The following is a 144179-nucleotide window of genomic DNA, read 5'->3' as shown; positions in this document are numbered from 1 at the left end:
AAGCGCACCACCCACACTATGCCTGGACCCTGCACCCCCAAGCCCCTCATGAACCCCGCTTTCCTCCCAAATTCTGCACCGTCTCCATACTCCTGCATCCTCCTTCCCTCAGAATCCCACCCCTACCCACAGCGTGCTCCTGGACCCTCCCTCCCAGGCCTCGCCCCCCCACCCCTGGTGCCCTTCATTTTGGCAAACACCCATGGTCCGGAAAATTTCATAATGCATAGAGCCTGTTTCCCAAGGTTGCCAGATTAAAGAGGTTCAAGTGTATTCTTATTTTTATTCCCTCCTGAATAAGCCTAATTTCCCATTGCTGACATGCAGATGCACCTGGCTTTCTCTTGGTTACAAAGTTCCTTGGAGCGCTGCCTCCTTTTGAAAGGCCAATAATCACAGGCAGGAGGGTAGATGGGGGTGTCCTGTTACCAGTGCCCCAGCAGGCAGGGTCCCATGCGGCTGCAGCCAGGAGAACTAGACGTCTGGTTTAGGATGACAAATCGGGACGAAGGTGGGTTAGTGAGTGCCTGTGTAAGACAAACCCCCAATATCAGGGCTGTGCCTGATCAGCCCAGTTTGGCCCCAGCCCTTCTACTCAGGGTTGGGCAGCCTCAGACAAGCCCCTCACAAATCAGCCTAAAGGAGCAGTGCCACCGGCCACCTGCCTTGGGTACCCAGCACCCCTCCCTGCTGGGCGTCCTCTCCTAAGGGCGTGGGGGCGGGGGCGGGGGCAGGGAGAAGTGGCAGCCATTATAGTTATCGAAGCAGAAGTGCCACTGGCTGTGCTGATGGGGGGCAGAAAAGAAACAACAGCTGCACACGGGGAGAGTGGTGGTGGTTCAGCTACCAAGCAGTTTCTGTCTTTCCAGCTTTGGGCCCAGCTACAGCACTGCAACTGCAGCCTCGCCCCTCTCTTGGCATCACGGGAATCTCTCTTCTCCTAAAAACAACAAAAAGTCCAGTGGCAGCTTATTGACTAACACAGATATACACAGATGCATCTGACGAAGCAGGTCTTTGCCCACAAAAGCTTATGCTCCAAAATATCTGTTAGTCTATAAGGTGCCACAGGACTTCTGATAGTTTTCGTGGTTACAGACTAACACAGCTACTCCTCTGATACAACTTCACAGTGTTACCTGTAGTGCCATTTGCTAGTTACGCCACGACCAACTCATCACGTGTGTGATTTCTGGAGCTAGGGCCAGGCAGGATTCCAGAAGGAGGTCACAGCCCCATGGGGGGATCATAGTATTGCCTCCCTCCACTCAGCCTCACTCCATTGCTGGTGGTAGCATGGTCTGAAGCTTGGCGCTGGGAGAGCAGTGGATCCTGGCCAGGTGCCCAGCTTGGAAGAAAGGCCGGCTGTCAGCAGATGCAGAGAGCTAAGTATCAGTTTTGTGACACCACTGCCCTTGGAGCTGGGTGGCTGGAAACCACATTTCCCAGGGGAAACCTTATTTACAGGAGGAGATAATATTTCTCAGTCCATGAAATGATTTTTTAATGGCCAAGAATTTGGTATAGGCAATGAAACTAGCAACAATAAAACACAGATGCTTCAAACTGGCAATAAATTGCTTGTTTGAAGACAGGTAGCGAGTAGGCAACTTATGTTCTAAACACACAAAGATATTATATTTGGCATATTTGTGTGAGTTCCTTCTTATTTTGGTTGCGTTCTCTGGACCAAATGTAGCATCTTCCTCATTTTTTAGGTTCCGGATCAGTTTCCAGCGTGTTGAATGTTGCTTCCTTAGACACTAGAGTCAAGGCTGCAAGATTTTGTCCTGCACAAATGACTGAATGATTTCTGCATGTGGGGGGCCTGAGGGACATCTGTTTCTTAACCCCAATGATTTATTTTGCAATGTGCAATTCAACAAAACTCCAAGAGTACAAGACTTCAGGCATGCCTTGTGCATGAATGCAACTGTGAATCTTTGGCCATGCAACAGAATGTGTAAAGTGTGGGCTGACTCGATAACGAACCTGACAATGGTAGTAGTAACAGTAGTAATATTGATATTAGTCTCATTTAACCACACAAGACCACGCTGGGTTAAAATAATTGGATACGTTCATGGCGGATAGGCTGATCAATGGCTTTCAGCCAGAATGTTCAGGGATGCAACTCCACGTTCTGGGTATCTCCTAAGCCTGCTGGTGGGGCTAGATGACGGGGTGGATCACTTTGAAATTTTCCTGGTCTGTCCATTTCTTCAGAAGTATCTTTCTTTGGCCACCGCCGAGAGGCAGGATACTGCGCTAGAGGGACCATTGGTCTGACTCAGCAGGCCTGTTCTTGTGATTTTATGTTCTTATGGTGATAGAATGTGTACAGATGTAAAGGAGGTAGACCAGAAATGCTTATTTCCAGTAATATAAAAATTAATCTGAATGGCAGCAAACTTATCTAATAAAGTATTGCCCTGTGTCATCTTCAGCATCTAGTCAAAGATTGGGGTCCTGTGCGTGTTCCAGTTGGCGGTAGGAATTGGTGAAAAGGCCTTCTGTGAAATTTGGGTGTTTCCAAATAAATGCAAAGGTCTGTGCCTCTGAATGCAGAGTCCTGAGAAGAAGAAACAGCTTAATTTTGCCTACATAACTAGAGCATTTTTAGCCTGTGCCCCAAAAAAGAAAATCCCTCTCCCTATCATGTTTCTTCCAGGATCAGCCACACGCTTTCAGCTACTGATTCAGCCTGTTGTCCTGTCTGTCCATCCTTTCAGTCACTTTTTGTTTTCATCCATATTCCAGCCCCTTATCCCTATTTACAATAGTCAGTGAAACCCTCCACCCATGTGCGGCTAGTTTCAGGGGAGGCTGTGTTAGGCTTTGCACTAGACAGCTTTTTAAAGTCGAGAAATGTAAACAATGCTTATAAGCACTTTTGCTAACAAAATAAACCCCCCTGCCCCCACACCTCCGCCACACACACACAAGCAGGGATTGCATTGTCCACAAGAGAACACTTTTGCCAACAACACTGTCTGCAATACCCCTGGCCATGGCAAAACTTTTGTCTTTTGGGGATGGACATTTTTAAGCACTGGTGAAGGGAAAAAGTTTTGTCACACAGTTACCACTATAGACAAAGCCCCAGGCTCTGTTTTAGGTGGGGCTTGTTAACTCTGTTTTACAGTTGACTCAAATGTGTGACTCACCCACATGTAAGTTAAAGATCTTTTATTTCCACCCATAACAAGGCTTCAATTCATCCTGTTTATAACAACCCTTCCCACCAAGTTTAGCTCATTCTGCTGCTAAATAAAATGCTGACACCAAACATAACTATGTTAACAAAAACAACAAGAAGTCCCGTGGCACCTTATAGACTAACAGATATTGTGGAGCATAAGCTTTCATGGGCAAAGACCCACTTCATCAGAAGCAACAACCTTAACAAATACAAGCTTAACTATTTACATTTATATAGTATCTTATCAGGATCAGTTTCAACAAAATGCTTAATGTTCCCCCAAAATTTGGGGCTTGTCTCTCCCTGGACGTCTTTGCATTGGATCCCTGAAGTGTTTTCATTATTTCAGTGGAATTTGCTGTGATGTGAAAATTTCTTTCTTCCTATTTTGGTGGAACAGAGCTATTGGTTTTTCTCTGGATGCTCTTTTCAGTTGTAAACTCTTTGGGGGCACGTTTGCGGTGACATATGCATTATTAGGAAAGGCTGGAAAGTACCAAAACAATTTTTAAAAATATCTAGAGGGCATGAAAAATTGCCAAGAAAGCTGAGAGCATAAAAAGAATGTGGAGACCTTGGAGACAGTCCAGCAGAGGGCCACAAAAATGAATAGGGGGCTGGGGCACACGGCTTATGAGAAGAGGTTGTGGGAACTGAGTTTATTTCATTTGCAGAAGAGTGAGGGGGATTTGATAACAGCCTTCAACTACCTGAAGAGGGATTTCCAAGGGGGTGGAACTAAGCTGTTCTCAGTAGTGGAAGATCAGATGACAGAACAAGTATCAATGGTCTCAAGTAACAGTGGAGAAGATCTAGGTTGGATATTAGGAAAAAACTACTTCACTGGGAAGCTTGTGATGCATTGGAACGGGTTTCCTAAGGTGGTGGTGGAATCTCCATCCATAGATATTTTTAAGACCTAGTTTAAGGATGAGGATGGTCTTGATGATCTGAAGTCTCTTCCAGCCCTAACATTCTATGATCTAGTAACATTGACATTTTTTTTCTGTAGCCGAATGAAGCAACATGTCAAACCCTCATTTTTATGCACAAAATTCACAATTAGTATGAAAGAAACATAAATACTAAGCTAATTTCTGCACTACAGCTTGTTTATTTATATTAATCACACAGAGAAGAAAAGAAGGGACCATCAAAGGCCAGCATCCCACCAGAGGTCTTTCTGCTTCCAGTGAAGGCAGGAGTGGCCTAGCAGTATCAAGGGAGCTGTGATATCATCTCCCTTAAATGTGCAGTCTGAGATGATGATTATGCTGCAGCACTGATCTGCACTGTGTTGCATAAACATGAGAATATGTAGAGTGACAGAAGCCAAGTCTATAACTCACTTGCCATAGCAGCTGCTGAGCCTGGAAGATACTGAGACTTCAACTCCCAGGCACCACTGGAGCAGGGCAGTTAAATAGTGTACCTGGAGCATCCTGCTTCCAAGACTTCTCCAGTTCATTTTCTGCCTTCTTCATCACTAGTTCTACCTCCGTGCACCTCATCTCTGCTTCTGCATGCTTCATCTCTACTTCTGTAACTCTCGCCTCTAGGAAGAAGTCCATCTCCTCCTTAGTTAGAGGCCTGCCTCCACTAAGGACACTATTCCACCCTGAGGACAGAGGTATGGGAGGAGCCTGGACACCATGCTTTTCTCCTTCCCCCACAAAGTCACTTCCCCCTGGTCTCACTTGGGCATTTTCTCCTGTTCCTCACTCTCACTGTACAAGTCTTCCCTGCATGTGGGGTTTCTTTCACAGTGGCATGCCACTTTAGGAAGATTGGCTGCTCCAGAGCAATTCTGCCCCACCACAATTTAATGCATCAAGTTGCTTTCCTGCCCTATAGCAGAGAGGGAGCCATGTTAGTCTGTATCTTTGAGAACAACAAGAAGTCCTGTGGCACCTTACAGACTAACAGATATTTTGGAGCATAAGCTTCTGGGCAAACGCCGCTTCGTCAGATCTCATGCATCTGACAAAGCAGGTCTTTACCTACGAAAGCTTATGCTCCAAAATATCTGTTTGTGTTTCCTGTCGTATTCTATCTTAGCTATCCAGTTGCCCCAAAAGCTAGAGGAAAAAAAACCAGCTGTTTGTGTTGGAATGTCTGGCTTTACTGGGTTAAACTTCTGCATGCTTTTTCCCAAGGCAGCAAAAGAAAGAAAGAAAGAAAGAAAGCTTGCAAACTATCAAAAGAAAAACCTGTGTCCTTTTAAAACGATCCCACCACACTGCCTACCATGACTTGGCTGATTCCAACATTATCTGCACTCAAAGTGCCAGGGTGGGATGTCAGTCATGACGACCACTTTAATCCTACTTTTTATACTTAATAAAATCACTGTTTCATTAATAAGCCCAGGATATAAAATCAATTATTACCTAGAGCAGGGCAAGCAGCCGTGCACCTATCTCTTTATGTAAGAAAGAGGGTGAACAACATCAGTTTACTGTGGATAAAATTCTCTGTGGTGGAAATTCACTGCTAGTGTAGGCTGGACAGCCTCTTCCACTGAACACTGTCCCATAGGACGTCTAAACCCTTAGATCTTATTGTATTAGGGATTACAGAGCAAATGGTCACTAAACAAAAAAAAAAAAATTCTACGGGAGCCTAATAATCTTTGTCTTTAAACAGGGGAAAGGAGCAGGTCAAATGAAATAAGTACTTGTGATCTTAGGCAGTGCATCAAGCAAAACACCTGTCCCCACCCTCTCTGTCCCCCTGGATCTGGCATCAACCTCACCGCCCCCCCCCACCACTTAGACAGTGCTTTTCAGTTTAATGAGATGTTCTATAAGGACAAGATAGGTACAGTTCTACTGCCCTTTACTCACACAATAAGGATAATAACATTTCATTGCCCCAAGAACAATAACAAGAAGTCCTGTGGCACCTTATAGACTAACAGATATTTTGGGGCATAAGCTTTCCTGGGCAAAGACCTGCTTCATCAGATGCATGAATGCAGGGGGTGTTTCAGAGGAGGATTTAAAGAGGGGGTCTCAGTAAAGGGAAGGGCAAGAGCTGACAAGATCTATTCAGTCAGGGTGGAAATGGCCCATCAAGGGCAGTTAATGTGGAGTTGTGAACATCAAGAGAGGAGAAAACAAGTCAGTTCAGTCAGGGAGGATGTGGCCCATTGTCAGATGCTCATGTGGATGCATCAGGCAATGGGCCACATCCCCCTTGATGAACTGACTTGTTTTCTCCTCTCTTGATGTTCACAACTCCACATTAACTGCCTATGATGGGCCATTTCCACCCTGACTGAATAGACCTTGTCAGCTCTTGCCCTCCCCTTTACTGAGACCCCGTCTTTAAATCCTCCTCTGAAACACCCCCTCCCTCCCCACTCATGCATCAGACGAAGCGGGTCTTTGCCCAGGAAAGCTCATGCTCCACAATATCTGTTAGTCTGTGAGGTGCCACAGGACTTCTTGTTGTTTTTGAGACACAGACAAATTCGGCTCCCTCTCTGATACATTTCACTACCCCAGCATTCAAGTGATTTGTAACCCAGCTCTAGCCATTCCCTGGACCAGATGTAGCACCTTGATCACTGGGGCAACACAGCAGTATAACTAGCTGACAACCGGAGGGTGTGGGGGAAAGTCAAGGGGTTGTACACCCTCCCTCTGGAGGGGTGTTCCCTGGAAGCTCAGCTCTTGGTCGGTTGCCCAGGAGAGAGTCAGGTGCTGCCCCATGATTAGTGGAGCGCCCACAGCTGTCAGCATGTGTTTGTATTACTGGTACACCTCCACGTCTTGGTGCCCTCCAAAATTTAGTCCACTCATAGGTGGAAAAAAATAGAAGGGATCCTGTTTGGGAGGGCTGGAGAAACCAATGTGTGTGTGTGTGTGTGTGTGTGTCTGTGTCAAGTACTCTGGCTCTTTTAGCAAGCGTTGCCCATTGGGGCACAGTCATGGGAAAATCATGAAGTGAAGATTGATATGGCCGGCTTTAGATAGGGCTCTGCATTCTGCTCGATGGGCTCCTCCAGTCACCCATGTGGGAGGTGTTAGCAGAATTGCCAGTCTGTTTAGAGATATTTCCTGCTCCTCACTCCCGCCTGTGTGGTACCCTTGCAGGCACAATGCCTTAGCATACAAGCCTTTCACATAGCCAAATGCTGCATTTGTATTACAACCCTGTCCAGTCTCAAACTCTGTTCTGCCTGGCAAGCAATGGAAGCTGGATATCAATTTCCAAATGCTATGAACCATTTCCAAAGTGCCTTGAAGATAAGTGATAGAGGTAAGTGATCTTGGCTTTCTCCCAGGCTTCTGGTATGGAACTGACAAAATGCTGATAAAGGCTATCCTTATCTCTAAGTGTTCAGCCTCACCACTGGGATAAATTAGCATCTAGTGGCTGTCCCACAGCGAATATATTTTCTACTACTACTGCTGACAAACAATGCGGTAGAAGCAGGGGGTGTTTTGAGTCAAATGTCAAAAGGGTTGTGATCCTTTCTTCTCCAGTATGGCATATATGCATTTATAACTGAGTTGCTTGGGCCATATGATGCTATACTATCCAATAAAATGCAAAAGTTGCATTTTGGAGAAGTTCTGTGTTTCATTATGATGATTGCTTTATACTTCTCGGATTGCCACAATAAATACAGTGTTTTATATTATCCTTCTTGGCCACTAGGTGCCATTATGGCACCATAGGCATTCAATAGTCCCTGCAGATCCCTGGCTATGCACAGCTGTTTGCATAGGAGAGTGGTTCTCAAAGTGCAGTCCATGGACCACTGACATCTCTGCAGGTGGGTTGTGCGCTCAGGGTTCACCCTCCATCCACAGTGGGTAGCATATGCTGGAATTCCATCCCAGCAGCTCCCCCGCCCCATGAGGTCTGAGCGCCCGTACCAGCTTCCCACTGCAAGAGGCAGAGCACTGCGCATCTCAGGCTAGCCCTGGCTCACGGGGGCAAAAATGGCTTCACTCCCTGCTACTCCTCCCTCCCCGGGGAGGGGAACAGCAGGTCTGGAAACCGCTTGCGGGAGGCTTTCTCTGCTGCTCCCATTAGCTGGGTAACGGGAGCAACAGGCAGTGCAGAGACAGGTAAATACCACCCAACCCCTCATGCCCAGACCTTCACCTCCAGCCCTCTCCTACTCTCTTCTGCCCAGACCTCCCACCTTCAGCATGTTCCTTCACCCTCCCCCCTGTCCAGACCCCCAACAACCTCCCGCCCACTTCTGCACCCTCCCTGCCACCCAGCCCCTACCTACACCCTGCTTCCCATCCAGACCTTGCACCCTCACTGCTTCTTGCACCCCACCTCCCACCCAGACACTGCACCCCCTTCCCTATTTCACTCCCCAGCAGTCCCTTCCCACACACTGAACCCCAGAGCCTAGGGCGAAAAATCTACTAGTCCCAGGACCCCCATAAGAGTTAATCTGGCCTGTGGGAAGCCTTGAATCTTAGTCCTTCCTCCCCCTATACCTCGTTTGGGACTGGAGCAGAGGAGGAGTGAGGTGTCTCCGTTGGGGCCACGTCAATAAGAATTGGTGGTGAGAGGGATTGTTTGGTTTTTTGCTTCTCAATTTTGTATTGCTTCTGGCTGATTTTTCTGTGGGTCAGTGACCCTGACCCAAAAAAGGTTCACCATCCCTGCCAAAGACAAGGTTGAAACATATTAACAACGGCAAAACCTATTATGACTATGGCCATCTGCTATATAGAGTCTATCTGTCTGCCCATCCGTTGGTGCTATGTTTGTTCAAGAAATCCTCTTAAACTGCAAGAGCTATGACCGTGAAATTTGGTCTGCACCTTCCTCTTAACCTAACTTAAACCAAAGTCAGGGTTTGGTTGTGCCTGAAAAGTGGGAAATGCCTGAAATCCCAGGATTTCCCAGAACATGTAACTGGAAGGGCATTGATGGGGGATGGCATACTGCAGACTCACCACTGGGGGCAGTGAGTGCAGGGAATAGCAATACTGCAGTGCCTTATCTCCCAGAGGTGGATGGAAGGAAGGTCGGGGGTCCTGGGATGTGGGCATGGACGTGACACTGACCTGGCATGATGTGGTGGCACCAGACCATGTGGTACCCAACTCTGACTTGGATGAGTATAGGTGGGACCCCATTCAAGATGCCAATGGCAAAAGTGTATCTGATAAGGAAGGCCCCAATGAAGTGGGGGTGCATCATCATTTGCATGCTGATATGACCTGGAGAACTGACCAGGTGAACCCGAGAGTACCCTGGTTTTGACCTGCAGCCAGAGAAGGAAGGGATGCTCTGCCCTGGGTCAGCTGCAGCAGGAAAGTAGTGGACACATGTAAACAAGGCTCTCCACCCTGCCAGGACACGTAAATGCCACTCTACCCCAACACCCCTCACCCCTAGTTCTTGGCCGTCGTGCTACACAGGGGGAGTCCAACTGCCCTCCTACAATCCCACACACAATTAACTCCTCCCATAATACTGTGGCCACAAACTCTGCCCTAGACCCCCACTGCCCCAGGCTCATGCTGGAGCAGAAAAAACTGCCCTGGCCCCAGGCTTCCCCACATCCATGCTGCTTTCACCAGAACCGAGGAAAACAACACTGGCCCTATCCCATACCCACTAACAGTATTTTTGGAAAATGAAGGAAAAGAGAAATTTGTATTAATAAAAGTCTGAGGGTGAGTCAAAGGCATGCAGAGCTTGTTGACAGGTGACATTTGCCATCTGTCTCTTGTGCAGCAGGGTGGGGCCAGGAGAGGAAAAGACAGGAGTAAAAACAGGAGAGATGGAGCTGACAATCAAAGTGGGAGCAGCTGAGTAGTAGGCTGCCCTAAATCAATTAGGGCCAGCTGATCCCACTCAGGGCTACCTTTATAAGCCCTTCTCCAGGCAGGGTGAGGGGAGGGTGGTGGAGGAGTGTTTAGAAGAGGAGTGGGAAGGGGACTTGAAGGAACACTAGCAAGCACAAAAGAAAAGAGCCTCAGCAACCTGGGGGGCTGGATGGGCCCAGTCAGGGTGGGCCTGAAGCTCAACCAGGGGCTGTGAGGAACTGGGCAGCTGGAGAAGCCAAACAAAAGAGGGGACTGGCTGCCATGGCTACCACTAGTGGAAGGAGGTACTGGGGGAATCTTCTGGGGAAGTGGCCCAGAGACAGGAGCTGCAGGGGCAAGGGCGAAGGGAGTCAGCCGTTGCTGGTTGTGGCCATACAGGTTCCCTAGGAGTGAGTGGGGATGGGGTCCCCCCCAGATTGCCCTGGCAAGGGTAATGGGGTTCACATGGTGGGGCCAATGGACTGAAAGGGGAATCTGGGGCCCAGGAATGAGACTGACCCTGCCACACTTGCTATAGTAAGTAGTTGGGTTATGTGAGTGTTGAGGGTGTGGGAGGACTGATGGCAGGACATGGGGTGGGAGTAAGGGCAGAGTGCTTGTATGGTGGGGCTGAGGGGAGGGGGACTGAAGAAGTGAGGCTGGGGGAGTTGTGGGAGCTAAGCTTAGGGAGGGGGGAGTGCTGGAGTGAGGGCAGGGTGGTGGGGACTCAGCACAGCATATGGTGTGAGTGAGGGGTTCTGGGTGGGAGATGGGGGGGTATGGATGTCACAGGAGGGGGCTTGGTGTTGGGATGACTTAGGTGGTAGAAGGAGGACTAGTGTTGAGGGTTTGTTGGGAGAGCTGGACAGCAGTGGGGAGGTGGAAGGCAGAGGGGATATGATGTGTGGGTTGGGCAGTCAGAGCAGAAGGTGGGGGTGGGGTGGCAGAACAGGGAGCTCATGGCAGGGAGCTGGGAGACTTCAGGGGGCTTACCAGGGCAGCCACAGCAGCAAAGATGGAGCTGGTCCATGGGAGGGCAGAGCTGCACTGCCTGGTGCTTGCATCTCCTTGCAAAGATCTAGGTCACAGTTCCTGGACCTGTCATCTTGGCAGGACTAGGGGGGAGGAGGGGGTCAGGGAGAGCATTGGACTGGGCCAGCTTCTGCAACCCCAGCTGTATCTCCTGGGCATGAAGCACCTTTCCACACTTTGGGAGAGCCTGGGGGGAGACTTCCCCAGCCCCAGAATGAACTGGCGGGGGTGGGGAATGGGATAGGGCTCTCTTTTCCTGGCCCAGCAGTAGCAGAAGGGCTAGTATAATAGGCAAGGCTGTGGCCATAGCTTCTTTCTTGGCCCCAGATCAGCAGTAGTGGGTGGCCCAGGTTTGTGGCCAGGGGCTGCATCTGTTTTCCATGGTCCTGGCTGAGCAGCAGTGTGTGTGGGGCTGGAGGGGGCGGGGGGAGGGCACTGAGGCTGTCTTCTGTGCAGTGCTGGAGCTGGGGCCATGGACACTGCTTTTTTTTTCCTGGTCCCAGCCCAGCAGACACGGAGAAACCCTTACTTTGGTTTAAGTTAGGATAAAAAGGTGCGAACCAAATTTCATGGTTTTAGCTCTTACAGCTCAAGAGGCGTTCTCAAACAAATACAGCACCCAGAGACAGACGCACTCAAATAGATAGTAGATAATCACATAGTATTTTAATGGATTCAGTCATCCCAGATATGGAAATTAGATCTCTGATGTCATCCACACTTTGTTTCAGATCAAAAGATAAGAACTATCTCTATCTACCTACTGAAACAGAAGGTACATTCTTCTGTTAGGTGCATACTGATCTGAACCATTCACATGACATAGCTCTTTTATGTAAAATTTATCAGTCCATAAACTTATTTAAAAATATGTTTGAGTTGCACCTCCCCATAAATATTGGAACTTTACTGCAGCATCTCCACTCACTCACCTGCTGCTAACTGTTTACACACAGGTTGTGAAATTGTAACCAACTCCAGAAGGTTAATGTAACCAAAAGCCAAGCTCTGTAAATTTAGTTTCCAGAAACAGACATGTCTTTCAACAGAGCATGTCATGTAACGCTCTGAAGAGTGGGCCTGATCTTTGCAGTTCAAACTTTTGGTGCTTGGAGGTGGCATTTTCATTTTGGCCCAAATTCAGATGAAATTAATTGACAGAAGCAACCTCTCAATAGGTGACAACCTGAAAAGAGAGACATTGCTCAAACTTCATTTATTACCACAGAGAGATTTTCTTGCATGTGGAAACTTGGGACAAGATTTTCAAAGCTGGATGTCTAAATGTCTTCTCTTAATTTTTATTTAGATATGTGAATAAGTGGCCTGATTTTCCATGATATTCAGCATGTAGCCCCAGCTTCTCTTAGTGATGTTGTGCAGAAGTTTGTATACAAAGGATTATTCTGTGGCACTACTGTGCAGAAGGCATCCCAGGGACCAAGTATGCCATATTTATACCTACATGAACATGCACAAGAGTTTGAGATTATATGGCCCTTTGTGCCAAGTAAGAATGCACTAGAATTTGTTACAACATTGCTGTACTCAGGTTGGTGTCTGGTCATATCTAGCCAGCCTATAAACAAGAGAGTATGTAGGTAGCTGTCATAGGATAGTGACAGGGCTGTTTAATTCCATGATATTTCTATTTCATGCACATTTCAAGGAGCTCATTGGTCACGGGTGCTAATTTATAGTTTCATAGAACTTACACCTCCTAGAAGTAACCTCCTAGATCCTCAAGCCTGGTCTGTATGTTACAGTTCTTCCAGATACCCATGTTAGTGGGCTCATAAATGGGGTTAAACCAAAGGAGTTTAGTCCTTAGGGTACTGAACTGTGGTGCATCACAGGCAGAGAATTGGAGTGATTTGAGATGTACCACCAATGCCTGAGAACCCTGAAATGGCAGGGAGCTGGTGAGAGGTGGCCAGATGGCTCCAGCAGACAAGCCATGCAATGGAGAAAGGTAAATATCCTGACTGTCCCTGCCAATTTGTCCTGAGGGAAAATGTCTTCCTGACAACAATTGAGTCTGGCTATAAGCGGGTAAGCAAAGTACATCACCCAAGCACCTACAAAAGATAATTCTGTGCCAGCTCAGGGTACTGGTCCATTACCAGGTACAGCTGATCCCTGAGGGAAAATACATAACAGGATACACCTGGCTAATTATACATTGTGGAAGACATGAACAGAGGGACAGCCACACAGTGTCAGACCAAAGGTCCATCTAGCCCAATATCTTGTCTTCTGACATAGGTCAAAGCATAGTGCCCCAAAGTGACTGAACAAAACAGGTAAATGCAAAAGTGATACCTCTCCTGACAACCATTTCCAGCCTCTCTTAAACTGAGGCAAGGGACAGCAGTCATACCTATCCTGGGTCACAGACATCACTGGACCTAACCTCCACGAATTTTTCTAGTTATTTTTTTGAACCCTGTTAAAGTTTTGGTCTTTACAATCTCCTCTGGCAAGAAGTTCCACAGGCCTAGTATGCACTATGTGGAGAACTTCCTTTTGTTGGGTTTCAAACTTTGACCCACTAATGTCATTTGGTGACCCCTAATCCTTTTGTTGTGGAAACAAAACTTTTCTTTCATCACTTTTCCCATATTTGTCATAATTTTACATAACACTATCATATCCCTCCTTAATCTCCTTTTTTCTATGCTGAAAAGTGAAAGTCTTTTTAATATTTCTTCAAAATGTACCCATTCCAAACCCAATCATTTTTGTTGCCCTTTTCTAACCTTTTACCAATGCCACTATCTTTTTTGAGATAAGGCAACCACATCTGTATGCAATGGTCAAGATGTTCCTCCTGACCCTTGTTGGCCACTGGCCAGAGCTTGATATATGACTTTAGCAATGGTCTTAATGCAGAGCTGCAAGTAAACGAGCATGTTGTGGAGAAAAGAGCTTTGGTTCTCATTATCAGATTGTGTAAGACATTGGCACCTGATTGTGGAGAACGGCTTTTTAAAAAGGGTTAATTCTGAAGGCTCAGATTTCACAGTTGGGGGAATGTGGTGTGCTGTATGTTTCTGAGACAAATAGATCTTTTTCTGACAGTTTTTTCTCCCCAAATTAGATGCTACCTTAAGTATCAGTATTATATGCAAAAGTTTTATTCCAAAGAACAACTCCTGATACAAGCACTTGCACTGAATCTGGTCCCTGGTGTGTTACATCTGGTCTACGTGATACAAAACCTCAACCCTGCAGCTCTTACCCTGATGGACCTGTTCCAGTAAAGCCAAAGGGACCGATCACATGAGGGAGACCTGCAAAAGCAAGCCATGCTTACACCGAAAACTTTTCAGAGCAGATGTTGTCTTCCTTGTACAATGCTTAGCACAGGAGGAAAATGAAATCTCCTGGGTTCAACAAGGAGAAGTGGAGAGTCCTGCACTTGGGAATGGAAGAATCTTGAGTGCTGGTATAGGCTGAGGACTGACTGGCTAAGCACTGTACAGCAGAAAGGGAGCTAGGGATTATAGTGAATGAAAGGCTGGATATGAGCAAACAGTGTGCCCTTGTAGCCAAGAAAGCCAGTAGCATATTGGGGTGAACTAGGATGAGCATTCTGAGCAAATCTAGAGAGGTGGTTGTTCTCTAATCTTCACTGATGAGGCCACATCTTGAGTATTGCATCCAGTTTTGGGGTCCCCTAGTGCAGAAAGGCTGTGGATGTGCTGGAGCAGGTTCAGCAGAGACCAGCAAAAATTAAGGGACTGGAGCACATGACCTATGAGGAGACTTTTGGGCTTATTTAGCCTGCAGAAGAGCAGATGGAGGGCCGATTTAATAGCAGCCTTCACCTTCCTGAAGGGGAGCTCTTAAAGGGGTGGAAAGAAATTGTTCTTAGTGGTGACAGATGGCAGAACAAGGGGTAATGGTCTGAAGTTACAGTAGGAGAGGAGTAGGTGGGACATTAGGGAAAAACTACTTCACCAGGAGGGTGGTGAAGCACTGGAATGTGTTGCCTAGGGAGGTGGTGGAATCTCCACCCCTCGAGGTTTTTATGTCCTGGCTTGACAAGGTCCTGGCTGGGATGACTTAGTTGGGGTTGATCCTGCTTGAAGCAGCGGGCTGGATGCAATGACCTCTTGAGGTCGCTTCCAGCTTTGTGATTCTATGATCCAGGAGAGCTGGTTCCATTACGGATCCCTGCAGTGAAGCAAATGTCAAAGAGAGGCTCCCATTTTTCTAGGTCAAGGCAGTGGGCTAACTTTGGGCTATGTCATGGATCTTCATTCATGAGAAAATCCCATTTACTGAACACTAGCCTAACTGGCATCAAGGGGCAGAAATTCAACCGCAAAGCAGTCAGCTTGCAGCTTTCCTCAGATGTGCGCTATTCACTTTCCCACAAATCTCAACCACATCAAAGTTTTGGTATGTTCCAAGCTGGGGAGCAGTAACCACAATGATGCTAACACACACTTGGAACAAGCTTCTTGCAATTCCAGTTCTGCGACCTGTTGCTCAGCTTGCGTTCTTTAACCTCCCTGATATTTGAACCCAAAAGCTTGCTCAATTCTTATGGCTAGTTGGCAGGGCTGAAATTATGCTCCCAGCCTTGCATTGCATTCTTAGCTGTCTTTGTTCAGGTCTAATCCCAAGGCTGTAGGGGCTGTCCCTTGGAGAGATTTCATCATAATGCTCAAAATGTACATCCTCTGTTCCCTACAATAAACCATAAAAAACACAAAGGACATCCAAAAGGTTCTCCATTACTCATGTTCATAATGTTCCTCCCTAATGAAAGTCTATATAAATAGATTATTTGCGTATTTTTATTTCGCAGTAGGAGTGTCCATGAGCGTAGCTTGTTCCAGACTCTTAAATGATGTACTATTTAGGAGGCATCACACCTACTAATTAGCAATAGACCCCTAGCCTAGACATACCCCACTAGGCAGGTGCAGGAAGAGAGATAGGCTTGCTTACATGAAAGAGAGAGGTGGAGGTAAGGCAGGGTACTAATTATGTCAGTTTGGAAATCACAGCCTTGGTCCCTTTGAATTAAGTGCCCTGCTAAATTGACAGACTAACTCCACCTACATGAGAGGCCTAGGGCTTATGCTGGTGCAGTTAAGGCAGTACACTGTATAGAATACTCATGGCGCTGGCTGAGGAGGTATCTGAGCCATTAGCTGTAATCTTTGAAAAGTCATGGAAGGTGGGAGAGATTCTAGAAGACTGGAAAAGGGCAAATATAGCACCTATATTTGAAGAGGGAAATAAGGACAACTCAAGAAACTATAGGCCAATCAGCTTAACTTCTGTGCCAGGGAAAGTAGAGAGTGAAAGATTAAGCAACCCACCTGCAAACATCTGGAAGATAAGGTGATAAGTAGCAGTCAGTGTGGATTTATGAAAAACAAGTCATATCAAACCAACCTGACAGCTTTGTTTTGATAGGCTAATAAGCCTTGTGCATAATGGGGAAGCAGTAGCCATGGTATACCTAGCATTTAGTGAAGCTTTTATTACAGTCTTGCATGACCTTATCGATAAGCTATGGAAATACAGTATAGATGGGGAGACTGTAAGGTGCATGCATAACTGGTTGTTTAACCATTCTCAAAGGCTACAGTTACACTATGCTGAGGCTCCTGAATGCTTTCTGGGAGTCCAGCTGCACCCAGGTTCCCAGCTCTATCAGTGGCTTTCATGCTCTCAGCAAGAAGCAGGGAGCTGAGAGACTGGGAAGGTGGGTGCTGGAACCAAGAGCTTTTGGGGTTGGGCAGCTGGAGGCCAGGGAAACAGCTGTGTGCAGAGCTGAAATCCCAGGGTCTCAGTCCCCGACACTGTTTGGGTCAAGGACTACACTCCTGAGGAGGACACAGACCATTGACAAAAGAAGGGACTTGTAGACATGGACCTCTGTGATCATTCCTATGGTGGCTGTAAGTTGGCCTATAGGCTTGTGAGAGAGTACGGAATGTATCTCTCCTGATTGCTGCTTCAGTGCTGTGGGGAACTGCTCCTACTCAGACATGCCATCCTGGGTGGCCGGTGAAGAGACACTGCTGGGTAAAACCCCACAGAAAAGTAGCCCCTGTGTGATTAATTCTGACGTTGAAGTCCTTTTAGTTGTATGCTGTCCCTACTTCTTCACTGTTAACTTACTGCAGGATTTATCATAGAAAATACATCCCTGTGTTGTCCAAGCTGTTAAGGGAGAACTAGGGGCTATCAGCATATAGTTCAGGCATATGTCGATTTGAGAAGCAGTTTGGAATTGTGAGATAAATACTGCGGCACAATTTTCAAAGCTTCTAAGTAAATTCTAAGTAGATTGTAAATTGTGCTGACAAAAATAGATAGGAGCCTAAACTGTTGAATGCCACAGGTAGAGAGCAGGATGGATCAATGGGCCACCAATGCCAGAGGCCTCTGCAATCAAAGGGAGACAATTAGGTTAGAGATGCCTAAATAATACTACTGACTGATCCCTCCCGCAGAAGGTGAAAGACCTGAAATTTCTGCTTCCGTCTGAGCCAAGGGGAAATCCCCTCTCTTATCTAATCTGGCAGTTAGTAGAATGTGAGCAAGACAAACCAGCCAGGCATTGAAGCACCAGGATTCTTGGTATGACCTTATAGTGCTCACTCATCAACCCTGCCTGGTGTCTCATCTCCCAATGCGGCTCTGACCCTAGCACTCCCAGGCTGTGTCTACGCTAGCTTTTCTCTTTTGAATCAGGCATGCAAATGAGAGAAATTGAAAATAAAAATAAGGTGCATATTTACATATCTGGTGCCTCATTTGCATATTCTTTTGAAAGAAGAACAGCGTTGCAAGCACAGCTCTTTTGAAAGTAAGCCCAATGTTCGAAAGACCCCTTCTTCCCATTAAAAATGGGAATAAGGGCTCTTTCAAAGATTGGGTTTACTTTCAAAAGGGCCATATCTAAACTGCTTTCTTTCTCTTGAAAGAAGAATATGCAAATGAGGTGCCAGGTATGTAAATATGTACCTCATTTGCATTTCTGATTTCCCTCACTTGCATGCCTCTTTCGAAAGAAGAATGCAAGTGTAGACACAGCCCCAGAGAACAACTGTCCAGCTGACATATCTTTTCTGACCACTGAAGGCAACCATCCTAGCCCTGAGGCTTGAGATTTGATGCTAGCTATTGTTTTAATGCTGCAAATATCAAGCGAATGTTGAGGGTAATGCTCACAATCTTGCTCTCCCTGTGGTCTACAAATGGGGATGAAATGAGGTATTTGTGGATTCCAAATCATAGCAGTAGGTTGAAGCAGTAATTACTGTAGACTCTAAGATAGAGGGAGAAGATAAGAATAAAGAATATCTGGGATATTTGCTCTTTATAGAGAAAAATAATGTGGACAAACAACACAGGCACAGCTGGATCTCCAAAAATCCTCTTTATGATGTAGGAACGATGGTGCAAGGCTGAGCCTCACACATGCTGCTGCTATGCCTGATGTCTGGCAGCTTCTAGTACACAGTGAGCATCTCGGGAGGGCTCAGAAGCTGCGTGGAGGGTTACTACCCTAATCCTGCACATTACAAGAACTGATGTGTTTCTGTCTAGGGAGAGGAAGCAGCACTGAAGTCAGGGTAAAGGGTATCCAAACCAACCACTGAGAACCAAAGCGTCTTTACAAAAGTCTGTATTTGCCTTTAAACTATGTGGTTTGAGCCCCACTCCAGGAATAACTGAAATATCCACCAATGTTTTAGCAGAATAAAAGAGTTAACTAGTGAAGAAGCGTATGAGTCAATGAAACCTACAAAAAGCGGCAATGAACTGCACAAGGGCAATGTTCGTGGAAGTCTGAAAACCTGAAAACAACAAGAAGTCCTGTGGCACCTTATAGACTAACAGATATTTTGGAGCTTAAGCTTTTGTGGGCAGAGACCCATGTTGTCAGATGCATGAGTGTGGGAGTTTCAGAGCAGGATTCAAAAAGAGGGGTCTCGATAAAGGGGAAGGCCAGAGCTAACAAGGTCTATTTAAATCTTCCTCTGAAACCTCCCTCTCACCCCCACTCATGCATCTGATCAAGCTGCTCTTTGCCCACGAAAGCCTATGCTCCAAAATATCTGTTAGTCGAAAAGGTGCCACAGGACTTCTTGTTGTTTTTGAAGATACAGAATAACACAGCTACGTCTGTGACACTTGAAACCTAAAAACAGACAAAGGTAGAAAAGTCTTTGCAACACCTCTTCTGCTTAGCTGTGATTTTTGCCATTTCACAAGTGGGTTAGGTCTCAGGGAATGACAGATGGGACTTGATCTTGACAGTGTTTGTGAGACATGTAGTACCCAGAGGTACTGAGACCTCATCTGGGGTGAGCAAAGTCTCTGCTCTACAGCAGTGACTGAGAGTTAGCTTGCCTCTAGCTCATGTGGTAGAGTGCAGGGCTTTAGACCCTCTGCTGGGGGGTTCTGTTCCTGGGGCTGGCAACCCCAGTCTGTTGGAGTTACAGACAGTAAACTCTTTGAATGAGTTGTCATTTCTTTTCTGGCCTGCGAACTGTGCAGAGTACAGCAAACTCAAGTGACATAGCTTCCTGCTTGGTAGGGCTGAGACTAAATCGATGACTTTCAGATATATGTTGCAAATCATAAACTCTGTTTTCTGTGATATTTCCAAACGAAGTGTGAGGGGATTGACACAGCAGTGTGGGGAGCCCAGGACTGGAATAGCAGAAATAGGAGTGGGGACAGCAGGGTAGGAGGGGCAGGATAGTGGCAAATATGCTTGAATTTTGTGAAGTGTTATCTGCTTCCACTGGCTGTAAATTTGACTGATAGAGTCAGGAGACTTCCCAGCCTCAAAGACTGATTCAATCTTTGCATTGTTCCATACAGGCATTTCTATAGCACCCCTCCTTCCCACAGCACTGGAACGCCCTGAAATAGTGAAAACAGGGGAAATCTCCCCCCTATTCCAACTGTCTAGCCAGTGGCAGATCAGCCTCAGGGCCAAGGGGGCCCATTCCTAGGGGCCCCAGCCGGCTGGGGTGTCCCCAGAAAAGCGAGCATCTCCCTGCCCCAGTTCATTCTGTGCTCGGGCTTGCCCTGCTCTTCTCACCCACCTGGCAGCAAAGCATGGCAAGCCCCGTCCCCTTGAGCTTGCTCTTCGTGAGGAGCAGGGGAGGCAGGCAAGTACCCTGTGCCAAAGTTGCCTGCCCTCCATCCTGCCACAGTAAGTCCAGCCCTGACCTGGCACTGGCCCCAACAACACAGCCTTGGCCCCCATCTGGCTGCAACAGTCTGGCCCTGGTAGTTGCCCAGGCCTCCACCTGACTCTGACTACCTGGCCCTAACCTCAGTCCCAGTGCCGATCTAGCTGCAGGCCCCATCTAGCTCTGGAGGCCCAGCCTCCATCCTTCTGTTGTGGCCTCACCCCTGCCCCTATCTGGCCCCAGCAGCCTGGTTGTGTTGGCTCAGCCCCAGCTCCTATCTGGACCCAGCAGCCAAGCCCCAGCCCCTCATTCAGATGCAGCTCTATCCCCCATCTGTGTCCCACAAGGCCCCCATCTGGCCTGGGCCCTAGTCCCCCTTCAGCTATAGGCCACATCTGACCTCAGCCCTTCCCCCGCGCCCCCATCAGACCCTATCTCCCATCCAACTCCGGCAGCCTGGCCTTGGCCCTCATCCAGGCCCAGCAACATCATCCAATCAGCCACCCCATTCCCAGCTCCCATTTGGACCCAGCTTCCATCTGTTTTTTGCAGATGATATTGAAGACCTTGAACTGGCCCCAGAATTCAATTTGCTATCAGTGCAGAATGTGGAGTTCCAGTGTAATGGGTTCAGCCAGCTCTGCTTGCATGGTAGGTCAGTACATGCCGCACTAGGCGTGTCTCCTAGAAACAGACTCGGGCAGAGTAGGTGGCAGTTATCTACTCAGGAGGAGAGACAGGTCTTGATAACATATGTGGATTAGAAGATGCTTAACGGTGTTAACAAAAGTTGTGGTTTATAAATCTCCTGAAGAGATCATCTGGTGGACCAGACAGCTCATTGGAGTTCAGCTCAACTAGAACTACTGGCTGTAAATTTAGTCCAAGCTATCCTACTACACAAGAGAAAGTCCTTTAACCTGACAATCCTTGGGATTTGTTTTTAACTCTAGAGCAGCCCTTGGGATGTACAGGCTGTACCATGTGCCAGTTTGATTTGCATTTCCTTTCTAGTTCCTGTTCCCCGAGGCATCCTTTTCCAGTATTACTCTTGTGACACGGGGGATGTCCGCTCTCCACGGCTTTGCTCAACAATTTCTCTTTGACTTCACTATTTGCTATATCCAGTTTCTGTCCAGGACTCTGAACAAACTTGCATTGACTTCATCTACTTTTCATTCACCTGAAGTCACTGCACATTTTTGCACAGACCTCACTGAGAGTTCGAGAAGGCTCTAGACATACTGAGTTTTTAAAACTGGATAGCAGTTAGCCATCTGCTGCCAGTTCATGTAAAGGATCCATGTTCTGCGCTCCATATCTACAGTGAGAGGTGAGCCTAGAACATTTGTCCAGACGTTTCTACACCAATGGCCTCTACCCCTTTGAATAAAGGAGGAGATTTAGACTCAGTCACAGAACTGAAAGTCAGAATGACCTGATTATCTAATCTGACTTCCTCTCTATCTCTAGCCACCAACATCAGTCACTACCCACATATAAAACCCAAAACCAAGCCATAGTACTACAGCCCTCAGCAAACTAGGATAACACATGCCACAGACAGAAAATGAGGGGGGGGGGCTCTCACATGCAACCCCAGTGTCCATTCCTCCCCATGCACACCCACACACATACTCACGGTCAACACTGCACCAATTCTGAAGGAGGTGGATGGTGGGGGCGGAGCAGGGGAGGGAAGAGGTGGAGCAGAAACACATAAGGCAGTGCCCCGCACCCCGGAATTCCTCTCGACAGGCACCACTGCGTAAGGCCCTTGCATGAAATGAGTACATGAGATATACCCAGCTAATCCTGACGATTGACCTGATTCAGCAAGCTGCAGAGGAAAGCAAAACACTCCCGTGTCGTCTGCCAACCTGACCAGGAGTAAAATGTCTTTTGAACCCCACCCAATCAGCTCACAGGCACACCCATGTGACATCTTATATATCGCATGGCTGAGGGACACAGCCCCAGAGAGAGCTGCATAGGTAGGTTGAGAATCACTGAATTAGACCCTGAAAATGTGCACAAGAACTAACCAATTAAACTCTTGAGAGAGAGAGAGAGAGAGAGAACTGAGCGCCACCTCAGATCCCGCAGCCAGCTGACCCTCTCCACACATGGTCCCATTGTAAACCACAGCCATCTTTGTGCCTCAGAGAAAGGACACAAGCAACAACCACCCCATGGGGAATTCCCTAGGATGGGGTGGAATCCCTTCTACAAGTAGGTGCTTTTAATAACGTAAGACAAAAACCAGAAGTGAACCTCAGGGCTGCCAAGCTCAGCCCCTGCCCGCACACGCAATTCCTTCCATCATGCAACTGCACTCCTAAATTTGCATCACTTTCTCTTAAATCTAGGTTGATCTCTCACACAGCTCATATTATGAGTTTATTCTAAAACCTCACTCTCCCGATGGTTAGAAGCCGACTTTCTAATTTGCGGACTGAATTTACTCATAGCTGGTTTCTCTACCTTTGTTCTTATCTCGTAGAGAGCAATCCTGTTCCCTTGCACTCACCTTTTTCTCTTCCAGCCTACTTTCACAAACCAAGTCCTCCATGTCCCTGTTACTGTATTTGCTCTTTTCAGCATCTGTTACAATTTGAATTAATCGTTTATGAATATGAGTGATCAGAATAGTACATAATGGTCCAGATGCAATCTTGCCAATGCCTCATACAATAGCATGAATACCTCTCTCCCCCTACTGGAAATGCCTCATACGATACATCCTGAATCACATTTGCCTTTTTCACAGCTTCATCACGTAGATATAGCTCATAATCATCTTTTGATTTGCACACACATCCAGGTCTCTCTCCTCCTCTGCTGCTTTTACTTGTTTAGTCCTCAGCTAAAAGTAAAACATTGTTATCTTTGTAACAGAGAGGGATCTGTGCTAGTCTATATACTATCAAAACAAAAAGCAGTCAAGTAGCACTTTAAAGCCTAGCAAAATAATTTATTAGGTGAGCTTTCATGGGCAGACCCACTTCTTCAGACCATAGCTATACCAGAACAGACTCAATATTTAAGGCACAGAGAACCAAAAACAGTAATCAAAGAGGACAAAACAGAAAAAAATGATCAAGGTGAGCAAATCAGAGAGTGGAGGGGTTACTGAAAGAAAAATTTCACACCACTATTCAAAGAGAAACAGCCGAGCTGGCTTTTGTATTCAAATTCGGCACATTAACTCGTGGTTTGAACCGGCATGGGAATTTTCTAAGTCACTATAGGGGCTCGTCTGCATACTTGGCTTAATCTAATTCTTGACCTCCCCCCCCCAACTTGCTCACCTTGATCATTTTTTTTCTTATTTGTCCTCCTTGATTACTGTTTTTGGTTCTCTGTGCCCTAAATATTGAGTCTGTTCTGGTCTGGCTATGGTCTGAAGAAGTGGGTCTGTCCCACAAAAGCTCACCTCATAAATTATTTTGCTAGTCTTTAAAGTGCTACTTGACTGCTTTTTGTTTTGTTATCTTTGTCCCCTTTAGCCAGTGCCTTATCCACTTCACAATTCATGTACTGATCTTCATCTTCCCTAATGTAATGAACCAATAATTTCTCTTTTGGTACCATGTCAAAGGCTGGACTGAAGTTCAAGTGGATCAGAGCTAATAAATTTCTGAAAGAATAAATCATCTTAATGTGGATGAACTACCTCTGGCATATCCATGTTGCAGTGCATACCTTTGCCTCTATGACTATAGTGATTCTTGCCATCACACTTTGCTCCATTGCCTTGCATACAACTGAGGTCAGACTAACAAGTCCATAATTCCTGGATCTCTTTCTTAAATGTAAATATGATAGCAATTCTCCAATTGTATGTTATTTCCCCAAGATAGGTAGATTTATTAAAAATCCTTGCTTCTAGACTAGCAAGCTCAGATCCAGTTTTTAGTATCCTGGAATAGAAATTATTCTGTCACCCTGATTTGAGCACTTTGAGCTCTTTATGTTTTTCTTCTACCTCAAATGTGGCATTTTCCATTTTTAGACACTCATTTCCATTAGCTGTTCTGCCTTCGTGCCCATATTATTATCTTCATTGAAAACTGAGGCAAAGTATTAATTTAGTCTTTAGGTCATACTTAATTATCTTTCACCTTTCTTCCGTCAAAATTGCATAGCAGCCATGTCTCTTTAGTCCTTATTCTCTTCTATTTATATAACTATGTAACTATAACCTGTTACTGATTTTTTAATTTCCTTGGGAAGAGTGAATTCAGCTTGACTTTTAGCAATTCTAACTTTAGTCCTACATTTTCTGGATTCCAGGCTGTAGTTTCCTTTGATAATCGGCTCTTTTCCCCACTTCCTTATAGGCTCTCAAAGATGACTTTCCAAAAATCCAGATCTTTATCCATAACTGCCTCCATAAAATCCTCTAGATCTATGGGACATACACTATCTACAACTGAGACCTGTGGCAACTGACTCACCAGCTTCAGGCTGAAGAGGAAATTAAGAGAAGATGGCGATGGGTTGGACATACTCTTAGAAAACCAGCCACAAACATCATAAGACAAGCCTTAAGTTGCAAGCCACAGGGAAAAAGGAAAAGAGAGCACCCAAGAAACACATGGTGTAGAGACCTGAAGGCAGAAACTATAAAGACAAGATACACCAGGTCAGAACTGTAAACAATTCCCTAAGACAGGGGACACTGGTGAATGGTCATCAATGGCCTATGTGCCAAGACGTAGGAGTGGAAGAGGCTTACTACTACTATAGGCACACTGTTTATTTCTAGTAGCCATTCTGAGATTATTATTCATCTAGCTGCCCCAGAAATGGTTCCCTACATGGTTTTACGATTGTTTGGGATGCAAATATCTGATAGCTCTTTGCATAGCTGATATGAAGAAATTCGAAATTTCCTCCCTGTGTGGTTGAGTGCTTAAGTCTTTAATTTTAAACTAATTCCCTTAATTCCCCCAGATCTTCCCTTTGAAGTAACCCCCACTGCAGTTGACCTGGTTTTGATTAAATTTAAACTGAGTCAGTTCATAATTACTCAACCCAATGCTATCTTCTAACACCAACTCCTGTGTGATGTCCTCACTAGTTATCAAAACAAAGACAAAAATTGCATCACCTCTTGTTGGTTCAATGACAATTTGAAGAAGATAATTGACATCTGTAGGAATTAACTGTGGAAGAATTTTGTATGTGACAGATTAGGGGTGTTTTGGCAACACACTCCCCCATATCCGATGATGCAAGGATGTGCCTTAGGGAAAAAAAAACACTCCAGATAAGCGGTGGTGCTACTGTAGCAGAATATATGTAGATAAGGATAAAGGGAAGGTAACAAATATGATGTGATCTAGTTCATCCAGATGTAACAAGCATATTTAAGCAAAATAAGGAACAGAGCAAGTACTGACAGCTCAATAACTAACACATAAGGAAATACCTTACATGGGCATGAGTGACCCAAAACAACTGCATAACAAGGCAGGAAGAAACTGTATATAAGGCACCACAGAAAGTATGGCAATTTGGACTTCACTGATGGGCCATGGCACTGGTGCCTCAGAAGACTGGAGAACTCCCACTCATCTGCAGCTGACCAGAGTCCCCAGCTGCTGAAGGGACATAGAAGCCACTTTCCTATCATGCTTTTTAGTTCAAGGGTTTTGTTAAAACTTGTCAGGGAATAAATTGCTTGTGTTTGACAGATGCCTGTACAGCATGTTTTGCACTCAGAGAACCCAATGTTGAACCTGAGTTACTCTTGCCTGCAACAACATCTATCTCATCCAGAAATTGTTGGGGTCCACCATTCTCCAATCTATATTGGAAAAATTAAAGTTGCCCATTATAATACAGTGCCAAGTAAATTTTCTCTCTCTAATAATATTAAAGAGATCTCTATTCATATCCGAGTTTGACCCTGTGGGTCTATAGCAAACCCCTAACCCTCTCACAGTAGAAGCTCTTTTGCAACCTTTCCAGAAAATGATTTTGACCCAGAGATTTCCCATAGCTGATAACAGTAGTGAATCCCCCGTCCCATCTGTGAGGAAGCAGCTGCAAGATGACCTTATGCAGAGATCGTAACACACCCAACTTATAACCCATCAATCTGTTTTCCTTTCAGTGTATCATCTCTCTGAGCACAAGCTGCTTCAGAGAGAGTTGGACACTGTGGTACAGCCTTAAAGGTTATGTTGGAGGATCAAGGGTTCCTCCTGCTGAATCCCAACCAAACTGAGTTTCAAGTTGTTTATGTCATAGGTGGGGAGTTCTAAGCAAAACAAACAAAAGGTGCTTTTTCCTCCTCTTTCCCTTAGGAGACCGGGAAACCTGAATGAAAGAAAAGAAAAAAAAAACAGTCTTTCGGAAATCAGCCCTTTGGGCTTGGCTTAGGAGCAGGCCCTACTGTCATTGATTAAGGCCTGTCTCCAGTCCCACCTTTTGGCTTGTGGCCTGTGGCTTTACAGCTGATCCAGGTAATTTCAGAGGTGGTGAGGCCTGCATCTATTTTCCTCTGCTGTCTGCCTGTAGTCAGCAGTCCCTGGGATGTTGCAATCTTCTTCCCATTCACCACACCTTCCTGTAGTAGGTTTTCCCTTTTTAAAGTCCCCCTGCCTCGGGCCAGGGCAAGCCTAATGGGAGTGCCTCATCAGTCTGGAACGAGCCCAAACAAGCATGTTAGTCTCCTTTCTGTTAGAGTGCAGGCATGCCCGTGCCCATTCACATACCCCACTCCCCAGGTTGGAAAGGCTGTGCTGAGGTTGTTTGTACCATCCTCATTTACCACAGAAAGAAATTGGCATTTTCATGGTCTTCTCCCACCCAGAGTTGCACTCTGAAACCATAGGGCTGTAGTACAAGTTACCATTGCATTATACGCAGGTTTGCATTTTCCATGTCTGTATCTGCTGTAGAAGAGTGTGATCACTTTTCACGGGCTATGTCTATACCAGAGGGTTCTGTTGACAAAACTCATGGAGCCTCTACACAGACAAAGCATTTTGTCAACAGTGTCTGTCAACAAAACTTGGCACTTCTGCTGATAGCCTTCTGCCTCTCCACAATGAGCAATAAAGCCTTGGTTGACAGTTTCTTACAACACAAATGCTGTGTAGATGCTCCAGGGCTTCAGGCAGCCCTGTTTGCTGAGCTTCCAGTTGACCATTCTGTCAAGAGAATGGCTGGGGTCCGACTGCTCTCTGTCAACAGAGCGGATTGCTCTTTTGCTCCACTTTTGCGTGTGGACATGATCTGTCAACAGAAGTTTTGTTGGAAGATTTCTTCTGACAGTAACTTATGTTGACAGGTGGCTGTAATGTAGACATAGTCATGATCAGAGAGAACAGGCTATTCAATAGGTAATACCGGAGGGAATCCACAGCTCACTGGAAAGCCAGTGCCTCTTTTTCAATAATTTAATATGCCTTTTTTTAGGGAATAGCTTCCTACTCTGGGATAGCATCATGTGTTCTTCTCCAAAGTCTTGTGAGAGTAAGGCATAGAGTCCAACATCTGAGGCACCTGTGTAGTATGAATTTACCAGAAAAAAAGCAGGGCTGTAGAGCATAAGTGCCATGAATAATCCTATTTTAAGTTCCCTAATGCTTCCTTGCATTTCTTATCCCACTCGATCTTCTAGGAATTGCTTGTCTTTTATGAGATTCATAAGGGGGTAGAGGGGGTACAACTAAGGCAAAAGTCAGAATAAACCTCTAGTAATATCCCGCCAGGTTGAGCAAAGGCTTCATTTGCCTCTTGGTCTAGAAGACTGGGCTTGCTGTTAGGGTTTATACCTTGTCAACCAGTGGTTCTCACCAGATGGCTGCCTAGAGGGGGCTCAGATAGGTTACTTCATCCACGGCTAATCTACATTTTACAGGGTTAGATATTAGTCTGGCATCTTGCAGGGCATTTAATAATGCCTTTAAGTATTACAGCTAGTCTTCCCAAGTAGGACTATAAACAGCAATGTTATTTAGACTGTGGCATATTGATGGTGGGGGTGGAGGATCCTGTTCATAGGCCATTGGAAAGTTGTGGTAGTTCTGGGGATGTCAAAAGGCACAGTCTTGAATGGGAAGTGCCTGAAAGCTCTGTAGAAAGGGGTTTTCTCATGTGAGGAGGGGGACAAAGTAACCTTTTGTTAGGTCTATAGTAGACAGCTACTGTCTTGGTCTCAGTCACTCCTGCACCTTATTCATCCTTCACATTGGGTAGGTATCAAATTTTGAGATGGAGTTAAACTTCCTGAAGTTGATAAAGCCCAACTACTCCAATTTGGCAACCAGCAGCATGCAGTCCTCCATTCAGTTTGGGAATCTGTAATTACCTCTCTAGCACTGCTTGTACTCTGACACTCCCACATCCTTCAGAGCAATGGTCATGGATTCTCCAGGACTAGCTGGCCTCGGGTAGTTTCTAGGTGTTGTTGGACTAACTTCATTCTCCCTACATGGGGTGAGAATATACTAGTAAAGCCTTTGAGCAATTGGAGGAGCTGTTTCCTGTGCACATGGGAGAGAGACTCAGCCCACCCAGTAACACTAATAACATTGAGTTTTGACCCCTGACTACCTGGGGCTCTAATTCAGATGCCAAAGGAGAAGGAATTATTGGTAGGGTTTCTCTCAACTTCGTGACAGCATACACCCGTGCATTCACCCCTACGCATTGCTGTAATAATTGTTGCATAAAGTCTGTTCTGTAAGGTATCATTTGAAAACTCATAATTTGTTGGTATTGTCCAGGGAAAAGTGTGAGAAATCATTGTTTATGAAGTTATGAGATTCTCCTGTATCGTTTATTTTTAACACATGTTCTAAACCCCACAGCCCTGCCCACACACAAGATGGTAAACAGGTCTGTTCTAAACAAAGATATGTTCTGCTTAATTTGCATGAAAGCAGTAAACAGAGTCCTCAAGCAGGAAGGGCAAACTAAGTTCAAACAAGTGAAAAAATCATGAGGGAATATCCTTCCACCTATATCCTTTGTGTGCTGGTTCTCAGCTGGAAATGTTTTTCAAGAGGGGTATTTGACAGGATTCAACTCACCACTGCAGTGTCTCTTGTTTGCACCATTACCTGGCTGTCCCAGGTATTAGCTATAGTGACCTGTGCACCCACTTCTCATGGTGCCTTGCAGCTATCACTTCAGCTTCTGGAACCGTGTCAGTTCAAGGACTGCAGAGTCCTCTGCAGGACATAGCCCACGATATACCCCATTGCTGTGTCCTCTCTGACTCCACAGCAAATTTCGCTGGTCCACTTTCCTATGGCCCCAGTACCCGTTTTGTTCTGGCCTTGGGGCATCATTCTGCAGACCTCTGCAGCTAATCAGGTGCTACTAGTAGCTCACCAGATCCCTGCTTACAGCACTGCACTCTCTAGGGTGTTTGTTGCCTTCAGCCTGCTAGTCAACCAATCCCCCTCCCTTCTCAAAGTCCAGGGAGTTACTCTGGTTGCACTGTTTTTCAGCTTTTCTTATATGGGCCTGCTCAGCCCTGATTGGCTGCTCCTATAAGCCATTCTGTGATTAGCTGCCTCCTATGCAGCCTCTCTATGGCTCTATCAATTCCTTGTGGTCCAGTTCAGGGTAGGTGTCCCATCCCAGAGGGCGGGGTTTGTGCGTGTGTGAGAAAAACTGTAAAAAAGGAGGGCCAAAAACTCCAAGGTGCCACTCCCTCACCCATCAATTCACTGTGCCTGAAAAAAGCAAAGGAAGCAGTATTCTGGGGAAAGGAAATTGTCCTCACTGCTGAAAGCATGTGGTGAGAAGTACTGCTTAAATCTGATGAATGTGTTGTAAAGTTAGGAACTACTAAGCTTTTTGTGACTGTTTGTCTTGTAAATGTTTCTGACCTTTGCCTTATTGCTGCTACTCATTTAAAACTTATCTCCTTGTAAGTTAATGAACTTGTTGAATTATTTTCTCTAATGGAGTGTATACAGATTGAGGGTTTGGGTACCACCATTTGGGACAACAAGTTGTGTGCTTTAATGGCATAATGGACTCAATATGTGAGCACTGTCCAGGAGAGGGCTGGGTAGTCCAGAACATGCATTTCTGGGAGTGTGTTGGAGTCACCCTGTGATGATAATTAAGGGTGGTGAAAGACAAGTCACCCCACCCAGTGAGGTAGCTGGAAGCTATTTGTGAGCATCAAGGCAGTTTAAAAGGCACCCTAGGTTACAAAGCAAGGGTGACACTGCTACTCATTGGCTGGGATTGTACCAAGTATAGAATCACAGAATGTCAGAATCATAGGAGGGGAAGGGAACTCAAGATGATTACATAGTCTATTGTCCTGCAATCATGGATGGACTAAGAATTTTCTAGAACATACCTGGTAGGAGATGTCTAACTTGCTATTAAAAATCTCCAATGGTGGAGATTTGACAACCTCCCTAAATGAATTGTTCCAGTGTTTAACAATCCTGAAAGTTAGTAAGTTTTTCCTAACGTCCATCCTAAACCTCCACTGGTACAATTTAAGCCTATTGCTTAAATTTTCATCAAGAAGATTGGTTGTGATTGGATATCCATCCTAGTGAATGTCAGTGAAAATAAGGTAGGGTCAGAGGCTAAAACAGAAAAAGAACAAGGGGAAAATTACTGAGACAAATTAGATGTCTTCAAGTCAGCAGGGCCTAATGAAATGCATTCTAGAATACTCAACAACCTGAGTGGGGAGATATTAGCGATTATCTCTGTAAAGTCATGGAAGGTAGGACAGATTCTAGAAGACTGGAAAAGGGCAAATATAGTGCTCACCTATAAAAAGGGAAATAAAGCTACCCCGGGCAATTACAGACCAGTTAACTTAATTTATACATCTTGAAAGAAGAAGGAAAAAAATTAATCAATTAATTTGCAAATATCTGAAAAATAACATAAGTAACTGTCAGCATGTATTTGTAAAGAAGAAATCTTGTCAAGCCAACTTGATAGCTTTCTTTGACAGGATGAAAAGCTTTGTGAATAGAGGGAAGTGGTAGATGTGGTATATCTTGATTTCAGTAAAGCTTTTCAAATCAACTCACATGAATTTCTCATGAACAAACTAGGGAACTACTACCTAGGTAAAGCTACCATAGTACGGGTGCAAAACTGGTTGCAAAACCACTCCCAAGATGTACTTATCAGATGTAAGGAATGTAGCAGCAGCAGGAATGCAATGCTGCTGAAGGCTGGGAGGAATGTCTCCCCCAGACATTATTTGCATGAGAATGCAAATGGGTGCATGTGTAATACTGAAGCTGGGACGAATGTGTCTCCCAGAGATTATTTGCATGTGTGATACCTTTCAGGCAAAGCCTAATGGGTAGCAAGTAAGCCATGAGATTTTGTCTGTTGTAAACACATTGTTGTAAAATCACAATTTATGTTGACACTCAGTGTGGGAGTTCTGGGATCTCACCAATATTCTGGGTTGTTGTGGGGGACATGGCAGTCTCCATAGCTGAGTAAGACATTGATTACATAGGGCTCCCTGGTTTAAAGCATTATAAGGCAGGAGGGGAGGGGTGGTAGTTGAGCCAGCTTGCTGAGTGCCTTGGCCTGTTTTGATTAGCCCTCTCCACCTGTTGAAAGATAGAGCTGGATGCTTGGGTTTCCATGAGACTGCACACTGGAGATATTAAGAGCTGAAATCACAGAGTGGCAGCTGAGGCCACACAGAGCTGAAATCATAGGGTTCTGCCTCAGGGCAATCCCCCAGCAGCGTGACTGTCGGGCGGCCACTAAGGGAGCAGTGGCGGAAGACAGCAACCGGCGGGCAGCCAGTAGGAGGAGCAGCAGATGGCACGACCAGTGGGTGACTGGTAGGAGGAGTGGTGGATGATGGCACCAGTGGGCGGCCGTAAGGGAGGAGCGGTGGATGGCACAGCCAGCGGACGGACGGATGGCGCGACCGGCAGGCGGCTGGTAGGAGGAGTAGCCAGCGGCCAGCAGGTGGCAGTCAGTGGGATGCTGCCGACAAGTGGACAGCTAGTACTGCCCTGGTGATGTATCTGTGGCCTCTGGTTCCGGGACTGCACTGCGAGAGGTACACCCTGTAACTGTGAGTGAGGTAAAGGCCAAGAGCCCCAGCAGAAGACTTGGTTCTATAGTGTATGGGGATGGTATCTTGTTAAAGGTGTTTGTCTCTCCTTTGCTTAGATGTATTGCATCTGGCACAGTAAACCTGGGGTAGGTTATTGTCATTAAATAAGCTGTTTCTATCTTAGACTCTGTGCTTGCAGGGGTGGGGGGGGTAACTGCCTTACAAGCACCCAACAAGTGGGGTGAGATTGTCCCAGGCCACTGGGTAGGGGCTTGAGCCGGTTGGTTGTATCCTTGACAGGAAACCCCTCGGAGCTGAACCCGGCCCTTCTGGCAGACACCTGGCATTAATAAAAGGGTTACACAATGATTTACAGTCATGCTGGAAGGACATAACAAGTGAGGTTCCACAGAGGTTAATTCTGGGTCTGGCTCTGTTCCATATCTTCATCAACAATTTAAATAATGGCATACAGAGTATTCATAAAGTTTGCAGATTACACCAAGCTGGCAGTGTTTGTAAGTGCTTTGGAGGCTAGGTTATAATTCAAAATGATCTGGACAAACTGGAGAAAGGGTCTGAAGTAAAAAGAATGAAATTTATTAAGGACAAATACAAAGTACTTAATTTAGGAAGGAACAACTAATTGCACACGTACAAAATGGGAAAGGACTGCCAAAGGAGTACTGCATAAAGCGATCTGGGAGTCATGTGGACCATAGACTAAATATGAGTCATGAATGTACACCTATTATAAAAAAAAGTGAACATCATTCTGGATTGTTTTAATTCTTCCAGTCTATTCTGTACTGACTGAGCCTCAGCTAGAGTACTATGTCCTATTCTGGAAGCCACGTTTCAGGAAAGATGTGAACGAGTTGGAGATAGTCAAGAGAAGCAAAACAAAAATGATTAAAGGTATAGAAAATATGACTTATGAAGCAAGGTTGAATTATTTTTTCTAGTTTGGAAAAGAGAAAACTTAGAGGAAGCATAGAATAATAGGCTGAAGGCATATTGAGGTGCATTAGGAGTGTACCCTGGATTGTCCGTCCTTCCTTTTTTAAAGATGGTCACTGAATTTGCCTTTTTCTAATCATCGAGGATCTCTCCCAAACTCCATGAGTTTTCAAAGATAAAAGCCAAAGGTTCTGAAATGACACCAGCCAATTCCCTCAGTACCCTTGGATGCGTTAAATCCAGACCCATACCTTTGTGTGTGTGTAGCTTTTCTAAATAGCTCTTAACCTGTTCTTTACTCACCGAGGGCTGCCCACCTTCTTCCCATACTGCATTGCCTAATGCAGTAGTCTGGGAGCTGACCTTGATCATGAAGACTGAGGCAAAAAAAAAAAAAAAGCGGCATTGAGTACTTCAGCCTTTCCCGCACCATCTGTCACCAGGTTACCTCCCTCATCCAGTAATGACCCCATACCATCCCTGATGATCCCATGAAAATACTGTTGGGATGTCTCCCTTTGTCATAATCCCAAACTTTTAACCCTCCCTTAGGAGAGAGATTGAAAACAAAGAGAGAAAATAAATACACTGTAATCTCTGATAGCTGACCTTTCAGTTTTAGGCATGCATATACACAAAACCTTCTCTAAGAAACAGGAATCAAGTCATTGCCTTTCAAAAAGTTAGTTACAAATAAAACAAAAAGATATACTTGATAAGCATCCATCATTGCTAGGTGTTTCTGCACACATGGAGCATAGCGGAGCTGAAAATGATGGCCAGAGTGAAGAGGTTGGGGCACTTTGAGACATATCTGGAGGCCAAGAATGTCAAATTTGATAGAAATCCATCTACACTACCCTAAAGTTGACAATGCAAAATCAAATTAGGCATTAGTCCTCCTGAAAAGTAGGAGTACAAAAGTCGACCTTAAAAGCATGCCCTTACCGCGCTTATCTGTGCCTTAGTATGGCTAGAAGCAAATCACATCAAACATGTCCTGTAAGATCCCTGTGTAGACTTTGATTTACAGAGGACCGTTAAAAGGCCAAATTTGTCCTAGCAGGGAATATATGCCTACTGTCTTTCACAGAGGTTCTTTCATTAGATTAATTTGTGTGTTGTTAAACTTGTCTACAGAAAATGTACCGCCTTAATGTCTGGTCTTCACTCATGGTTTTTTGCAGTGTGTTCAGCAGCAAGCCCTGTCATCAACACTTGCCCCATCCCCTCCAACTGTGAGACTGACACAGATCCACAGGAGAAAACGAACACAGGAAGGCATGCCCATGGAGCACATGGAAGCCACCCACAGGGACAGAGAACAGTAACATGCCCAGAGGAGAACCACTCTTCGGGAAAATAGAGCCAAATGGGAGGAAAGGAGATTGGATTGCAAAGTGAGGAGAGACCACAGAGAGCATGAACTGGAGACCCAGAGGGAGATGTTGAAGCTAATGAGGCAGTGAACACTGCTCCTGCAGTCTCTGGTAGAGAAGCACAGAACCCCACTGCAACCCATGAACCGCCACATGACCCCTTCACTATGTTCCCTAATCTCCCCTCCTCAGCACTCAAGAATGTGGGGTAGGGAGAGTTAAGAGGAGCCTTGTACGCCATGCCCAGGGATGATTCTGAGACTAGAAGGCTGACATTCACCCACCTGTGATAGCAAGGTGCACTTGCTTTCCCACCCTGAAGCCCCTGCCATGAATTCCTTCAGTGTCCCCTGAATAAAAATGATTAAGCTCAAAGAAAGAAACAGTGTCTTTTATTGCTTGTGTGGAAGCAGTGAAGGCAGTTTACAAGCTTTACAGGCAAGCACACAATTCATGTTGAATTCCTTAATAGCAACAAACGTGACTGTCTGGTCATTCATACAGCTGTTTTTCAAAGCCTCCCTTATTAGCAGTGCCCCTCTCTGTGCTCTCCTTACTGCCCTAATGTCTGATTGCTCACAATTACTGTCCAGGTGATCTGCCTCTGCCATCCAGCCTGGCATGAAATTCTCCCCTTGGTTTCACATAAATTATGAAGCACACAGCAGGCTCCCACCACAAGGAGAATATTGGCTTTGCTAAGGTCTAACTGGGTCAGGAGGATCCTGAACCTGGCTTTTCAATGGCCAAATGCACATTCTACTAGCATTCTGTACTTGCTCACACTGTAGTTGAACTGCTCTTTACTGCAGTCCAGGCAGCCTGTGTGTGTCTTCATGAGCCAAGAGAGTAAGGGGTAAGCTGGATAACCCAGAATCACTGTTGGCATCTTCACGTCTCCAGTGGTGATTGTCTGGTTTTGGAAGAAAGTCCCATTCTGTAACTTTCCAAACAGACCAGTGCTCCTAAAGATACATGTATCATGCACCTTTCTCAACCATCCAACGCTAATGTAAGTGAAATGACTCTTGTGAGCCACCATAGCTTGCAATTCCATGGAGAAGTACCCCTTGTGGTTTATTTATTCAGTGGCAGGTAGTGTGGTGTGAAGGTAGGGATGTGCATTCCCATCTGTCACCCCACCACAGTTACATAACCCAATTGTGGCAAAATTGTCCACTATGTCCTGCGCATTTCCCAAAGTAACTGTTTCATAGGAGATGAGTATTGATTCCCTTGGCTACCTGGATGACAACAGCCCCCACTATAGATTTGTGCACTCTGAACTGATTGCCCACTGACTGGTAGCTGTCTGGTGTTGCAAGCTTCCACACAGCAATTGCCACTCACTTCTGAACTGCCAGAGCAAGTCTAATTTTGGTATTACAGTGCTTCAGCAATTCACAAAGTTCCATGAAAGTACACATGCAGAAGGTTTGTGGCCACTGCTGAACATTCCATACCCGCAGAATAATGCAGTCCCACCAGTCTGAGCTTGTTTCATGGCACCAGAACTGTGCCCCACTGAGTCCAAGCATCCAGTGCAGCTGGCATCTCCTTGCTCCTCTTCTCCAGAGTTTCACATTTGTACATGTCTCTTTCCTCCTGTAAGTCTTCATCATTCTCAAGGCTGCTTAGGCTCTGAACATATCGCAGCACAATGTGTGGGGTGCTCATAACACTTTCCACAACAGCTATCCAGGCTAGCCTTGCAATGACATCTGCAAGGATATGTAAAAAGGGCATGAAAATCCTTTTTGCTGTTGCTTTCCAAAGGAAGGGAGAGGAGGTGAAGTGCACTATGGTATGTTGACATCACACACCCACAACCACCTGAAGCACAATTTTTCCCCATTACACAGTGGGACAGAACTCTACGGGGCAGCAGGAACTGTGGGATAGGTACCCGGAGTGTATTGTTGACAAAGTCAAGCTTGGCAAACTAAGTGGTGATACACTTCGTCAACTTTCTGTACAAGTGCGGACATGTACCCTGATTTTACAAAATCAGGAGCTAGAATATCAACCTTAACAAATTCGACCTAATGTCCTACTGTAGAAATACCCTAAGTAATAACTGGATCAAGAGTCAGCAACCAAAATAACAAGAGCCATTTTTCAAGAGCATATGAATACCAGTCGTTAATGAATAACTTCAAACTGTAATTTTTATAACCCCTATTCTAAGAACAGCACACGCACAATGACTTGTAATGCAATACGTGTTTACTACAGTTTGTTCACAAGCTTTTTTACATATTCTATTCACTTACATTTTACATGCGTATTTGTATCATTCTCCTCCTGATTTTCACTCCCGAACCTTCCCTCTCTCTCTGGAAGACACTAGATTCTGAACAATTTCATTTTTGTTTTTAAAATCACTGTACAGCTGCTCTGATAATTTGGTAAAGAAGTCTTTTATATATTCATAATCCATGAACGGCTTTTCTCACTTCATGATGTCTTGAGTTGCCACAAAACTAGCCGCAATTAAGCTTTTTGCTGATTTCACCCATTTAGAGAAGGTGTTCTAACTTTGTTCTGCTTTGCGTAGCAGCTCCTCCGTGGCGTTTTTTTTTTTTTTTTTAAAGCTTCTCCAGCATGATACTGTTCAGCAAAAGCAGTATGTCTTTTTCAGAAAATGCATCCTGAGGTTGCATATTTTGTTGCTGATGAATCTCTCTTTGCTAATGAGACATAAAGAGGGACCAGACAAACTCAGTATAAATGCAACGGATTGGGTCCATTCAGTTTGAACTTCCATTTTCATTGATTCTTCTCTTTTTTGAAGCCATTCCAACCTCACTTTAATGATGCCAGTTTTACTTCACATTTAATTTCAGTTTTCTTTCTTAAAATGTATGTTGTCCTTCACAGCAGGAATGCCACAAGCTTCCTTTTCCTTTTCAAAATCAAGGCTTTATTGGCACCATGTTCAAAACGCAGATGCAGCATCACATCCCACAAGTCACTGCGCGTATTAAAGGAGGAGTTTTCCAGTGTTTTGAGATCACATATCTTTTGCTCTTTAGATATGAGTTATTCATTGTTGGGCTTTCAGACACTGATGATTTATAAAAAATAATCAGGAGAGTTTTTTTGTTTTTTGGGTTTTTTATTTTTTTACTTTGCAATTTTAGCATAAGGAGCCACAAATAAGTCCTGAAAGAGACACAGGTTGCAGATCGCTGCACAAGATCATTCCTGTTTCTCACCTGTTCTTAAAAACCTCAAGTGACAGAGATGATAAATCCTCCACAGGAGATTTCTTCCTGTGATTAATTACTCTTGCTGTTAGGAAGGTTTTCCCAGTGTCTAGCCTAAACCTTCCTTGCTGCCATTTACATTCCTGTCATGTCTTTGTCCTGTCCTACAATAAGAGGGAGAACAAGTTATCACCTTCTTCTTCATGATGATCTTTTATGTACTTGAAGACTGTTATCACATCCACCCTCGGTCATCTCTTAAGACTAAAGAAGCCATTTTTTTCAATCTTTCTTCATAATTTCTTTCTTTAATAATTTTTGTTGATCTCCTCTGGAGTTTCTCACATTTTTCCCCCCCAAAGAGCGATGCTCTGAATTGAACAAAGTACTCCATCTGAAGCCTTAATATTTCTGATTAGATTGGCAAAATTACTCCTTTTATCTTGCTTACAACACTCCTGTCGATACAAGCCTGAATGGTTGCTTGTTTCTGCAATGGTATTACACTGTAGACTTGTATTTAGTTCTCGTTTCACTATAACCCCTAGATCTTTTTCCCAATACTGATTCTTAGGCAGTTATTTCCCATTTTGTATTTGGTCAGCTGATTATTCCTTTTTAAGGAAATTCCTCCTATTTACTCCAGACCAGTTCTGAAGATATTGAATAGAACTGAACCTAGATCAGATCCCTTCAGGACTCTGCTGGATGTATCATTCCAGCTTGATTGCAAACCACTGATAACTGCTCTCTCAGTATGTTTTTCCACCTAGTTATGCGCCCACTTTATAGCAGGTTTGTTTAGAGGCTGTATTTTTCTACCTTGGTTATGAGTTTGTCAGGCTGTATCAAAAGCATTACAAAAATCAAGACACAGCACATCTACTGCTTCTACCCATCCACAAAGTTTGTTACCCTGTCAGAGGAGGATATCAGGTTAGTTTGATATGACTTGTTCTTGACAAATGCATTTGGATTTTTACTGATCAGGTTACTTCTTTCTAGGATCTTACAAATTGATTATTTCCTCCATTATCTTTCTGGATACTCAAGATGACATGCAAGACAGCAGCTTATTCTTTACAGCATTAGTCATTGCAGCATTTTATCTTATGATCCAGAGTAACTACATATGCTGATGCTTTGGGGCCTGAAAACTTACATAGCTGAGCTTTTGTCTGGCAACCCTTAGGACTTCTAGGCTCATTGTCTTTCTGTCTTAACTGATTCTCATGCCTTGCCTAGCCAATTCTGATACCTACAGGCCCTGCTAACCTGAAAACATCTAACTTGTTTAAGTAATTCTTAGCTTGTTCCTTTCCTATTTTAGCTTTCAATTCCACCATTTACCATGCTATGTCCCACCCCAGCGTGTGGGGACACGCTAAATCAAACTTATAGGACCCCTGTGTTGGTGCCAGTATTCCTGCCCCCATTAGGAATAAGGGAAGTTGACGGGAAAGTTTGCTCCCATCAACCTCCTGCAGTGGTGATGGTGTGGAAGCCTGGATTGATGTACGTGAACTCCAGAGACATAGTTAACACAACTGGAATTGTGTGCCTCAATTCGACCTTCCACTGTATTATATATATGGAGATATACGTGTATCTCAGAGATCTGGAAGAGACCTGAGAAGGTCAACACATCCAGTTCCCTGCCCTCACCTGCCTGTCACCATCCATGGCAGATTTTTTTTAAATCTCTTTGTCCCAGACCTTTAAATGGCCACCTCAAAGACTGAGCTCAAAACCTGGGGTTACCAAGCCAATGTTCTAACCTCTGAGCTATCCAGAGCTGGCCTTAGTCCCTTATTCAAGAAGAACCTGAACAGACCTTATGGATGGTGTTTTCAGTGGATTTACAAACAAGTTTCTGCCCCACTCATCACCAGTCTATATGGACATCTGTGTGCACAGAGAGATCTGCCTAACCCTGGAAGTTACTAGGATAGCCACGAAGGGTCCTGTGGCACCTTATAGACTAACAGAAAAGTTTTGAGCATGAATAGAACCCGGGCTGCCTAATTCTACTAATACTGTATCTACAGAGCACAGTTGCCCTGGCCCCTCTGCGCTGAGCCTTGTGCCCCTTCCAAGAATCAATGTTTGCTGTATACTGAAACAAACTGCTGCAGCCCCTAATCTTCAAATGCACTGATGAAATTGCATCTCCAACGAACTCCGGACTCAGTGCTATTTTGAGATCACTCTAAGACAGGGTTTCCCAACGTATGGGTCGGGACCCAAACGTGGGTCGTGATTACTTTTCAGAAGGGTCACCGGCTGGGTTGGGCAGCTCCACAGGTGGCTATTAAGAAGCCATTCACACTCCTGGAACGGTTCTCAATGTCTTAATTGGATTAAAAGCTATCTGGCAGTTAAGTCAATCAATTAAATTGAGAACCATTTCAGCTGCAAGGTAGAGAAGTCTGAGGAGCAGTGTCCAGCTCAGGTGAGGTGAGGGTCTGAGTCTGAGGTTGGGAAGAGGGAGGGCAGAGCTGATCAGCTCCCTGGCTTACAGCCTCTGCAGGAGATGGGGTCCCCACAGACCCTAGCAGGGGTTCCGCAGCTGGCACTGCCAGCTGGGGTGCTGTGCCCCAACCGGCTTCCAGTCGTGGGGGTCCCTGTGCCTCTCCTAGCTCCCCCCAGCCTGTGAGTGACTCCTAGCCCCTCAGTGAGATACCCTTAGCCCCCTTCAGCCCCTGAGTGACACCTAGCCTCTGAGTGTGACTCCCCTAGCCCCTTGAAGCCTGAGTGATTCCTAGCCCACAAGCATGACTCCCCTAGGCCCCTGCAGCTCCTGAGTGACTCCTAGCCCCTGGGTGAGACACCCTTAGCTCCTTTAGCCCCCGGGTGAGACTCCCCTAGCCTCTGACTGTGATTCTTCTAGCCCCCTGCAGCCCCTGAGTGACTCCTAGCCCCTCAGTGTGATTTCTATAGCCCCTGAGTGTGAATCCCCAAGCCCCTGATCGTGGGGTTTAAGCTGGCGGGAGCAGTTTGGGGATGAGTGTCTTTCCAACACCACAACCCTGACAAACTATAGTAAATGTAGTGTTGTTACTTTATTAATATATGTCCCCTTTTCTATGAAATAACTATTATGAATATATAAACATATGAGGCACAATTTTACATTTTTGCCTGAGATGCAAAATTAGCTAGTCATGGTTCTGTTCTGCTCTACCGTTTCAGCCCCCCTGTTTTGGAATTGCCTTGGGTCACTGAGTCTTCCTGAATTCTCAAAATGGGTCCCCGTCTGGAAAAGGTTGGGAACCGCTGTCTGAGCTGTGGTTGTGCTTGTAATCCTGTTGAGTTCCAGGGAGGTAGGCAGCCTTGCAATGCTAAAGAATCCATCCCCAGAATGTGGGGAGAATCCACTGAGCCTGGGTACTCAGATGATTCTGGGGAAAACAGAAAATATAACAAGGGTAGGTGCGAAGGTCAAAGGGTCAGAACAAGGGAGACACCATTCAGGAAACCCTGAACTGTGCTAGCCACCCCTTAAAAGCATCAAGAGAGCCAGCAAATGCTTCCCAGAGGAACTCTGCCCAGATACGTGAACAGAGGGAGGATCTAAAGAAGGCCACGCTGTCACAGAGACCCCCTCAGCCAATACCCCCTCCTTGGTGGTATGGATGGCCACTTTGGCCATTGCTATGATTAATTGACAAGGAGGTCCCATGGTTTTGTGGGGCCATGGATAGGCTGTCCATGTACATAAAGGTTGAAGGGAAAATGAAGACAAAACATAAAAGAAGATACAGGAGAAGCCAGAACACGGCCTGTAACCTGGTGCACTCAAGGCCATTACGCAACAGGGTGTCCCTCATGCTGCAAAGGGACAGGCATTGGGGGCTGAAGTGACCCGCACCAAGTAAATGTCTGTGCTTGCAATTCTGTGAAGGAGCTGCCAATCAATAGCTCTGACGGGCCATGACACCCAAGTGTAATATAGGCGGGCACACCAGGGTTCCTCACCCTCAAGAAGTGGCAACAAAACCCATTGATGTGAGATACAAGGGTGATGAAATGGAAAATATGGAGCATCAACACGTACAAATGTGCCCACAGGAATAGGCTGTGGGTCATGCTGTGCTTATTATAGTGAGGAGGAAAATTTTTGACTAGTTTACATTCTACTCAGCTCATAAAATTCCCCCAGAGCTTTGTCTTGGCCTGTTTGCCTGAGAACAATTAAACAACTCTTGTAGGCATGACTGGAGAACCTATCAACCAAACAGGACTTTACATATAAATGCCAAGGCTAAGCATTGTTCTGCAGACACCTGGGTGAAAGCAAGCATTTCGACCTGCCCGGTGTCTAAACAAGCTGTTACACTTGTTATCTGCTAAACAAGGCTTTACAGGAAGCAGTAGGAGTGAAAATCTCAGCTCATGTCAGTGCTTCCCAATTAATTTCCATGTCTCTAATGGTGAAGTACTAATCCTCCTTGAAATGAGGCAATTATCACATGTAACCAAAAGTATTAGGCCCAGCTTCATAAATATATTTAGGCACTGCTGTGAGGCTCAGTAGTGAAATGCCTGATAGTTTTAAGTGGCTGAGTCTCACTTTCAGACAGAAATGAGGCACTGAAGAGCCAAAGTCCATTGCCAGTATTCTATACTATCTCAGCACTTCAAGTCTACATGCAGCTCATACTGGCAAAGATGCACTTTAACTATTATAGGTTATTCCTTCCCCCAGAGTGAAACAGCCTACACTGGTAAAAGCTTAATTCTGCCTATATAAATGTGCCTACTCTATGGGCTTTTACCAGCCCAGTGGTTGGTCAGATTACCTCTGCTCACAGTCCTGACTTACCGAGCAATGTCACCAGGAGTCTGTAATGCAGACCTGGCCTGATTTGACTATGGGTATGCCTACCCTTCAAGCTGGGGATGTAATTCCCCAGTTCCATGAGTGAGGTTACCACATAAAAGCTGCGTCTACACGAGGCATTACTTCTGAAAGTCTGGGCCCTCTTTCAAAAGAGTGTGCAGCGGGTCTATCCACACCGCGGGCTCTTTCGAAACCGAAATTGGAGGAACATGCCCTAGCTTCTGAAATCACCCTTCCAAACATGAAATAGGAAAAAACGCCCCTTTCGAAGCCCGCTTTCGAAGGAAGACGTGTGTAGACACTCTATGACCCACGCTTTCGAAAGAGCGGGGGCCACCATGGCAGCGATCAGCTGTTAAGCAAAAATGTGCTGCCCAGTGTCTGCAGGGCTCTATGGTCTCTGCGTGCAGCAGCCCTTAAAGCCGCATGCACCCAGACACCCCGTTGCAGGAAGCTGAGAGCATGCAGGCAGCAGCTGTCGCATGTGGTGCCCCTGCACGCTTCAGCCAGACCCATAGCAGCTACCAGCACAGCATGTCCAGCAGCCAGCAACATGAGGAGCCCCAGGACCCACCCTCCGAGTGCGTCCAGGGCTTCCAGGGGGCCAACTGGAGGCAGAGGGAAAGAGAGCCCCCTCCTGGACAGAGCATGAGCTCTGGCACCTGCTGGGCCTGTGGCAGGAGGAGGAGGTCCTGCCTGAGGTGGGCATGAAGTGGAAGAATGCAGCCGCTTTCACCTGGCTGGCCGAGGGCCTGACTACCTGTGTCCACCTTGCCCTGTCTCCGGACTAGGTACGCAGCAAGGTGAAGGCGTTGCATCAGGGGTATGCCCAGGCTTGGGACTTGGCCAGCCAGTTGGGGGCCACCCCCCTTTGTGCCCATTTTACCAGGAGCTCTGAAGCCTTCTGGGCCCATGGGATACCACCTCCCCACCCTCCATCCTCGATACCTCTGCGGAGGACCCCCCCCCCAGGTCAGAGGAGCCCGATAAGCCAGGACCATCGGCCAGCCCAATGCCAGCAGGGCCAAAGCCAGAGCCTGCAGCAGCAGCAGAGTGGTCCAGCGAGGAGGGTGAGCTGGTCATAGATCTCCCTTCCTGTACCTCCAGCCATGTCTCGGCCAGCTGGGCATCCCCCAACCTCAGTCGCAGACCATCAGGTACGTACCCGCCAAGGCAAATGCCATGTACAACAGGGCAGGGGCTGCACCCTCACCAGAGATCCCCCCACACTCCCAGCAGACCCTGGCTGGCCACAGTCCAGCTGGGCTGTGGCCCTTAGGATGACTGCATGGTTGCCAGTGGTCTTCAGCACTTACTTCCTTGGACAGTGCTGAGACCCACTCCCAGGGGTGATGGGGACCCCCACAGCCACCATGGGCCTCCAGGGCCGCCCAGCCATCAGACTGGGGATGGGAACCCGCCGCCTGCTGGGGGGTGTGGGCCACGGGGCAGGGGTTGGCACTAAAGGCCTGTCTCCCTCTTTCCTCCTGTTCTCGCAGCTGTGCCATCCAATGGCTGGGAGAGCCTTGCACCCTCTGTAGTGCCCGACAGCCCCCAGAGGTGAGAGATGAGAGCTGTGCGGTGCCACCAGCTAAACCACAGAGACCCCATTCCCACAGGGGCCAACGGCGGGTGGCGGAGGACCACTTCCTCTGTCTCCGGCTGCTGGCAGGTGGAGGTGGCAGAGCAGAGCCTCTGCCTCAAGAAAGGGAAGGCCTTCTGGCACCAGGCGGCCTGGGTGGAACTGATGGGCACCCCGAGGGATGTGGTGGGCAGCTTCAGGGAGCTCCTGGCCTGGATGCCTCTGACCAGTTGTCCCCCTCCGCAACCCCTCCCGCTGTCCCCCCTGCAGGCCCTCCCACCAACCCTCCCACAGCTCCTGCTGCTGGATCCCCGCCTACCAGCTCCCCTGGAGAGGCCCCTGTTGGGGCCTGATTGCTCACCTGGGGCGGTTCCCCAGCCCTACTTCCCTATCCTCCCTGCGCCCTTCCAGCCTCACTGGGGACCCCAGATCCGGGAGGGGTGTGGGTCCCCGAGCCAGTACGGGTCGAGGCCCCTCCACCCAGGCCCTACAGAAAGGGCTCCCCATGCAGGATCTGTATATAATTCACGCCCCCACCACCTGTATGTGGTTCATCCCCCTCCCACTTGTACATAGGTGTATGATAACATTTTGCACAGGTTGGAAAAATTCTTTTGTTGTGTTGAATAATAACAGTTTATTTCCTTCATATCCCTGTGTGCTGCATGCCTACTGGGGAGGGTGGTATGCGAGAGGCTAGGGGCAGTGTGCAGGGGGGTGGGAGGATAAGTGCAGGGGGTGGGGGGGTCTTGTGTGGTGGACCCGATAGGGGTGGCCAGGGCAGTGGTCACTGGGGCCCCCGGTTGAAGTATTGCTGAAGATGCAAACTCCATCCTGGTGGGCCTGGCGGCTTGGGGCAGTGAAAAGCTGGGGGTAGCCTGTGCCAGCCTCTGCCACCCACCCCTGTTCGAAGGCCTCCCCCTTGCTGTCCACAATATTATGGAGCATGCGGCAGGCTCCCACCACCCGGAGGACATTGAGGATGCCCATCTCCAGGCGTGCTAGGAGGCAGTGCCTCCAGCCCTTGAGACAGCCAAAGATTCGCTCAACCACATTGTGGGCATGGTTGAGCCGGGTGTTAAACCACTACTGGATGGGGGTGGAGTGGCCCATATAGAGGCACATGAGCCAGGGCTAGAGTAGATATGCTGCATCAGCCACTAGACAGAGGGGCACTGTGGTGTCACCCAGCGGAATCTCCCTCTGGGGATGTAGGTCCCTGCCTCCAACAGGCAGCACAGGCCCAAATTGTGGAAAACAAGTGTGTCGTGGGTGCAGCTGGGCCAGTCTACATAGATGTTCTGGAACCAGCCACAGCTGTCCACCATGGCTTGCAGTGCCACAGAGTTGTAGCCTTTCCTGTTTACATATTGTCCTCTGCTGTGCTCCAGGGCGTGGATGGGTATATGAGTCCTGCTGAGGTCCCCAAAGCAATGCAGAAACCCAAGTGCAGTGAAGTCCATGATGGCCGCATCTGGGTCCCCGATGCAAATCACCCTCTGGAGGAGCATCACCTTGAGGGAACACACCACCTGCAGAGGGGCAGATGTGCAACTTTGAGGGTGTGCAGGTGTGTGCCAAGCCCCACCCTGGCCCTAACCTGGGCTCCCAGTCCTGGGCCCCCCCAGCCTCCCGGTGGGTGCATGGCCTTGCCCGCCTTACCTCCATCATGATGGCCCTGACTGTGGCCTTGCCCACACCAAATTGGCATCCCACATAGCAATAGCTGTCTGGAGTGTCCAGCTTCCAGACAGCTATTGTGACCCTCTTCTCCATGGGGAGGGCACAATGAATCCACATGTCTTGATGTCTCAAGGCTGGCAACAGCCACTGGAAGAGCTCCAGGAATCTCTGCCAATGCATCCGGAAATTCCAGAGCCACCAATCATCGTCCCACTCCCCCATGACCAGGCGCTCCCACCAGTCTGAGCTGATGGGGTAGCACTATTTTTTTTAGGAAGAAGGATTCTTTTAAAGATGGGCTTTACTTTTGGGAAAGCTGCGTCATACTGCTTTTCTTCCTTCAAAAGAGTCTCTTTCGAAAGATGAAGATGCAACTGAGGTGTCGGATATGTAAATCGACATCTCGTTTGCATTTTTGATTTTGCTCATTTGCATGCCTCTTTCAAAAGAGGCATGCTAGTGTAAACATAGGCTGTATGATGGAAAAGGGAACTATGAGACGCTGAGGCTGTGGTTTTGATTAACCATCAACAGACTTTGCCCTTGAAAACATGTATTTTTACATGAAAAGAAATATCTTGCCAAGAAATGAGTGTTAAGTGAAATTTGAAAGATGCGATGTGTTTGGTTCTGAAAGAGACCAACCCTGCAGTGTCCACAGGGAGGCAGACAGGTCTTCTACAGCTTTATTTATCAGCACCACAGCTAGTCAGGAATACAACCATTCCAATGTGGCTCCAAGTGGATGATGTTTACTCCCATCTTTGAGATAGCTGAAGCACAGGAATCATAAGTATCAAACAGTTATTTTCTATTGTTGCTTCTCTTTTTCTCTGTGGTAAAGTGGAGAAAGTTCGGCTTTTTGTATTCTTTCCAAATGAAGGAAACAGGGGAGTCCAGTTAAAGAGCAGGGACACTATTTTCCTTGCACAAAAACTGAGTAACTTCTATTGGAATAACTTGTGTCCTGACTGGGGAAAATTGAGATGGTGAAAGCACATCACTTGAGCAATGTATAAAGCCTTGGAGAATACACTGCTGCAGATATCCACCATTGGCTATGATAGGGAGAGGGACAACGTGTGACTGATCTAGATCTGCTTTCAGTTCTGTCTTCCCTATTCTTCAGTCTCATCATCTTCCAAAGTCATGATGGTTGAGCAGTGAGGGGGAGGTGCTCCACTTTGTTTGCTCTTGATTTCTAGGAAGGTACACACAGATTTTGACAAGGATTAAGCCTCAAAATATGTGTGTAATTTCAATCTGCAGCAAGCAGCTCCTCAGTTTGTAAATTCCTCCAGTTTCAAGGAAAAAAAAAAAACCATGAACTTCAAACCAGTTTGACAGGCTCCTTCTGCTTCGGGTCATTTCCTGCTTCCATATGCCAAACATCAGCGTTAGAGGCAAGCCAAGTCACTGAAGACATTTTGCATGGATGACTAGAGAATTGCAACAAAGTGGCGTAACTTGGAGGACAAGGGGTTGGAATGGGTTGTAATAGGTTCTGGGGAGGATCTTGGAAACAATGGGATGGACTAGAATCCCCACCCCTTTCTGGCCCTATAATGCTGTCAGATGCTCCAGCAAGGCAAAGGGAGTCAGAGAAGAGTTGAGGAACAGGCTCTTTCACTGTGCATCTCTGAGCGAGGAGTGCCCATGAGCTCTTAATGTCTCAGACTACGTGCTGGCCATCGGGTGATTGTATCTCTGCATTTCTCTTCTCTTTGTGTGCAAAGATGTGGCTGCGGTTTCTTCTGAGCACCACTCTCCTCCACTTAACAGCTGCATATCCGTTTGAACTGTAAGAAATGCCATGGTTTTTACTAACAATACGTGTTGGCTGTGAAGGCTGAAGGTTGGTGGCATGGTTAGATAATACTGCTGCTGCCATCTTTTATATCTGGGGGCCTAGGCTGAATTCTAATTTAGGTCACAAGTCAGATGGGTGGAGTGCTTCTCATGTAAGTACAAAGGAGACTTTTGCAATCTTGCTAAACCACCACAAAATCTAGTGGGTTTGAGCTTATATGCTGAGGTAGGGAAGAGCAGTAGCAAGGTATGGGGTGATGGGGTGGCTCTCCAGGAGTCATAGTATGGGGGTTTGCAGACCAGGACCAAGGGCCACCGGCAGAGCAATGTGAGAAGCACAGGAATAGCAAAGGGGCTGTGAGGGGTGGTTGGCATTTGGCAGATCTGCCTGGGGGGCTCTGTTAGATCTGAATCAATAATGAAAAAGTCCTTTACTTTTCCATAACCCTCGTCTAACATTAGCCAAATAGACGGTCCCTTGCTGTCTGCCCCTAGTCACCTGAGTTAATCTGTTCTGTTTGATTTCCATAGGCAGTACATCCTGATGGTGCCATCAGTGCTGCAGAGTGGCTCTCCAGATCAGGCCTGTCTGCAGATCCAACACCTCAATGAGTCAGTGTCTGTGGAGGTCACCCTACAGCACAGCAGTACCAACATTACTATTTTGAAGCAAGGTGTGAGAAGAGATTACTTCTTCAAATGCATCCGATTCATGGTACAGACTTTTAACTTACATTCCAGTAAAGAGAGAAATAATCATGGAAAACATGCTTGATCAGACAAGTGATCCTATAGAACTAGCAATGGGAGAGGAAAGGATAAAGTAGAAGAGGGAGACCAAGGGAGAAATAAGGGCTGGAAGGCGTGAGAATTGGAGGGGTATGGCCAGAGGTGGGGGGAGGCAGCAGAGAGCTGCGTCGTGAGAGAAGAATGAGGATCTGGGATGAGAGAAAGTAAAGATCTGAGAAAGAGACAGAGCTGGCAGTGGAACTCGGGTGAGGAGTATGTCTCTGGTGCACTCCATGTGTCCCATAGACAGCTCTTGGAGAGAATGCTCCAAGCTGAACATTCTGCTCTCAGTAACAGAGAGGGAGCCGGGCTAGTCTAGACACTATCAAAACACAAAGCAGTCAAGTAGCACTTTAAAGACTAGCAAAACAGTTTATTAGGTGAGCTCTCGTGGGACAGACCTGGAGAGAAAGATGATGTCTGTCTATCCCAGATTCTCCTCTTAATGTTTTGCATCCCTCCCAGACTCCGCCGGCCACCTCTTCCCCTCTGGCTTTCATCACTTTCTCTGCCAAAGGCAATACAACCATGGTGACAGAGAGGAGGTCGGTGGCGATTCTGAATGTGGAGAGCATTGTCTTTGTCCAGACAGACAAACCCATCTACAAGCCAGGACAGACAGGTGAATGTGGATGCTGCCTTACTTAAAGTCATTTCCTCTGGGAACCGGTATCCTGAGTGGGGAGAGAGAAAGAGAAACACTCTGTAAAATACAAATCAGTGGATTTTGGCTGACTTAGCACCCTGCACTACAATTGTGCCAGTGTTTGCTGGAGCTGCCCTCAAACACGGATAGCTCCTGGTGTATGATAGTCAAAATCCCAACTCATTCTTCAGTCTTTATTCACTGTCTTTCTGCAGTCACTCCCTTTGTCCCTTGCTCTCACAGCAGTTGCCTTGCTATGGCTCCAAGGCACTTATTGTCATGAAGCCCATGTTTGTGGGCATGGCTGGGCTTCCAAGCTTCAAGGAAATGGCTAGCCTGAGAGGCCACAAGGGAAGGCCCTCATATAGAATTACTTGCCCTTCAGACACTGGGGAATCACTTCTCAGTCTGACAAAGTGTCCTAATCAGAGATTGATGCTGCTTAATGACACTTGGCATATTTATATGCTCAACCCCTTGTGTAAACATTAACCAGATTAATGGTGAAACACCCCTACATGGAGGAGTGGGTACATTTTGCAGTGAACAATGGAGATTTGCCTAAAGCCACAGAGGACTCACTAACAGAACTCAGGCGACAGGGCTATGTCTACAAAGGTATCCCGAAATAGCTGCCTGTGTCTATTCAGTGTGCCCATTGTTTCAAAATACTTTTCAAGATCACAAGCCTGCTATTCCAGCATCCCTACAAACCTCAGCACAGGAGGCATATGGGGATGCCTCAAGACAGGGCTTGATTTTGGCATGTGGCTCCATTTAGACAGCGTCATCTGCCGAAACAGCCTATTTCCAAAACTTCTTGAAATAAGCTATACAATTTGTGCAAATTGCATGGCTTATTTTGAGCTTACCATGCTGTCTAGACATAGCCCTTGCCTCCCAGCCTAGCCTTGTCCTTCAGAGCATACGCCCTTTCCTTCAGCAGGCCAGACAAGCCTCTGGAGAAAAAAAGTCCCTGCTGGTGAGTTAGCTCAGGGAATTCAGTCCCATGGCAGGTTGTGCCATGGAAAGTCTCTTGTATGAAAGGTTGAAACCAAACCCTATTGCTTGTGGGCACAGACCTTAGCCATGATTTACCTGTTCCTTTTTTCAAGAGGGGATGGCTGGAAAACCAGCTGTCGGGGGTATGGAGCAAACTGGAGCTCAGAGGATAGGAGAGAACTAATGGTAATCTCTTGCCCATGTCTTTTCAGTGCTGTGTCGAATCGTTGCTCTCGATCTTGCTTTTAGGCCTGTTCAGGAGACGGTGAGTTTTACCAGAGCCTGGAATTATCCAGGAGTCCCACCTGGATAGTAAACTGGTGGGTGTCACCTCCTCAGCCCCCCACAGAACCTTAAAATAAGCACTTGCCTGGGACAGAATGGGAGTTGAATTTCTGCAGCAATTGAAGGAGGCCTATGCATTTCAACTGGAACTTAACACTGTGCATAACAAATTCTGCCCTTACATGCAGCAGCCACACCAAGCACAACAGTGTGTGTAGGCGCCTGTGTGCCAGGCACAAGAGCCCTCATGCTAATTTTGGTGATGGGGAGTCGGTGCCTTCCACTGCCAGGTGATCCTTACTACTCTGACAAGCACGTTCACGTGGCCCACACAAACTGTTCCCAGTTAGCCTGTGCTGCCCATGGCAACAGGCTCACCAGCCATCTGCAAGGGAAGAGAATCTAGACACTACCAACCAACAGACTATCTGTCTTGGTGATATGATACCCATTGCAACATATGGAGGGGTCCCAGCTGACTTCTTGACTGGGAAAATAGACATCCTGGTCCTTATTCTCACCTCCTACCTGCGCAGGAGAGAGCAGGATTTTGCTCTGTTGAAAGGTGCTAGATGATCTGGGTGTGTGGATGGATGAACTGGAAGAGGTCGGATTCTAACATTAGGTAGAGCGTTGAAATGGTAACAGTTCTGCTCCTATTCACACCAGTATAATGGAGATCAGAATCTGTCCAAGGATATCTTATGCCCTCGTCTCCTCTGCCTTTTTTATGATATCTTCAGCATTTAGGGCCAAACGAGCGGTTCTTATTCAGGTAAAATTCCCACTGAACTCAGTGAAAATCCTGCTTGAATACTCATTGTAAACATAAGCCCTTAATTTCTAAAATTGTATTTACAGTGATTATTCATTCAGTTCATTATTTCCTCAAATACTAACAATCCCTCTCCCTCTTTTACAGTACCCCTTGATCACCATTCAGGTAAGAGACTTGCTTTTTAAAATGTATCACATATAAAGGTGAAATCCTGAGAAACACTGTGTGAGAGACAGAGAGAGAAATGCACGTAACTGGTAATTGGCTCTCCTAATGACATATCTTCTGCCTCTTGCAGAGGTGGAGTTGAGATCTCTCTCTTGCTCTCTGATCCAATATCAGAAGTATAGGGGGTTTCTATAGAACCCAGTGGAGCAAGTCCAGCTTTACAAGAAGTGTTCAGCCCAACAATAGTTAAAGTCGCTCCGTTCATGATGGTATTTCTGTTTCCTCTGCTTCCTGTCAAGTGTTCCAATTGCTTTGGTTTATTTGCGTTAACTTAGCCCTGCTGAAAAGCTGGGAACAATTGCAGCAAATGGCTGCAATTACTAGCTGTGCTGGACCATGAAGAGTTTTAGCAATTGTATGTCATGTTATACTTTTGTTAATAAACGAAAAAGTTCCAGTTCCCTTTCTAGCAGGCATCCCTGCAAGAATTTACTTTTACAGTCCAGTCCAGCCATTAGCTGTTGCATACAGTGAAATTTAAACATTGCAGAGTTTGATACTGGTCCCTAACAAGCGCCAAGTAATAGTGAAACCTACTTTAGTGAGTATCCAAATGAACCAGCAGTCATGTAGCACTTTTCAAGACGAACAAAATAAATTTATTAAGTGATAAGCTTGTGTGGGACAGACTCACTTCTGTCTCATCACCTAATACATTTATTTTGTTAGTCTTTAAAGTGCTACATGACTGCTGGTTTGTTTGGGTACTCACTAAAGTCAGTTTCAACAATACAGACTAACACGGCTATCTCGCTGTCACTATTCAGGGTAATTGTGAGAAAGTCTTCCTTTTAACCATTGTGTAATGAGATCTACTGAAAGTGTATGTGGGTGTTGTGTATAGGCTGGGGGAAGGGTGGGGTAGGACATTAGAATACCCTCCTCATCCTGTCTCTTTCCTCCTTCCCTTTCTTTTCAGTTGGGGAAAACTGGACAATATAGGGGCAATGTAGGGGAAAGGGGCTGTGCGGGGGTGGGGTATGATACATTGAAAGGGAAGAGTGAAGGAAGGGGATCGTTTTTCTCTTTTCACCCCCTCTTCATATCAGCATGGAACACCAGAACCTTCTGCAGCCTAGGCCAGAGCGTGAGAACATGGGGTTTCTCATTTAGTAAAACGGGATAGCGATATTTTCCTAACTCACAGGGACCTCTTGGTTAACTGGCTGCAGACAACCGTGTGTATTTTAATGCAACATAACAGAGGTGAAAGTAACTTCAATTTCACATGACCAGGGCTGGAGAAGGGCTCAGAACAGAAAGCTGGGCAGGGCAGGCAGGGGGCTATGATAAGACAGTAAGTGTAAGAAATTCAAGTGGGGGGTGGAGTGTGTGGGGCTCATTACAGGGGGATGTGTGCATGAAAGGGGTCAGGGAAGGATGTAGGGAATATAGGGAGGGGTGCAGGAGTCAGAGCAGGGTCTTGGGGTGTTGGAACTCAGGGCAGGGGGCAAGGAGTGAGGGAGTCTCAGGGTAGAGACTTCAGCACCCTCCTGCTCCTAGGACTCATACCAGTCAGGAGGGAGAGGAACGCAAACATTCTGTGTGGGTATTTCCTCCTGCTCCCTGAGGCTGATGGAAAGAGAATGGCGAGCAGTGTCCTGGTGGCAAATCTTGGGTGGCAGGTGGCTTCAGCCTCCTCCAATTGTGCTGCGAGGCTTGGGGTTGAGGGTGCCTTAGACTGGTGGGGGGCTGTGCCCCCAGCCAGCTCCTTTGACATGCCTAGGTGAATGCAGCTTAGCGTGGCAGCCTTCAGAAAAGCCCTGGGAGCAGCTTCATCCTCTCCTGCAGCTGACTGCCCAGCTCACCAGCTCTTTGTTGCCAGAGTGGCATACTGGGCACACAGTCTTACTTTCACCTCTGCAAGCTAATAATGTCTGTAGCAGAAGATATGTCAGTGGAGAGTGACCTTCTGCTGACACAGCGCTGGTTTGGTCAGTGCTTAGGCTAATGTGACTTATATAGCTCTGCCGGGGGGGTGAGTCTTCTATGCCATATAAGAACAAAGTCTGCTGGCCACACTTACAAAATGGGGGATTCTATCCTGGTAAGTAATGATTCTGAAAAATATTTGGGACGCGTGGTGGAACTGAGCCCGCAGTGCGATGTGGTGGCCAGAAGAGCTAAGGAGGTCCATGGATGTATAAATAGAGGCATCTTTAATCAGAGCAGAGAGGTTGTTTTGCATCTTTGTTTGTGAGACCTTTACTGAAATTCTGTGCCCAGTTCTGGTGCTCACAATTCAAGAAGGATGTTGAGAAATTGAGGGGGGGGCGTGGTTCTGAGAAGAGCCACAAGAATGATTCAAGGAGAACCTCAGGGAGCTCAATCTGTTTAACTTCACAAAGAGAAGATTAAGGGGTGACTTCGTTACAGTCTACAGATATCCACTTGGGAAATAGATAGTTAATAATGGACTCTTTGATCTATCACAAAAAGGTATAACGAGACCCAGTGGGTGGCAGTTGAAGTTAGACACATTCAGATTAAAAATAAGGGTATAATGGTGAGAGTAATTAATCCTTGGAACAATTTATGAAGAGTCATGATGGGTTATCCACCACTGCCAATTATTAAATCAAGACTGAATGTTTGTCTAAAAATAAGCTCCAGGAATTATTTGAGAGAAAACGAATGATCTGTGTTACACAGAAGTCAGCTGTGATTGTCACAATGGTCTCTTCTGGCCTTTGAGTCTATAAAACTATGAAAGTGGAGAAGGTACGGGAGAGAGGAAATTCTTCCTATGTTCCACATGTACCAAATCTGTGAGGTGGCCACAGCCTCAAGATATAGGCCTGGATATAGATATAAGCATGTTACACTACCACTTGAGGTCACATAACATGAACCCCCATCCATGTGATATAAGTCGCATACGCCTAAGTCTGTCCAAATTGGCACTGTATCAGCAGAAGTCACTTTCCCACTAAGGTATCTTCTGCCTCTGGCAGAGTGAAGTAATTAGAGACCTCACTCCCATTGACACTGTTTTCACCAAGTATGCTATACGGCCAGGCACCTGCATCTAGGCCCCTGTGCTGATTAAGCACTATGAAGTAGACTTGCCCTCTGATATTTACTATAGACATAATATAGCACTGATCTGTGTCTCATATAGATATGAAAATGAATAACTTTAGGTGCTTGGTTCCTGATGCATGTGCTAATAGCAAGCATAACTTCTGTGTCAGCAAGAGACAGGCTACCAGTTCTAGGACGTCAGCTAGATAGCCCTCCGTAATGCACCAGGCTTCCCTCAAAAAAAAACAAACTAGCTGTGTCTGTGCCTATTGTCCTCCTCCTTCTGTCCCACAGGATCCACAGGGCAATCAGATCTTCCAGTGGCTGAATGTATCATCTCAGACCGCCATTGTCCACCTCACGGCCCAGATAATCCCAGAACCAATCCTGGGCATCTACAAAATCTCTGTATCAAAGAAATCAGGCTCTAGCACTCATCACTTGTTCGCTGTTGAGGAATATGGTAAATACCTGCAACTGCTGTTATTTGTACAAGGAAAAATAACTGGAGTAGGGCCCTGTCTGATGTCCTTAGACCTAAATTACAACTCCCCCCAACAGTGCACATTTCAGATGCAGAGGTATGTTTGGGTTTTCCGACCTTATTGTGAATGGATCAAGTTTACTATGTCCTCAGTGGAGTCTAGAGACCTTAGTTGGTGTCCAGAGTCACCTCATCCCTGCAGTTTGAGTCTGTAGGTAACTCAAGAACAAGACAATTTTATTCTTGTTACCTGCAGATCCGAACTTCAGACTAAACTCCATCCACAAGCATGGATCTTCCTAGGGTCTGTCTGTAGGACTGCCTCTGCCAAGGACAGGGAGACAATCTCAGCCAAACTGGAGCCATCAGAAATTATCCTGGATTTTCATACAGGGTTTGAGTGCCTGAGTCTGGGATGACTCAACAGAACAGCCTTGCCCAGCCCAGCCCAGCCCAGCATTCATTTCTGCACGCAACCTTAGTCTGTGGCCCAGTTATACTGCAGATTCTGCAGTGTTGTGTTCTGGCTTCTGATTCAGCTCACCACAGCCCTGCACGAGTCCCTCTTTTGGCTGTTCACACTGTAACCAGGATGTGTGATTGCAGTAGACATACCTGAGTTGGCTTTGGGCAAGCTAGATCCAGGCCAGGTTGTATAACAGTAGCAGTGAAGCCATGGCAGTATGGGCTGCAACTGCTCAGGCATGGACCCACAGGTGGGTGGGGCTAGCCTGTACTACTCTCCCACTGCCTTTGTGCTGCGGGGCTTTCGCTGCTATTGCTACTCCAGCTAGCTTTGATCTCCCTGTGCTGCAGTCACATCACATGACTGTAGCGTGTGCAGTATGTTTCTGAATCTTTTCCTGCCTTTGAACTTCACTTGTCTTCTGTTCCTTCTCTTTGTGTTCCCTGACACATTTAGACACTGGTTGCCTTTAATCAGTGTGCTACTGGAGACCTAGAGCAAAGAAACAAATAATAAAAGCCAAAGAATAGAAGATAAACATCTCATCTAGCTTGTGGAAAAACTCCTGTGAGGCAGGGCATGAAAAGTAAGCTGCAAACATTGAAAGTTGGCACCAGGAGCTAACCTTTATCCTAGCAGCATCCACTAGGCTACTTAGCATGGAGTCTAAACACTGCTTGTTTTATGGCTTGTGCTTCCTTAAGGAGCACCCCAGAGCAAACCCATTGCTTGCCTCTCTCAGGTTTACTGATAACTAATGGAGCATTTAATCACCATGATTCCCAAAACAAAAAGCAGTCAAGTAGCACTCTAAAGACTGGCAAAATAGTTTATTAGGTGAGCTTTCGTGGGACAGACCCACTTCTTCAGACCATAGCCAGACCAGAAGAGACTCAATATTTAAGGCACAGAGAACCAAAAACAGTAAGCAAGGGGGACAAATCAGAAAAAGATAATCAAGGTGAGCAAATCAGGGAGTGGAGGGGTGCGGGGGGGAGGTCAAGAATTAGATTAAGCCAAGTACGCAGACGAGCCCCTATAGTGACTTTAGCACCGTTCTTCGAAGAGAAACAGCCAAATTGGCTTTTATATTCAAATTCGGCACATTAACACGTGGTTTAAACCTGGACAGGAACTTTCTGAGTCACTGTGGGGCTCGTCTGCATACTTGGCTTAATTTAATTCTTGACCTCCCCCCCACCCCTCCACTCTCTGATTTGCTCACCTTGATTATCTTTTTCTGATTTGTCCCCCTTGCTTACTGTTTTTGGTTCTCTGTGCCTTAAATATTGAGTCTCTTCTGGTCTGGCTATTGTCTGAAGAAGTGGGTCTGTCCCACAAAAGCTCACCTAATAAACTATTTTGCTAGTCTTTAAATTGCTACTTGACTGCTTTTTGTTTTGATAGTGTATAGACTAGCACAGCTTCCTCTCTGTTACTATTCAACATGATTCCCAAGTGTTGGATCATTTTTTGGTCCTTTCGCCAACCCAGTTCAGAGCACTCTAGTTCCCACCTGCTGTGTGTTAGTAGAAGCTAAACAACTGGGAGGGTCCATTTCTCACCCAGGAGCTAATGTGCCTTTTCTCTCTTCCCCTGTCCCCAACTAGTGCTGCCAAAGTTTGAAGTTACGGTCAAAGCACCAAAAAGCATCTCAATCCTGACTGCCGAATTCAAAGTGAAAGTCTGTGGTGTGTAAGTATCTGACACAGTGCTGCAGAGAGATCAGGGCTGGCTGAGACCTTCCTAGAGAGAGGGGCAAGAGGGCAGCCAGAATGGAGACCATGCGGGGGGTGGGGAGCAGGGGGAAGTAGGTGAGGACAAAGCAATCAAGCTATCAGAAGCAGCTGATCAATACTGACTTTGGGGATTGTGTGCTCCATGTATTTGTGTTCCTCTGTGTCGTGGGTGAAATTTTTTTTTGTTTGCCCAGGTGTATTGTAGGTTGTACATACCATTACCTGCTTCCATAAGGGGGCAGCTGGGATGGCTCACCCATTCCCAGTAGTTATTGTAGGAGTATTTCCTGCTAAACCCCTCATTAGCGTGAACTGAAACCCCAGTAAGAGCTTCGGCAGCCACGCAGTCCATGGGTTCCTGAGTTGAGGCTGTCCAGAGTAGCTGAGAACAGCTGGGCTCGGTTCTTTAAAGGGGATAAGCATCTCTTACAGGAGAGCATTACTTTGAATCCAAAGGTGAAGCCCAGCCCCATGCTCATAAATGCGAGCTGGTTTGCCTTGCTCTGCCTCAGAGGGTCAACTTTATCCCAGGACCTCAGTGGACTCACCTCAGGGAGAAAAGGGCCTCAAATGTTTGTAACAATGATTTTTAAATGTGAAGTTTAAAAAGTAAGGATAGGCTTAAGCGTTCATTTCACCTTCCCCAAGACAAAGCTCAGGGAGTTGCTTGCGTCCTGGGTTTGGCTCAGACATATCTCCATTGTAGCACAGATGCATCTGTCATCACCTCACTGCAGAGAGGACAACCTAAGAGCTGGGCATTAGTATACCCACTTTTGGTACCTGTAGGGAAAGAGATTAGAGTACAGTACACGGATCTTTAAAGTTGGGCTGTGTGGGATTACACTGATCTGTCTGTAAACCAATGACTACTAATGGAGGGGATGCTGAGCTAGTTTGGGGGTCTCACAGGCCAGAGATCTGGATCAGCATGGGCAAAGAAATATCCCGGACTCCCAGTCTATGTCCCCCGCACTCTGCAACATGATGCTGAATCTGCAAGTCTAACGGCAAGTAGCTCTTCGACACACAGCTGCCTGCCTCCCCAGCTCCTGTCAAGGGTCCTAGCTCAGATGTAAAGCCTGGCACAATATCTCAGTCTGAACTTTTCCCCTGCAAAACCTCCCCACCCAAAGATACCAAAACGTTTTGTGAATTCCTGTCAGTTTTGCAGAATTGTTTCAGATGAAGCCAACCCCGCCCCCACCATTCCGGTCCGCAATTCACTGAAAGATATGAAAAAAAAAGAAAAACCTTTTAACATTTTGGAAATGAAAACATTCCATTTGCTTAATTCCAAACAATGCTTTGTTTCGACATTGCCTTTTATTTTTTAAATGTTAACAAATTCTTGAAACTGAAAAAAAAGAGTTGACTATTCAAATGCCGAAAAATGTCAGTGTCATTTCAACTGAAGGAACACACAATTTTTCCATGTTTTGGAATGGCTAGCAAAGCAACAAGTGCCTTTGTCAACCAGCCCCGACATCCCTGCTCTGTTGGTGCGGCACTTGGCTCAGCCTCAGGTGGCAGTGAACTGAGGCACGTAGCAAGTGGAGGCCTGAAGAAGGGTGGGAGCTGCTGGGAGACAGCAGAGAAAAGAGGGGAGTTGCCAGACAAAGGAGAGAAAGTGAAGAAATACAGTAAAAAGGAAAAATACCCAAGATGACAAGGAGAAATGAGACACAAAACAGGCAGAACAAAGAAATGACTATAGCTGGTGCATGAGAACTGGGAGGGGAAGGGCTGCATTATAGAAAGGGTGGGACACACTGCTCTAAGGCTACAGACTGCCCTGTACAAGGAGATGACAGGACTTTTCAGTAAGACAAATGCACATGGGCAATGGAGATACTGAGGGATAAACTTAGCTGCAATGTCCTCAGGCAGCGGGAAGTGTCGCCAGTTTACAGAGATTGCCATGAAAATCTTGATTTTTGTCTGCTCGCTGGTAATTAACCTTTCTGCAACATGCAAAAATCTAGACAGAAAGAATGCAAAATTGCTGCCCTCTCTGGGTTCTCAAACATGGCAGCAGTTCTGGGTCTGCAGCTCAAGTCAGTCTTGCGTACCCCTAATTCACTGTTGTGTTTTCTCCTCCTCAAGGTATACCTATGGCCAGCCAGTCGAAGGGACAGTCCAGCTCAGCATGTGCAGGGATTTCACTTTATATGGGAACTGCAAGAGAGACCCGCTTTGCCAGTCTGTCACCAAAACTGTATGATACACAATAGTTCTTTATAAAAGATTCCCATCCTTCCCTGTTCCTTCCAGCTGTTCCTCCTTTGCTCTCCTTTCTCCCCAAAATACTTCCTTTTAATGTAGCCCCTCATCGACTGGCCTGCTGGCTGACCTTCAACAAGTCACTTTGCATCTCTGTGCCTCCATTTCCCTATCCACAAGGTGGGGATAATGACACTGGTCTCCATTGTGAGTTGATCTGATTTGAAAGGCAGAAATGGCAGGCCACCAGCTTTGCTTAACAGAGAAATCTCTGGGGAGCTTAAACACAAAAAGGAAGTGTACAAGAAGTGGAAACTTGGACAGATGACTAGGGAAGAGCATAAATATATTGCTTGAACATGCAGGGGTACAATCAGGAAGTCCAAAGCTCAGTTGCAGTTACAGCTAGCAAGGGATGTGAAAGGTAACAAGAAAGGTTTCTACAGGCATATTAGCAATAAGAAGGTGATCAGGGAGGGGGTTACTGACTGAAGGAGGTAACTTGGTGACAGGTGATGTGGAAAAAACTGAAGTAGTCAATGCTTTGTTTGCCTCTGTCTTCACAGACAAGGTCAAAAATATGGAGATACATCTATCTCACAGAGGTGAAAGGGACTTTCAGAGATCATTTACTCTAGTCTCCTGCCCTTGCAGCAGGACGTATCCCCCATCCCATTTTTTTTAACTTATTTGCCCCAGGTCTCTAAATGGCCCTCTCAGGGGTTGAGCTCATCAACCTGGGAATAGCAGGCCAAAAAGCAAGCCACTGAGGTTCTGCCCTCAGGTTCTATTTGTCCCAGACCTGTAAATGGCCTCCTCTAGGATTAAACTCACAAACCCTGGATTTACAAAGCCAACGCTCAAACCACTGAGCTATCCCTCCCCGCAAAACTGTGCTACCTCCCTGGCAGGGAATCAAACATGAGGGGATATCTACCACTTTAAACAAGGAGCTGTATAAAGGTTAGCTCCAACAGCTGCATTTGGCAGCGCAATATGTGGCAGCCCGGAGTGAGGAAAGACCAGGTTAAGAACTATTTAGGGAAGCTAAATATACAGAAATCCATAGGGCCACACTGAATGCATTTGGGGGTGCTGAGCGAGCTGGCTGATGTGACTGCAGAGCCACTAGCCATTATCTCTGAAAATTCCTGGCAACTGGGGGCAGTTCTGGATGATTGGAAAAAAGCAAATGTAGTGCCTATCTTTAAAGAATGGGAAAAAGGAAAATGTGGGGAACTTCAGACCAGTCAGCCTTACCTCAGTCCCTGGAAAAATCACACAGGGGATCCTCAAGGAATGCATTCTGAAGCACTTAGAATAGAGGAAAGTGACCAGGAACAGTAACATTGATTCACCAAAAGCAAATCATGCCTGACCAACCTGATTGCCTCCTAAGGTGAGGTATTTGTCTCTGTGGATATGGGGATGTTATATATCTGGACTGTTGGAGTATTCTTGCGGCAAGCTACAGAAGTATAGATTGGATGAGATGGGTGGAAATCTGGTTAGATTGTTGGGCTCAATGGGTTGTAATTAACAGCTCGATGTCTAGTTGGTGATCAGTATCAAGCCAAGTACTCGAAGGGTTGGTGCTGGGTTCATATTTGTTGAACATCTTTCTTATCGATGTGGCTGGGGGGATGGATTGCACCCTCAGCTGTTTGTAGATGGCACTAAGACAGGGGGAGATACACTGGAGTTGAAACGAGAAGGTCCAGAATGACCTAGTCAAATTGGAATATAAGGCCAAAAGAAATCTGATGAGGTTTAACAAGGACTAGTGCAGAGTCCTGCACTTAGGACATAAGAATCCCAAACACTGCTACAGGTTGGGGACTGACTGGCTAGGCATGAGTTCTGCAGAAAAGGAGCTGGGCATGACCGTGGATGAGAAGCTGGAAGTGAGTAAACAATATGTCTGTGTAGCCAAGAAGGCTAAAGGCATATTGAGCTGCATGAGTAGGAGCATTGCCAGCAGATTTAGGGAACTGATTATTCCACTTTATTCAACTCTAGCAAGACCACATCTGGGGACCCCATTGCAAAAAGGATGAGGATGCATTGAAGATAGCCCAGGAGAGGGCAAAAAGAATTATTAGGGAGACTGGAGCACATGACTTCAGAGGAGAGGCTAAGAGATATGGGCTATACAGAAGAGAAGAGTGAGGGGGATCTGAGAGCAGCCTTCCACTACCTGAAGTGGGGGTTACAATAGAGAGAAGCTGTTTTCAGTGGTGACAAATGACAGAATGGGCACAAGGGAAGTTGACCAAGAAATTGGCTTCTGTTCTGCTCTTGGAAAAGTACCGTATGATTCATCCCCTTCAGTAAAACTTGAGAGATGCTCCCAACCTCTCCCTGCAAACACATGACCTTTAATGCAACATAGTCCACCAGCCTGCATTGCTGCCCTGCAGCGTTAGTATTTGGTGCTTTCCTTTGTACAGGACGGCATTGGCAGGGAGCTTGTTTGAAGTCTAGAGGGCAGACTTTTTCAGTGCCATTGGTCCAGGCATTGGATACAGCCCCAGAGAGTTAGCAATGGCTTTGAGTCCATGTCCTAGTGAGAATTTTGTATCCAGTTCCCTCTGACTCAGAGGCCAGTTATGCCAGGCACAAGTATATCATCATGCTCTTTCATATGAATAGCTTTGCTCAAGGGATTAAGCCAACACCCTTGGCACCATTCAGCAAGCATATCACCTGCTCTCCTGACCCTGCACAGAACTGGGCTCTTTCCCTGCTCATTGTTTCCTTCCCTTCTCAGCTGGGGAAGGATGGCTGCATCTCCCAGGTCTTCAGCTCCAGGGTTTTTGAACTTAATCGCTCTGGGTACCAGATGAACCTTGCCGTGAAAGCGCTCATGACTGAGAAAGGAACAGGTAACGCCTTCCAATCAATCAGAAAGGAGGCTGGGGTACAGCGAGGGAAAAGGGTGATGGTGAGAGAGACGGTTTTGGTGCTTTGTGGGTTGAAGCTTTGGCTGTCCCGCAAAAAGTTCAATTCCTAGAGAAGATGCATTTTATAAATGCAGTGGCAACCTATTTTACTTGGTTGGTTAACTTGATTCTATTTAAACTAAGTTAAAATCAAGACTAGTTATTGTCTTATCTTCACTGTGGGTATGTCTTGCAGGTGTGCAGCTTCCAGGCTCAGCTTACATTTCCATAACCCAGGTGCTGGGAAGTGTGAGGTTTGAGAACATGGATCAATCCTACAAAAGGGGCATTCCTTACTCTGGACAGGTAGGTCCACAGTGAGGGACCCTCTAGTTCAAATTACTGCATCCTGGATGATAGTAGGGGCCTGTTAGCTAGGAGAGCTGTGTGTTGGAGTCCAGCAATGTCACCAAAAGCCTTTCATCAAATGAGGTTTCCTTCCCCAGAGCTTTATTCTTTCTATTAGACTGCAGTTTAGAAAAAAAGAACTATTTTCGTAAACAATGGGCTACAACTCTGTTCTTCTATGGTTGCTGCAAATGCCTTTACTGCCTGTTCCAATGAACATCTCCTTTTTGCTCCAGATCCTCTGCATAGCTTGCCGAGCTTGCCCAAAGTAGGGACTTCTCAACATCAATGAGTTTCCTGGCTAATCAACATGATTTCAACTGCATGATCAATGTGGTTTAAATTCTCCCCACCCCACGAATTTGGCTCTAGCCAGTCAACTGGAGCTAATTCCAGCTGCTTTTGTTTTAATGTTGTAAAACAACAGTTTTTTTAAAACAAAATTGTGTTATTTTTCTTGACCAAAATATTTTACTTTACAATTATTCATCTAAAATTTTTAGTTGGTTATGGTGGGGAAAATGCCCCTTTTTTAACTACATTTTCTTCAGCTAGAAGAAAGGAAGACATAAAAAGCAAGATAAAGTTGGAAAATAATTATTGTCTCCTTTCAGTTATGCCACTGTCACAAGGTTAGCATAATTGTTTCCTAACCTGCCTCTTGCAGGTCACCTGGAGTAGGGGTAAGGCCTACAGAGAGGAAGGAGGCGGGGCGGGGCTTGCTGGAGCTTACCAGACACATTCTTCACCACTACACAGCTAGAAGCCACCAGGCTGGGCCTTGGGTGTGATTGTCCTCTGAGAGTTACAATTTGTGTCAAACTTCTAAGCAAACTGAAAAAATAAAAAAAATTAAAATAAAAAATCAGCCAAACCAAAGCCCCATTGCGGAACATCTAAATTTCAAAAATTATGAATTGCAGAGCTACGTTGTAAAGAGTTTGACCTGGCGACTAGCGCCCCAATTATCTTCAGAACAGGGGTCCATGGGACTGAGGGCTTGTCTTCACTGCCATGTTACTGTGCTGTAACTTACTCACCCAAGGTCAAGCGTCCCTCTAAATCTCCTCCACGCTCTCCAGGCTGCCATGCACAGAGCTGCCGTGGCCCCCTGCTGCAGCCGGACGAGCAGGCCCTGCAGATGGGGCCAGTGGAGAGCATTTCTCCCTCAGGGCTCCAGCAGCACCTCTCCCCTGGCCCCGCAGTGCAGCAGGGAGCTTCTGTGGCCACAGGGAACAGATGTGATCTTCCAGCCGCAGCAGCCGAGCCAGACTAAGGGGAACCCCATACCCAAGACTCTGGGCTGCAGCCTGCAAAGCCCATGTCCTGGGCCAGCCCCTCCTGGTGAGGGTGGGGGAGTGGCTCCGCTTTGCCATTGCTACTCCCCCACCCCCAGCCTGGAGCTGCATCACCACAAGCACCAGGAAGATCTCCCTGCTGGTGAGCATGGGGCAGCACGGAGCCACTTGTTCCCCCCAACAAGGGGGAGCTGCCCCGGAGAGCTTGCTGAGATTCTCCTGCCCCAGCTCCAAGATCCCTCCACAATCCTGGCTCCCTCCTCGACCCCACACCACAGCCCTGAGCCCCTTCTTTCACCCTAACTTCCCCGCCCCGGACCCTGCAACTGCATGTCCACCTTCTACCCTGAGCTACTGCCACGAACTCTCCTTAGCCCCAGCCTGGAGCACCCCCCCACCCCAAACACCTCATTCCCAGCCCCTCGCCAGAGCCCTTACACCCCCCAACCCTGAGCCCCCCGCCCAGCATTCAGAACTCCTCACCCTCAGCGTCACATGTGCAGAATGCGTTTTGTTACGTGCTGCGTGGAGATGTGTGACATGACCCCTCCGCACTGGCACACATAACAACATTCATCCCGCGCATGGACAGGACGATTTAGAGGGAACCTCTCGCAGGAGTGTGAGCCCCCTAGTGCAGCAAGTTACTGCACTGTAAAATAGTAATGTAAAGAGGAGGGGGAGCAGGGGCAGGGTGGGGGGTTGGGCAGAAGTGGGTTGGAGGTGGGGGTGCTTATCTCCACCTGCCGCTGCGTCTGCCACTGCTGCCACCACTCCTTCTTCCCCACCGCCGACTGGGGAAACAACAGCAGCAGAGAAAAGCCTCTCCAGGGAGCTTCTTCTCCTGCAGCTTCCACGCACTGTCCCTGCCTCCCCTGCTGCTCTGATTGCCTGCGTTGCAACCCAGAATGCCGGGCAATCAGAGCAGCTGGTGACGCCTCCCTGCAGGCAGTGTTGTGCTGCCATTCCTTCAGCCAGGGGAGAGGAAGGAGGAGCAGTGGCCCTGGCACTTCCTGTCCCACCACCAACCTGCACAGCCTTTGTGCCGGATCCGGGCCTGGCTTGCCTGTTCCAGTCTGTGAGGCTTAGGCTCCCACCCCTCCACCCAGCCAAGCTCTGGATGCTGGGAAGGGTAGTCCCAAGCCTCAGGGTCTGGATTCAGGAGAACCATGGGATGAATCGAGACCATAGGCTCGGGATCCCCTACCCCTGCTTTAACACATGTGTGCATGCAGAGACTCAAAACGCAGTTCAGTCGTAGGTTTCTGGCATCTAGTACATTTCCCAAACAGCTCACAGTCTAATACATCAATAGGAAGGGTGTGGGATTAGAACCAGGACACAATGTGGTTGAAAGCTGGAGTGGGTTCGGAAGTCAGAGGTGAAAGTGTGCAACAAGTGGAAAGGAGTCCCTGAGCTAGGGAATGAAGGTAGATGAGAAGACTTGACTTAAACCCTTGTACTGTGAGTGGAGCACAGGTCATTTACAAGTCTCCTCCATTTCACTTTGTCTCAGGACAAAAGTTCTAGCTGACTCCAGGAGTTCCCCAGTTGTCCTTCACTCTCAGTAGACCTTCTCCATGTTGTGCCAGGTTGTCGTCTTTTGCGTTTTCCTTGCAGGTTCCATGTGAGAGCTTGATGGACTCTGCTGGTGGAGGGTTTTCTGAGATTGTGGCCTGGTCATCCCACTTTCTTCTCTTGATTTCAATCTCAATTTGTTCTCCTCCTGCTCTGTTCCAAAGCTCCTCATTAGTGACAAAGTCTTGCCATTTGACGTGCAGGAAGTACCTCAGGCATCTGTTTATGAATGTCTGTAGCTTGTGATTTGAAGACTTTTTAGTACACCATGTCTCACATCCACACAAGAGCACACTCTTCCCATTTGTGTTGAAGAGTCGTAGTTTTGTCTTTGCAAATATTATTTCTGAACTCCATGTGGGATGAAGAGTCTTAAATGCAGCTGTTGCTTTCCCTATCCTGGCACTGATATCCTAATCTGTTCCTGTGTCTCTGCCCATAATGCTTCCCAAGTAGGTGAACTGCTCCACATCTTCCAGGTCATCCTTCCCCGTGCAATGGTGTTGTTGTTAGACTAGTCGATCCTCATAGGCTTGGTCTTTCCCTTGTTAATATTCAGTCCAGTCATTGAGTCAGTTTTGTCTAGTGTTGCGACCTTTTCTTCCATGCTTTCATATCAGTGTGAAAGGAGGGAGACGTGCAGCAAAATCAGTGTCCTCTAGCTGTTGAGTGGGTTGATGGCTGTTGATGGTCATCTGTTGTCCTGCTCATAATCCAGTCCATTATGTTCAAGAACAGGAAAGGTGATAATAGGCACCCTCATCACACTCCTGAGAGTACGCTGGATGAAAAGAGGGTGCCCTTAAATGGGAATGGGAAGAAGGATGGGGGAAGACACATGATAAGAAATAAGAACGGCCATACTGGGTCAGACCAAAGATCTATCTAGTCCAGTATCCTGGCTCTTATGTTACCAGAATAAGTAAATAACTTTCGCTTATTCACATTCTCTATAGTTGTCATGATTTTATAGAACTCTATTATGTTTCCCTGTAGCCAGACAAAGTCTCCCCCTTACAAGCCAGCTTGCTCGCTGCCCCCACCCCACTGAGGAGCACACAGGGCACGGAAACAGCTGCTGATAGCACAGTCTTTGATGCCTCACATTGCGGCCCAGATGTGCTAGCTTATTGTGACCCTAAGAAACAGAAAGTACAGATAAAAGGCTAACAGGCCAAACTGTCAACAAGAGGTGGGGGGGAACCTCAGGAAATCACCCCAGCTGGCATTGATGGATATGATGACCACACAACCATCCCAGAAGAGGAAGTCTCCGCCCACACAAAAGAATGTCCTGTACTCCTAAATTGCTTATCTCCTGTCTTACAAGTGCAAATTAAGTAAGAATTGCCCTTGTAACAAACTGGCGTCACAAGAGACAAACCAGTACGATCTGGCACCTTAGATAAGAAAGAGAATACGTAACCCAAAAAGGGGTATAAAAGGTGGGCCCAGCAGAACTCTAACTTTGAGTGCATTCCACCAACTAACTGCTGGCCGGGTCAGGTGATTGCCTCCCGAGGTCCACAACTGGGGATGCCCAACCTCGTATTCGTCTTTCCGTGGAATTGAGTGACCGATCCAGCTTGGCTACGCTGGTATCGAGAGATGCAGAGAGGGTAAGATATACCCATGCTAGGTCTCCTTTCTTTTGTGCACAGTTAAAGAATTAGAGCTCTGTAACTAGATGTCATTGTATCAAGATATCATTATGTTAGATGGTAACAGATATCTTTGTATTGGATTGTAACGTAACTTGTTAACACCTGTACTTTGCTAGCATATAAGAAGTAGACAATAGCCTTTTGTAACCACACGCTTATAACTGTAGCTTAATAAACTTGTAACCAGTTAAGATCTAAGCCTGACTGCTGTTACCCTTTTGTCACTGCAACACAAAGAACCTTCACCGTTTGGTTACCACAGCCTGGCCGTAAATGAGAATGCTAGGAGCTCCCTGCTCTAACAGTAAAAAACTGGGTTGTTTAGGACCCAGGGGAATCCATCAACCTGTCCTGGCTGCAAGCAGCGACCTGCTCCCTGCTCTCGCAGTTTTAAACTCGGATGGTAACAAGGGCATAGTTGGTACCTCACTGTACATTACCCGGCCACCGGCTAACATTCCCTTTAGTTGCCTCTTCTCTAAGTTTAAAAGTCACTGTCTTTTTAATCTGTCTTCATTTGGCATCCATTCTGAATCCCTAATTATTTTTGTTGTTCGTTTCTGAACCTTTTCCAATTCCAAGATATCTTTGAGATGAGGTGACCTTACCTGTATGCAGTATTCAAGAAGTGGGAGTACCTTGGATTTGTACAGAGGCAATACAGTATTCTCAGTGTTATTCTCAATACCTTTTTAATGATTCCTAACACTGTTTGCTTTTTTGACTGCTGCTGCACGTTGAGTTAATGTTTTCAGAGAGCTATCCACAATAACTCCAAGATCTCTCTTTTGAGTGGTAATAGCTATATCAGTCCACATAATTTTATATGTATTATCTGGGATTATTTTTCCAGTGTAAATTACTTTGCATATATCAATATTAAAATTCATTTGCATTTTGTTGCCTAATCACCTGGTTTTGTGAGATCTTTTTTTTTTTAAAGTTTTCACAGTCCATTTTGGTTTAAATACCTTAGGCAGTTTTGTATCATCTTCAGATTTTGCCACCTCACTGTTTAGTCCTTTCTCCAGGTCATTTATAGATAGGTTGAATATAATTGGTCCCAGTACAGACCCTTGAGGACACCTCTAGTTATTCCTGTCCGTTCTGAAAACTGACCGTTTATTCTTACTTTTTGTTTCCTGTCTTTTAACCAGTTATCAGTCTGTGAGGAGGCTTTCTTTCTTATTCCATGACAATTTATCCTACTAAACCTCATCAGATTTGTCACCTAAAGGCCATGTCTACACTAGCCCCAAACTTCGAAATGGCCATGTAAATGGCCATTTTGAAGTTTACTAATGAAGCGCTGAAATACATATTCAGCACCTCATTAGCATGTGGGCGGCCGCGGCACTTCGAAATTGACGCGGCTCGCCGCCGCGCGGCTCATCCAGACGGGGCTCCTTTTCAAAAGGACCCCAGCTACTTCGAAATCCCCTTATTCCCATCTGCTCACAGGAATAAGGGGACTTCGAAGTAGGCGGGATCCTTTTGAGAAGGAGCCCCGTCGGGACAAGCTGCGCGGTGGCGAGCCACGTCAATTTCGAAGTGCCGCAGCAGCCCACATGCTAATGAGGCACTGAATATGTATTTCAGCACTTCATTAGTAAACTTCGAAATGGCCATTTGCATGGCCAGTTTGAAGTTTGGGGGTAGTGTAGACGTAGCCAAAGAGTGCAGTCATGTTTAGGAATCTCCCTAATAGTCTCAGCCGTGAAGACTGAAGCAAAACATTTACTTAGTTGATCCACAATGACCTTATCATCGTTGAGTGTGCCTGTAGCATCTTGATCATCCAGTGCTCCTCCTAGTTGTTTAGCAGGCTTTCTGCTTCTTATGTACTTTAAAACATTTTGCTATTACTGTTTGAGTTTTTGGCTAGCTATTCTTCAAATTCCCTTTTGGCCTTCCTTGTTATATATTTACACATAATTTGTCAGAGTTTTTATGCTTTTTTCTATTTCCCCTCACTGGGATTTAACTTCCACTTTTGTATCTCTCACTGCTTCTTTTCCTTGATTGTTAAGACACAGTGGTAGATTTTTGGTTCTCTTACTGCAGTTTGTTTTGGCTTTGTTTTTTAATTTGGGGTATACATTTATGTTGGGCCTCTATTATGATGTCTTTGAAAAATCTCCATGAAGCTTGCAGGGATTTTACTTTTGACACTGTACCTTTGCAGGGAGAACCATGTGTTTTTGCATTTGGAAGAGGTTGTGTAAGTAGTATACCTGAGGATGTCACACACAGGCTGAGATGGCTGCCATGATGTTGCAAGAGCCATTTTTTCTCTTGGACATGCGTTTCTGAGGTTAGGGTTGTATTAGATGAAAAATGAACACAGTCAAAATAGGCATGTCCATACCTGAGTGGATTAGGAACTGAACATTGCTCTTCTGCCTCTCTGAGACCCACTATTCCCTTTTCCGGTAGATGAAACTGACAAATGAGGATGACTCACCCATCGCAAATGAGGTTGTCCAATTGCTTCTCAATGACAAGAATGTGGACAACTATACCACAGATGGGAATGGGACCATTCAGTTTTCAATCAACACTTCCAATATGTTCAATCCTCAGTTTAGCCTGAGGGTGAGTATCTGAAGGGCTAGTGGGGAAGCATTCATCTGGGAAGAGGGAGGGCTGCTCCTCAATCCTTGGACAGAACCCCTATTGAAAGACACTGGGATGAAGAAGATTACATCCTGGTGATGGACAGTGGTCTGGCTCCTTTCACACTTCAGTGATCAAAAAGCACCTTATGAAATAGTGAGTCAAATACGTCAACAATTACAATGATTATAGAAGTAAATACAGCAGCTATTGTGTGCTCTGTGATATCGCAAGCGTTAGTTGACATTGGTAAGATATGCTGATCAGAAGCAGTAAAGCAAACTGTGGGGATGGGAACACACAAGAGAGTCAAAGGGTTTAGCCTTTTTGACAGTGTTTTTTTCTTTGTATCTTTTTTTCTCTTTTGGCAATTCTCTGCTTTTAATTCTGGGCGTTGCCAGAAATAGTCTGCTGGTACTTGTGCTACCAGGGCAGTTGGATTTAGATAAAATGTCTTATCAATGGCTTGTGAATGTCAGTCTCTGATCTGTGGCAGTGAATTACTATTTCTATGACTCCCCACAGAAACATCAGTCTGTCCTTTTCTCCCCCATCTCCTTTCTTGTCAGGCAATATATAAAACTAATGACGACTGCAAGGCTGTTGGCTGGTTGGTACCCTACTATCCTGAGGCCTATTACTCTGTTCAGCGCTTCTATTCCAAGACTAACAGCTTTGTGAAGATCGGACTGGTGCCAGAGGAGCTGAGGTGTGGCCAGAAAAGGTTAATCACAGTGTACTATGTCCTGAACAAAAAAGGATATGGAAGGGTCCACAGTGTGACATTCTACTATGTGGTAGGTGTCAAGTGATTTCTCCGCTCCTAAAAGAACTCAGTCTGAGATCTGTTCAGTAAAATGTCAAGCACTGGTATCTCAAGTGAGCAATCTAAGTTACGGTTTGCAGAGATCCTTTCCAGGCTGAACTCTTCCTTAATTCACATTGCTCCACAAACAGAACTACAAGGGCAGGGACAGGACTGGAGTGGTTTGGCAGAACTGTCTGTTGGGTGGGAAATCTAACTTGCCTAACCTTAGACATGTTATACTTTACTTCATATTGAACCAGATAACACCGTCCTAATTACATACTTTGCGTTATCTGACCATCTCCTTGAATTGGTTTGTTTCCTCCTCCCCTCTTCTCTCCATCTCATGGTGGCTTTTTGTGCACAGATAATGGTGAAAGGCAAGATTGTCCACAGCGGCAAACTGTATGTCAGGACTGGTCCAGGTAAATATGTTTTTTTGGTGCAAAGATAATGAAAATTAGAGAATGAGGCAGAGCTTCTGGGATCTGTGCAGCAGGCAGGCCTTGTACATTATATCTCCCCACACCTCTGTGTGTGTGTGTGTGTTGTAATCAGGCTGGTAATCACCACCTAGAAGACCCCTCTTGAATTAAAAGTGGCTGGTCAGTCTATCAAACCCTTTGCAGAGGCAGTGGGGGGAAGCAGCTTCTGACACCCCCGGGAAGTAAAGGCCTATGGAGATCTTCCCAGAAGAAAACTGGAGCAAAGGGCTTTCCTCAGGCCATGCAGACTGGCTAAGACAATAAGAAAGTGGCAACTGTCTTTTGAGATGTCTGTCACTGAGATGCTGAATCTGAATTCTGATATGGAATCTGACTGGATTTTGGATACACCTGCAGATCCAAATTCTAATTTTAGTGGCATCTGGATCTGAATCCAAACCCACCACCATATGAGTCCATCTCTAAGGTATTTGCTCTGTACACCATCTCAGGCCCCTTACATTTTACACACATGCCAGCTAGGACAGCAGCTTCTAGACCACCTCCCCGTCATTCTCTTTTCATTTGTCCCTTTCTCTTGGCAGCTCTAAAAGGCACTTTCTCCATCTCACTTGCTGTCAGTGAGAAGCTTGCTCCTGTTGCCCGGATGCTGGTCTACACAGTGCACCCTAGCAAGGAGCTAGTGGCTGACGTTGCCAGATTCCAGATTGAGAAGTGCTTCAAGAACAAGGTGAATGAACATAGGTTTCTGTAGCTGTTTATCTTTTCTGCTATAGGAGACCTTTATTTTTGCCTGCCTCCTTCCTATCCTTTAAATCTCTGCTCCAATCTTACTTTCCTTCCCTGCACTCTCTTATGCTACAGGTGTCCTGTAGCCAGAACTAGGAATAAGTTATGCAATTTGCACCATGCAAATTGTGTAGTTTATTTCAGGTTAACTTATATTGAAGTTCTTGCTACCCCTCGTATGACAAGGGGTTCCAGAACCAGAGCACTGAGCTCAAAATAGTGCTGTTATTTCGAGAACAGTGTTTGGCTGCAGAGTTACTATTTCAGGTTACATTTTTATTCTGAAATAGCAACTGTCGTGTAGCCATAGCCTTGGGGTATGTCTACACGGCAAAGTTATTTCAAAATAATCATGCTAGCATCTATATAACGCAACCTGATTTTGGCTTATGACTGTTAGCTTATTTTGAAATAGGTAAATCTCATTGCATGAGGAACAGCACCTATTTCAAAATAGCTGTTTCAAAATAGGGCCTGTGTAGAGAGGAAATAGAGCCTATTTTGAAATAAGCCACAGTGCATCCAATGGCTCCATTTGGAAATAGGCTCTGTTGTGTGTAGACACTGTATTTTGAAACAGCTGAGGGCTATTTCAAAATGCATGTTGTGTTTAGCAGCATTATTTCAAAATAAGCTATTCTAAAATAGCTCTTCCTCAATATCTTATTTCAAAATAGGGCAGCTGTGTAGACAGACCCTTATTTTGCCATTCACCTCCTTTTCCTCTGAGCCTGATGCCCTTGCTATACTGTTCGACCTTGCTTATAGCTGGCTCTTGTTTTCTTCTCCCAATTGCCCATTCTCTCTTAAAATCCACTTCTCCCAGGAATCCTTCCTCGACTTATCTGTATCCCGCTGTCCTCAACTCTTAACCCATGTCTTATTTACTCAAGAGTTAATTCTTCCAGGTAGGGAACATGTATCTCTCTGTTGGCCAAACCTCCAGATATCCAGCAGAGTTCAATGCCACAATAGAATTCTATATTGATGTGATATGTGGGTGATATTTTTTTCAGCAAATTTTACAAAAAATGCGTTTTTCAGAGTACTGAAGCTATTTGTGAATCCAGGTTGAAATTACTGATGAGCTTTGACTGGAAGCTAAATGGCATCCACAAACTAAATGGTATCCATGTCATTTGACTCCCTCTGATTGTTTATGTTTGTCTGGGGCTTTTTTCCATGAAGACAAAAAGGAAACAAAATCAGTTTTGGTGAAACAGCCTGATTTGGAGGGCCGGAGACCCAGCAAGCCACATGGCTGCAGCCTGCCCCAGCCCCAGAGTTCTGAGGAGTGGGTGGGCGAGGCGGCCCCAGGCTCCCTCGGCTAGGCCTGCCAGCCAAACCTCTGTCCAGGAAACCTTCCTTCTCCTTCCATAACTGAGCCACTAGCCCCAGCTCCGGGTGGCCAGAGTGGCTCCAGTGCCCATAGAACAGGTGGTGCGGTGTGGCACTGGCCTGCCTGCCCAAGTCTCTGGAACCACAACAGCAGGCTGGACGAGGAGACCTGGGAGACTCTGGTAGATCAAGAGTGGGGCCCGGTGAGGCAGTTAAGGAAGTCAGGGCCTTTCCCTGTCATGCTACCCATTGCCCGGGCCTGGGACAGGGACTCCTGATGAGATCTTTATCCTGCAGGGAGAGGGATGAGATTGTGGCAATGGGTAGAGCCTCATCCTTTTTGCTGCAGAACCAGCACTCACACACAGAAGTCTCAAGGGGCAGGATTTAACCCATCTGACGTCTCTGCTCAATTCCAGGTCCAGCTGAATTTCTCCGAGACGCAAGGGCTCCCAGGCTCTAATGTCAGCCTACATCTTCTAGCTGCAGCCAACTCCCTCTGTGCTCTGAGGGCTGTGGATGAGAGCGTGCTGCTCTTGAGGCCTGAGCAAGAGCTGTCTGCTGAGACTGTAAGCCCTCAAGACCTCTACTCAGCATTGTCTAAGACAGTCTGCTGCTTGCTTTCAAATTCACTTGGCTTGTATCTTTCCTCACTCTTCTCCCACGCCCTGCAGCTCTGCTGCCTTCCTCACCATGCCTGGTCTTTCCAAGTTCTGTGGTTTGATCCCTCACTTCTCCCCCCTATAAAAACACCGTAAGAGAAAAAAGACCTCCACCATCCCCTAGGAGGCAGAGCCTCATGCTCCCACCCTTTTGCACTGGCCTTTCTGAGCAACACACTAAAAATATTTGGGTAAGTTATATTCAAGGTGCCAGGGTCTGATGAAATTCGTTTTGGGATATTGAAGGAACTAGCTGAAGCAGTCTTCAAATCATTACCAATTATCTTTGAGAACTCTTGGAAGACAGGGAAGGACCTGGAGGAGTGGAGAAGGGCAAATATAGTACTTATATTTAAAAAGGGGAACAAAGGGGACTTGGGAAATTATACTTTGATACTTTAAAAGATACCAGAACAAATTATTAAACAACTGCTTCCCAAGCCCCTAGAAGATAATAGAAAGATCCAGCATGGCTTTGTTAAAAACAAATCAAGCCAGATTATCTAATTTATTTCTTTGGTATGGTTACTGGCCTTGTGGATTGGACGCAAGGAGAGAAGGAAGCAGTAGATGTGCTACAGCTTACTTTTACCAAAATTTTTGACAAAGTCTTACATGATATCCTCATAGGAAAGCTAGGGAAATGTGATCTAGATGAAATTACCGTTAACTGAGTGTACAGCTGGTTAAAAGACATCTAAAGTAGTGTGTCTCAAGAATTTACTGTCAATGTGGGAGGGAGTTTGTAGAGGAGTTCCGCAGAGGTAATCACTGGGTCAATTATTATTCTGTGTTTTCACTGATGACTTGTATAATGGATGGCTTTAAGTTTATAAAATTTGCAGATCACACCAGTCTGGGGAGCTCACAAGTGCTTTGGAGGACAGGAAGAGAATTCAAAACAATCTTGACAAATTAGAGAACTGATTTGAAATGTGAAAGTTAAAATGTAATAAGCATCTTAATGAGAAAGGAAATATTAAGTGCACAATTAGGAAATGGAGAGCAACTGTTTAGGTGTCTGTACTGATGAAAAGGTTCTGCAAGTCACAGTTATTTACAAACTGAACATCAGTCAACACTGTGATGCAGCTGCCAAAGAGGTTGGTACCATTCTGGGGTGTGTTCACAGGAGTGTTGTATGTCAAAGATGGGAGGTATATGTCGCAGTCCACTCCGCATTGTTGAGGCCTCAGCTGGAGTAATGTGTCCAATTCTGGAGAGCCAAGAAAGAATACAAGGGTTAGAAAATCTGACCAATGAGGGACTGTTAAATAAACAGGATATGTCTGGTCTTGAGAAAGAAGTCTGAGAATGGACATGATAACAGTCTTCCCACACATAAAGGACTGTTATAAAGAGGATGGGGACCACTTGCTCTCCGTGTGCGATGAAGCTTGGCCAAGGAAATAAAGGTCTTAAAAAGCAGCAAGGGAGATTTAGGTTAGATATTAAGAAACAAATTAAGCTCTGGAATAGGAGTCCAAGGGAGGTTGTGGCACCACCATCCCTGGAAGTTTTTAAGAACAAGATGAACAAACACCTGCCAGGGCGGTCTAGGTTTACTTGGCTCTGCCTCAGCAGAGGGAATGTACTAGATGATCACTCAAGATCATTTCAGCCAAACATTTCTATGATTCTATAATTCTATGTCAGATTGTCTCTGCCTGCACCTACCCTGCTAGGCTTGTCACCCCCACCCTGATAACCTGCAGTTTGAGTGGCAGGAGGTGGAAGCAGGAGCAAGGTTCGCAGTAGCAGTGAGAAAGTGAAAGCTAATCAGCACTTGCTCTAGAAAAGGATCTCAGTCTTCCCATCTCTTGCCACAACAACTACTGATGACTCCTTCTGAAACTTGGGCTGCATCCAGGCATGAAAGGGTGTAACAGGTTAGGATTAGGCAGCACTTCAAGCATCAAAAGAGAATATTTCTGGAGGCTCCAGTGAATGATCATGATCCAGCAGTGTGACAGTCCTAGTATAGGTGGATATCTCTTGAGAGCTTGTGCTTCTTTGTGGATACCACACATGAGAAGACTCATCAGAAGCAAGGCAGACTAAAGAAAGTTCAGGAGAGGGCAAGCCAAAGGATGAAAGACCAGACTGCTATCCCACCCAAGGAGCAGCCATTATCTGGTACATGTCCCTATACAAATTTCTCCCCTCCAGTGTTAGCCGATGGCCTGGTGAGATACCACGTGTGCCTTCACTTCATCGGAGTGTTTAACTGCTAGGACAGAAAGTCCCTTCACAGTGGGCAGCCGGGGGTGGCTGACGGATGCCCCAAGGATTATCGCCCGAGTCTTTAACTGATAGGACAGAAAAGTCCCTTTGCAGCGGGCAGCCAGGGAGGCTGACAGGTGCCCCAAAGGTTATACTGAGAGCCTCCTTCACCCGAGTCTTTGACTACTAGGACAGACAGTCCCTTCTCAGCGGGCAGCCAGGAAGGCTGCCGGGTGCCCCAAGAGTCTGCCCCGTGGAGGCAGCACGACTCAGCGCTCAGCTCTCAGTACACCTTGCCAATGACCACGCTAATACAGCCAAAACCAGATGGGGTTCTTTGTTTGTGTTCGGTTTAGCACAGTAACAGGAGGAGTCAGGCTAAAACTTAAACAGTTACTATTTATTTGACAAGAAAAGCTTAACTCTTATGGTTACAAGGCTATTGTGTCACTTCTTTGGTCACAAGCAGCTAGCATGTAACAAAGTAATTTAGTTCATAGATCTATTATTAAATGTACACAAAAGCAAAACACATAGCAGGTATAATTCTCACACCTGTGTTACCCGACTTTGGCGTGGCCAGCATCTGTCACTCAATCCCTCGGGAAGAAGAAGTATGAGGAGGGTGTCCCCTGGGACCTCAGGAGGCAAAGACCTTCCTGACCGGCAGGTTTAGGTGATTGGAGCTCAATTACAGTGGGCTGCTGGACCCTTCTTTATACCCCTTGGGTCACGTACACTCTTCCTTATCTTAAAGATGCCAATTGTGTTAGATTGTCTTGTGACGCTAGTTCTCACAGAGGAGTTACAGAGACTTAATTCACACCTGTGAGGTGGAGATAATTTCAGCATTCTTTTCTTATGGGTGTGAGATTCCTCTCCTGGGACGATGTGTAGGCATATCAATCACTGGTACTAGCCACAGGCAGCCTGAGGCCCTGGTTGTCTGCTAGCCCGTTTGTCTTTTGTTGTTTGGTTTCTGTCCGTCGTTCAGGGTCATGATGAGGCAGCACATCTGTGCGTCCTGAAGCATTAACTACTCTCTCTCTCTGTTGCGATCCAAGAAGGTGGAGGGGAAGGAGTTTTTGTCTGGCTATACCCAGACATATTCTGTGTTTGTTCTCCCTTCCATAGGTGTACAACCTACTTCCCATCCAAGAGTTATATGGTTACATCTTCAATGGTCTGAACCTGGAAGATGACACCAAAGATCCATGCGTCCCAGCTAACAACATTTTTTACAAAGGCTTGTATTACACACCTGCATCCACCGACTTCAGTCCAGATGTCTATCAGTATTTCAAGGCAAGCATGCTGGAATTTCTTTAAATCAGCCCACAGTGAACAGTCACGCGGTTTGTAGTGGAAGAAGAAAGCAGGGAAGGGGATGGAGATGAAACACAGGTCCCCTTCCTCGTTTTCTCACTTGCAAATCATGAAACCAGCAGGCACCTTTTGTAAGATGTACAACCTATTCTGCTGGCATGTCCACATGCACTTTATTGGCAAAGAAAGGGGTTTGTGTGCTGAAGTAGAGGTGGTCAGAAACTTCAGGATGAAACTGGTCAGAAAATGGCAGTTTATAAAACTTTTTAGTGGAAAGGGCTGGTTTTGACAAAACTGTTGTTGGGATGGTTTCTTATATCCTGGGGGGGAAGTTCTGGTGAAAAATAGACAGAGAGGCCCACCTTAGAGTAGCCAGTAACTCAGTGATTACAGCCCTCATCTGTAGCATGGAAAATGTGATTTGAAATCCATGTTCTGCCTGTTTCAGTGGAGAATCTGGAAGCTAGGTCTGCATTCACCCACTGAGTGTTCTGACACAGGGGCTCTAGACCCACCCTGAAGTTTAAATCCCTGAATTTCATTTTGATGTCTTCTTAAAGTGCATGTGTAGCCTCAGATTGAACTCAACTGCAACAGATCTCATGCCACTGCCTGGTTTGCCTGTGAAATGGGGAGTTTGTTTATAAACAGGGACAAAGAGTAATTTAGATAAAAGGCTAGTCATTATATTCACTGAAGGGTTGCTAGATGATCATGAAAACACTCAAAAGACAGAAAGCCCAAAGATAGGAATAAATTCTGAGACTGGAGAGATGTATAGCTCAGCAGGGTGAGCATTGACTTGCTAAACCCAGGGTTGTGAGCTCAGCCCTTGAGGGAACCATTTCAGGATCTGGGGCAAATAAATTAAAAAAAAAAAAAAAGGGGGAGCTTGAGTCTGCCAAGAAGGCAGGGGACTGGACTTGATGACCACCTGAGGTCCCTTCCAGCTCTATGAGATATGTATCTCCATGTGATGTGTAAGTAAATAATGGTGTGTTCTGGGGTTTGTACTAAAACCAGGGCTGTTCAGTTCATACATCAATGATCTGGGAAAAGCACTACACAGGGAGGTGTCAAAACTTACAGAGGATACAAAGGTACTCAAAACTGTGAGGTCCAAAGCTGACCTCAGAGAGCTACAAAGGAATCCCAGAAAACCAGGTGATTGGGAAACACAATGGCAGGTGGAATTCAGTGTTGATAAGTGCAAAGAAATTCATATGGCAAAATATAATCCCAATGTAATGGGTTCCAAAATGATGGATCTAAATTAACTGTTACCATTCAAGAAAGAGATCTTGGAATCACTGTTGATACATCCCTGAAAACATCTGCTCAATGTGCTGTGACACTCAAACAAGGCTACAGAATATTGTGAATCATTAGGAATGATTATTATTCTCTTATTAGGACAATAAGAGAAAAAATATCATGCTGCCTCTTCATACATTTATAGTATGCCCACATCTTAAATATTGCATGCAGATCTGGTTTACACCCCATCTAAAAAGATATATTGGATATGGAGAAGGTATAGAGAAGGCAACAGAAATGATTAGGTATAAGGAACAGCTGCCATATTAGGAGAGATTAAAAGGCCTGGGACTTTTACAGTCCTAATTACATACTTTCTGTTATCTGACCATCTGCTTGAACTGGGTTGCAAAAGAGGTGATAAGGGAGGGATATATTAGAGGGCTATAAAATCACAAATGGTGTGGAAAAATGAATAAGGAAATGTTATTTACTCCTTCACACAAAACAATGCAATCCAATGATATTGAAGGGCAACAGGTTTAAAACAAACCAAAGAAATTATTTCTCCATAGTCAACCTATTGGTCCAGAGAGGTCAACAAAATCTATTGGGACATGGAGAAAATGACCTATGTGGAGAGGCTGAGGAATCTGGGTTTATTTAGTTTTCAGAACAGAAGAAAGAGGGACCATTTGATAGCAGCCTTCAGCTTCCTGAAAGGGGGCTTTAAAGAGGATGGAGAGAGGCCGTACTCAGTAGTGAGGGATGGCAGAACAGGAAACAATGTTCTCAAGTTACAGTGCAAGAGATCTAGGTTGGATATTAGGAAAAACTATTTCACCAGGAGGGTGGTGAAGCACTGGAATGCGTTACCTAGAGAGGTGGTGGAATCTCCATCCCGAGAGGTTTTAATTCCTGGATTGACAAAGCCCTGGCTGGGATGATTTAGTTAGGGTTGGTCCTGCTTTGGGCAGGGGCCTGGACTCGATGGTCTCCTGAGTTCTCTTGCAGCCCTAGGATTCTATGATTCTAACCTGCCCTGGCTTTGGTAGAGGATGGTATGCAGGCCAAAACTATAAAGGGATTCCAAGAAGAACTAAATAAGTTCAAGGAGGCTATTAGCTAGGACGGGCAGGGACAGTGAATCCAGCCTCTGTTTTCACGAAGCTGCAACTGGATGACAGCGAATGGTTCACTTGATTGACTCTTGTGTTAATTCCTTCTAACATATCTGCCATTGGCCAGTGCTGGAAGACAGAATATTGGGCAAGATGAACTATTAGTCAGACCCAGAAAGGCTGTTCTTATGTTCTTCTATAGAAGCCAAGTGTATCTGGCCCCTGCTGTAACTCACTAAACTCCACTGCTTTCCCAGAGCTGTGACAGAACCCAGGAGTCCTGAAAGATTCTCTCTCTGCACAGAGTTAGTAACAAAGTAAGACTGTATATTAAAATTTTAAGCCTAAGCAGTGTCCTTTGAGTGACCTGCCACACGATGTCAGAACATGTTAGCATTAGAGCTGAGTAGATCAAATGTTTATTCAAGTTTCTTTTATATAGGAATTAGATGCAGAGCTAATTGCTGAGTTATCTGGGAAAAACTACAGTTTCTAAGTGCCTTAATAGCCCCTAGAAAGAGGTGATGTTTGTGTGGGGGGAGGGGGAGAAGCAGACTGGGTCAGATTTGCTTCTTGGTTTGTACTGCACATGCTCAGTAATACTGCTGAAGCCACTGTCCTCACTCCATCCACACCTTCACTTCGCCCACCCTGCTATTGCAATGTGCCCCCTCTACCAAAATCTGAATGGCATCCCTTTTCTAACCTCCTTGCTACAGACCAGTTAGAGGAAAAGTGTCTCCTGTTGAAGCTGTTTCCCTTTGTATAAGTGATTAAATACTCATTACACCAGAGAGAGAGAAATTAACTCTGACCGAGAGCACTGACTCAGTCCAATGTTTCCCACGTCCCAGGTGAAGACACTAGCACTAGAGATGATGGGGACTCCAAATAGAGCTCTCTTTGGGTTTTATGGAGCCTTTGAGGGCAGGGGATAGGGCCAGAGATAACCCTGCACTGTGGTACAGCTTTATTTCCTGCTGTCATATATCGGGCCTTCCCTTCTATCATTTGGGCCTCATAACATGAGGGCCATTCTGCAATACCAGAGGGGTGGGACTAGATTATTCAATTTCTTTTTGAGCTGTAAATGCTGTGATTCTATGGCTGAAAGGTAATGTTGAGATCTCCCACGGGAAGTGGTAGAAATCCAATTGCACTTCCAAATATACAACAGGGAACAGTCCTGTCCTGGCCCTCAGGTAAAGGGCTGGATGGAACATAATCCATCTGTAGATGCTGAAGTCAGACCCCTTCACAGCTCCATTAACATAGTTTCTGAGTGTATAAGCAGGTGATGCTGTCATATATTAGAGATTCAGCAACCAGTTTGGTTCTTGTGTGTTTGCAGTGCATGCTCTGTGTGGATTCCTCTGACACATTCTGCATTTCTCACATGCATGAAGCTCCCATGGACAGAAAATGTCATAGACACAGAAGGCAGAGGATAGAGAAGCTGGTCGTAGGATGGGAAGGGAGGAAATGGTTCTGCTAATAAGAGCCGGGAGTTTACATGGCCACTGTTCACTTCCGGTATTACCCACTCTCTTGTAATGAGAAGGCTGTGGATGGGGGAGGATAGCAGAGTGGCACAAAGCTGAACTACAGAACAGAGGTGGTTGATGTGCTTTTTGTTTTGATTTCGAAGGAGATCGGCATGAAAGCATTTACCAATTCTCAGCTCCGGCAGCCTGTCGTGTGCGGAAGTGTCAGACCAACCCCTGATATCCTTGGCCGTCCCATCCTTGGTGGAAGTTCAGCTATTGCCAAATTGTCAGGTAATAGTGCGTATTGGGGGGGAGGGGGGGATTTTTTCCTGCCTGGATCTGTGAAATGGGGAACATTTGTGGGGCGAAGGAACATTGTTTGGAGTGCACATATGAGCCCATGTGCATGTTAGCATTCACAAATACACACTTCTTCATCTGAAGTCCCAATCCAATGTGGAAAGAAAGGGCATGTTGTTTCAGTTGTTTCAGAATACCAATGGAAGCCTGTCACCTCTAAGCCACTGCTTCTCATCCAGGCTGAAAGCAGGCGGCATACATGCTTTGGGGAAACAGCTACCTGTTGGTTCCAGTCTGAGCAGTTCGTACTGGGAGGCAGCATGTCATTGGGCTCAGAGCACAGAGCTGTGAGTTAGGAAATCTGGTGTCACCTGACCAGGTGCAATCTACACCAATGAGACATTGGTCTGCCCTGTAAATCTGGTTGCCTAAAAGCGCTCTTTTTTCTTGTGATTCCCTATCTGAGCACTCTGTGTTAAGAGTCAGAAAATGCTGCACCGGGTGTCTGTGTGTTTTGCAAATCTGATTCAGCAGCTAAGACTTCAGCAGCTTGGTTGTCATACTACAGACACATGCTGATATCCCCCAGCTTTGGTTACTCCTAACCAAGTGACCTCAGCACATCCCCAGTCCTGAATTTCCCCAAAACCATGTACCCTGAAGTGTCCAGCCCTCTGTTGGACCACTCAGATACAAGAAGGTTCATTTTCTTCTTTAAAGAGACAGTACTAGGAGCTTGCCACATTGTCTAGAATTAACAGTTACTTCAGTTCAGACATGACAGGAGGCTGGGTTAAATTAAAACAAGTTTATTAATAATTGTACATAGGTTAAGAGTTGTGAAGTGAAAAACATAAAGGTAGATATCATCTTTGTTTAAGATGATTTCGCTCACCAACTACTCTTAGTCCAGCTTAGCTGACTGTCTTTCAGTCGGGACCTTCCATAGAAGGATGAGGCTTTTTCTAAACAGCTAACAAAATCACTCAAACCACAGTTTTGGTGGTGGTGGGAATTTCAGCTATCCAGCTATATTTTGAGAAACTAACACAGTGAGGCACATATTATCCAGTAAGTTCTTGGACAGCATTGAAGACAAGTTTTTTTTATTTCAGAAGGTGGAAAAGGGTATTGGGGAGAAGCAGTTCTAGCTTTGGTTTTAACAAATAGGGAGGAACTGGCTGAGAATTTGAATGTGGAAGGCAGCTTGGGAGAAAGTGACCATGAAATCATAGAGTTCATGATTCTAAGGAATGGTGAAAGGGAGAACAGCAAATCAGAAACAATGGATTTCAGGAAGACAGAATTTGGTAAACTCATAGAAATGGTAGATATGTAAGGTATCATGGGAAGCAAGACTAAGGCTGCGTCTACACGTGCACGCTACTTCGAAGTAGCGGCAGTAACTTCGAAATAGCGCCCGTCACGTCTACACGTGTTGGGCGCTATTTCGAAGTTGAAATCGACGTTAGGCGGCGAGACGTCGAAGTCGCTAACCCCATGAGCGGATGGGAATAGCGCCCTACTTCGACGTTCAACGTCGAAGTAGGGACAGTGTAGACGATCCGCGTCCCGCAACATCGAAATAGCGGGGTCCTCCATGGCGGCCATCAGCTGGGGGGTTGAGAGATACTCTCTCTCCAGCCCTTGCGGGGCTCTGTGGTCACCGTGGGCAGCAGCCCTTAGCCCAGGGCTTCTGGCTGCTGCTGCTGCAGCTGGGGGTCCGTGCTGCATATACAGGGTCTGCAACTAGTTGTTGGCTCTGTGTATCTTGCACTGTTTAATGAAAGTGTGTCTGGGAGGGGCCCTTTAAGGGAGCGACTTGCTGTTGAGTCCGCCCCGTGACCCTGTCTGCAGCTGTGCCTGGCTCCCTTATTTCGATGTGTGCTACTTTGGCGTGTAGACGTTCCCTCGCTGTGCCTATTTCGATGTTGGGCTGAGCAACGTCGAAGTTGAACATCGACGTTGCCAGCCCTGGAGGACGTGTAGACGTTATTCGTCGAAATAGACTATTTCGATGTTGCAACATCGAAATAAGCTATTTCGAAGTTGGGTGCACGTGTAGACGTAGCCTAAGGGTGCATCTACAGTAGCCAGATACTTCGAAGTAGCTGGCATAATGTTGAAATCATATCACGTCTACACTTGCCGTGAGCTATTTCGATGTTGAAATCGATATTAGGTGGCAAGATGTCGAAATTGCTATTCCTATCTGAAGATGGGAATAGCGCCCTACTTCGACATTCAATGTCAAAGTAGGGTGTGTGTAGATGATCCACGTCCCACTACGTCGAAATAGCGGGGTCCTCCATGGCGGCCATCAGCTGAGAAGTTGAGAGACTCTGTGGGGCTCTGTGGTCTCCACATGCAGCAGCCCTTAGCCCAGGGCTTCTGGCTGCTGCTGCTGGTGCTACTGCTGCTACTGCAGCTGGGGGTCCATGATGTGTGCACGGGGTCTGCAACCTGTTGTCGGCTCTGTGGATCTCATGCTGTGAAGGCTGAGTGTGTCTGAGAGGGCCCCTTTAAGGGAGTGACTTGGGGCTTTGCTGGCCCCTTATTTTGATGGGGAGCACTTGTGTGTGTGGACGCTCCGCATTTCCTTCTGGGGTGGCTCCTTTCGACATTCTCTGTTGCTACTTCGATGTTGAACGTAGATGGCACCAGCCCTGGAGGATGTGTAGACAATACACATCGAAGTAGCCTATTTCGATGTTCTTATGTCAAAATAGGTTACTTTGACGTAGTGTGCTAGTGTAGATGTAGCCTAAGAGGAAAAACAACTGAAGAGAACTGAAAGTTTTTCAAAGGGACATTATTAAGGGCCCAAGAGCAAACTATACCATTGTGCAGGAAAGGAAGAAAGTATGGTAAAAGACCACCTTGACTCAGCCAGAAGATCTCAAAATAAAAAAGGAGTCACATAAAAAGTGGAAATTAGAACAAATTACAAAGGATGAATATAAGCAAACAATATGTGTATATAGGGACAAGATTAGAAAGGCAAAGGCACAAAATGAGCTCAAAGTAGAATCATAGAATCCTAGGGCTGGAAGGGACCCCAGGAGGGCAGTCAGTCTAGCTCCTTGCCTAAAGCTAGAGAAATAAAGAGTCTCAGGAAGACATTCTATAAATATATTTGAAGTAAGAGGAGGACCAAGGACAGGGTCAATGATAAGCCCACTGCTCAGTGAGATGGAAGAAATAATATCAGGAAACTTGGAAATGACAGAGATGCTTAATGACTTCTTTTTTTCAGTCTTCACCAAGAAGTCTGATGAAGAAATACCTAACATGGTGAAAGCTAGTGTGAAGAGAGTAGGTTTAGAAGATAAAATAAAAAAAAGGAAAGCAAGTTAAAAATGTCTTTAAAAAGTTAAATATCTGCAAGTCACCAGGGCCTGATAAAATGCATCCTAGAATACTCAAGGACCTGATAGAGGAGATATCTGAGCCTTTAGTTATCATTTTTGAAAAGTCCTGGAAGTCAAGAGAGATTCCACAAGATGTAAAAGGACAAATATATGCTTTGTCTACACTACATGATAAAGTCAATTTTAAGGCATTTAGCTCAATTTTACAATGTCACTGTCTTCACTGTAAATACCATTAGGTTGATTTTAGGGAGCGCTAAGGCTGATATTATAACACCGTGTAAAGTGACTCGGCATATACTCAAATTCAAATTTAAAAGTTTGAATTAAGGTAAGTGTGGAAATGCCATGTCTTTAAATTGACTTTATTAGCCTCCAGAGGTGTCCTGTATGTATCCCACAATGCCCCACGGTCATCTGCTCTGGCCACTTCCATCTCCACTGCTCTCCAGGTGCTCTCAGGTGGTAAGTAACAGGAAGCCTATGAATTTGAATTCATCACCACCAAACCTGGAAAATTTAAGGGGTGTCCAGAAGCCTGAATTTCTTTCAGCCATCACATCAGTAACCACACCATTGTATCACATTGGTAGCCATTGGCAGCTATCACATCAGTAGCCATCTCTTCCCATTGTGAGATCTGAGGCTTATAATTTGAGTTCTCAAGGTCACAAGAGAGCTCCAGCATGGGCCCATAAAGAGATGATGGATCTCCTGGCTGTTTGGAGAGATGAATCAGTGGTGGGTAGCGTTTGAGACTCCAAGCAAAATGCGGACATTTCTGAAAAGATTTCGTGTGGGCTGATCACCAGAGGTTACTCCTGAATTGCTCAGCAATCCTGGATGAAGGTGAAAAAACTCTGGAAGGCTTATCACAAAGTCTTGGAAGCCAACAGGTGATCAGGGTCATCTCTAAAGATGTGCTGGTATTATGAACAGCTGGATGCGATTCTTGGGAGGGATCTGACCACGTTGCCCGTTCTTAATTTGGACTCTTCAGGAAGCCCTTTTCCGGAGTCTAGGGTGAGGTGAGAGGATCTGAGCCCTGAGAGGGGCCAGGAGGAAGAGAGCAATGGAGAGAAGGATGGGGCAACCAGCAGGGGCCCAAGGAAACTGTTCCCAACAGCCCGCAGTTCTTTGCCCTCAGCCTCAAGACAGTCCCCTTTATACCAGTTCCCAGAATATTGGGGCCCAGCTGTTCTGATGAGTATTTTTTTTTTAGAATGGTACAAGCGGGTTGCAGCTAGGTCTAGGCATAGATTTTCTATATTTCTCAGAAGAGCATGTTAATATTTCAGGAGATAGAGTGCTTATCCTTTCTGGAAATCTCCAGGAAGGCCTCATCTAGGTACTCTTATGTTTTTTCCATGAGTTTTTTGGGCAGGCCTGACTTATTGTGGTTTCCATGATAGCACACATTGCCATGCCAGGCAACCAGATAATGATCTGGTATCATGGTGCCACACAGCATTTTGGCAAACTTTCCAGGCTTGTGCTCATACAGGATGAACATCTCTTCTTTTTCACTCTGTTATTCTTTGGAGGGTGATGTCTTCTTCGGCAAGCTAAAGAAGCATGGGAATTTGGATTAGACTTCTTTGCAATGCTCCCTTTTACATTTCCCATGACCACATTACCACACCACATGGCTTGCGGGTGCTCTGTCTTCTCCCAACTGCATGGCTGGCAGGCTCTTCTGGTCTTCTCCCCTCCTGCCACACTGCTAGCTTGATCAGGAGCCACCAAGAAACATATTTCCCTCGCTGTGCAGTTGGAAAACTTTCCCTCTGCCTTTCTTTGCACTTTACATGGATCCCTCCCCACCCAGCCAACCACGTGGCTGGAATCAAACCCTTCCCCCTAGTTATGCAGTTGCTGGGCTCTGCCGACCCAGCTCCCCAACACCGGCATAGGATTGCAGAGGATTACGAAAGTTCTGCACCCACTGCTGGTCATCTCAGGACTCCAAAATGATATGGTTCCACCAATGTGTGCTGGTTTCATGAGTCCAAAACCACTGCTCCAGGGCAGCCAGTACTTCTAAGTTCCTTTTCTGCAGTTGAGCAATTTCCTCTCCAACATCTTCATTGTCATCCTCAACCATCATTTCAGCCCACTGCCTTCATTGTCGAAAGATAAACTGTGCAACATTCTGTGAAGTTGCCTTAATGGCCTGTGCAATGACTTGAAGCATTTGAGGATCTGTGTTTGTGCTAGGACTGTGCTGCAGGTTAGTGTGTACTCTGAATTTTAGGAGAGTGATTTGCATTCTGGGATAGTGACCTCAAAAACCTATAAGCAATTACATCAATTTTTACCCTCACAATCCAGTGATACAAAACCCCAAGAATGCAACAGGGCTAAGGAACTGTGCGATAGGTATCTACAATGCATTGCTCATGCAGTCAAACTTGGATAAGACAATGGAGATGAAGTAAGTCGACATGGAGAAATGGTGAGTCAACTTTCCAGAATATTTGCGGACAATCGATTTAGAGTTTATAAGATCGAGGTTAAAAAAGTCAAATTTATTAAAAATTGATTTTATTTCACTGTGTAGACATAACTATAGTGCACATCTATAAAAACAGAAATAAGAACAGCCCAGAAAAGTACAGACCAGTCAGTTTAACTTCTGTGCAGGGAAAGATAATGGAGCAAGTAATTAAGGAATTCATCTGCAAACACTGGGGAAAATAACGTGATAGGGAAGAGCCTGCATGGATTTGAAAGGAGAAATCATGCCAGACCAATGTCCCCTCCACCCCCAATAAATGCATTATTTTTATGACAGCCATGGTCTGATTTCTTGGTTCACATGTGTAGTGGGGTGGGGTGCACAAAACATTGCAGGGAGTCTGTCAGCGGTACCTGGGCTGGGGTGGAGAGGGTGGATAGCACAGCTGCCCACTGCTGTGCAAAGGTCCACAGAGGACTTACGGCAAAGGGACCCTGGCAGGGGTGGGACAAGTTAGAAAGACATCTGTCAAGGATGGTCTAGATGGTGCTTGGTCCTGCAGTGAGAGCAGGGGACTGGACTCAATTATGTTTCAAGGCACCTTCCAGTTCTAGCGTTCTATGATTCTGTGATTCTAGAATAGAAGTATGAAGTGCTGGATTCTTTTGTCCTATGTGTGAGTCTGTTTCTGTTCCTTATTCCCAAAGAACTGTCTCTAGTCTCAAAATCAGAAGGTTTCCTGAGTATTCAGTCTCCTGCGTTTCTCTGAGATGTTGGGGACACGATAATCTACTGTCTCTCAAATTCAGGCTCAAGACAACCCTTGCTGGTTTGCTTGATAGTTTTGTTCATGGCTAATATGTAAATCAAAGAAAACACACAATTCTTACTCTAGGACAGACCTGGTTATCACCTTTACTTAGACTAGGCTGTATTCTTATATATCGTCTAGTCATGTTTTACAGAATCTTTTTGTAACTTTACATATAAGGTTAACACATGCGATTTCCAAGGTTATCAACATGTGCCATTGCTTTTCAAATAATTTCTCATATTGTAAGGCTTACAAGTTATATTTTGAATAAACATTGTTGCATTAATGTAGGGGATGTGAATTCAGGGCACTTCCAGTCACACCTGGCCTTTAGAATCATAGAATCTTAAAATCCAAGGGAAGGAAGGGAACTCAGGAGGTCATCAAATCCAGCTCCCTGCCTAAAGAAGGATAAACCCAAACTAAATCGTCCCAGCCAGCACTTTGTCAAGTAGGGACTTATGAACCTCTGGAGATGGAGATTCCACTACCACTCTAGGTAAAGCACCCCAGTGCTTTACCACTCTCCTGGTGATATAGGTTTTCCTAATATCCAACTTACACCTCCTCCTCTGCAACTTCAGACCATTGATCCTTGTTGTGCCATTCATCACTACTGAGAACAATCTCTTTCGAGCCCCTCTTCAGGAAGTTGAAGGCTGCTATCAAGTTGCTCCTCACTCTTCTCTTCTGCAAATTAAATAAGCCCAGATCCCTCAGCATCTCTTCATAGGTCAGGTGCTCCAGTCCCTTAATCATTTTTGTTGACTTCCACTGGATCTGCTCAAATCCATCCACATCCTTTCTTGTACTGGGGCACCCAGAACTGGACACAATATGCTAGATGTGGCCTCACCAGTGCTGAATACAGAGGAATAATAACTTTTCTAGATCTGCTGGAAAAGCTCCCCCAATGCACCCCAATATGCCATTACCCTTCTTGGCTACAAGAACACACTGTTGACTCATATCCAGCCTCTTACACACTGTCATCCCCAGGTCCTTTTCTGCTGTACTGCTACTTAGCCAGTCCATTCTGAGCCTGTAGCAACACTTGGGATTCTTCCTTCCCAAGTGCAGGACTCTGCACTTGTCCTTGTTAAACCTCATCAGATTTCTTTTGGCCCAATCCTCCAATTTATCTACGTCACTCTGTATCCTATCTCTATCCTCCAACATGTCTACCTGTCTCCCTAGCTTAGTGTTATCTGCAAATTTGCTTAGGGTGCAATCCATCTCCTTATCCAGGTCATTAATAACGATGTTGAACTATACCGATCCTAGAACTGATCCTTGTGGCACTCCACTTGAAACCTAGCTCAGCCATTGAATCCCTGGGTAACCTGGGCAAACAGCCTCCTTTGTGCCTGTCATTCTGGATTTGCAAAACCTACTTCATGGGAGTGTTGTAGGACTGTTTAATTTTTGCACAAAGAAGATCTGTGGTCCTCAGATAGAAGGGTCTACATACATACAGAGACTTGCCAGAGCTGTCTGAAGATCGCTAAAGCTGGTTGGTAGTTTTTCAATGAACCATTTGTGAAACATACTCAGAATCAACAGATCTCATAACTTGAACACTTGAAAACAATGCTGAAATCAAAAGTTTTGCAATTGTCAAAATGTTTCATTTAATCATTTTAAAATAAAATACAAGCTGGCTACATCTACACTAGAGGGTTCTTTTGAAAAAGCCAGGTCATTTTCAAAAAAAACCTGTGGAGCAGCTACACACAAAAGCCGTGTCTACACGTGCACGCTACTTCAAAGTAGCGGCACTAACTTCGAAATAGCGCCCGTCACGGCTACACGTGTTGGGCACTATTTTGATGTTAACATCGATGTTAGGCGGTGAGACGTCGAAGCCGCTAACCCCATGAGGGGATGGGAATAGCGCCCTACTTCAACGTTCAATGTCGAAGTAGGGACCGTGTAGACGATCCGCGTCCCACAACATCGAAATAGCGGGGTCTGCCATGGTGGCCATCAGCTGAGGGGTTGAGAGACGCTGTCTCTCCAGCCCCTGCAGGGCTCTATGGTCACCGTGTGCACAGCCCTTAGCCCAGGGCTTCTGGCTGCTGCTGCTGCAGCTGGGGATCCATGCTGCATGCACAGGGTCTGCAACCAGTTGTCAGCTCTGTGGATCTTGTGGTGTTTAGTGCAACTGTGTCTGGGAGGGGCCCTTTAAGGGAGCGACTTGCTGTTGAGTCCGCCCTGTGACCCTGTCTGCAGCTGTGCCTGGCACCCTTATTTCGATGTGTGCTACTTTGGCGTGTAGACGTTCCCTCGCAGCGCCTATTTCGATGTGGTGCTGCTCAATGTCAATGTTGAACGTCGATGTTGCCAGCCCTGGAGGACATGTAGACGTTATTCATCGAAATAGCCTATTTCGATGTCGCTACATTGAAATAAGCTACTTCGATGTAGGCTTCACGTGTAGATGTAGCTAAAATGTGTTCTTTCAAAATTAAATTGAAAGAATGTGGCTCTATTTCCGGCAGCCCTCTTCCTCTCCCAGATGCGTACCTTTTTCAAAAGAATTAAAAAAAAAAAAAGAAAAAGCATGTAGATGCTCCAGATCCTTCTTTTTGACACACAGGGCTTCCACTTCACCAGGCAGCCCTGTTTGCTGAGCTTCTGGTTGGCCATTCTGTCAAAAGAGTGGCCAGACTGCCCAGCCATTCTCTCAACAAAGTGGACTGCTCTTTTGATACGCTTACTGTGTGTGGTTGCAGTCTTTTAAAAGACCTTTCTTTGGAAGAGAACTTCAGGAAGAAATTATTTTGAAGGACCACTGTGGTGTAGCCTCGCCCCTGTTTCCCATTTGAAACTACTTGGTTTTGCGAAATTTAAGGAGAGTATACTGGAAAAGAATAAACCAGACTAAAAGGTCAAAATAGAAATAAGATGTTCTGCAATTATTGAAATTAATTATTTCAGTCGGTCCCGATCTTTTTTTTTCAGCCCTCGAATATTTTTGAGATTTCAATTTTTTATTCCATTTTGAGGTGGCCTTTGTCCTGGCCTTTGAACATGATTTTACCTAGTTCTTAGGGATAAGTATGGTATGATTTAGTAGGTGAAAATTTTATTCTTTGTCCTTAATAAAAAAAAATGCATAAAAAATTGGTCTTTTGAAAATATTTGAGGAATGGCAAAATTGTGTCCTGCCCATCTCTAACCCAGTTTAGCATAACCACTAGTCTGTATGAAGTGAGCTGATGGAGCTTAGTTCAGTTCTGGGTCATACAGGTGGTCATATGCAAAAGGTCTCACCACAACTGGAACTCAACAGATGATGAAGATTGAATTCTCTGCTTTGCCTAGAGATTTTCTGTCTTGAACACGCTGGAAACACATTGGTATGGAGTGGGGACAGTGACTTGCCTCCCATTGGCCTTGCTTTGCCAGACTGGGAATAAACACTGTGATATCAGTTTGACTGACAGAGTATATGCATGGCCACTCTGCCTTTGTACCTTTGCTAAGTGTACGGGGTTTAACCAAGCTCCCTATTCTCTCCCAACAGAGACTGTCTCTCCAGAAGATTCTCAAGACAGATCAGTGATTCATAGTGTTCGGACTTTCTTCCCTACCACATGGATTTGGACTGATGTTTTAGTAAAGTGAGTTGTACTTATTCTATCTCCCCATCTTCTTTTTAATACCCCACCATTGCCTTGAAAGGCACCAGGAAGGGCATGGAATCCTTCCTATAGCCATTTGACTTTTTCTTTTCTTTTCCCCTCCCCTTCTGCATCCCTCTATGGTGAGATTGTTCAAAGCTATCAGTCCATGTTCCCAACTAATGTACTCAGGAGGGCAGGCTCCACTGTTGAGAGGAAGGAATGTCATGTGTTTAAGGCTCTGGAGTAGGAGAATCCTATGTCCTCTTTCATATTCTAAGTTGTTACCTCAGGCACATGGCATGAGAATTTTCTAAGGGCATCTCTTCAGATAATTTGAGTGATGAGTTTTGGGCACTCAGATAATAAGGGGAATTCTCTGAGCAGAACATAGGCAGTGCTCACTCTGATGATTCTTTAAAAATCTGTTGTCTTTACTTTGTGCCACATACTGTTTTGCCCCATTTCCTCTAGTGCCACTGGTCAGGCCAACACCGTATTCACCATCCCTGACTCCATCACCAAATGGAAAGCCAGTGCCTTCTGTCTGGAGAAGCAGGCTGGATTTGGAATCTCTGAAACCATCTCCCTTACAGCCTTCCAGTCTTTCTTTGTTGATCTGGCCATGCCCTATTCCATCATCCATAGGGAAGTCGTCCTCCTTAGAGCCAACATCTTCAGCTACCGGAATGAATGCATCAGGGTATGTCCTTTCATCCCCAGTCTGATTATATGTGTTTCCCCAACCTGGATGATACCACATCCTTTCCAGGATTCTTGCCTGCAAGACTAAACAAGCAGCAACAAGACAAGTTTGTTAAGACCTATCTTTATAATGTCAAATCATTCTGGTTCCACCAATCCTTCTGAGCCACTGAAAAGCAGAGACAATGCTTGCTGAATTTTGTCCTGGTTGTGGGATACAAGCAAGCCTTCTTGGCTGAAGAGACCAGGAATGTGGGTGTACATACGGTAACTCCTCGCTTAATGTTGCAGTTCCTGAAAATTGTTACTTTAAGTTAACTGATGTTAAGTGAATCTGATTTCCCCATCAGTATTAATGAAATTGGGGAGGGGGTTAGGTTTCAGGGAAATATTTTTCAGCAGACAAAAAGATTATGTTTGTGTGTGTATGTGTGTATATGTGTGTGTGTGTAAATGTAAACAATTTAATACTGTACACAGCAATGATGTTTGTGAAGCTTGGTGGAGGTTGTGGAGTCAGAGGATTGAATATTTCCAAGATAATGTCTTGTTACTAAATGGTGAACTAGCACGTGGCTGGGCCCTCAAAGGTTAACACATTGCTGTTAATGTAGACTCAGGAGGTCATCGAGTCCAGCCCCCTGCCTAAAACAGGATCAACCCCAACTAAATCATCCCAGCCAAGACTTTGTCAAGCCAGGACTTCAAAATCTCTATGGATGGAGATTCCACCACCTCACCAGAAAATGTATTCCAGAGCTTCATAGAGTCACAGAATCATAGGGCTGGAAGGGACCTCAGGAGGTCATCTAGTCCAGTCCCCTGCTTCAAGCAGGATCAGCCCCCACTAAGTCATCCCAGCCAAACCCTTGTCAAGCTGGGACTTAAAAACCTCAAGGGATGAATAATCCACCACTTCTCTAGGCAACATATTCCAATGCTTCACCGCCCTCCTGGTGAAGCAGTTTTTCCTAATATCCAACCTACACCTCTCCCTCTTCAACTTCAGACCATTAGTCCTTGTTCTGCCCTCTGACACTACTGAGAACAGTTTCTAACCCTCCTCTTTAGAGCTTCCCTTCAGGAAGTTGAAGGCTGCTTTTAAATCACCCCTAAGACTTCTCTTCTGTAAACTAAACAAGCCCAAATCCCTTAGCCTATCCTCACAGGTCTTGTGTTCTAGCCCCTTAATTATTTTTGTTACTCTCTGCTGAACCTGCTCCAGGACATCCACATCCTTTTTACATTGGGGGGCCCAAAACTGGACACAGTGTTCCAGATGTGGCCCCACCTGTGCCGAAGAGAGGGGAACAAGCACTCCTCTAGATCTGCTCAAAATGCTCCTCCTAATGCACCCTAGTATGCCGTTAGCCTTCTTGGCTGCAAGGGCGCATTCTTTACTCATTTCCAGCCTTCCATCCACCATGAGACAATGGATTTCAGGAAGGCGGATTTTGGTAAACTCAGAGAGCTGGTAGGTAGGGTCCCATGGGAAGCTAGACTGAGGGGAAAAACAACAGAGGAGAGTTGGCAGTTTTTCAAAGGGACATTATTAAGGGCCCAAACGCAAGCTATTCCACTGCATAGGAAAGAAAGAAAATATGGCAAAAGACCGCCTTGGCTTAACCAGGAGATCTTGCATGCTCTCAAAATAAAAAAGGAATCATATAAAAAATGGAAACTAGGACAAATTACAAAGGATGAATATAGGGGAACAACACAGGAATGCAAGGGCAAGATTAGAAAGGCAAAGGCGCAAAATGAGCTCAAATTAGGTATGGGCATAAAGGGAAACAAGAATACTTTTTATAGATACATTAAAAGGAAGAGAAAGACCAAAGACAGGGTAGGCCCATTGCTCAGTGAGGAAGGAGAAACAGTAACTGGAAACTTGGAAATGGCAGAGATGCTAAATGACTTCTTTGTTTCGGTCCTCACTGGGAAGTCTGAAGAAGGAATGCCTAACATAGTGAATGCTAGTGGGAAAGGGGAACGCTTAGAGATAAAATAAAAAAAGAGCAAGTTAAAAATCACTTAGGAAAGTTAGATGTTTGCAAGTCACCAGGGACTGATGAAATGCATCCTAGAATACTCAAGGAGCTGATGGAGGAGGTATCTGAGCCATTAGCTATCATCTTTGGAAAATCATGGGAGACAGCAGAGATTCCAGAAGACTGGAAAAAGGCAAATATAGTGCCCATCTATAAAAAGAGGAATAAGTACAATGCAGGAAACTACAGACCAGTCAGTTTAACTTCTGTGCCAGGAAAGATAATGGAACAAGTAATTAAGGAAATCATCTGCAAACACTTCGAAGGTGGTAAGCTGATAGGGAACAACCAGCATGGATTTGCAAAGAACAAATCATGTCATAGCAATCTGATAGATTTCTTTGATAGGATAACGAGCCTTGTGGACAAGGGAGAAGCGGTGGATGTGGTATACCTAGACTTTAGTAAGGCATTTGATATGGTCTCGCATGATAATCTTATCAGTAAATTAGGCAAATACAACTTAGATGGGGCTACTATAAGGTGAGTGCAAAACTGGCTGGATAACCTTACTCAGAGAGTAGTTATTAATATTTCTCAATCCTGCTGGAAAGGTATAACAAGTGGGGTTCCACAGGGGTCTGTATTGGAACCGGTTCTGTTCAATATCTTCATCAACGATTTAGATATTGACATAGACAGTACGCTTATTAAGTTTGCAGATGATACCAAGGTAGGAGGGGTTGCTACTGCTTTGGAGGACAGGGTCAAATTTCAAAATGATCTGGATACATTGGAGAAATGGTCTGAGATAAACAGGATGAAGCTTAATAAGGGCAAATGCAAAGTGCTCCACTTGGGAAGGAACAATCAGTTTCACACATACAGAATGGGAAAGGACTACCTAGGAAGAGTACAGCAGAAAGGGATCTAGGGGTTATAGTGGATCACAAGTTAAATATGAGTCAACAGAGTGATGCTGTTGCAAAAAAAGCAAACGTGATTCTGGGATGCATTAACAGATGTGTTGTGAACAAGACAGGAGAGGTCATTCTTCCGCTGTACTCTGCGCTGGTTAGGCCTCAGTTGGAGTATTGTGTCCAGTTCTGGTGCCACATTTCAAGAAAGATGTGGAGAAATTGGAAAGGGTCCAGAAAAGAGCGATAAGAATGATCAAAGGTCTAGAGAACGTGACCTGTGAAGAAAGGCTGAAAGAATTAGGCTTGTTTAGTTTGGAAAACAGAAGATTAAGGGGGGCCATGATAGTGGTTTTCAGGTATCTACAAGGGTGTCATAAAAAGGAGGGAGAAAACTTGTTCTTCTTGGCCTCTGAGGATACAAGAAGCAATGGGCTTAAACTGCAGCAAGGGATGTTTAGGTTGGACATTAGGAAAAAATTCCTAACTGCCAGGGTGGTCAAACACTGGAATAAATTGCCTAGGGAGGCTGTGAAATCTCCATCTCTGGAGATATTTAAGAACAGGTTAGATAAATGTCTATCAGGGATGGTCTAGACAGTACTTGGTCCTGCCATGAGGACAGGGGGCTGGACTCGATGACCTCTCAAGGTCCCTTCCAGTCCTAGCATTCTATGATTCTATGATAACCACTAGGTCCCTTTCCATCATATTGCTACTGAGCCAGTCGGTCCTCAGCATATGACAATGCTTGGGGTTCTTCCACCCCAGGTGCAGGACTCTACACTTCTCCTAGTTGAACTGCATCAGATTTCTTTTGGCACAGTCCTCCAATTTATCCAGGTCACTCTGGATTCTCTCTCAACCCTCCCACGTATTTAACTCACCCTAGTTTTGTGTCCCCTGCAAACTTGCTGAGGGTGCAATCCAGTCCCTCATCCAGGTCATTAATAAAGATGTTGAGCAACACCAGCCCCAGAACCGAGCCTTGTGGCACTCCACTTGAAACTGACCGCCATCCAGATATTGAACCATTGACCACCACCTCTTGGGCCCGACCATCAAGACAGCTTTCTATCCATCTTATAGTCCAAGGATCCAATCCATATTGCCTTAACTTCTGGACAAGAATGTTCTGGGAGACAGTATCAAAAGCTTTGCTGAAGTCAAGGTATATCACATCCACTGACTTCCCCATATCCGCTTCACCACTCTCCTAGGCTATGTCTACACTTGCCCCCTTCTTTGAAAGCAGCATGGTAATCAGGCTGATGGGAAATTTACTAATGAAGTGCTGCGATGCATATGCAGCACTTCATTAGGCTAATTCTCCCCCGCGGCAACTTTGAAGCGTCAAACTTCGAAGTGCCAGCATGCTGTGTAGCTTCAGGCAGAGGGCTGAACTCGATGACCTCCTGAGGTTCCCTCAAGCCCTAGGTGGTCTAATAGATAAGTAATGTAACAATGAAATAACATTAACTGTGACACGATTAAGAGAGGAGTTACCATAGCTTCATTCATGGTTTAGTATTCTTCACAACTTTGTTTTATTGACGGTATCTTGACAAAACACAGCACTTTCTCCGGCAGCATTCTGCCTCAAAGCTTTGAGGCATAACGCTGCTGTTGACAGATTGTGTTGACCAAAAAGCTGCATGGATGCTCTGGGAGGCCTTCTCTCGACAGACAGGGCACCCAGGACAATGGGCAGCCCTGTCTGCTGTGCTTCCAGATGCCTGTTTTGTCACAAGAGCAGTGACTTCTGTTGACAGAGCGCTGTAGTGTAACCTGAGCCCTTCTGAAGGATGAGGCAAATAGCCTGCACTTCTTGCATGCCAGTCAGCAGCATGAGGCAGAGCTTTCTGCTCTTGAAGACAGGAGGCATAAGAGTCATGTTCGAATGTGTTGTTTCCAGCTAACCACTGGGGGATTCTAAGTACCTCACTACGCTCCTGCCCAAACATTTCCAATAACAGAGGGTTGCAGCCACACTCCCCAGTAGGATGCACACAAGCCAAAGGGGACATTTGAACAATACTTGTGCCTTCTTTGCATTGTGCTTGATTTTTCTCCTTTTTCAAAATGCTTGATTTTAATATTAAATCATGAGATCTCAATTTATCCTCTTTTTGGTGGAGGTCTCCTAGTATAACTGCAGAACTACAGCAGAGCTTTCATAACCCTTCCTTAAAGAGGTGTGTTTAAATCTTTCACAAAGAAGAAGACTTTTCTCCTACCTGTTTTTCAAGTATCTGAGTTAAATAGATGATACCAAATAAAAGTTTGACTAAAATTTCCTTCTCCTCTCCACGTCTTGTGATGTCACAACCCCTTTCCAATTTTCTGAGCAGTCCTGTAACAAAACCCAGAAATCTAGAAAATCATTTAGAAAAATATTTGGAAGAAAAGGTAACAACCCTTGGTGGCCTTCAATATATCCCATAAAGCAGCAAAAAAGAGCCCAGGCAATGTTTTCCTATGCAGGTCACCTTGTGTTTGGAGTGAGTGCATGGGTGCTGGTGAGAATATTAAGTTACCTAATGCAATGGTATATTTCATGTCCCTATGGATAGCTACCAGCGACAGGCAGAAGGTAGCTCTGTTAAAATCTCTTCTGAAGAGTGGTCCATCCAATACCACACCATCTCCTGTCCCACTACTGCCCCATAGTTTTGGCACTGCATGTCCACTGGAGACAGGCAGAAGGGAATTCCTGTGTCTGATGCAATGTGTACCACAGCAGCATTTCTCTCTTGCTCTCAGGTTGGTATTTTGTTGGCCACTTCCCAGGATTATGAGGCTCAGCTCCTCTCTCCACAGACAGACGATGAATGTGTGTGCGCCAGTGAAAGGAAAACCTATGTCTGGAATATTATCCCCAAAAAACTTGGTAAGTTTCTGTCCCATGACTAATGCTAGTTTATTCACTTGTCACCAGAAGCCAAAATGTAATGAGTCCATCTCAGCCCACAGAACTTGGATCTACATTGCCCCAAGCTAATTTGCTTGGGAGTTGCTCTGTATAGAGAACTGCTTTGCTCTGGCCCTTTCCATTTACAGAGCTCTGAATTTCATCATCTTATGGCTGTTCATTCATGGTAACATTTTTTCTTTGTATGGGATGCTCTTCCAGGTGATGTGACATTCAATGTTACTGCTGAGACCAAGCAGAGTGCTGGCAGGTGTGGGAACACAACATCTGGGAGTCTGGAGATAGGGTGGAAGGACACCCTGATCAGAACCCTCTTGGTTGAGGTACAGTGAAAAACTCTTTGTTTGAACAACTTTCCCTCCAGTGAAGAGTTCAGCAAGTATCTGTGAAAGCAGGTCAGAGTAGTTCAGGTGCCCTAAAGCACACCAGGTTTGCATCCAAAGTCAGCCAGCTGGGATAGGAATAGCGATTACTGTGGGAGTGATACCATTGCCATCCAGAGTGGTCAGTAAATGTGATGGTCAGTGTGTGCAAGCCAGCCCACCCTGAAACTCCTCCCTCCTTCTAACTGCAGTGCTGGAGAATTGGTCTTGCTTGTTGTGTTTGCCAGCCTGGGGTCAGACTGGATATGTTGACTCAGTAGGACAGGACTGCTTCCCCATGAGCAAAGTATTGTTGCATGGATTTACTGCATTTGCATACTGCACTTTGGTAGAGTTGAGACTAGAACCAGCATATATCTGGTCCCCAGGAAGCAGATACACCAGCTGAGTTCCTATAACCTCCCTCATGCTTACCAGAGTTCTGCTTGGTATTTCGTAGTCACAGATTGCATTACTCTATCTAACTAGCAAGCAACAACGTTTACAGGGCACACAGCAACATGTCCAAGCCCTAGTCCTGCACCTATTACAGGTATCTGCTGGCTGGCAGGAACGTTACCTTCCTGTATGTCATCTTGAACTGGGAGATTCAGGGACTGCAGTCTGGAAGGGGAAATAAAGAGAGGGGAGGACTGAAGCAGGTGGAAGGAAATTGCAGTAAGTTTCCAGCCCGCTTTGTGTAACAGAGGAAGGAGAATAGGAAAATTCAACAAACACAGAATCATTTGGCTAGAGCTCCCCTGAAGTAACAGCTATACCCAACTCTAGTGTCTGATTACTTGATATTGCAGTTATGGGGTTAGCATGGTTATACCTTATTGTCGTTGAACTGGTTTCTTCTGTAACGTTCATTCTGCTGTGCTGTCTGTGTTTCCTCTCTCCCCACATCACAAACCAGCCTGAAGGCATCAAAAGGTCGGTGACCCAGAGCAACCTCATCTGCACGCAAAGTAAGGACATCTCTCCAAATTCTGTACATGTTGACTGCAACCAAAGATCTTTCCCTCAGCACTATTTAATATTAAGTCCCTGAGCCAGCCCCTGTCACTGAAGCACAACACAGGTGACTGTAGAGCTGGTATCTAGCTGTGTGAGGCAGGATAGTCTGGGTGTTAGGGTGTTAGTCTGGTGCTTGGACAATTAGTATTTAATTCTCTGCTGAGCCACTAAATTACTATGTGACCTTGAGCATCACACTTAGGATCTACACTGCACACTTAACCCAGGCTCTGTCTCAAGTGTGAGTCCAAGTCCCGGCATCCAAGCCAGTGTGGTTTGGTTCAGTGAGCACTCATGACCTGGCTTCTAGAGCCCAGCTTGGGGTAAGTAAGAGCCTGTGTCCTGGTGTGACTTAGATCCCTGACCTGCCATTTTGCAGCATGGATACAGGTCAGGCTGCAGACCCCAGTCAGAAGGTCAGAGCAGTGACCTAGGGATGGGTTAGCACAGCTCTGAGACCTGGTTCTGCCATTTGTAACCCCTGGTTTCCAACTAAAACAAGCTTCCAGATCACAGGCCCTTGTTCTCATGGGAGACTTTTGGAGAATGTTGGGGATAACGTCCTGGTGCAAGTGCTGAAGGAACCACCAAGGGCCATGCACAGCTTGACCTGCTGCTCACAAACAGGGAAGAATTAGTGGGCAAAATAGAAGTGGGTGGCAACCTGGGTAGCAGTGATCATGAGATGGTAGATTTCAGGATCCTGACAAAAGGTAGAAACGTGAGCAGTAAAATACAGTCCCTTGGTTTTGCAAGAGCAGATTTCGTCCACCTGAGGGAACTGGTGGGCAGGACCCCCTGAGAAGCTAGTATGAAGGGGAAAGGAGTTCCGGAGAGCTGGCAGTATTTTAAATAAGTCTTATTGAAGGCACAGAAACAAATCACCCCAATGCACAGAAAGAAAAGCAAATTTACTAAGCAACCAGCTTAGCTTACCAGGGAAATACTTGATCAGCTTAAACTCAAAAGCGATGTGTATAAGAAGTGGAAACTTGGATAGATGACTAAGAAGGAGTATAAATATAGGTCTGGAGAGTGCTGGGGAGTAATCAGGAAGGCAAAATCACAATTGGAACTGCAGCTGGCAAAGAAAGTAAAGGGCAACAAGAAGGGTTTCTACAGGCAGGTTAACAATAAGGGGGTTATCAGGGAGGGTATAGGGCTGTTACTAGATGAGGGAGGTGAGTCGGTGATAGATCATATGGGAAAAGGTGAAGTACTCAATGCTTTCTTTGCGTCAGTCTTCACAGACAAAGTCAGCTCCCAGACTACAGCACTAGGCAATGCAGTATGGGAAAGAAGTAAACAGCACTCGGTGGGGAAAAACAGATTCAGAGCTATTTGGAAAAGCTAGACATACACAAATATATGAGTCCGGATTTAATGCATTCAACGGTACTGAGGGAATTGGCAGAGGTCATTGCAAAGCCTTTGGCCATTATCTTTGAAAACTCGTGGAGATTGGGGGAGGTCCCAGATGGCTGGAAAAAGACAAATGTAGTGGCCAACTTTAAAAAGGGAAAGTATGATCCAGGGAACTATAGAATGGTCAACCTTACCTCAGTCCACAGAAAAATCGTGGAGGGAATCCTCAAGGAATCCATTTTGGAGCACTTAAAAGAGGAGAAAGTGATCAAGAGTAGTCAACATGGATTCACCAGGGGCAAGTCATGCCTCATGAATTTGATTAGCTTCAATGATGAGGTAACTGGCTCTGTGCTCATGGAGAAGTCAATGGATGTGATATACCTTGACTTTAGCAAAGCTTTTGATACAGTCTCCCACAACATTCTTGCCCTTACGTTAAGGAAGTGTGGATTGCATAAATGTACTTTGAGGCTGGCTAGATGGTCAGGCCCAAAGGGTAGTGATCAATGTGTCAATGTCTGGTTGGTGGTAGGTTTCAAGTGGTGCGCCGCAAGGATCAGTTCTAGGGCTGATATTGTTCAACATCTTTATTAATTACCCAGATGTACTCATGGATTGCACCCTCAGCAAATTTGCAGATGACAATAAGCTAGGGGGACAGGTAGATACATTGGAAGGTAGAGATAGGGTCCAGAGTGACCTAGTGAAATTGGAGGACTGGGCCAAAAGAAATCTGATGAGGTTCAACAAGGACAAGTGCACAGCCCTGCACCTGGAACAGAAGAATCCCAAGCATTGTTACAGGCTGGGGACCAACTGGTTTAGTAGCAGTGCAGCAAAAAAGAAGGTGGGGACTCGAGTGGATGAGAGGTTGGATATGAGTCAACAGTGTGCCCTTGTAGCCAGGAAGGCTAATAGCATATTGGGTGCATTAGGAGGAACATTGCCAGTAGATCTAAGAAAGTTATTATTCCCCTTTATTCAGCACTGTTGAGGCCACATCTGGAGTATTGTGTCCAGTTCCGAGGCCCCCAGTATAGAAAGGATGTGGATGCATTGGAGCTGGTCCAGTAGAGGGTAATGAAAATGATTACGGGGCTGGAGCACATGGCCTATGAAGAGAGGCTGAGGGATCTAAGCTTATTTAGCTTGCAGAAAAGAAGAGTGAGGGGAAATTTGATAGCAGCCTTCAGCTTCCTGAAGGGGAGTTCTAAAGAGGGTGTTCTCAGTAGTTACAGATGGCAGAACAACAAGCAGTGGTCTGAAGTTACAGAGGAGGAGGTGTAGGTTGGATATTAGGTAAAACTTTTTCACCAGGAGGGTGGTGAAGCTCTGGAATGCGTTATCTATCAAGGTGGCGGAATCGCCATCCCTAGAGGTGTCTACATCTGGGCTTGACAAGGTTCTGGCTGGGATGACTTAGTTGGGGTCGATCCTGCTGGAAGCAGGGGGCTGCACTAAATGACCTCCTGAGGTCCCTTCCAGCCCTAGGATTCTATGATTCTGTGAACATAGGATGGATGTTCAAGCACAGTGCCACTGACCCAGATTTAGTCTGCAGTGTGGACAGATCCTTAGTGTCTCCATGCCTCTGTTCCTTAATGGCCTAATAGCACTTGACATTAGTATCGGGGCCATATCTCTTTCTAAGGTACATAGTTCACTGTAGCATTTCAAAAATGTCCTGGACACCCTGCAGGCCTCTTCAGTTAATGTCTTCCCCTCAGTGTTTAATTTTTCAGTTTCCCTTTCCTAGTGAGGAAGAAAAATAGGGCTGCGAGCGGACAGACAGGACACAGGGAAGCCTTGGAATGGATTTTGCCATGAAGAGTGGTCAGTAGTCAAGCTACTGGAAAACCATTCTGTAATTGAGGGAGCAAAATGAGGACTCTGACCATCACCAACCCCCAACTCTAGTGTCTAGATGAAGAGTTTCCTTTGACTTGGGTTCCTGGCTGCCACCGGTACCATCACAGCTCGTGGGCACTAGCCTCACATAGTTACAGTGACTTCTGTGGACTGTGGTAACTTACATCAACCGAGGATTGCCCCATTTTGTCTCACTTTAACTGCATTCATTTTTCATTGTTCCCTTCTTCCCTTGCTATTGATATGCTGGTCCCCCATGTGGGTGTCTTACAAGGCTCATTCATTTTATTTTTTTTTTACAAAAAGTGGTTAGCTGCTAAATCGAAGACCTATATAAATTATCACTATAAATCCTATATTTCCCCAACAGATGCTGTAGTCGTTGAACCAGTATCTCTGAAACTACCTGCAAACCTGGTAGAAGGATCAGCCAGAGCCTTTTGCACTGTGATTGGTAAATCTATTAAGTTTTGTACTGAAATTCTTGCATCTCAGGATAAGCAAACTACTCAGCGCCAAGGTTTATTCCTACTTCTTTTAGACTCACCATCCAGCATTTCAGCACTAGAAGACGCCTTCACCAGAAAGGAGAAGTCCAGGTTCTGAATGTTGGTCATACACCTTTACACCTTTCTTTTGGTACAGAGGATTTCAGCTATGGGTAAACTGCTGCTGTAACTCAAAATAACTTGTGCAATTTGCACAACACGAATTGCATAAGGTATTTCAAGTTACCTTATTCTGAGCTCAATGTCATCTAAATGACACTGAAGTTCCAAATAAGGGGCTATTTTAGGTTTCAACTGCCCCTCTCATGACGAGGGGTAGCAGAAGTGGAACACTGCACTCAAAATAATGATGCTATTTCCAGCACAGAGTTTATCCCTGGAGCTGCTATTTCAGGATACATTTAATAGCAGTAATAGTCTAACTGTATCCTTATTGTCGCTTGTTTGTGTTGACTCAGTTCTTTGCCACTCATAACTAATGTGCCCATCCCAAACTTATGCCAATAAAACATTTGCATCCCTACCATTCTCCGTAGCAAGCTATATTACTCATACATAATAAAGTCATAACTGAGCTATGCCAGTCCCCCCAAAATCATACTGATACATTCCTAATGCTATTTCACACCATCATATAAAAACAAGCAGTCCTGTAGCACCTTAAAGACTACCAATTTTATTTCTTAGGGCATGAGCTTTTGTGGGTAAGAGCCACTTCATCAGATTCTGGAGCAAAAATGAAAAAAACAACCCACAGAAGATATATACTCTGTGTGTGTGTGTGTGTGAGTGAGTGTGTACACATACACACACACACACACCAAGAGGGATGGAAGAGAGAAAAGAAAGAAAAAGAAGGAAAGGAAGAATAAAGAAAATAAAAAAGTGTGCAGGGTGTCACCTATCATTACTAGGACTTCTGGAAAGAGTAAATTAAGTGAGATGGGTAACATTCTTCTCCACCTCATGCCTTTCTTGTGGCAATTTCAGGTTGCATCTGACAAAGTGGGTCTTTCCCATGAATGCTTGTGCTCCAAAGTATCTGTTAGTCTATAAGGTGCCACAGGACCTCTCTTTGTTGTTGTGGCAATTACGGCAATTTCTTATATGTAAAGGTAACACTGGGAAAATATTTGATGCATTTCAGCTCTATCTTAATGCAATTTAACAGCTGGAAATAAAGAGGAAATGATAAGAGCATATGACCACCCATTATTTACAAGCTAGGGTGCAGATACCAGAGTTTGGAGAAGTCTGTTCTTAAGTGCCTATTTCTAGCCCTGTCAGGATGGAAGTCCTTACACCTGTCACTGGTTAAAGTCTTTTTGGCTCAGGCTTTACTGACAAGTGTAACTTTTCTGGTAATGAGTTTTTTTGTTCCTTTTTTAAAAATAACAAAATCAGCTACTTGGCACTTCACTAGTGTTTGACACTTTCAAGATATCTGTGCTGCAGATTAGATGGCAAAGTGCCGATGCGGCAGCCAAATGAGCATGATGTGAGAGGATGTCTTGTTTGGGGTTTTTTGGCACTCATCTATGTCAGAACAGAACAGATCTGTTCTCCTGTGCTCAGGACTCATGGATTATTGATGGAATAGCAAAGCTATGGGAGAATCTCTGCAACCTGGGGCTGATTCTAGCACCTCAGCCAGGGACTTGAGGGCCTTTGCCTAGTGTACTGATGTTATTGTTCTGCAGCAGATAGATTCTGATGCAGGCTCTGTATGGAACTCACTCTCTGGGTCTCCCATTTCCAGGTGATATCATGGGCATAGCCATGCATAACCTACAGCAGCTCCTCCAGATGCCCTTTGGCTGTGGGGAGCAAAACATGGCCCTGCTTGCCCCCAACCTCTATGTCCTGGACTATCTGAATAATACGGGGCAGCTGACCAAGGAGATGGAATCCAAGGGCATTGGACACTTAGTCAGTGGTGAGGAGCCTCTCCTTAACTTTTGACATCTTCTTGCCTCCATTGATATCATATGCTACAAAGTTACTGTGGTAGTGCCACATTTTTAAGTTAGCTAAGCATATTGAACCACATAGATGCCTTGTGATACCCTGCTGCCCTGCTTGCTACTGCAGAATAATTAGTAGTTCTGCTTGAAATGTTCCTTTCTTCATCCTGCAGTTTCAGTCCCCTCCACAACCACCACTCACCTCAGGGCTTTTCTTACTGCCCTTTCCTTTCCAAAAGGCTGTTTTTTGTTGTCAGCCCCTAACATACTCCTCTTGCTCCTTTCCTGCGGGCTTTAATGCCAAGGCAAGGTTCTTCTGTTTCTCTCAGTCCCTGAGGCTCAGGCTAAGAGACTTCAGTGTCCCCATCTGACCCCTCTAATTGCGGTTCTGGATTTATTTGATGGCAAATTAAATGGGATTTTGTTGGTTTTAATCAGGAAACATCTCCTCTTCCTTCTTGTATGTTCAGGGTACCAGAAGCAGCTATCATACAAACACCCAGATGGATCCTACAGTATCTTTGGGACCAGAGATAAAGAAGGAAACACATGGTGAGAGCTGGGAAGATGGCTGAGGACTGGGCTGGTGATAAGTCCATGATCTGCAGATGAAAAACACTTTTACTAAATAAATTAAACACACACATAAAGGACATGGACTAGACGCAGCTCTGGGAACATGGACACAGCTCTAAAAACAGCGACACACACTATCAGTGACGCTAAGGGAGAATTCTTTTAGTTGCTGTTGATAGCAGGTTCCTTCTTTTTTTTTTTCCTCTGTAGATGCACCCACTCAAGGCAACATGGCCATACATATGAACACAAAGCCAGAATTTTATAGACAGAAAAGAAACAGTTCAATCCAATTGTGTGTTGCTCATTCCCGACTTGTTCTGTGTGTAGAGCAGAAGGAGCTGTGTTGAGTTTTGCTTCTTCAGACTCCTAGTGACCTCTTGCTTGTGTTTGTTGTGCAGGCTTACCGCCTTTGTATACCTGGTATTTGCGGGACTCAGACGCTACATCTATATTGACGAAAAAGTCCAGTCCCAAACTTTTATCTGGCTCTCAAGCAAACAGAAGTCAAATGGCTGCTTCCAAAGTGTTGGAAAACTCTTCAACAATGCCTTGAAGGTGACATATTTCTGCTCCTTGCCAAACTTCCTCTCTTGCCCTGGAGAAAGCATCATCTTACTGCTGCCAAATGCTCTCCTTAATCCCAAATTCCTTTCCTTCCAGTCATTACAGAAGTGTGAAGTTAAGGAAGCTTTTTTCATGCTTTTTTCTCTCCCACACCCTTTTAGGCTAGCGGGGCCCCCTAATAGCGGTAGCTAGCAATGCTCCCTGTAAGATGAGTGTGTGGGCCTGGGAGACATTCATGTGCTGCCCAGCTGATTAGCAGGGAGCCCACAGCCACCCACGGCTGGCAGCGTGTCCTTCTATTGGTGGTGCACATCCACACATGCCTTAATGCATATAACAAAATTTATTCTGCCCATGGATGTTAAAAATAGGGGGACCCCTGGTTGCTGGTCTTGTCCTTCTTCCACAGCTGTCCAGGCTCTGTATTGTAAAGAAGAATGTGGCCAGCAGTAAGAGTGGTAAATTCTATGGCCCCATGGTGCCCTGGCACCAGGAATATTCCTGGCCCAGGCCCAGCCTCCACCAAAGTTTGGGGCCAGGTTTATCCCCAATGTGTTCCTCAGCTCTACCTGCCACCCTGTGTGCTTCCCACCGTACATCTTCCAGCCCCATCTGCTGCCCCCACCAACAATTTACAATGCCCTGGAAGCCCCTGCCACCACCACTGGCAGCAGCTTCCTGCTGGTCACCCCACCCTGCCACTGGCATGTCCCTGGTGGGAGTGGGGCAGTGCACTGCCTTGGGAGCTCCTGGGAGCAGTGCTTTCAGACACCCCTGCCACAGGCTGCAGAATGAAGTGCCTGCAGCAGGGCAGAGCAGGGCGACCAGGAGGAAGCCCCTCTAGGTCCACTGTGCTGTCAAAAGTGGCAGTGGGGGCTCCCAGACTGTTTTAAATCACCCAGGGACAGCTGGTGGGAATGGGAATGTCAGATGCATGGAGAGAGAAGCACATGGGGCAACAGGAAGGCAGCAGACTTCTGCCCTCCCCACCCCCACCAGAAGCTGCTGCATGAGGGAAGGCCCCTGTTAAGCATAGTAACCCATATTCCCCCCATGCACCCCAATCCTTTCAGAGCCTACATCCTCGCTCCCTGCCCTGTCCCCCAGTCCCACACTACCTCCAGCCCACAAACTCCCTCCCAGAGCCTAACCCCAACACCACCTCATGCACTCCCACCTTCTGTCCCAGGCCACAGCCTGCACCCAGGACCCAGACTTACCCAGAACCTGCACCCCCACTCCTAAAACCCACATTCTCTCCCAGAGCCTGGACCCAAGGCCCCTCCTGCACCCAGACTCTCCCCCAGAACCTCACCCCTCACCTGTCTGGCATCCCAACTCCCTCTGAGAGCCTTCATCCCCTCTGCCTCACCCCACTGCCCCTGGCCCCAGCCCAGTGCTGTACCCAGCACCGGGGCAATGTGCAGGGGCAAGAGGGGGTGCAGGAACTCCCAGACACCACACATGAGTAGAGCAAGGGACCATCCAACAGCAGGCAGAGCCAGAGTCCTTGGGCATCCGGAGGGACTAGCTGGAGGACCTGGCGCCCACAGCAGAGGTTCTGACCTCCACTCACTGGCAGGGAAAGTGGAGCAAGGTGGCTCCAGCCTGCTCTGCTTTCCTGGCTTGCTGCCCGGGGCAGACATGGGACCAGCCCTGCACTCACTGGTGGGAAGCAGAGTGATATGACCAGAGGAGCAGAGTGAGCTGCAGCTGTATTGCTCTGCTTCCCCCAGCACAGCTGGTCTCTGCAGGGGAGGGAGGGGCTGGACCCACACTGTTGGTGCTGACCCTGGCCCCACTAATCTCCCAGGCTGCATCACTCAGGGGAGGGGCTGGGAAAAAAGGTGGCGTGGGAGCAGAGCAAGGATAGGAAAGAGGAGCAGAAGGATGGGGCTGCGGTGGGGAGATAAGGAGCCTGGGTCAAAGAGGGGTTGTCTTGGACTTTCTCCATGTTGGAGAAACAGTCACATGGGTGGTAGCCCTCCATACTCCCTCACACCAGTCATCCCTACCCTGCACGCAAACTCCCTTCCAGGGCTTTAGGCAAGAGGGGGGAGGAGGGACTTTGGGAGGGAAAAAGGGGTGTGGTGTCTGGGCATGCTGGGCACCACCAAAATTTCTGCGAACCCGCTACTCCTGGAAGCAGCTTGAAAGAAAGGAGCAGAGCCAGTCTGATGTGCCCAGCAAACACTTGTGTGATCAGCTTGAGAGCTCCAACCCTGACTTTCTATCCAGTCTAACAGAGTAATAACACAATTCGGGAATCACTTTGGTGTCGTTGGTCAGTGAAACAGTTCAAGGGGAGGAGTAGGTGATCCTCTTCTTCCCCACTCCTTCCCTGCCCCCCCACCCCCATCCCCATCCCCACCCCCACCCCCTGGACTGACTACTTGATGAGTTTTGGCATGTGTTTTATTCAGGGAGGAGTTGATGACGAGCTTTCACTCACAGCCTATGTCACCACGGCTCTGCTTGAGGCTGGACACCCCAGCTCGGTAAGGTTTCCTTCACTATGGTGGTCCTTCTGTAATTGGTCTCCATCAATTGGCTTGGCCCCGGAATCTGTTACCAATCGCCTAGGTGCTGGAAGTGATGACCCCTCATGGACACATCTGCATGGAATGCGTATGCAGTCAGCGCTGCTAATAATGACAAGGGGCTATGGATTGCCCCCAGGTTTCAATCTGAAATTCCACTGCAAACAGTGGGCACTGCCTGAGTGGATCTAGTGCAGCGTACGGCTCGGCATAACTTCTGATTATATGAAATGTTAGACATGCCTGCAGACTCATCAGGCACTTGTGATTGTATTATTATCACAGCCACAAACAGGCCTATGGAACATCCAGATGGGCCTGTTCACTCTTGTATCTCTGATTATGTGCAGAGCTGGAGTAAGCCCCAGTTCTGATGAAGGAATGCTACCACCAGTTAAACATGAAACAGCCCATCAAGCTGAGGGACAATTTGTGTCTTGTTATACAATGCTTGGTGTAAGGGAGAGAAGAGTTTGGATCTCAGACTCTAACATCACAGACTTACTGGCTTATATTTTCCTACATTTCCTTATCAAGTGTTTTGTTTGTGCCTGAGGGGGTTGTTTCCTCCTGGCCTACATTCTAAAGAAGTGGAGACATGGAGCCAGATTGTGATTTTTAGTGACCTTTCTGTAACTTCATTTACTTTTCTATAAAACCAAGACGACACCATAGACATCAATGAGTTAACACTAGATGCACTTGCTATGTCTACACCACAGCCATCTTTCGACAGAAGTTACAGTCAGATCTCTTCTGACAAAACTTCTGTCAACAGACTGCGGCCAGACTGCAAAGCAGATTGAAAAAGCCGACCGGAAACACAGCAGACAGGGCTGCCCAATGACCCAGAAGCCCTGTCTGTCAACAGAGGGCCCCCTGAGCACCCACACAGCTTTTTTATTGGTAGATTCTGTCGAGAAAAGCGTTTTGCCTCATAAGGGAGAGGCAGAAGACTGTCAGCGAAAGTGCCACATTCTGTCGATTTACTGGTGGCAGAACACATTTTTAGTGTGGATGCTCCATGACTTTTGTTGACAAAACTAGCCTTTTGTCGACTAAATTCTCCAGTGTAGACATAGCTACTGAGAGTGGAATCTGGCCCATACTGTTGAGTTTGTCCATGACGACAGAATATGATGTTGCCAGTGGATGTTTAATAATTAATTGTCAAGCTAAGCAAAGCAGTGGTCTTGGGAGGGTGAGATAAAATGAGCTTTCTTTTAAACTCAATTTTTAACTTCAGTTGTGAAAGCACTCCTGTTGTATGAAGTTTCCATAGTCTGAAAATGCCTGAAAATGCTACCCACACTTTGGACCTACAAGGTTGCTCGTTCGCTACTGTAATAGTGTCCAGAAGAAGTGCTCCTGGAATGTATGGGAACAGAAATATCTGGTTGGTTGAAGATGTATGTCCCCCATGCACACACAGATCGAATTTATTTCTTTATAGCACCCTGTGGTCCGAAATGGCTTATTTTGCCTGGAGGCTGCACCTGAAGAGGAAACCAGGAGAGTTTACACCCAGGCACTCCTAGCTTATATCTTCTGCTTCATTGGCAATGAGGGGAAATGTGACTTTTTCTTGACGGAGCTGGAAAAATCAGCTAAGAAAGTTGGTAAGTGTTACCTACATTTTCTGGGATGTTAACACTGATGGTAGACGGGCATACCTAGATGATACTGCCACCTGAAATTCTAGTGTTCCTGTCTAGAAACCATGATAACTATATCATTTATGGAAATCGTATGATGTCATGAGTTTGACTCATTGGAAATAAATAGGGAGATGGGCAGGCCCATAGGTAGGCCAGTAGAAAAGGAGAAAATGTGAGGATCTGTGGGTTTATTTTAAATACACAACCCAGATTAACCTTCCTCTCTACCTAATGAAAGAGCACTTGACTGTCTTGCCAACCTGCCCCTCTCATGAATCAACAGTGTGCTCTTGTAGCCAAGAAAGCTAATGGCATATTGGGTTGTTTAGGAGGAACATTTCCAGCAGATCTTGAGAAGTTATTATTCCCCTTTATTCGGCATGGGTAAGGACACATCTGGAGTATTACATCCAGTTCTGGGTGTCCCAGTATAGAAAGGATGTGGATGCACTGGAGAGGGTCCAGCAGAAGGCAAGGAAAATGATTATGGGGGGTGGAGTATGTGACCTATGAGGAGAAGCTGAGAGATATGCGTTAAACTAAATAGTTTGCAGAAGAGAAGAGTGATTTCATAGCAGCCTTCAACTTCTGGAAATGGGGTTCCAAAGAGGATGGAGATAGGCTGTTCTCAGGAGTAGCGGGTGGCAGAATAAGAAACAATGGGTCTCAAATTACAGAGGTGGAGGTTGGCTATTAGGAAAAGCTATTTCACCAGAAGGGTGGTGAAGCACTAGAATGTGTTACCTAGAGAAATGGTGGAATCTCCATTCCTAGAGGTTTTTAAGTCCCAGCTTGACAAAGTCCTGGCTGGGATGATTTACTTAGAGCTGATCCTGCTTTAGACAGGGGGCTGGACTTGATGACCTCCTGAGGTCTCTTCCAGCCCTAGGATTCTATGATTTTAACCTCCCAACCTCAATCAAGCCTCTCTAGTGCCTCTCCTCCTACGTAAATAGCCGTATGAAGGTGTCCAGTAATACATATAATTTGTCACCAAACATTTAGTTCCTTTTTGAGACAGGAGGGCCAGAATTGAATACAGTATTCCAGCACACTGCTCTGCATCAACAGTTGTTCATCTATCAATACTTATGGATACTGGGATTAGATTGCAAAGATATCTGTGTGCCACATATAGGGATTATAGTGGACCACAAGCTAAATATGAGTCAACAGTGTGATGCTGTTGCAAAAAAAACAATCATGATTCTGGGATGCATTAACAGGTGTGTTGTGAACAAGACACGAGAAGTCATTCTTCCGCTCTACTTTGCGCTGGTTAGGCCTCAGCTGGAGTATTGTGTCCAGTTCTGGGCACCGCAGTTCAAAAAAGATGTGGAGAAACTGGAGAGGGTCCAGAAAAGAGCGTCAAGAATGATTAAAGGTCTAGAGAATGTGACCTGCGAAGAAAGGCTGAAAGAATTGGGCTTGTTTAGTTTGGAAAAGAGAAGATTGAGGGGAGACATGATAGCGGTTTTCAGGTATTTAAAAGGGAGTCATAAGGAGGAAGTAGAAAACTTGTTCTTCTTGGCTTCTGAGGATAGAACAAAAGGCTACAGGCTTAAACTGCAGCAAGGGAGGTTTAGGTCGGACATTAGGAAAAAGTTCCTAACTGTCAGGGTGGTCAAACACTGGAATAAATTGCCAAGGGCAGTTGTGGAATTTCCATCGCTGGAGATATTTAAGAACAGGTTAGATAGATGTCTATTAGGGATGGTTTAGATAGTACTTGGTCCTGCCATTGGGGCAGGGGGCTGAACTCGATGGCCTCTTGAGGTCCCTTCCAGTCCTAGTGTTCTATGATTCTATGATTTTGGTTATTAGAGATGAGAACTCATCAGGCCTGAGTCTGACCTCCCTTTCACTGGTGCAAATCAAGGGTGGCTGGAAGGAAGGAACTGAGACCAGAACTCTGTCTCTTGCTTTAGGTCTAGCCTTTCCTTTCGATGTATCTGACTGTACTTTTATGTGACTATCCTGTGCACGGAGTGACAACTTGTGGCACACAGACATCTTTCCAATCTAATCCCATTATCCATAAGCATTGATGGATGAACAACTGTTGATGCAGAGCACTGTGCTGGAATACTGTATTCAATTCTGGCCCTCCTGTCTCAAAGAGGAACTAAACTACAGTAGGTTCAAAGATAAAATTGAGTAGAGGAATATGAGGAGTACAACGATTTCCACTGGAAAATAGATTGGGAAAAAAAGAGTATTTAAAACAGAGACAAAAATAAAAGACTGGTATAGAACAGGTAGATTGTGTGCTCTTGTTTTGCCTTTTTTCATAAAACCGAACCAAGGGAATATTCAATTAAATTAAAAGGACGCAAATTAAAAATTGAGAGGAAGAACTCATTGCTACTAGATCCTGTTGAGGCTTAAAACTTACTGGGATTCATAACAAATCAGAAGTGTATATAGACAATGAGAATAGCCACGGTTGGATTACGTATGATTAGAACCCCAAAATTTAAAAGGGATTAAATTATCATATTTTAGGGCGTGAGACAACCCATATTTGAGGAGAGTTAGAAAGAAACTACTTTATATATGGCTTATTCCATAACTGTTCACATTTCCATTTCTTGCACCTTTTTCTGGAGCAGTTGGTACAGGCCATGTATGAGATGGATCACTGGGCAGATATGACAAAGCAGTTCCTCTTGGACACTTTGAAGGTTTTGTATTAAATGCAGCACTTCATTAGTAATCTCCCATCACCCTGATTAACATGCCCCCTTCAAAGTTGGGGGCAGGTGTAGACCCAGTTTTAGAGGTGGTTATGTTCAGCTCAGAGAAGAGAACCCTGAGGTAAGCTACATTAATGGTCTATACAATTGAAACTGGAGTGGAGCAAGTGAATAGGAAAGTGTTCATTACTCCTTCACATTACACAAGAATCAGTCATCTCCCCCACAAAATGATAAGTAGCCAGTTTACAATGAACAAAAGGATGATGTAGTTACACAATACACAATCAACCTGTGGCATTCATTGCCAGGGCATGTTGTGAAGGCCAAAAGTATAACACGGTATGGAAAAGGAGTCGGGGCAGTTCAATGCAAGCTGCTAGCCAAGATAGGCAAGGATCCTCTGCTCTCGGTGTCCCTGAAACTCTGACTATCAGAAGATGGGACTGGACAACTTGGGATGGACCCCTCACTAATTGCCCTGTTTTGTTCATTCTCTCTAAAGCATCTGACACTAGGCACTATAGCGGATAGCAGTTTTCAGGTATCTAAAAGGGTGTCATAAGGAGGAGGGAGAAAACTTGTTCTTCTTGGCCTCTGAGGATAGAACAAGAGGCAATGAGCTTAAACTGCAACAAGGGAGGTTTTGGTTGGACATTAGGAAAAAGTTCCTAACTGTCAGGGTGGTCAAACACTGGAATAAATTCATTGCTGGAGATATTTAAGAACAGGTTAGATAGATGTCTATCAGGGACGGTCTAGACGGTACTTGGTCCTGCCATGAGGACAGGGGGCTGGACTCAATGGCCTCTCGAGGTCCCTTCCAGTCCCAGCGTTCTATGATTCTCTGATTCTATGGTCCTATCAGAAGACAGGATACTGCGCTAGATAGACTATTGAGGTGACCCTGTAAGGCCTTCCTTATGGTCCTATTTGTTCAGCAGAGTTTCTCTGGAGTTGCACCTGTGTAAATATGCACATCTGGCCTTAGAACTGAGAACTAAAGATTCATGTTCCTCACTGGAGTGTGAATCACTATGTTTGTTCTTCACAGCCCTCCCGTCCTGCTAGAGAAAGAAATGCTATGTCTGCACTATACACCGCTGTGGGTGTGTGTAGTGCAGGCACAGCTGCATGCCACAGTGCCGATGAGGCTGTCCCCACACTGCAGTCAGCATGTAGCTACCTGTGTCCGTGAAAGGCTCTGGTGGTGGGGAGGAGTGCACTGCTCCTGCAGCCAGACCCTTGCCTTATAAAGAGGGACAGCGACAGTAACAGGTAGCCAGCAGAGCCTTTTTTTCTTCCCTCTTTTTTTCAGTGGGCAAATAGAAAGCTGTGTAAAGTATTGGGTCCCGACCGACAGCTTTCAGGCCCAGGTGTACTACTTGCCTGAGCAGTGCCTCTCGGCCTACACTGCTATTCATACCTCTCCCAGGAGGGCCATGCACCTGTGTACTCTACATACCGTCCAAAGAAGACATACCCAAAGAGCCCAGCACCGGGTCTTCTGCGTGGCAGCCCAGACTACTAATTGTTAAGCTGCTGTACGGATTCTTCACAACCTTCTTTCTCTTCTCAGATGGCTCAGTCCACTGGGAGCGGGAGGTGAAGCCCCCTGCAGAAAATGTCCCCTCTTTCTATACTCCTGCCCCCTCTGCGGAGATTGAGATGACCTGCTATGTGCTACTGGCAGTGCTACGGAAACCCAACCTATCTTCAAAGGACCTAACATTTGCCTCAGAGTCTGTGCAGTGGGTCATCAAACAGCAGAATTCCTTTGGGGGCTTCACTTCCACTCAGGTATGCTAACGGCCTTCTGTCCTCTGCTCACACAACTCAGCTGAATTAGCTCTTGAGAGAGAGACAGTCGGACTGTGGTGAAGGAGATCCATTGGCCACTTCCTCCCACAGATAGTCCAGGCCCCATTCCAAAATGCAGAGTAACAGTCATGAAATGATGTAGTTACACCATCCACAATCAACCTGTGGCACCCATTGACAGGGTATGTGGTGGAGGCCAAAAGTATACCTGGGTATGAAAAAGGAGTAGGAGCAGTTCAGTGATGGCTGTTAGCCGAGATGGGCAAGGAGGCAACCCTCTACTCTGGTGTCCCTGAAACTCTAACTGCCAGAAGGTAACACCAGATAGTCCCAGGCCCCATTCCAAAATGTGGAGTAACAGCCATGAAGGGATTGCAAGCTATGCCCAGGCCTACCTGCAGGGGAGGCACACAGGGGACGGTGGCCCCGGGGCACAGCAATTCAAAGAAGCCCAGGGCTCCTGGCTGATGCTACTATGAAGGCAGTGGTAGCTGCAGCCCCAGCGGCCTTTGAATTGCTGCTGGAGCATCACCCTGGTCCCGGGGGAGGGACCATGGTCCTGGTAGCACTGAGGGCTGGCTACCCCCAGTCTTAACCCCTTCTGCCCAAGGCCTTACCCTTTTTGGTGGCAGAGGGCCAGGCCATCACCCAAACTTGCTCTGGGGCCCACAGTGGCTGTCGGCCCCACAGTCTGCCCCTCACCGTACCAGCTGGCTAGGGGTTTCATGGTCTGTTCCCCTAGCCTTAACCTCCACATACATAGCGCCAGTGCACTGGAGCTCTTTGCAGAGTGATGGATTCATGTGTGTAAAAGTAATTTCACTTGTGGGGGGAGCAGAACATCAGAGTTGAGCTCTCCTGTGCACATCATCTGGTCCTAAATGTGCCAGGGTGAAAGCCGCAAGGAGGCAACTGAATGGCAATATGTACAGTTAGATCTTCATGTGGGTAGGAGCTCAGAGAATTCCATTCATTCCCGGTTCTCAGCTTTTTATTGATATATGTATGATTTGCCTTCAGGCTCCCATGATGCACTGAAACACCTTGGAGGTGTACTCCAATGCTCTCTGGGACTCCGTTTCCAAGATAAACTAGGATTGGTTTGGACTACAGGTTATCTGCACTTTAATACTTGAGCCTTTCTTTGTAATATGTCAGGCCTAAATGGCATATACTCTTTTTAACCAACTTGCTGCAAAATTAGCACAAGCCTGAGTGGCATCCAAAGAGGATCACAGACACACTCTCTATCCCGCCCCTGCCCATTGTTGGGGTTTGATAATACCTCTTATTTGTAGATGTATTTCTTCCATCATACAAAATGTCTATGCACCAATGAAATGACTTCATAGCCTGTATGCAACCCGTTGCGTTGTATCCAAGTGCAGACCTTATCTAATCAGTGTGAAATGACGGGACCTCTTTTGGAACTGTGTGTTTAACTAGCACAGGCAGTAACCCACCACAGTGTGTCTGTAATTGGCAATTATTCCTTTCCAGGACACAGTTCTTGCTCTTCGAGCACTGGCAGATTACGGTGCAAAGACCTACTCAGAGAATATCCAAAACACAGTTAAAATCAGCTCTAGCAAACCTTTTGAGAAGATCTTTGAGGTGAATAACCAAAACAGGCTACTGTTGCAACAGAGTCCTCTGCCTGATGTCCCAGGGAACTATACCCTGGAAGTGGATGGCAAAGGTTGTGTCTTTGTGCAGGTAAGTGCTCACCCTGCCCTGCAGTATATGGCTACTTTAGCACATAATACAGACCTTCTTCTTTTGTATCCCTTTCTTCTGTCCAGTCTTTCTATCTTTCTCATTCTTTCTTGCTCCTCTTATTTCTTTTCTTAATACTCTTTGGACATATTTATTAATTTCTTTACGTCCTGTTCAAAAAGAAAGAATTGTCCCTGGGTGGTTCTCTCTGTACCACCCATGGTTAGTTTTTCTTGGGTGATGACTAGTAGTTGGACATGTCAGACACAGACATCCTCCTCTTTATATGTAAAACTTGCATTCCATCTACAGTTTGCCTGTCTATGATAGGGCTCTATAGTAGTGCCCATCTTTGTAGTATCCAACTGCTTCCATGTCAAATCAATAGCAATCTTCCATCTGAGGTTAAAAATCTGCCCGGGATATATGAGTTTGAGTGGTTGGATAGGCTGAATTTCAGGGAACTTTTTTTCAGGCATTTGTTTCATCAGTGTTTTCTAGATGAGAAACATCAGCACTGTAGCCGTGTCTACACGTGCACGCTACTTCGAAGTAGTTGCACTAACTTCGAAATAGCGCCCATCACGGCTACACGTGTTGGGCGCTATTTCGATGTTAACATCGACATTAGGCGGTGAGACGTTGAAGCCGCTAACCCCATGAGGGGATAGGAATAGCGCCCTACTTCGACGTTCAACGTCGAAGTAGGGACCGTGTAGTCTTTGCGCGTCCCGCAACTTCGAAATAGCTGGGTCCGCCATGGCGGCCATCAGCTGAGGGGTTTAGAGACGCTCTCTCTCCAGCCCCTGCAGGGCTCTATGGTCACCGTGTGCAGCAGCCCTTAGCCCAGGGCTTCTGGCTGCTGCTGCTGCAGCTGGGGATCCATGCTGCATGCACAGGGTCTGCAACCAGTTGTCAGCTCTGTGGATCTTGTGGTGTTTAGTGCAACTGTGTCTGGGAGGGGCCCTTTAAGGGAGCGGCTTGCTGTTGAGTCTGCCCTGTGACCCTGTCTGCAGCTGTGCCTGGCACCCTTATTTCGATGTGTGCTACTTTGGCATGTAGACGTTCCCTCGCAGCGCCTATTTCGATGTGTTGCTGCGCAACGTCGATGTTGAACATCGACGTTGCCAGCCCTGGAGGATGTGTAGACATTATTCATCAAAATAGCCTATTTCGATGACGCCACATCAAAATAGGCTACTTCAATGTAGGCTTCATGTGTAGACGTAGCCTGTGAGTGTCAATGTTGCTATGATGGAAAGATTGTTGATTTTTCTCAAAGAGGAAAGTTTTGCAGGATTTCCAACAGATGGCCAAGTCTGGATTCACCTGCTCTCCTCTGGCAGTTTAACCCGGGGCCAGTTTCCTTTAATTGACCCTAGCTTTTACATGCTTCACTGAGCTTTTTGATATGAATATCCCTAAAGAAGCCTATGTCTCTGGCAGAAAACATCAGCATTTGGTCCATACTGCAGCTATGGTCTTCAACACAAGAATGGAAGGCACAAGAACTGTGTCCTTTTCCCCAGTTCTGCAAATGACTCACACAGTAACATTGAGCCAATCGCTGCAACAAGGATGATCTGCAGAGAAAGCTGTAGTTAAGCTGTGCAGTATTAAATCATCACTAATCATCAACAGCGACGGGCTCAGCACCTGGAGTTGCCCAGTGCCTGCCTCATTATTTCTTTCCATCTTTCCCTGTCCAGCAGAGAATTAAGCGGGTGGCAAGATTGCCATATGACGCAGCCAGAACAGGAACACAAGCATCATGAAGTCAAAAAGCGAAAGAGTTACTATAGTTTATAATGGCTGACACTGAGAGGCCAAAACTCTGTGCATATCTCTGATATTTCAAACAGCAACAGCCAACAGATTAACCACAGATGTTTATGGTGAGTGGCTACACCTTCGGCTTGTCTACCCTTGTCCCCAGCTTCGAAGGGGGCATGGCAATCAGGGCCACAGGAGATTACTAATGAAGTGCTGTGCTGAATACGCAGCACTTTGTTAGTCTAATTTTCCCCCATGGCAACTTTGAAGCATCAAATTCATGAAGAGTAAAGGGACTTTGAAGTAGCATGCATGCCGGCACTTTGAAGTTTGATGTTTCAAAGTTGCCGCGGGGGATAATTAGCTTAACAAAGTGCTGTGTATTCACAGCAGCACTTCATTAGTGATCTCCTGTGGCCCTGATTACCATGCCCCATTCGAAGTTGGGGGCAAGTGTAGACCCATCTCTTGACTCTTAACCTGTATAGTCATGTTGAAAGGATCCTCCTATACAAACCTCAAACTAATGGTGAACAAACTTTGCAACTCGTATTGCCATCCCCTGACACAATCAAAGAGAGGAAGGATATCGTTGTGATCAATACACTGGTCTCAGAAGATCTGGGTTAATTTCCTGGCTTTGACAAAGCTATCTGTGTGACCTTGAATGAGTCATTTAATTCATAGAATCATAGAATCTTAGGGCTATAAGGGACCTCAAGAGGTTATCTAGTCCAGCCCCCTGCCCAAAGCAGGATCAATCCTAATTAAATCATCTGAGCCAAAATTTAGTCAATCTGGGACTTAAAAACCTCTAGGGATGGAGATTCTACCACCTCTCTAGGCAATGCATTCCAGTGCTCCACCACCATCCCGGTGAAATAGTTTTTTCTAATATCCAACCTACACCTCCCTCTCTGTAACTTGAGACCACTGAGATGCTGCAGTGACATTTGCCAATTCTCTTGGGTGAATTAAATCTGGACCCATCGATTTTTGTATGTCTAGGTTTTCTGAATAGCTCTTAACCTGTTCTTTCCCCACAGAAGGCTGCCCACCTCCTTCCCATACTGCACTGCCTCGTGCCGTTGTCTGGGAGCTGATCTTGTCCATAAAGCCAGAGGCAAAAAAAACATAGAGTACGTTAGCTTTTTCCACATCATCTGTCACCAGGTTACCCCCCTCATCCAGTAAGAGCCACAGACACTCTGTGACCACACACAAAGTTAACATGCCTGTAGAAACCCTTCATATTCCTTGCTAGCTGCAATTCCAATTGTGCTTTCACCTTCCTGATTACTCCTGTGCATTCTTGAGCAATATATTTATACTCTTTAGTCATCCATCCAAGTTTCCACTTCTTATACACCTCCTTTTTGAGTTTAAGCTCACCAAGGATTTATCTAGTAAGCCAAGCTGGTTGCCTACCATATTTGCTTTTCTTACATGCATCAGGAGTGCCTTCAATGACTTTTTAAAAACACTGCCAGTTCTCCTAGACTTCTTTCCCCTTCATATTAGCTTTCCAGGGGATCCTGTCCATGAATTCTCTGAGGGAATCAAAGTCTGCTCCTCTGAAATCCAGGGGAAGTATTTTATGACTCACCTTTCTTCCTTTTGTCAGGATCCTGAAATCTACCGTCCCATGATCACTGCAGCCCAGGATGCCACCCACTTTTACTTCTCCTACAAGTTCCTCCCTGATAACGAGCAGCAGGTCAAGCTGCACATGGTCCCTTGTCAGTTCCTTCAGCACTTGTAGCAGGAAGTTATCCCTATCATTTTCCAAAAAATGTCTGGATTGTCTGTGTACTGCTGTATTGGTCTCCCAGCAAATGTCAGGGTGATTGAAGTCACCACATGAGAACCAGGGCCTGTGATCTGGAAGCTTCTCTTAGTTGTCTGAAGAAATCCTCATCTACCTCATCCATCTGATCTGGTGGTGTACAGCAGACACTAACCACAACACCCCTGTTGCTTCTGCCTTTAAGCTTAACCAAAAAACTCTCAATGGGCTTTTCTCCCTAATATATCCTGGAGCTCTGAGCAATCATACTGCTGTCTTACATACAGTGCAACTCCTTCTCCTTTTCTCCCCTGCTGTCCTTCCTGAACAGTTTATACCCTTCCATGACCCTGCTCCAGTTATGCAATTCACCCCATCAAGTCTCAGTTATTCCAATCACCTCATACTCCTTCAACTGTGTCAGGGTCTCTGATTCTTTCTGTTTGTTTCCCAGCCTTCTTGCAGTCACATACAAACATCTTAGATAATCTGCTGATTGTCCTACTTTCTCCCTTTGAATCAGGGGGTCCTCCTTTGCTTTTTCCTCCTTGTGTTTCTTCCCAGTACCCCACTTCCACACATACCTCGGGGCTTATGTTATCATCCCCCAACAAACTTAGTTTAAAGCTCTCCTCAGTGGGTTTGCAAGCCTGACCGCAAAGATACTCTTTCCTCTACTTGTTAGGTGGATTAAATGATCTGTGCCTCAGTCTAAAGCAGATATTTGTCTGTTACTTCTAGTGTAACTCTTGCTTACTTTGGTTCAGGATTCAGGCCTTACACCAGGCCCGTGTGTGAGGCTCTTTCTTTCTTCTTCTGGCTTTATTACAGCATGGTGCAATATCCACATATAGTAATCAGTAAGTTGTGAGTGGGCCCAGTCATTGGGTGCCATCAGCTTCCAAGCCAATTTGATCTGGATAGTGTTTACTCACTGTTTCTAGTTCTGGGATTCCTCCGCACTGTCAGAAGAAGCTCAGATCTGTTGGGCGTGTGGGCTATTGCCACCCAGCTGTGCTATATCTTGAAATCTCACAGGTCTCCCAGCTGCTTACTCAATTTTCTGCAGTTTATGTGTACACTGCAGAGCTATTTTGGGATACCTCTGTATCTGGAAATAGCTACTACACAACTATGAAATGTGTCCAGTATTTTGAAATATTTTTTGAAATACCAGGCACTCTATATTGGCTTCCCTTAACACCTTGTTGCAGGAGGATTAAGGGATGCCGTTTCCTGAAGGGGAGCTCTGAAGAGGAGGGTGAAAAGCTGTTCCCAGTGGTGTCAGATAGCAGAACAAGGAGTAATGGTCTGAAGTTAAAGAGGGAGAGGTGTAGGTTGGATATTAGGAAAAACTACTTCACCAGGAGGGTGGTGAAGCATTGGAATGCATTGCCTAGAGAGGTGGTGGATTCTCCATCCCTCAAGGTTTTTAAGTCCTAGCTTGACAAGGTCCTGGCTGGTATGACTTAGTGGGGGTGGATCCTGCCTGAAGCAGGGGGCTGGACTAGATGACCTCCTGAGGTCCCTTCCAGCCCTAGGGTTCTGTGATTCTATGAAATAGAGCAATATTTCAACATGTAGTGCTGTGTAGACAGCATTGAATGCTGAAATAGCCTATTTTGAAATTAACTTGAAATAGGATATGCAAATTGCATGGCACAAATTGCATATCTTACTTCGAGTTAAGGGCACAGTGTAAACATAGCCTCAGAGTTCCAGCTGGGCTGAGGGTATCTCAACTTCTAGTTTAACCTCTTCAGAGATAAGGTAGTATGAAAGTAAGTTTCTTAGCCATCGTGGCTTTACTCTTAAAGCATTCAAGAGTTACAGATCTTTGAAAATAAGAGAAGACTTGAGATGCACTATCCCGTGTCAGATCTTACCCCTTTTGTAAGTTCCTGATTTGTCAGACATTCAGAGAGAGCAGAATCCTTCCCACCCTCTCTTTCAAGCCCTTCTGACATGTTGCAGTCAATGGCCATGGAGCAGAATCTTACTCTTAAGTAGACAGTGACTCTGAGCCATGTGCTCAAAGTGGATGGCTACAGATCTGCTGTCATGCTTGTGCTTGTCCCTGTTGTTCCATGGTGTTACACCAGTAATGGAATCACGCAGAATCAGGGACCCCAGATGATGCTCAGTGATGGTGCTTTCTGCAAGGATCTGGGGCAGCTGCCTGGAATTTAATACAACAAGCTACCCTTGCAAAAGCCCACACTAGTGTTCAATGCATAGGGTATAATGGAATTCACAATCTGATCCAGACACATCTCACATGGTCATGACAATAGCATTTCCCTGCTTCACAGAACGTATGGGATGCAGATGCACTGGTGACAAGCTGTCCTCGCTGTGAGCTGCACACATGTGCAGCCATGCCTACATGCCACCCAGATGCTCAGCAGAGCATGCACAGCTGGGAGCATGTTGTCAGGTGCTCCTCCCGCATACCTTGCTCCCAACTGCAGCTGCTCCAAGGAAGGACCCACTCAGACAGGATAAGGTATCCTCTTCTGCATGAGCAGCTTTGTCAGCTGTTTACAGGTGCTGCAGCCAATCAGCTCTTCCCATCTCACTAATCCAGCTGTTGGCAGCCAATCAGATACTACACGTGTGGCTTCATTGGCTGTTTCCAGGTGCTACAGCCAATCAGCTTTCCCCTTCTGGCCCATCAGTGCTTTGGTGAGAAGCCCCATATCATCTGTTGGACTGGAAGCTGTTTCAGCTGTTTTTGCAGCATGCCATGGCTGTGGTTCTGAGCCCCACTTTGAATGCAGGCAGGTTAGCCATTTTTCAGGGCGGAGGGAGCTGAGCTGGGACTAGAAGGGACGCAGTCATGTTCTTCATTGGCTGCAGAGGTCTGGGGCTAGAGGCAGACAGTCTGCAGGCTAGCAGCTTCTTAGCTGACCACAGGGAGCTGGGCTGGGGCTCCAGGAAGCCAGGTGGACAGTAGGTAGATTCAGTGTCTGGCACCCATCTTTGACATGAAGGCTGCAAAATCCTAACTTTCCTATACCTTGAGACCCATTTGGAACCTCTCAAGCCAACTCCGTTGTCTATACACTCTCTCACAATCCACATGGAATTAAAGCAAGCGACACAAGTTTGTTTGCAAAGCCTCACCCACCCACACATTGTAACACACATACACACACTGTCATAAACATACACAGTGTCACACACGCTGGCAAAAGTACCTACATGCAGTGTTGCCTGCCCAGCCACACACAGGCAGTGTCACACACCCAAACCCATCTGTGTCACGTATGGAGTCACATGTGCAGACAGGGTCTGTGTCACACAGTGTCACACATTCACCCACTGCTCTGTGTCACACAAACTCAGTCAGGCACAGTCGTGTACAAGGTCTGTCACCCACATACCCCCTCTGTCACCCATTAACACCCACTCTTTCAGCCACCTTGTGTCACACACTCCCACGGGGTCACATCCCAACACACACCTGTGTTATAGTTGTTGTTGCAACTTGGTACTTCCTGCAATACACATTTATTCTCTGGAATTTTATTCTTTCCAAATGTGTTGGTTTAGTGTTTTGACTGGACTGTGCGTGTCATCATTTTTAATTTCTCTTACACTTACATTTAATTCTCTGAAGAGTGAGTTCTAAAATGCATAAGCTCTCTTGGTGGGAGTAATTATACCCATGATAATTTAAAAAATATATATAATCTGTGCCTCGTTTTCTTTTTCTTCTGGTGGTGTATATCTGCCCATGCCTCAGTGCACATAACATAGGCTGTGTCTACCCTACAGCACTCTGTCAACAGAAGTCACTGTTGGAAGAGATCTGCCGACAAAACTTCTGGCAACAGAGTGAGGCCACACAGAAAAGCAGCTGGCAAAAGTAATCTACTCTACCTACAGAGTGGCCGGACTGCCTGGCCCTCTCTTGACAGAATGACCAACCAGAAGCACAGCAGACAGGGACATCCAGTGACCCAGAAGCTCTGTCTGTCAACGGAGGGTTCCCCCACCCCGCCCCATTTTTGTTGACAGATTCTGTTGAGAAGGGTGTTCTGCCTCATGGAAGAGGGGTAGAAGGATGTCGAAAAAAGTGCCAACATTTTGTGTGTGGACATATTTTGTGTGTGGACGATCCACAAGTTTTGTCGGAAAAACTCTCTAGTTAGACATTAGCAATATGTATTCTGGGAATAGGTGGGAAAAATAGAGGGAACATTTATGAAGATGGCCCTCAGCACCTGCAGCACCTACTATTTTTGTGCAGGTTTTGACGGTACTGAGTACCATCATCTCAGCAACCCCAGCAGCAGGATTGGCTGGGTGGGAAGAGGGTGTGGTGCCAGCTGAGTACAAGCCCCTCTTTTTTTTTTACAGCAAGGGCATTGAATTAATCCCTCTGAAGATTAAAAACACTAATGCGAATTACCTTTTTTTCCCCCACACTTCTGGATGGCCACTCAATGGCATGCTTATTCCTTTCATTGTTTGGATGGGTAGAAGAGAAGATTTCTAATAGTGTGGATGGAGAAAGTGGCAGTTCCATGGTTTGCCGAAGCATTTCTCCCCTCACTACATTTTTCTCTTGGAAGATGGTGTAGTCAGTCAGGATTTCCCCAGTTAATGGAAGAAAAAAGAGTTCCATGGCACCAAAATGTCTAATTTTCATATCAATATTTCATCTTTTCCAGATAACCCTGAGATACAACATCCTTCTTCCCAGGAAGGCTTCTGGGTTCTCTCTCTCAGTGCAAACAGCAAACGTTTCCTGCACAGACAATTTCCGGGCCAACTTTGCCATCATTCTCTCAACCAGGTAACCTCCCTTCAGTTGCCTGAATGGCAAGAGCTGGCTAGCTAAAGAAGGAATGGCATTTGAAAGATCAGACTGCAAATATTAAAGGGCTATTACATGCTCTGTGTAAAATGTTTTCAGGGTGTTAATTGTCTTTGTCTGCTAGACACAGATCCCAAGCCTCAGTGATACCCTATCTTTCCATATACCCTAACCATACTTGTCCCCTTTTTGAACATTTACCTTTGGTCCTTTCCATACATCTTTCATGTTAAATTATTAGCAAGTACATGCAATTCAAAAAGGTCTTTGCAGGCTGTGTGTGCGCTGAAAGCAAAAGTGTAATCATGTTTCGTGCACACTCATGGTCCGGAGTGACCCAGTCTCTCTCATTTCAGTTACACTGGGCAGCGCAATATCTCCAACATGGCCATTATTGATGTCAAGATGCTCTCAGGCTTCGTCCCAGTCAGATCATCCCTGCAGAAGGTACGGGATGGCAGTGACATGAATAAGATACCTGGGGGTAGGTGGGGTTACAGAATATTACAGCATGGACACGATGAAAATGGGGCTGGTTACTGTGGAAAAATCACTGTGCTAGGAATGTTAATGTCTCTAGTAGTATTGGACTAGCTTATGGATTTTATGGATTCCCAGACTGGGTCACGCCCTCCAGGAGTCGTGAACATGGGTGTGAGGGTGTGCAGGGGTCACAACTATCCTGTTTCTTTCATTGCTATGTTGGAGGGAGCTCCTAGATGTAGTTTGATTAAATGGGGGTGAGATGCTGTGCAAGGGAGATTTCCTAACATGGACAAGGTTGAAGATCACTGGAATAGATTAACCAACTGGAATTCGAAACTATTTCCCATACTACTATTGATGTATGTGCGTCTCCTGACAAAGCCATTGTGCACTCGTGTCTCTGGGAAGTTCTTATTTTGACTGACCCATGTTAGACATTAGGTAGTATTTTGGTCCAGTCATTTTCTGCAAATTCTGAGGTGTCTTGTTTCCAGTGATTATTAATATTTGTATTTTTCCTCATTTCCTTGCCTAAAGCTTCGTGAGGATCGGAAAGTGATGCAAGTAGAAACCAAGCAAAACCACGTCCTCTTCTATCTGGAGAGTGTGAGTTCTGTAAAATCAGTTCTTTGGTTTGGGCTTAGCAGGTTTTAATTTTGCATAGATTATGGACATATGTGGAATGGAAGGGCTTTGTACCTGACAAAGTGATTGTGCACCTTTGCCAATCACTCCCTCTGTGCTGAAACCATTGCAATGTGCCAGACCTGTTCCAGCTGTCTCTCATTCTTTTATTCAAAATAAACCACTCACACAAAAAAACGTTTCCTTCTTTCAGCAGCTGGGACCACAGAGCAAATTTCCCAGTGGGCATACTGCTTTGCTAGGGCTTTCCTCTGAAGGAGCTGGTGCTAGCCACTGGCACCAACAAGATACTCATTACATGGAACACTACTGGTCTGAAAATGTTGATATTCCTCCTCTTCCTCCCACCATCCAAACAAAGAATTTCCATCCTCCCTCCAGTCAAAATGCACCTTCCTGAGGTCTGGGGCCAGTTAGATATAGCCCTGTCCCACAAGCAGTTTTACTGTCAGAAAAAAAATGTTGCATCTTTTTCAGTTTACGATTCAGAGGTCCAGCCGAACTAGCAGTGGGAGTGTTTACACCATTGGAAGTGGGAGATTTCCATCTTCTCAATGGGATGCACAGCCTCACTTCCATGCTTAGAGGGGTTGCAAAACATTAGACTTCAGTGTCATGACTGTTGTAGATTTAGAAAGGCTACTCTAGGTAATTTTTAGACATTATTTTTGCTTCCTGTGCAGCCTATGTAGTGGAACTAATGGTGACTGTGACTGTCTATACTACGAGCTAAAATCAACTTTATTAAAATTGATTTTTTAACGGTGGGTTTTATAAATTCAGTTTTGAACATCCTCATCTTCCCACAGGCTCTCCACAAAATTGATTTATTGCTGCCACACACAAGTCGCCAAAATTGACTGTTGCAGCAGTGTATTGTAGGAACCTCTCCCACAGGTCCCTGAGCTCCGTAGCATTCTGGATATTTTCCCTGCATGGGAAAAAAATGTCCCGCGAGTAGCTGTGGGCATCTGACAACATCTTCCTACATTTCATTTCCTACACTTCTTTTCCCTCATTCCTTTGCCGTGTTGACCAAACGTCCCTTTTTCCAGGTTGCATCTGGCTTGCCTGTATAAGAGATGTGCTTTTTATAAGTGAGGGGAGAGGAGGGGTAGGAAAGGTTAGAAAGAAGATTTGGGCTTCCCAACTGACAGGCTTTCAAAACGGGATGCAAAAGCACTGGAGCACATGCTGGATATTAAGTGGGGAGAAAGGGCCACATAGACCGAGGGGACTCCTAACATCAGCAGGGCCAAAAGCCTTCGTAGGCCCAGGGGAAAGGCTAGGATCTGGATTTAGACCTCCTGGCAAAGAAAATCCTCAGATCAAAAATTGTGTCTCAAAGGCCAGCCACTCTCAAGACAAACTTCTGAATGTGTGCGGACAACAGAGCTACAAGATGCTATGCAAACACCCTTGCACCCACTCCTTTCCAGCCAGCATTCTACGTGCCACACCAGGAGGAAGCCCAGACTCCCTTGGCTCTCAAGGAATCAGCCAGAGGTGTCCCAGAAGCCAGCCCAGGACACCAAGAGACGGGTCCCTCCTGGACCTATGGGGAGAGGAGAAGCTACTCCAAGATTTCAATGTGAAGTGCTGTAAAGCCCAAGCCTACGCCAGATGGCCACCACCCTAGCGGAATGAGGCCACCCTCTGCTGCAGCCTGGAGGAAGCCCGGGTGAAGGTGAAGGTGTTCCAGCAAGGCTACATCCGACACTCTGAGGCAAGACCCACCACCTGGACCTGGACTTAGACCTCCTGGGAAAGAAGATCCTCAGAACAAGAATTTGTGCCTGAAATGTATGTTGAAGTAGACACGGGCATTACACTGAAAATGCAATGGATCATTACATCAATTATGGCTGCTTTGGTCACAAAGGACAGCCACTTCAGTGACAAAGTTTTTCTTCAGCTGACCAAAAAGGCCTCCAGGTGCCCCAGGGGACACCCTGTCCACAGTAATCAATGCTCTATGGTGCCATCCTCTGGCCCTTCTTAAAACATCTGGGAGGCCAAGAAGCCCTGTGGCAGGATCTGACCCTATGCCCAGCTGGCCCAGAGGAATGTCTTGGCTCTGTATTTGGACCTACTGGCAAAGAAGATCCTCAGAAAAATAATTTGCACCTTTGCAGCCAATCCATATTCTAGAAATGTACATCTAAGTACACATGGGCGTTACACTGAATGTCCGCCCTATCAGCTTTCGATGGCACTTCCTTTGCCTACAGGTAATGGGGAACCAGGGGTTAATTACGGAGAGGGAGGGTGAGAAACGGCTGCCACATTGGACTGAGTACACTTTAACTCCTTTAATGAGGATCCCTTGGAGGGCAAGTCTGGTACCAGGCCCTGCCTCTGGGCGCTTGATGCTCTGAAGCCAGCCCCCGAATATTAGGCGCCGAGGGAGACTTCCCCCTAACAGCTGCCAGCGCCGGAATATCTCGGTAGCTGGAGACTTTCCCCAGGTAGGTGCCAGCCCCTGAATATCTTATCCATTGAGGGAGACTCCCCACCAGGTGGCTGCAAGACCCCTGAATATTTCAGCCACCGGAGACTTTTTCTGGGCAGCTGCCAGACCATGAATATCTTAGCCGCTGAGGGAGACTTCCCCTGGCAGGCTGCAAGGCCCCTGGATAGCTGCCAGCTCCCGAATATCTTAGCCATCGCGGGAGACTTCCACCAAGCGGCTCCAGGACCCTCAGCACAGGCAAGCTGCCCGGCAGCATGTTCAGCACGTCCTTTTATTGGTTCAGGGTCAAGCCATGTGATGCGGCTGGGTTCAGGAAAGTTACAGACTGTGTAGCACCTCTGGGGGAAGGGAAGAGAGGGGGTGTGAGAGGCAGGACAAAATGTAAATGGCTGAAAAGAAGTTTCTCATCCAAGCACAACCCCCACCCACAGCCTAGCCTTGTGGTGTCAGGGGAGGGGGCAGCAGCTGGCACCATGCAGCTCAGAAGAAAAGGCAGCTTGCAGAGGTAGACGCAGAACTACAGACCCCACAGCTGTGCTAATAGCAAAGACAGAAAGAAGATTTTTCAGTCTCTCATACAAGCATGACCCTGCAGCCACGGGCTTCCAGGTGCCAAATTGAACCAGTCTTCCTGTTGCTTAATTACTGCACACTTGAGAACAGTGGAGATGGAAGAGGCAGAGCGGAGAACTGTGGGGCTTTGTGGGGCACAAACGGGACATCTCTGGAGGCTAACGAATTCAATTTAAAGATGTGGCACTTCCTCACTACCCTTCATTCAGAATTTTAGATTTGACCTGAACACTACAACAAAATTATTGTATTGATATTATGACGAGCTTATTGCTTGGTAAATTGAGCTAATGGAATTTACAGTGAAGACAGGCACTTGGTGAAATTGGGCTAAAAGCCTTAAAATCGATATTATCTCATAGTGTAGATGCAGCATGAGGGTCCCAGAAATACAGGCAGGAAAGGAAAATTTGAACCAATAACTTTAAAAAAAAAAAATCCTTCCGTATGAGCGCTCCTAAAATGACTGAAACAGGCAGGTAAATAATGGATATCAGGGCTGGTGTGCATCATGGGAGTGACCCACTACAGAAGAGTCAGTATTCTGTACACAATGTTAATGCCCATCTCTGTCCTGTTCCCAGGTCTCACAGAATATTACCAGTTTCTCTTTCTCAGTTGAACAAGACCTTGCTGTGTCCGACATCAAACCAGCACCAGTGCTAATCTACGATTACTATGAAACAGGTGGGAATACTTTGTTTAGAAAAAGGGTGAGAAAACTGTTTACGTTGGGACCCAATTTTGTCTCTGCAATTAGCAGAGCCCCCGACTATCCTGTCTAATGTAATCCAAACTAACAAGAATTTTGGTTATGTTCACATGAAAAAGAAAAAAAAAACCTTGCGGCGTGTGTAAGCAAATGTCTATAGAATGTAAAAACGTTATTAAGTGGCATGTTAATGCGAATACACAGACATAAGAACAGTAACAGATTTCAATGTTTTTAATGAGAGGGATGAGCCTGAGGCCCAGCAGCCTCATTTATGACATTTCTCCCCACATTTTGCTCACCCCTGGTTTAGACCATGCACCAAGAGCTGAGGCTGTAGGGTAGGAGGTGCAGAATGTCACTGAATTTACTAAAGCTGATGAACAGCCTTTACTACTGGGAAATTAATAGGGCCTTTGGAACTCAGTGGGAGTTTAGTCCAAACTACTGAAGCCAGTGGAGAGACACCCTTTTACTTCAGTAGCTCAGGCCAAAGGTGCTGAATGAGCATTGTAAACCTGCTACAGAATAGGTGATGGAGAACTGGGAAGCTTTCAGAGATCTAGGCTGAGATTCTATGGACCAGGGATACTCCATAAGCAGGGAGAGGAGGATATGTGTGGGATGGGCATCACATCAGAAATGGAGTGATTTCTTACTGCAATCGGAATGTTCCCATCTCTTCCAGATGAGAATGCTGTTGCAGAATACAATTTACACTGCAATGATCCTGGTCCTAGAATCATGTGAGCGCCTGGGAAAGGTAAGTGACACCCAGCAGATACAAGGTGGATGTGGTGAAGTGGGGTGAGGAGAGCTGAGTACAAGAACACAGGTGAGATGAGGTGGGGAGATGTACTGAGTCGGTGCACAGAGATGGAATAAGCAGATTGATGGGCATTCCTAGGTTAGGGCTATCTGTCTCCACCAGCCTGATCAAAGAATTGTGAGACAAGGTTGTTTTCATTTAAAAGCCTAATCCTGCCATATGCTATGCGCTGTCGGTTCCCAAAAACAATGGGAGTTGGCAGCACTCAGCAGTTCCCAGGAAGAGCCCAAGCTCATAAAATCTGATTGATGGGGGATGGCTGACGATTATTTAATAAGCATCTCCCAAAAGTAAGTGCTTTTTAAATTAGCTGTTCCCCTGAGATCAGCCCTGTAAAACCTGTTTCTCACTGGTACCCAACTGGCTATTTCACAGGCAGCTGGGAAATCCCATTTCTAGCCAGTGAATCAGTGAAATCCTTTCTGTAAAGGCAAGTGGGGTCAGTTTGAATTATTCATGGAATACGAGCATCGGTGAATCACTGGGAGACATCTCACCTGATATGTGAATTCAAAACTCAGCTCCTGGAAATGCAGCGTTCTGACTCCCTGCTACTTTCAGGGCTGGGGCATTGCGGCTACAGATGTATCTAGCAGTGGGGTTCCTTGGTCCAATCCAACACTTCTGCGCTCAGTATAGGTGTGCAGTAGAAGTAGGCTTGGCCCTAACCGAGAGACCAAGGGACTGAGTAACCCTCTCCTGGAACCTGTGAATGCTGTGTGCTTGCTTCGTTCTCCCTGACATGTCTGCTTTGCTTTTTTCTTCAGGACAGTGGCGAACAATGAACAAGTGATCGTATTTCCCTCATCGTCTATGTTCAGTCCCAGAGAGGGCCACTTCATTCCATTCTAATCACAAGGCGTCCAGGAAAGTGTGTGTCACTTTTGCCTGAATTTGGGCCAGATGCTTCTGTTCCTCTCATGAAGCTTCTCTCCAGGCCCATACCCTGAATATGTATGAGTCCTTTTCAATAAATCTCCCTGGCCCAGATGTGTACCTGTTCTCTGCTTTGCTTTCTCTCCATAATTTGGTGCTAGTGACAGGTTTCCCCACAACTCCAGTGGGCTGGGTATTTCTTCTGTAGTGATCAGAGATCCCATTAATAACTATGGGGACATTTCTGTAGGCACCAGGTTAAGATTTTGTGCCTTATTGAGGCAGAAGCTCCATCTCAGAACAACTGGTTCAAGTGATCTGTGGAAACACAGGCTCACAGCACTGTAAGGTGTCAGATTTGGAAGGTTTGTTTGAAGGCTGCAAGAAATATTTATTTAAAAAAAATTACAGTTCACGTAGTGCAGAAATCAGTGGGAAAACCAGAGCCATATAGTGCAAAGATCAGAGCTTGGATGCTGTATGATCTTATCAGCAAGAGTCTTTGCTTGGAATCCACCCAACAGCAAGGGGGCTCTGCTCCAGCAACATTTCACTACAAGAGCCTTTTCCTGCCCTGGCACAATGTCAGAAAGAAAAATGCAGGCACACCTCTCTTCTTTCATGCTTCAGTCCTGCCTCCCTTATATCCTACGCAAGACGTGTCCCCTGCAACTGTATTATGCCAGTCCTGGGGGGACATGTCTCTTACTCCTCCTGTAGATACTGCCACCTCAGTCGCCCCATCCTGGGATCCACAGCAGGGGCTTCTGCTTCACCCTGCAGCAAGCCTAGCACAGCTGCCAACACCTGGGATTTCATGGCCAGTGACATAATTTTGGACCCTGCTGGAGCCAGTCTGGGAATTACTCAAAATTCCAGCTCACATAAATTCAAACCTTGCCTAGGGGGAATCCCTGTGATTCCTTCCAAACTTGCACGCCTCCAAGGGAACAGCAGCCAACCAGGGTTGCTGCAAGGGTCAGGCAGTTTTCCTCCTACCCATCAAGAACCAGATGTGTGTTCCAGGAGAGACTGGGGAGGGAGCCAATGACACCATCCTCAGTGAAGGAGAAAGTGCAATATGGAGCAGACACACCCGCTCAGGATTACTCTGCTCCCTGCTGATGTGAACAATGATTCAGCCTTCTGCCTGATCCTCCTGCCAGCAGTACTGGCTTGTATGGAGCTGGGCATTAGCTGCTGGGATGGGGACAGGCCGATGTGGGACTGGAGTGTAACACTGATCTCTGAGATAAAGGGCAGGTCCATGTGAAGTTGGGTGTGTGTGACGTGGATGGGCTGGAGAATGGGCTGTTGTGTGATTCACTGGTGTAGTATTGCTTGAAGTGCTGTATGAACACATCCCTGTCCAGGATCCCAGCTGGCTTCTCTCCTGGATACGCTGGCTCCACCGGGGATTGCTGCCTTCATGAAGGGCTGGAGAGCCTGTGGTGAGAAGAGGCTCTGCTGACACGCATGGTATCCCTTCACTCTTCTCAGACATTAGCAAGGTGCTTAGGTGCATTCTAACAGGAATCAAACAAGAATATATGGGATGTCCTGACCTAGGTCACTAGGCCCTCTGAGTCACTTGGGTTTCAGCCAGGAAGATAGTGATGGGCTAAGCCAAGCAGTTTGGGAAGGAGAATTAGACAATTCTTACACCATGTTAGGCTTGGTTAGTAAAAGTTTAGTAAACTAATTGTTTAAGGTATAGCTAAGCAGGAATCAGGTTTCACTGTATAAACTGGGGACCAAAGGAAAGTTATCTGGGACTCAGTTCTGATGTCAGAACTGCCAGTCCTTGCCTCCCTGCCAATGACACCATGCAGAAACTCGCATTCCCCCAGAGGGACCTGATCCTGACGGGCCATCAAGAGAAATTCATCTGTCTTTTGGTAGCAGTGTGTGCTGCGGGTGCATTCTGCTTGTGGTGATAGTTAATTAACAGCGTTAAGTGGCATACTATTGTGTAAGGTTCTTCACTGGAAAAAGACTCCCACAAATCTACATGGTAAGGTAATGCCTGAACTCTAGAACAGTAAACCCCTGATCAGGGCGATTTCGATTTGTGCTTAATTCGCGTTAATGTGAGTTTCGTGCAAATCAAAAGGGGTGCAGCTCCCTTCTCCAGCCCTGCCAGCTGGGGGAGCTGGGTGGGCAGACAGCTGCTGTGACATGGCTTCTCCCCTTCTTCCTCGGCTCCCGCAAGCCCAGGGGAGCTGGGAACCAGTCTGCTGTCTGGTTCCCAGCTCCCTTCCCTTCCCAGCTTGTGTGTAATTCAAGTTACGCAAGGGTGCACAAGAGCGCAACCCTCACATAACTCTGGGGTCTACTGTAATGAGTAAGGGTGGTACTGCTCGGATGTATGAGTGACAATGTTGTATGGTTAACAGTTGGGAAATCAGCTAGGACTAGCCTGGAAGCTACCAACATATGCCAGCTTTGTTCGTAGGAGCTCAAAGGCCAGGGCGAAGTAAGCGCAGGGGAGGGGCAGAAACCAGGGCTCAGAAAGTGCCTGCTATTCCATTGGCCCTGAGACCTATGCTAGGCCAAACCTATGCATTGTTGGAACTTTATAATGGGAACTGGACATGGGAATTTGGAGCACAGGTGTTGTGTCAGCGTGGCACAAGCCTGCCATATTGGGAAGTGGGGCCAAGAGGGGTTCAGCAACCCTGCAGGATGCAAAGACCACTCCATGACAGGCAGCTTGTGGACAAATTCTGAATGCCCTCTCTTTTGCCCGAGTGCAGCTCTTGAGGGCCTGACATGGCCCTTTTGTGGGACTCCAGACCTAAGGCCCTTAAGGTATTTAGCCAACCAGGCATGCTATTTTGACCCCATTCCCCCACAGATAAAAGGGGGTGGTGGAACCCTGTGCTCTCTGGGTCACACTGGGGGCACCATGCTCATCATTTCAGGCCTATTTTGAGCTGTGCTTAGGGGATCACTGTCATTCTGGAGAGGCAAGCAATGGAGATGGAAATGTCTTCCTGGGAAGCAGACAAAGGTGGCACATCTTGGTGCCAGGGCTGGAATCCAGCAATGGGGAATGTCCATGCAGTCTATACCTTGGGATCCAGATCTCCATTCCCTAGTGCCCTAGTGGGGATGGCTTTCATCCACATGTGGGAGAGGCCCCTGCCATGGCAGAGCTTAGTGTGATGGGATGAGTGTCCCTGGCCCCACCCCTCCCCAAGCAGGGCCACCTGCAGGTAACATACTTGTAGGGCACTGGGACAGACACCAGCAGCAGAACACAGAGCTAGGGTGAAATAGATGGCATTTCCTTCCTGCCCAGAGACCCAGAGAAAGATCCAGGATAGAAGGCCTTGCTAGCCTTGGGGTTGGGGGTGGTACTTCAGGGAAAGCAAGTCAGTGTCCAACTTTCCCTGAGGGTTGTGACGACCTGGGATGAGCTTTCCCTGCAAAATTGGGTGAGAGCATAAGACTATCCACAGAGGGTCAGACCAAAGGTCCATCTAGTCCAGTATCCTGACTTCAGACAATGTCTAGTGCTAGAAGCTTCAAAGAGAACAAACAGAACAGATAAACATTGGGTGATTCCTGTCATCCATTTCCAGCTTCGAACATGGCAAACAGAGGCTAGGGACAGCATTCCTACCCATCTTAGCTAATAAGTATTAATAGACCTAATTTCTATGACTACATCTACACTAGAAGCATCTGTCTACAGAAGTTACCATCAGAAGAGATGCTCCAACAAAACTTCTGACAACAGATCACACCTACACATTTTGACTGGGTCTACATTTGCCTCCAACTTTGAAGTGGGCATGTTAATCAGGGTGATGGGAGATTAGTCATGAAGGGCTGCAGTAAATATGCAGCACTTCATTAGGCTAATTGTCCCCCTGTGACAACTTCAAAACAGCAGACATCGAAGTGCTGGCATGCTTGTAGCCGCAGGAACTTCGAAGAGCCCATGCTACTTCGAAGTTGTTGTGGGGGAGAATTAGCCTAATGAAGTGCTGCATATTCACCGCAGCACTTCATTAGTAATTTCTTGTCACCCTGACTAACAAGCCCCCTTTGAAGTTGGGGGCAAGTGTAGACCCAGACTTTGTGGGTAGATGTGGGGTGAGTTTTGTTTATGGAACTCTCTAGTGTAGATGTAGCCCACAAGTTTATCTAGTTCTTTTTAAACATCAGTAAAGTCTTCACAGCATCCTCTAGCAAGGCATGCCAGGGGCTGACTGCACCCTATGTGAATAAAAATGCTCTTTTTTTGCTTCATACCTGCTACCTATTAGTTTCATTTGATGACCACCCCCACTTATGTTATGGGAACAAGTAAATAACTTTTCCTTATTCACTTTTCCCAATCTGTCATGATTTTATAGACTGCTATCATACCCTCCCTGCTTAGTTTCCTCTTTTCTAAGATGACAAGTCCCAGACTTTTTAATCTCTCCTCACATGGCATCTGTTCCAAACCCCTAATAATTTTTGTCGCCTGTTTCTGAAATTTTTCCAACACCAAGATTTTTTTGGTGGGTAGCAGGGGGACGAGGGGACCCTGTCAAAAAGCAGTATGCCATGAATTTACATAGAGGCAATAAATTATTCTCTTTCTTATTTTCTATCCCTTTTTAAATGATTTTTAACATTCTGTTTGCTCTTCTGACTGCTGTTGCACATTGGGTAGATGTTTTCAAAGAACTATCCACAATGACTCCAAGATCTCTCTCTTGAGTGGTTGTGGCTAAATTAGTCCCCATCATTTTGCATGTATAGTTAGAATGATTTTTTTCCAATGTGCTTACTTTGCGTTTATCGACATTAAAATTCATTTGCCATTTTGTTGCTCAGTCACCTAGTTTTGTGAGATCCTATTGAAGCCCTTCACAGTCTGCTTTGTTCTTAACTGTCTTTAGTAGCTTAGTGTCATCAGCAAATTTTGCCACCTCACAGTTTACCTACCCCTTTCTCCAGATCATTTATAAATAGTTTGAATGGGATTGATCACAGTAAGGATCACTGGGGAACGTCACTAGTCACTGCTCCCCTTTCTGAAATCTGACCATTTATTCTTTTTCTTTGTTTCCTATCTTTTAACTACTTTTCAGTCCATGAGAGGACCGTCCCTCTCATCCCTTGACAACTTATACTTAAAAGCCTTTGGTGAGGGACTCTGTCAAAGGCTTTCTGGAAATCTAAGTACACTATATCCATATACTTGTTGACCCACCTCAAAAAACTATGGTAGATTAGTAATGCATGATTTTCCTTTACAGAAACTATGATGACTTTTTCCCAACAAATTATGTTTATCTATGTGTACGGCAATTCTATTCTTTACTATAGTTTCAACTAATTTGCCCAATACTGGTGTTACATTTGCTGGTCTGTAATTGCCAGGATCACCTCTAGAGCCATTTTAAAATATTGGTGTCCCATTAATTATCTTACAGTCATGGGTAAAGAAGTTGATTTAAAGGACAGATTACAAACCACAGGTAATATTTCCTTAATTTCACATTTGAGTTCTTTCAGAACTCTTGGGTGAATGAATGTCTTCTGGTCACAGTGACTCGTTACTGTTAAGTTTATCAATTTGTTCCAACACCTCTTCTAATGACACCTCAGTCTGGAACAGTTCCTCGGATCAGTCACCTAAAAAGAATGGCTCAGGCTTGGGAATCCCCCTAACAGCCTCAGCCATGAAGACTGAAGCAAACAATTTATTTAGTTTTTCTGCAATGAACTTATTGTCTTTGACTGTTCCTTTAGCATCTTGGTAGTCCTGTGCCCCACTGGTTGTTTAGCAGGCTTCATGCTCCTGATGTACTTATAAAACATTTTACTATTACTTTGCTATTATCTGAATAGTTATTCCAAATCTGAAAATCTGAAGAAGTGGGTCCTTCCTACAAAAGCTCATTAATTTTTTAGTCTTTAAGGTGTTACAGGACTGCTTGGTTTTTGTGGTAGATTTAGCGGTCCTAAGACAAATGTATTGTCTTCTGACAATCCTGCAGTAAATCCAAAGCCAATTCACTGACAGAAAGAACAAGCCCAGCTTTCCCAGATGTCTACACAAACACACTTCTACAGGAAGCATTTCCCAGTGGAATATTATGTAAATTCGTATGTGTATATGTATTATAACAAAATGACTGAGTTCTATACTTTTTGGGTTTTGTATCCGTCTTTGTGTCACTTCCTAATTAACTGAATTTTTCCTTATAATGTTAGTAATATAACAAAGGAAATAAATTCACAAAACCAACATTGGGCATTGTAACTGCTTTTATTAGACCATACTGGGGCATTTGAAGAGAGCCTTGCGGTCAAGTTTTTGTCATTTCACCCAAATCTGGGGCAGCAGTCTCCCTTTTGTTCTGTTCTCACTTAACGGGCACAGAGGCAGGGGCGACTCTTGTCTTGGTGGCTCTCCTGCCATTCCTCTTCTTGGAAGGTAAAGCCGCAGGCTGATTTAAGGGCAGGGCCCCCCCCCGGGAGATGGTGACGCCTCCCAGCAGTTTCTTGAGCTCCGAATCGCTGTGGAAGGCCAGCTGCAAGTGCCGTGGGGAAATCCAATGCTTCTTGCTGCGTTGCAGCCACTTCCCCAGCAATATCCATAATCTCGTGGGTCAGGTATTGAAGCACCGCAGCCATATAGACTGGAGCTCCAGCTCCAACACGGTCTGCAAAGTGCCCTCTGCGGAGTAGCCTGTCTATGCGACTGACAGAGAACAGCAGCCCAGCCCGGGAAGAACAGGTGACTTTGGCTTTAGCCACCTTGGGGTTTGAAGTCTCACCAGAGTGCTCGGATTCGGCCTCAGACTCTGTCTGAGACATGTCGCTCACCTCTGCTGTTCCAGCAACCCTTGGCTTGACTTTTTTTAGTTTCTTTTGTTTGTTCTGTTTGGTTTACCTGATTCTTTACTCAGGAGTTGGCCTCTATGGATGTTTCCTTTCTTGGCTCCACCAGCCTGTGTCTTTCTTTGCTTGATTTGCCTGGTTGTCTTTCCTTCTGCTCCTGGCTCTGTTTACTTGGTTTTCTTTCTTTTATGTCGTTTCTTTGATTTCTTCCTGGCCTGATTATGATTACACTGACAAAGCGTGGCTTGGCTAAGCCACCTCTTGAAATCATCAAAGTTGTGTACTAATTTGGTCTGAGCCCACAAATTTACCTTCTTATTGGTTGCCTGAGAACCAATGGGAAGCTGCCGCATTGGCTACCTTAGCTAGAGGGGATATGTCATCCTTTTATGACATCATTCCCATTGACTCTCCCCTTCTTTTGTGTTTGCCGATGATCAAAGCTCAGGTTGTAAAACTATTTTTATTTCATGTATGATTAACTTGTCTTTAGTCTCTGAAATTATCAAACAGGCAAATAGGAAGCTACTAATTTCCATTAGCAAGTAACGTAGGCTGTGTCTACACTAGCCTTCTCTTTTCGGATGGGGCATGGTAATGAGAGATTACAGCAGATACAAATGAGGTGCTGCTATGAATATACAGTGCCTCGTTAGCGTAATGGCAGCTGCATGTGATTCAAAAGTGCTGCTTTCAAAATGCTGTCCACCTGTGTAAACAGGGGGCTTTTGAAAGGACACCCTGATTTCAAAAGCCCCTCCTTCCCAAAACCAAATGAGAAGAAGGGGCTTTCGAAATCAGGGGGGTCCTTTCAAAAGGTCCCTGTCTACACATGTGGCGTGCGTTCCAAAAGCGGCACTTTTGAATTGCATGTGGCCACCTTTATGTAAATGAGACACTACATATTCATGGAAGCATCTCATTAGCATCTGCCAAAAATCCCTCATTACCATGCCCCTTCCAAAAGGAGTGGGCTAGTATAGACATAGCCATTGTGTCCCTAAGCAAGTAATAAACTTTCCTCTCACAACTTCCCTTCAAACAGCCACAAATTCAAATATTTCCTACTACTCTAAAAATATTTTCTCTCTCCTCCATAAGAGGAGCTTGCTTTTTCTTTCTTTCTTTAAATCAAACCTATCCAGGCCCCTCAAAATCATGAAGAGCTAAGAAATTCCGAGCAGTGCCTTTTGAAGATAAATGGCACGAGAGATACTGCTTTATAGATAAGCAGTAGCAGAGACTGGTCATATCCTGCTCTTTGTTGCATCACTGCAAATCAACAACAAGGCTAGGCAACATTTTTCATCAAATGGTTATATTTGTTGAAAAAATGATGTTTTATGCCAAGCAAAGCTGCTTGTGAATTCAAGACAAATATACTGAACAATTTTGATTGGAAAAAAAGAATAAAAAAGTCATTTCTGGACATTTTCAAAATGTTTTGTTTAGAAATTTATTTCCCTTTACACAGGAGTCACCCACTATACAACTGCAAAGGGTAAAAAAAATTCCCCCAAATGAAACAATCCCCTTACTGTGGGTGCAACAAACCCTTTTACCTAACTAGATAGAACTTTTTTTTTTGTTTTCACTTGGACCACCAAAGTGAAAATCAATTTTTCAACCAGCTCTAAGAAGCAGCAACTCCTTTGGCCAGAACATATTTTAACAGATGGACCCTGTAAAGGCATGAAAAATGTTGTGGTTACATTCTGATGCCTTAAATTAGACATCTAAATAAGGCCTGATTTTAAGAGGAGCTGAGCATGCATAACTTCTGTTGATTTCACTAGGAGTTAGAGTTCTCAGCACCTCTTGAAATAAGGTCAATTTAATTAGTTAGTGGCTTAAATACGGATTTAGGTGCTGAAATTCAAGACACCAAAATTCTGAAAATGATTGGCCAGTTTCTCTGGGATACTTAAGTTGGTGATGCTGCTCATCTCTGGTGGTACCTAAGGGGATGGTAAGGGGGGGTTGCCATTCCAGAAACCCAAGCATCCACCATTTCTCACGAACAGGTTTGATTAACCACTTCTTTTTTTTCAAGCTGTTTTTGAGACACGTTTAAAATCAGCTTGTGGCCATACACCACCTCCCAGCCAACTCCATTGGCCCTCCGTCCACTCCAGAAAAGTGTTTGTATCAATAATTAATTGAAGCATCAAGAAGGTTATCTTTGTGCTACAGACCTACCACTTCAAGGGGTTTCATACTAACATTGTACAAACAAAGGAGAAGTTTCACACACAGCAAAGCTGTAGGGCATTTACCACAATTGGAGCTGACTCAGAGGAAGTGGGGCTGGTTAAATCAGACTGTCGCATCAGCAAAGAAGAATGTGCTGATCATTATGAAAGGGTATCAAGGTATCGATGGCTTGAGTTCTTCCCTCAGCCACATGGTTTACATACCTCATAGAACTGGAAGGGACCTTGGAAGGTCATTGATTTGAGCCCTAGGCCCTCTTGGTAGGACCAAGCACCATCCCTCCACTTTTTTTTTTTTGATCTATTTGCCCCAGATCCCTAAATGGCCCTCTCAAAGATTAAGCTCGCAACCGTGGGTTTAGCAGGCCAAGGCTCAAACCCCTGATTTAGTTTTGAATTCAGTTGTTTCATAATTGATCAGTTCCAGGCATTCCCCCTGAAAGCTGCAGTTTTGCAGTTCTGACAGTTTACGACAGAACCTTCAAAAGGTGATCAGAATGTAATGACACAGTGATGTCTCTCCTGTTCCCTCTCCGATTTCCCAAAGTCATACAGGGGCTCAAACAATGTGGTCTGCTATACACATCTAACATTGCAGAAGACACCAGTTACCATCAAATGTATTGCACAAGTCTCTCAGTGGTCCCTGTGACATAGAGCACAGGTAATGAAGCAGGGAAGAGACAACAGGCTGAGCAACTCGTTTCACTGCATAAAGCTGACACACCAACTCCCCAGTGAAGGACACTTCACTCAGCTTCCAGAATAAGCTCATTGTAATGTGGCTTCCTTCCCAGAGCCTTTTGACAGCATATCAGCACCACCAACTGGGAAGATTTAAGAAGTATAATCTAAGCAGAAAAGAAACATCCTGCAGTGAGTCTCCCAGTCCCGGTCCACAGCCTACCAGTAGTGAGGGTTAGGTTAGCACACTAAGGCTATGTCTACACAGCAACATTATTCTTGAATAAGCTATTCCAGAAGAGGTATTCTGGAATAGTTTATTTCAAAATAGCACAACTACACACCAATGCATTTCCAAATAGCACTCAGCTATTTTGAAATAGAGTGCCTACACACAACAGGCCGTGGCTACACTAAATGTAGAAAGGGCTTTTGAAGTCCAGTGGTCCTTACAAAAGGCCCCTGTCTACATGAGCAACATGCATTTCAAGAGCGGCACTTTTGAAAAGCGTGCGGCTGCCATTATAGCTAATGAGACGCTGCATATTCATGGCAGCGCCTCTTTAGTATCTGCCAAGGTAGCTCATTAGCATCCCCCCTTTCGAAAGGTAGGGGCTAGCGTAGCCACGGCCATAGAATCTATTTCAAACTAGAGCCATTGGATGAACTACGCCTGTGGCTTATTTTGAAATCAGCTCTATTCCCTATCTACACAGCCCCTGTTTACCTATTTTGAAATAAGGCACTCTGTTGATGGCTGCTATTTCAAAATAACTGCTGTGTAGCCATACTTTAAGGCTGCATTTACACTTGCATTCCTCTTTCAAAAGAGGCATGCAAACGAGGGAAATCAAAAATGCAAATGAGGTGCAGATTTACATATCTGGCACTTCATTTGCCTATTCTTCTTTTGGAAGAAGAAAAGCAGCATAGATGTGGCTCTTTTGAAAATAAACCCCTCTTCAAAAGAATCCTTCTTCCCTTTTTTATGATTATGGGGTCTTTCAAAGATGGGGTTTACTTTTGAAAGAGCTGTGTCTACACTAATTTTCTTTCAAAAGAAGCAGTTTCGAAAGAAGAATATGCAAATGAGGCTACATATATGTAAATCTGCATGTCATTTGCATTTCAATTTCCCTCATTTGCATGCCTCTTTCGAAAGAGGAATGTAAGTGCAGACATAGCCTAAGGGTACATCCACACCAGGAATTAACTTCAAAATTAACTTCGAAGTTAGGTACTACTTCAGATTACACTGTAGAGAGTCTACACATGTTTTCCCTTACTTCAAAGTTAACTCTGAAGTAAGCAGCCCAACTTTGAAGTCCTTACTCCATTCCTGGGTATTGAGCAGTGTCCTACTTTGAAGTTTAACTTCAAAGTAGGGCGTGTGTAGACATTCACCTTCGAAGTCTGTTACTTCAAAGTTATTTTTGTAGTGTAGACGCAGCCCCAATAAGAGTCACTAGATAGCCCTCACAACTCAGGCTGTCAAGCCTGGGTGCTTGACAGCCTGAACTGCAACACTTAAACAACTATTTTTAGACTATAACCATGAACCCCACTGTTAGTCCAGGCTCAGAGATTTGCCCCCAGGTTCAGTATAGAAACCCAGAGAGCTGAGTTACTCTGCACCTCCCAGAATGCCAGAATTCATGAAACATTTAACAGAGTAACTGAGCTTCACAAGCTCACAAACTAATAATCAACTGGCTTGACATACTTAATGATGCACAGTAGAGAAGTCATCCAGCCAGCTTCTGGTTAGCGCAAACCCTTGTCTTTCATATATTCATTTTCATGCATGTATATGGCAGGGGGTGAGACAAGAAGAGTTGTAGGAGTACAGGTTGAACCTCTAATCCAGAGCTCTCTCATCCAGCAACATCAGTAATGTGGGGATGACCACTTATTATGACTGTGGCCAAGTTTCCCATGGTCCCTTAAAGTTTGTTTATAGCCACGAGTCTTGGCTGTCAGACTATGTCTACACTAGCCCAAAACTTTGAAATGGCCATGCAAATGGCCATTTCGAAGTTTACTAATGAAGCTCTGAAATACATATTCAGTGCCTCATTAGCATACGGGCGGTTGCAGCACTTTGAAATTGACGTGGCTCGATGCTGCACAGCTCGTCCAGACAGGGCTTCTTTTCTAAAGGACCCCGGCAACTTCCAAATCCCCTTATTCATAACAGCAGATAGGAATAAGCGTATTTCAAAGCTGCCAGGGTCCTTTCAAAAAGGACCCCCATCTGGACAAGTTGCGCAGTGGCGAGCCACATCAATTTCGAAGTGCCATGGCTGCCGGCATTCTAGGAAGTGCTGAATATATATTTCAATGCTTCATTAGTAAACTTCGAAATGGCCATTTGCATGGCCATTTCG

General features: G+C 45.8%; 1 protein-coding gene across 1 annotated transcript; it reads left to right on the top strand.

Annotated features, from left to right (window-relative positions):
* Positions 1 to 47645: 47645 nt before the first annotated feature.
* Positions 47646 to 132137, top strand: LOC142007098 (ovostatin-like). Its single transcript, XM_074983633.1, has 36 exons — positions 47646 to 47710; positions 48250 to 48433; positions 48973 to 49129; positions 50368 to 50420; positions 51363 to 51383; positions 54765 to 54933; positions 57031 to 57115; positions 59266 to 59377; positions 62153 to 62267; positions 62521 to 62630; positions 69649 to 69807; positions 70398 to 70625; positions 71004 to 71061; positions 71667 to 71812; positions 73629 to 73778; positions 77229 to 77399; positions 81447 to 81576; positions 91758 to 91854; positions 92329 to 92557; positions 98231 to 98357; positions 98601 to 98722; positions 99681 to 99732; positions 103389 to 103472; positions 105287 to 105463; positions 105962 to 106043; positions 106469 to 106625; positions 109058 to 109132; positions 110628 to 110793; positions 115108 to 115328; positions 116850 to 117065; positions 125304 to 125428; positions 125806 to 125896; positions 126473 to 126541; positions 130211 to 130313; positions 131027 to 131101; positions 131935 to 132137. The coding sequence occupies exons 1-35, from the start codon at positions 47646 to 47648 to the stop codon at positions 131086 to 131088; spliced, it is 4368 nt and encodes a 1455-aa protein (XP_074839734.1). The 3' UTR covers positions 131089 to 131101; positions 131935 to 132137.
* Positions 132138 to 144179: the final 12042 nt, after the last annotated feature.

The sequence above is a fragment of the Carettochelys insculpta genome, chromosome 1 (assembly GCF_033958435.1).
Source record: "Carettochelys insculpta isolate YL-2023 chromosome 1, ASM3395843v1, whole genome shotgun sequence".
Classification (NCBI taxonomy): Eukaryota; Metazoa; Chordata; order Testudines; family Carettochelyidae; genus Carettochelys; species Carettochelys insculpta.
Note: the sequence above shows the minus strand (reverse complement) of the source record. Positions and strands in the feature narration are given on the sequence as shown.

Coding starts and splice junctions, on each gene's coding strand:
- LOC142007098 (XM_074983633.1), top strand. CDS start 47,646: ATGTGGCTGCGGTTTCTTCTGAGCACCACTCTCCTCCACTTAACAGCT. Junction 105,464..105,961: donor CATTGGACACTTAGTCAGTG/GTGAGGAGCCTC, acceptor TTGTATGTTCAG/GGTACCAGAAGCAGCTATCA. Junction 110,794..115,107: donor AAAATCAGCTAAGAAAGTTG/GTAAGTGTTACC, acceptor TTCTCTTCTCAG/ATGGCTCAGTCCACTGGGAG.